This window comes from Balaenoptera acutorostrata, chromosome 1 (assembly GCF_949987535.1).
Source record: "Balaenoptera acutorostrata chromosome 1, mBalAcu1.1, whole genome shotgun sequence".
Classification (NCBI taxonomy): domain Eukaryota; kingdom Metazoa; phylum Chordata; class Mammalia; order Artiodactyla; family Balaenopteridae; genus Balaenoptera; species Balaenoptera acutorostrata.
The window spans coordinates 49,981,106-50,125,284 of record NC_080064.1 but is presented as its reverse complement, the minus strand read 5'-3'; the positions used below and the strand labels follow the sequence as shown (position 1 = coordinate 50,125,284).

General features: G+C 39.1%; 2 protein-coding genes across 6 annotated transcripts; both read left to right on the top strand.

Moving 5' to 3' along the window:
- Window positions 1-14,427: 14,427 nt before the first annotated feature.
- On the top strand, window positions 14,428-18,801 carry TACSTD2 (tumor associated calcium signal transducer 2). The gene has a single exon (XM_057557094.1). The coding sequence runs from the start codon at window positions 14,693-14,695 to the stop codon at window positions 15,662-15,664; it is 972 nt and encodes a 323-aa protein (XP_057413077.1). The 5' UTR covers window positions 14,428-14,692; the 3' UTR covers window positions 15,665-18,801.
- Window positions 18,802-42,190: 23,389 nt separating this feature from the next.
- OMA1 (OMA1 zinc metallopeptidase) lies at window positions 42,191-124,785 on the top strand. Of its 5 annotated transcripts, none has more exons than XM_007164371.3 (9): window positions 42,191-42,274; window positions 50,593-51,111; window positions 53,551-53,779; window positions 56,695-56,868; window positions 56,968-57,075; window positions 59,847-59,975; window positions 63,158-63,232; window positions 104,513-104,662; window positions 123,216-124,785. In XM_007164371.3, exons 2-9 carry the CDS (start codon window positions 50,612-50,614, stop codon window positions 123,423-123,425), a joined length of 1,575 nt encoding a protein of 524 aa, XP_007164433.2. In that variant the 5' UTR covers window positions 42,191-42,274; window positions 50,593-50,611; the 3' UTR covers window positions 123,426-124,785. The 5 variants fall into 5 exon arrangements, with proteins under 5 accessions (XP_007164433.2, XP_007164432.2, XP_007164435.1 ...); XM_007164370.3 differs by having other exon boundaries at window positions 42,191-42,312; XM_007164373.2 differs by lacking the exon at window positions 123,216-124,785 and adding an exon at window positions 105,246-105,456 and having other exon boundaries at window positions 42,191-42,312.
- Window positions 124,786-144,179: the final 19,394 nt, after the last annotated feature.

Here is a 144,179-nt window from a genome sequence, read left to right as displayed (position 1 = left end):
CAACAACAGTTCTAAAGGTCAGCGCACCTGGGTTTAGCTCTGGCTCTGCCACTTATCAGCCATGTGACTTTCGTTAAGTCGCCCTAATCTCTCTGAGCCTCAATTCCCCATCCAAATAGGGATAATATCACATGTTCTGGTTATCTATTGTTGCATGACAAACCACCCCAAAACACAACGGCTTAGAACGGCAATTATTACGTCTCAGGGTTTGGGGCTGACTTGGTCCAGCTGGGTGGCTCCTGCTGGGGGTCTCATGCAGTTGTAGTCAGATGGCAGCTAGGGTTGGAGTCATGTGAAGACTGGACAGGGCTGGATGTCGAAGGTGGCTTTTTCATTCACATGTCTGGCACCTGGGCTGGGAGGGCTGGAACACCTTGGGGCTGGGTGGGCACCTCTCTTGCCATTTGGCCTCTTCACATGGCTAGCTGGGACTTCTTCACAGCATGCTGGTCTTAGGGTAGTCAGACTTCTCCCATGGCAGCTGGCTTCCTCTAGAGCAAGCATGCCGAGAGATCAAGGAAGAAAGGGAAACGTTGCATCTCACCTAGCCTTGAACGTCCCTCTGTGTCCCTTCTGCTGCATTCCATTGGTTATTAGGGGGACACGTGGCCAGCCCAGATACAAAGGGAGGAGATGGGAGGGGTGTCAAAGATGGGCTGCCATCTTTAACTCACCACCCCACATATCCCATCCTCACAGGACTGTTGTGAAGACATGGAAAGATGGCATTCATGAAAGCCTTTAGTGTAAGTGATTAAAGAGACATGAGGTTACTGTTTCAAATCCATCCCTTCCTCTCTGCCTTAAATCAGGCCCTCATCTTTTCTATTCTGCACTATGAGCTTTCAGAGCCATTTCTCTGACTCCTGTGTCTCCCCATCGAATGCATCCTTCATAAATGCCAGCCTCAGTGATCTTTCCAAATCAAAAATACATCTATGGGCTTCCCTGGTGGCGCAGTGGTTAAGAATCTGCCTGCCAATGCAGGGAACATGGGTTCGAGCCCTGGTCTGGGAAGATCCCACATGCCGCGGAGCGACTAAGCCCGTGAGCCACAACTACTGAGCCTGCGCGTCTGGAGCCTGTGCTCCGCAACAAGAGAGGCCACAATAGTGAGAGGCCCGCACACCGCGATGAAGAGTGGCCCCCGCTCGCCGCAACTAGAGAAAGCCCTCGCACAGAAACGAAGACCCAACACAGCCAAAAATAAATATAAATAAATAAATAAATTTATAAAAAAAAAAAATACATCTATGTCTGTCCCCAGGGGAAAACTGTCATTAGCACCTAAGGCCCTCCGTGATGTGGCTCTCGCTCCCCTGTGCAGCCTTGGCTATAATCTGGACACCACAGCCATACTATTCTGTTCCCCTCTGCAGTATCTCAGTGCCTTGGCCTACACCATTCTTTCTCCCCACGACTCCCTTCTCTTTGCACCTCTGTCCAAACTCCCACCTTTCTGGTAACAATTACTCCTATTTTTAGGATTCCCTGCAAAATCGTCTTCTCCAAGAAGACTGCCCCAACTCTTTCCTTCTACTACTGTCCCATGTACCTGTTGGATTTAAGCATCCCTTCTGTGAGCTCCCATAAAACCAGCGCTCACTGCAAACTGGCCTTCTTGCCATTGCCCAAGCAGGCCAAGCACGGTCCTGACTCAGGGCCTTTGCACACGCTGTTCCCTCTGCCTGGGATTCTCATTTCCTAAATATTCACTAAATAACTGGCTTCCTCATTTCATTCTGGTCCCCACTCAAATCTCACCTCCTCAGAAAAGCCTGCCCCTAAGAGCCTGTCTAAAAGAGTAGGCCCTCCATCCCTCTCCATCTCCTCAATCTGCTTCTTTCCTTTCAAGGTACTTATCATCTGTTGCAGTGTCTATGCAGTGCTGTGCTGGAGCTGGCTCACACCAGTTTGCAAGAGGCAACTGTGTGCATCACTCCCAAATTGGTGTTCAGTGATGCCATGTTGGTAGCTTGAAATTAGCCACGGGGAGAGTATTTTCACGAAGAAGATCACCAAATGCTGCAAATTATGGTACTCTCTCTTTTTCTTTTTTTTCTGGAGAACTTGTTGTTAAACATCTACCAGCACACTACTGTGTATATATTTTTGTTTATTGTTTATCTCCTCCACTAGATTAGAATTTCCGTAAAGGTAGAGCCTTTATTAATTCTGTATTCCCAGCATCTACTGCAGTGCCTGATACAACATGCATATTCAATAATGTTTGTTGGATGAATGAACAAATGCACAAACCAACACATGAGTAACAATAATCACACTGAATTGTGAGCCGAGGTCCTCGAAAGCAGAAATTGGCTCTTTTTTCATCTTTTGCACCCAGCACAGAGCCTGGCCCATAGAAAGAGATCAGGAAATGTCGACAAACAAGTGAATGCACTCTGCAAAGGGCTGGATCCAGGTTGAATCCAGCTGCATCCTGATGAGCACAAAAAAAAACCGTACTGGAGAACTGCTCTGGTAGTTTCCATTATGTGCCAAAGACAGAAATCTGCACTAACGCAGGCAGGGAAAAAGCACTGACCTGGAAAGCAGGGGCCAAGGTTTCCAATCCCAGTCCAGCTATCTGATCTCGGGCAAGTCATTTCCCCAACCTGGGCCATAGTTTTCCTATCGGTAAAATGAAGCATCTGGGAATAGCTGATGGGGTCCCTTCTAACTCCCAAACTATGACTGAGTTTGTGTCTGGAGCTAGCCCAGGAAAGGTTGCGCTAAAGTAGGGTAGGTGTGGGAAGAAGGTGGCTGACCTGGCAGGACTGCTTAGAAACAAAGGCCTGTGGTCCCCATTCCAGCTCCTCCCGCCTGTCTCTGCCTCAGGATGGTGGCACCTGACTTGAGGCTTCCCTGAGAATAATTACAGAGCTTTGGTCACTTTGCCTACTTCAGTTGGACATGGATGGGAAGGTCTCTGCACCAGGGAGAAGCAGGGAGCCTCTACACACCCTGGTAACTTGGGCTTATTTGTGACAAACAGCTTGGCTGAGTTGGTCAGCCAGCATCTTGTTTCCTGTGGTTAGTTATGCTACATGGAGGTGACACTGGCAGCTGAAAGAGCCCTGGGAGAGCAAAAGCTAGCACTTATTGAGCACTTACTGTGTACTAGGTGCTGCTCTAAGCTAAGGGCTGGCAAACTATAAACCCATGGGCCAAACCCTGTTTTTGTGCAACTGCTTGTTTTTGTATGGTCCATGAGCTAAGAACTTTTTATTTTACATTTTAAAATAATTCTATAAATAGCTCCAAAAGAGCCTTGAATTTTGCTCCTTAGTCCACAAAGCCTGAAATATATACCATCTAGCCTTTTACAAAGACAGTTTGCTAACCCCTGCTCAAAGTTTTAACCTGGATGAGCTTCCAATCCTCACAATAACCTTGTGAAGTAGGTTACAGTAAGTCCCCTACATACGAATCTTCAAGTTGCAAACTTTCAAAGATGCGAACATGTGTTCCATCAGCGTCAGGTGTGAATAAAGTTGCAGCTTGCCCTCTGTCTCCTATTGCTGACGATCCTTCAGCTCTACCATCTCCCACCTCTTCTCTCTCCTCCAGTCAGTAACTCTTCTTGCCTGTTCACTCAATGCCAGCCCCTGTATGCCAGCTGTTGTACTGTACTACTGTACTTTTCAAGGTACTGTACTATAAGATTAAAACTGTTTGTTTTTTGTGGGGTTTTTTTTTGTTTTTTATGTATTATTTGTGTGAAAAGTATTATAAACCTATTACAGTACAGTACTATATAGCCAATTGTGTTAGTTGGGTACCTAGGCTAACTTTGTTGGACTCTACGAATAAATTGGACTTACAAACATGCTCTTGGAACAGAATTCGTTTGTATGTATGGGACTTACTGTTCTATTATCCCCATTTTACAGATGAGAAAACAGAGGCATAGAGAAGTGGTTTATTGAAAGTCAAATAGCTGATAAATGCTCAACCTAAAAGTTGAGAGTTATGTTTTATTTAGGGACCTTACTGAGGACTATAGCCTGGGAGACAGCCTCTCAGATAGCTCTGAGGAACTGCTTCAAAGAGGAAAGGGAGGAGCCAGGATATATAGCAGTTTTTGCTGAAAACAAAACAAAACAAAACACAGAACCATGTAGCTGAACATCAAAAGATTAATCACAAAAAGCAGGCACCTGGGAATTCCCTGGCGGTCCAGTGGTTAGGACTCTGAGCTTCCACTGCAGGAGGCATGGGTTTGATCCCCGGTTGGGGAACTAAGATCCTGCATACCACGCAGTGACCAAAATAATAATAATAATTTAAAAAAGCGGACATCTCGAGTTAATGATTTTAGTGCTTTTCTGGGTATTAAGAGTCTGGGCTCATTGAAAGTATTCCTTAAATATGCATCTTAACTATCTAGGGCCAGTATTCAGGGCACAGGATGCTTCCTGTTTTTTTCCCCCGCCCTGAATTCCCCTCAGGGTGCACTGTGGGTGTGTGTGGGGTGGCCGCAGTAGCTGGTGGCTTGATGCGAGAGAGGGGGCTGCAGGGGGCAAACATTCATTGTTTCGTGGAATGGCAGGCAACGTTCCCTTTCCAAGCGCTGAAATCAGGATTTGAACTCAGGCAGCTGGTTTTTAAGTTCCTTCTAAAAACCAAACTGCCTCATGTTTTCACTAACTGGCTGTGTGACCTTGAAGAAATAATTCCACCGTCTCTGTTAAATGAGGTGAAGGCACTGAACTCTATCAGAGATTCTAAATTGGGAGTGGGAGGGTCCTTGAGATGGATAAACTTCAGGGACTCTACGCCCTCCACTGGAAACTACAAAGTTTAGTGTTTGTGCACAGTTGCGTTTACTTGAGGAGGGAATCCATCACTTTCCTCAGAAATGGATTCCATAACTCAAAATAGATTGGAACTACTGGACTAGTTTTCTTGGAAAGTCATCTCCAACTTTAACATTCTTTGGTGTTACTAGGTTGGGTTGTCATTTTTGTGCCTCACCTGTTATCTCTTCAGTTGTCTTTTCTGCCCAAATATTTCAGTTGCCTTTTTAATGCAAATGTTATCTATTGGGTTATATTTTTCTCCTCATCCCTAAAGCATTACATATTCATCATCGACAAAAATGGGGAAAACGTACAAACTTAAGAGCAAGTTAGGTTTTTCTACTGATGTATTCTGCAACTCTAGGTACATAACCCATATTAGTGGGGAGGGCAGGAACAGTGCTTTATAACCCTTTATTGTAATGATTCATATGTTTCTATGGTGTTTATTCAACATATTTGTATTGAGACCCCACTGGGCAGCCATTGCTGTGTGGACCGTGAACTCCTGAGAGTCAGGGCTTAGGTGTTATTTGTCTTTCATCCTCTCAGCCTGGTACAGAGATGGTATGTGGTGGGCACTCGGAAAGGGTTTGGAATGACTTAATGATGCCTGGCTGACTGGCTGAATGGATGTACGGGAGACTAGTCACATGGGCAGGGAAAGGAGGTGCAGGGTACTGAGCAGGTTGGTTCTGTTGGCTGCTGGTTGCCTTCTAATCAGCGGCCTCCATGTTCTTGGAGAAGCCGTTGAGCACAGCTAATGGGGAAATGGGAGGCCAGTCCTCATCTTCCCATCAGCCCAGTCATGGTTTGAAAGGTTATGGCTGAAGGTTAGCTGATGGAGCCAGGACTTCCCACATAAATCCAAAGAAATGAGTCCAATTTCTTGCATCCTATTTAGGCCATAGGAACAATGAGGGCTTTCTGGCCCTTTGTTCCCACATGAGAGAACAATGAGTTCTCCTCTCTCCCGCCTGGCCTGCACATTCTCCCTAGACTTCTGAACTTTTCCTCTGTCCCACTCCTCCTCGCCACTACGTCTGTCCCCAGTGTGAGTCTAATGACTCACAACCGCTGAGAGCAGTAGTGGAGTACAAACCCCTCAGCACACTGGCACCTGGGAGAAGATATTTGCAAATGATGTGTCCCCTGATAAGGGGTTAATACCCAAAATATACAAAGCAACTCAACATCAAAAAGACAAAAAAACAAAAAAAAAAACGCAATTAAAAAATGGGTAGAGAACCTGAATAGACATTTTTCCAAAGAAGACGTACAGATGGCAAACAGACACATGAGAAGATATTCCACATCAGGGAAATTCAAATCAAAACCACAATGAGATATCACTTCACACCTGTCAGAATGGATGTCATCAAAAAGATGACAAGTGTTGACAAGGATATGAAGAAAAGAGAACCCTTGTGTACTGTTGGTAGGATTATAAATTGGTATAGCCACTATGGAAAATCGTATGGAGTTACCTCAAAAAATTAAAAATAGAACTGCCATATAATCCAGCAGTTTCACTTCTGGGCATTTACCCATAAAAACAAAAACACTAATTTAAAAAGATGTATGTATTCCAATGTTCATTGCATTATTTACAATAGCCAATGAAACAGTGTCCCTCAGATCAGGACTTGAACCCGAGTGCTGGGACTCGAACCCGGCCAAAACCCAGATTGGGACCTGAACCCACGGTCTTTTAATTAGAATCACTCACTTGGTGTCTGGACTTACTGAGGCTCAGGTTCTTTGTGTCTCAGCACAGAAGGAATTCAGTGAGAGGCAAAGTGATAGGCAAGAAGTAGATTTATTAATGTAGGACGCTTGTAAGAGATGTAAGCGGGCAGGCGAGGGAGCTCTGCCCTGAAGATTAAGTGGGCTACAATTTTATAGTCAAAGGAAAGGGGGAGGGGAAAAGACCGTCTTCTTCAAGTAGACATGAGGCTTACATCACTAGTTCCTCCTTCTTATCAGGCAGGAGAGTGTCTGACCCTATGAGGTCAAACTAGGATTATCATAGCTCTTATTCAAATCAGTAGAAGGGTGGTGACATTTTTCTTCCACTTAATGGCCTGGGGCATATCTCGTGCTTTTATCTATGGCTTTATAGTTAAGCAAGGCTGCTTCGTTCCATGACGTTCCAATAGCTTTCCTGAGTGATCATTTACTTACAGTGGTCTCCTAAAGTTTCCTAGGATTCCCTCTCTATCTATAGTCCCCTACCGGGACTTCTACAACCACCTATATAATTAGCCTATTCTATCCCTGTCACCAAGATATAGAAGCAACCTAAGTGTCCATCAATAGACAAATGGATAAAGAAGATATGTTTTATATATTTATGGGTATATATATAATAGAATATTACTCAGCCATAAAAAAGAATGAAATCTTGCCATGTGCAACAACATAGATGGACCTGAAGAGTATTATACTAAGTGAAATAAATCACACAAAGACAAATACTGCATAATCTCACTTATATGTGGAATCTAAAAAAATAAAACAAAGCACAAAACAAAGTGAAAACAGACTCATAGAATCAGAGAATAAACAAATGGTTGCCAGAAAGGGGGTGGGGGGCAGGTGGATGAAATAGGTAAATGGGATTAAGAGGTACAATCCACTAGTTATATAACAAGTCATGGGGATGTATAAGAAATAATACTATAATAACTTTGTATGGGGGCATATGATTACTAGACTTATGGTGATCATTTCACAATGTATACGAATGTAAAATCATTATGTAATACAGGTGAAACTAACATAATATTGTATGTCAACTATATGTCAATTAAAAAAATTTTAAAAGACAAACAGCCACAGAGGCAGGGAAGAGCAGAAGTGCAAACAACAGAGGAGAGATGACTTTGATGCCTTGATTTGGCAACTGTAGAAGAACAAAAGGTTGGGATGTAGTTTGAACTTGTACACTAAGTGTGGTGGAGTTGAAAACCTGTGGGTTTGGGAAATTCACATGGTCTGTAACAGCATGGTGTAACAGAAAGAGCATAATCTCAGAGCCAGACAAGATGAATGTGAATTCCAGCTCTGCCGTTTACTGTCTATGTATTCTTGGGCAAGTGCCCTTTTTCCTGAGTTTTCGTAAGTGAGAATAACAGAACCTAGATGTTGCAAGGATAAAGATAACACATGTTCAGAAGCTGACCCATAATAGGCTCTCAATAAATTGCAGATACTATAAACATTGCCCAGAAACCATGTGTTTCTAGCAAAGAGGAAATTGGTAGCCGGGTAAGGGACAGTTTGGATTACACCTACCTTCCTAGGCAAAGGAGTGGAGAGGTGAGACAACAGGAACAAGCCCTCCTCCACGGCTTCCTGGGGATCCTCTGCTGGCAGCCTCCCAGTTACACACATCATTTGCTGAACAGGGGCACTGGTGGAAACGCCACAACCCAGGGTGTGCGGTCGGCACAGGAGGAAGGATGAGGGAATAGCGATGTCTCACAGAGACAAAGGCAAGGGAAGAGGCAGAAGGAAACAGGAAGAGAACTGGGGGACGGGAGAGCTGGCTTCAAATATATACCTGAGGAACCATTGAGTGGAGGGTGAAAATCACTTACTATTTAGTGCTCCGAGAATGGAAATTCAAATCAGTTTGTAAAAATTACAGAGGCACAGAATTTTCCTAAATATTATGATGAACTTTCTCATAAAGCTGTTCAGGACTAGGGTGAGTTGTCTTGTGGGGAAGAATGGATGATTCATCAACCCAGGTAATGCTTAAACACCTGTTTAGGATTTGGAGAAAAGATTCCTCCCTTTGGGTTGGAGACTGGGATAAATGACCTCTGAGATTTTTTTCAATAATTCTAAGGAGCATCACTTGGACCAGGACTGCCCAGAGAAGCAGGTTAGTGCGGGGTGCTCTCACCACCTGCCCTCATCTTTGGAACAGCTAGAAGTGCTAAGAAACAGCACACACCTCCACTCCCCTCTATGGGGAATCACACATCACCTGGCCAGCTCAGGGAAAGGAAACACCATGACTCATAGACGTGGGGTTCAAGAAACGTGGCTGCCTGGGGAACGTTGTGATAAGATGTCCCAATCTCTCCTCATTTGTTGCCAAATCTCTCTGGAAACTGATGGGCCCAAGAGCCAGTGAGATGATGATGATGATGATGATTTTAACCTTTTTTTTTTTTTTTGGCTGCGTTGGGTCTTCGTTGCTGCACGCAGGCTTTCTCTAGTCGCCACGAACGGGGGCTCCTCCTCATTGAGGTGCGCGGGCTTCTCATTGCGGTGGCTTCTCTTGTTGCGGAGCACGGGCTCTAGGTGCGCGGACTTCAGCAGTTGCGGCACGCGGGCCCTAGAGCATGTGGGCTTCAGTAGTTGTGGTGCACAGGCTCAGTAGCTATGGCTCGTGGGCTTAGTTGCTCTGCGGCATGTGGGATCTTGCCAGACCAGGGATAGAACCCGTGTCCCCTGCATTGGCAGGCGGATTCTTAACCACTGTGCCACCAGGGAAGTCCGAGCCAGTGAGATTAACTACAAAGTTACTGGGTATTTTATTAGCTTTTCCCCAGTCATAAAGCCCTGGGGAAAGAAGCCAATTACCGCTATAGGAAGAGACCACAATGAGAGGGGAGCCACTTATGGTTTGCAATTCATGGCAAGGAGATCATGACAAGATCATGATGAGAAGATCATGGGCAGAAGATACTGAAACGACCATGACACAGACTTTCAGGTGAGACTGTAGTCTGATGAACTACAAAAACCAAGCACAACCATAGACGTCACAGCCAACCTCTCCTAAAAAAAGAAGTCCCACAAAAATGAGCAAGCGCAAACAGAGACACATGCTGTCTTGCCAGAAAAGTGAAAAGATCAGACTTTCCATTCCCTAGGCAGCCAGGTCCCAAAACACACCCAGTCTGCCATCCCGACGTCTTTAAACTACTCTCACTCATTCAACACTTTTCAGCAAGAGACCAAACTGTGCCATGGAAAAGTGCAGATGATTGCGTCACCAGACCTGGGTTCAAATCCCTCCTCGAGTGATTCCTCACTGAGTGATCTTAAACCTCAGCTTCCTGATCAGATGAATGAGGACAAGAATATTTATTTTGTAGAGTTGTTGGGGGGATTATATGGAATTTATAAAGTGCCTGGCACAATGTTGGTGATCAATAAATGCTAGTTCGTATTAAGAGAAACTATGGTAATGGAAAAAAAAAAGTAGAAGTAAAACCAGAAACTTCACCCCACATACTTCCTCTAAAACTTAATTTGAGGGATTAACTTGATTTAAAATTTTTTATTATAAACATTTTCACAACAGCAAACAAGGAAATACAGAGAGTGTTCCCATCGCCTGGCTCTTTTGAATTCTAATAGTTTGTAATACTTGAGTCACATTTTTAAAGAAATGAAACATTGAAGATAGAGTCCTGTACCTCTTGTCTATTTGATTCTCTGCACCCTTGTTCCCAGCCCCTGGGCTGACTTCCCATTCTTTCTGTGGTTTGTTTCTTGGGGCCTCTGTCCTCTATCCCGAGCCAATGATCACCACAGCCACCTTCTCTCTCTGCATTTTCTACATTCTGGCTGAAGGATCACCTGATTCCTCCAGGGCTCCAAACTCCCTCTGAGGAAGAAGGGAAACCCTGACCAGCCTTCAGGCACTGTCCACTGTTTCAATGGCTGCTCCTTACAGAGCCTGAAGCTGACCCTGGCCAGGCCAGAAAGAAGAGTGAGCGCTCTTGCCAACATGGCACAAGGCAGCTTCACAGACATTACACCGCTGAATCCCCCCAACATCCCTAAGAGGTAACCTTTACCCCTCTTCTACAGAAAAGGAAACCAAGGTGAAGAACCTGCCCATAGCCAGGCAGAATTCTAATGTAGGCTGTTTTTTCAGCAAAGCGGAGACATCAGGGACCACTCCCACTCCAATGTGAGAGGACCTAGTGGTTAGTGGCGTTAAGTCCTAGCGTTTTCAGATGTGAGCTCACTGTTGCACCTTACACAATTAGTTATTTTGTGCTCTTCACAGAACCAGAACTTTCTAAAAAGGTTTCATACAGTTAAGGGAAAGAAAAATAGTAAAAGACAGCCCAAGGAACATGAGATGAGAGTCTCACCTCTCCATTCCTTCAATCCTCTTCCATCTTAATTAATTTATATGTATATCTGCAGTCAGGAGACCTGGATTCTAGGCCTGGCCTCTCCACTTATAAACCTGTGACCATGAACGAGTCCTTCTCTTCCCCTCCACAGGTCTCTGTTTCCACATCAGTAAAATAGGGATAATAATATCTTCTCTGCCTACACCCAAGGGTGTTGTAGGTATTCCAACAGAAAATGGGAGTAGAAATGCTAAACCACTATCTGCCTCTAGATATTCTCCATATTCCTGTATCCAGTGGGGGCGGGGGAATGATAAGTGTTCTTGGGCAGCTCCCCTCCCTAACACCCAGCCCCTTGGACCATATGGTCAGCAATCCACACAATCACCAGCTTTGTGCTGTTATGATCTCAAAACAACCTCACATTCCTGAGATGGCTGATAATGACAGCTAAGATTAATTCCGTTTAGTATATGCTAAACATTCTGTTGGGTATTTTATATTCTTTATCTTGAATCATTAAAATAATTATGGATGGTAAGTATTTTATTTTTATTAATCAAATGCACTTTTATTTTTGCATTTTGTTTCTGTGAATCACCTCCTTAAATATAAAACTGATGTGTTGGTATTGGTCTGATACCAAGGAAAATCAGATAATCAACACCAGTTTAGAAAACAGAGCACAAGAATAGATGAAGTATGAAGTTCAATGGGAGAAAAGTATGTTCTTAAGAACAAGGTGAGAAATCATCCTTTTCACAGATGTTGGGGAAATGTAGGCCTTATTATCCCCATTTTATAATTAAGGAAATTGAGACTCAGGAAGATGAAGTAACACACAGGCACTGAAGTGATATAAAACCAGAATGTGAGGCAAAGTATCACTAGATTCAAAGCTCATTTTCTTTCACCTATACTACACTGCTTGCCTCCAGAATCCCTGTCTGCTCTAACCTTCATCAGACTACATCCTTCCTCCCTACAGCTAATAAAATCTAGGATCATGCGTAAGAGCAAAAATAACACTCATGTATCATTACCCAGTCTTCCTTGAAACTGGGTATTTGAAAGGTGGGTTATGGTGGGGATAGAGGTTCGTGGCTGGGGTAGGTGATGAGAATTGCACTAGAAGGGAACTATTGAAATGGTCAACTTGAACACTCCTAGGAGCGTATATTGATACTACAACACTTTGGGCACAACTCAATAAATATTACGGAATGCCTAATATATGCTGGTGCTGGGGCCACAGTGCTCAGATGTGGTTCGTGCCCTTGATATACAGTTGAGAAGCCTGAGTTCACGGCATGCTTTTGTTAGATATTTAAAAATTTTAGAAAAATCCCACAAAAACACATGATGTTTTGCAGACCTAGGCAGGAAACTGACAAAGGGAGAAGGGAGAATCAGAGCTGGGGCTGCTCTAAATAAACTCATCTTGGTATTTGTGTGCCTGTTGGAGAAAGTCTGCCAGAACCACAAAATTTAAGAAAGTGTGTGTGGGGGGTAGGGGAGGTCATCTTTGCTTCTCTCCATCTTCCACAGAAGATATTGAGGATGGGTTCCTTTTATCCCCTTCTTCCCAACGCGTAACATGGCTAGAAAATCCAGAGGTTTGGAGACCGCAGAGCACAAGCCCAAGTAAGGCCCAGGCACTGGGGCTGTCCTAGCTAAGTAGACGTTCCTCAGCCCGGAGACCCCTTCCCCATCAGTTTTCCTTTTGCCAGCCTGGGACCCATTGGAATATCAAGCAGGTGGCTCTCAGTTATAGAGGATTGTGGCTACCTAGTCAGTAGCTGGAAGAGTGAGAAGATAGGCTAGATATTTAAAAACTAAAAAGGCAACGTATTATTTTCACAGTGTCTTACAGTTTACAAAGATTTGGCATCTACTATCTCATCTATTTACATTTGATTCTCAGAATGACTTATGAAATAGAGAATTACTATTATCTCCATGTTAAACGGGAGGTCAGAAGCCCAGAAAAGTTGGTGTTGTCATTCTGGTGTTATAGGAATTAGGAAAGCACAGAGAAGTGGCATTGCCCTGAGTGCAACAGGAGGACCAATCAGGGAAGGCCTCCTGGAGGTGACCCAAGAGCTGAGTAAAAAGCACAAAATTATGCACTAAATAGGTGAAGGAGGGGAGAGTCCAGGTAGATGACTTTATAAAGGTTTGAAAACATGACAAAGACTGGAGAGGCAAGATGAAGCTAGATAAAGATGGTGATGATGGTGGTGACCACAACAACAGTTAACACCTATCTACGCTTACCAAGTGCAGAAACTGTTCTAAGCGGTTTATTTAGGTTCATTTACATTGATTCTAACACCTACCTTCTTAGGTAGGTACTTTTATTATCCCATTTTATTTACAGATGAGGGTAGGAAACTAAGGCACAGAGCAGTTAAGTAATGTAACTTAAGAAGTATTCCTGGGACTTCCCTGGTGGCACAGTGGTTAAGAATCCGCCTGCCAATGCAGGGGACACGGGTTCGAGCCCTGGTCCGGGAAGATCCCACACGCTGCGGAGCAACTAAGCCCGTGCGCCGCAACTACTGAGCCTGCGCTCTAGAGCCCGTGAGCTACAACTACTGAGCCCACATGCCGCAATTACTGAAGCCTGCATGCCTAGATCCCGTGCTCTGCAACAAGAGAAGTCACCGCAATGAGAAGCCCTCACACCGCAACGAAGAGTAGACCCCGCATGCCGCAACTAGAGAAAAGCCCATGCACAGCAACAAAGACCCAACGCAGCCATAAATAAATAAATAAATAAACGCTCTCAATCATTAAAAAAAAAAAAAAAGTATGCCCAAGATAACATACGATCTTGTGTGCTAACTTAACAAGTATGAATTTTATCCTAAGAGCCAAGGGTCCCTCCGACTCTGTGCCTGAAATGTTCTCAGCAGAGAGGAGATGGGCACAGATTTGTGATTTAGAAGGCCTTCTCTCATTCAGGGTGGACTGTGTGTTGGAGAGGGGAAAACTGACTACGCTCCTGGTTCAAGAACCTGAACAGAGACAGTGTGGGTAGACAGCAGAGGAGGGTTCCCACAAGGCCTGGTGCTTGTGGGTAAGAAATTGCCTGCCGCATGTCTCTGCTTTCTCTGCCTGTAAAGGCAGAATGATATATATCCACCTACCTGCCTCAGGAATTGCTAGAAAATTAATGGGGTGCTATTACGGGACGTGGGGAAAGAAGCGAGGAAGTGAAAGAACTTAAAGCAGGGACAAGGACTGGGAAAGGGAGAGAGAAAAGCGGGGGAGGGGGACAAAAGAGTGACAATCCCACGCCATACTTCTCAGTACAACTTCTGAGAATTCCAGCCCCGGAGAGCGGCCGAGACGCCCAAGGCCCTCGGCTGGAGGCCGCGCCTAGGGCGGGTCGCTCGGCAGGTGGGGCCGGGCGGGCCGGGGGCGGGTCCTCGCAGCCCTCAGTTGAGTATCGGTTTTCCTTTTCCGGCCTTTCGGTCCAGAGGAGACGGGACAGCCTCCGCTCCCCTGATCCTACCGCGGGCTGCGCAGGGCGGGCTGGGCCTTCCGTGAGATTGAGACGGCGGTGGGGGGCGGCGGGATGTGTCACCCAAATACCAACGGGTGAGTCGCCGGCCGAACCAGCCGGGCAGGTCCGGTGGAGTATAAGAGCGGGAGGGAGCGGCGGGCGGCAGACGCCTGGAGACCTTCTCGGAGGGCGGAGCCGGAGCCCAGCGCAGTCCCCAGCCCTCGCCAGCCCGCGCCCCGTCCGCGCTCCTCCGCCCCACCATGGCCCGGGGTCCGGGCCTCGCGCTGCCGTGGCCGTCGCTGCTGCCGCCGCTCCTGCTGCTGGCGGCGGTGATCGGCCACGCGGCCGCGCAGGACAACTGCACGTGCCCCACCAACAAGATGACCGTGTGCAAAAGGAGCGGCCCGGACGGCCGCTGCCAGTGCCGCGTGCTCGGCTCGGGCCTGGAGGTCAACTGCTCCACGCTCACGTCCAAGTGCCTGCTGCTCAAGGCGCGCATGAGCGCCCCGAAGAGCGGCCGCGCGCTGGTGCAGCCGAGCGAGCACGCGCTCGTGGACAACGACGGCCTGTACAACCCGGACTGCGACCAGCAGGGCCGCTTCAAGGCGCGCCAGTGCAACCAGACGTCCGTGTGCTGGTGCGTGAACTCGGTGGGCGTGCGCCGCACGGACAAGGGCGACCTGAGCCTGCGCTGCGACGAGCTGGTGCGCACGCACCACATCCTCATCGAACTGCGCCGCCGCACGGACGGCCGCGCCTTCAACCACTCGGACCTGGATGCCGAGCTGCGGCGGCTTTTCTGGGAGCGTTACCTGCTGCACCCCAAGTTCGTGGCGGCCGTGCACTACGAGCACCCCACCATCCAGATCGAGCTGCTGCAGAACACGTCGCAGAAGGTCGCCGGCGAGGTGGACATCGCCGACGCCGCCTACTACTTCGAGAGGGACGTCAAGGGCGACTCGCTGTTCCCCGGCCACCGCGGCCTCGACGTGCGCGTGCGCGGAGAGCCCCTGCTGCTGGAGCGGACGCTCATCTACTACCTGGATGAGAAGTCCCCCCAGTTCTCCATGAATCGCCTCACCAGCGGCCTCATCGCCGTCATCGTGGTGGTCGTGGTGGCTCTGGTCGCCGGCGTGGCCGTCCTGGTGATCACCAACCGGAGGAAGTCGGGGAAGTACAAGAAGGTGGAGATCAAGGAACTGGGGGAGATGAGAAAGGAACCGAGCTTGTAGGTACCGGTGGGGTGGGGTGGGATGGGGTATCGGATTTCAGCAAGGTCCCAGACGCAAGTGAGTCACGCTCCTTGATTCTTGGTCCCAAGGAGGCCTTTCTCCCCCCAAATTCCTGCCGCCCCCCGCCGCCACCAAATTTAATAGATCCTGTTCTCGGGGTCACTTCTTTCTGACTTTTGTCCCGAAGGAAGCATTTCTAAAATTCCTCCCCTTTCGGTCCAACCAGAACCCTGACTCGAAGAGTTAAGGGAAGTTTGGCATAAGGTTATGTATAAGGATCAAGTGTTTGTATGACAACTCAGCATCGTTTACATGTGACGCAAAATCAATGCTGAAGGCTAAATGCGTTTAGATGGGAAACAGCGCTTTTACTGTCTTGGGTTTAAGTTATTTGATTAGCTCCACTTGTATTGTGGCTTTCCTGATGAGGAGTTCGCTACTTGGGCCCGTGTAGTATCCTCATTTACCATCGTTTGTACTGATATTACCGACCACACATGCTTGTCATCGGGAAAGAAGCCTGTTTCAGCTGCCTGAACACGTTTTAGATGTCTTTGTTTGCCGGCAGACTTTGGCCCGGAAACTCAGCATCTGTTCTTCAACTTGCCCTTATGACAGCTGATACTAGTAATGTTTCTTTTGTAAAATGTTTGTATATAGGTTGTCTTTGATAATGCTGTTGTGATTTTTAAAAGAAAAAGAAAAAGAATGTAATAAAATATGAAAAAGGAACAAACCAAAAGATGGAGTTTGTGAAAACTTGCTCCAGATTTATATCACTTTGGTCTCCTCTAATTTCCCACTACTCAGATTTCTTATTTCAAATTCTAACACGTTTTAGCAGGATGGGTCATTTCCTATAGCCACTCTGGTGTTTCTGAGATCCCTGAACTGGCAAGTGTAAACACAGGTCTTTCTAAATAAGATTGTTTGGAAACCCCCTGCAGGAGGGTGGGTCTGAGGGAGGAAGCTAGAACCAGCTGCTGTTGTTGGGAAAGGGGACCAACCTTAGGTTATCCCTAAATGAGAATTCTCCCCTGGAGAAGGAAAACTCTACCTTTGTTTCAGGAGCTGTATCTCCTTTGAATCCCTGCCATACTTGGAAGTAGCTGTGCTATTCACATTTAGTCCTTGGCAATTGACTTAATCCCAAAGTATTGCGGCTCTGAGTTAAATGACTTTCTTGCATAGTCATAGCCAGTCTGTAGAGGACTTATGCCCTGGCTGTGTGTGCGCGTATGCACACAGTCTGTTTTCCTAAGATTCTAGTAGTAATGTGCTTTAAAAACTTTTACTTCGTTTTAGCTGCAAAAAATCTTGTCTCCTTCACATTTATCTCCTTGTTTGCACTCATTTATGTGAAGCGGGGTGTGTTAGAAGGTCGCTGTGGGGTAGCCTACAGGTAAACAAATTACTGCAATTCCTGGGAAATTGCTGCAACAATGGGCGTGCACAAAGGACAGAGTGGTTCGTATATCCAACCCCAAATAGCTAGATCCAGGATATCAGTTTCTTCCCTGGAATCCATCTCACGTTCCTCCTCCCACTTCCACTCTGTGTCTGTGGTCTATGCCGACCACTCAAGAATGAAGCACCAGTACGAATTGGGGCGAGGGAGCTCTCAGCTGCTGCCTTGGCAGCTTGGGGCCGCGGCTGGTGTGTGCTGGTGGAGTGATACCTTATGATCACCAGAGTCTCTAAGTCTGTAAGCATTCCTGCTAGGGAGAGATGCCCATCAGGCTCCAAACATCCTCTCAGGCTAAAATGGGGCTTAACAAGGGGAGAAGGCTGATGTGGGTTGGCTTCCCCAAAGTGGAAAGGGCAGCTTAAGTGCCTGAGGTTAGAATGGGAAACTTAACAGAGTGAAACCACTCTCAGGCAACCCCCTTCCCCCACCCCCCCAGGTCACTGGTCACTGAAATTCCTTAGCTAAAGGAACCTTGGCAATCACCTCTAACCTAGCCTCTCATCTTACAGATGAAAGGGTTAGTGACTTCTCAAGATTAATGTTTCTGTGGCACAGCTGAAACTAGACAGTCTCTTGATCCCTCGTCCAGTATTCTTTTCACTACATCACACTGCCATTGTTTCAAGAGTCACTTCAAAAAACTATCACTTGGCATTTCTCTGGCAGTCCAGTGGTTAAGACTCCATGCTTCCAGTGCAGGGGTCATGGGTTCGATCCCTGGTCAGGGAACTAAGACGTGGCCAAAACAAAAAAACAAAAAACAAACTATCACTTGACTCCCCAGAAAATAAACAGATTAAGGATTGAGTGGGCAGCTGAACAAAGGAAAAAAGTCCTGAGAAAGCCCATTCCTTCATCAGAATGTCACTTCTGGATAATTTCTAAATTTCTGCATTAATTCTGGAATATGAGTCCTTGCACTTTATTGCACTTCATGGTTCTAAAAGCACTTTCACATGTATCACCTCTGAGGCATTGGTTTACTGGTAATAACCCAAGTGTTGACAAACCTGAGTTCAAATCCTGCTCTACTGGGCAATAAGTCACTTAACTCTCCCCAGTTTCCTCATCTGTTGAAAACTATAAATCTCTGTCTATTACAAAAAATTAAATGAAGGTAATTGATGGGAGTGCCTAGAATGATCTGGGCACTTAGAGTTCAATATATCTTAAATTTTTTCCTCTCCTATAGATTATATCCATTTCACATGTCAGAAAACTGAGGTCCAAATAGGCTGAGTAACTCATGATCACACATCCTCCATGTGCCAAAGCCAGAGTTTAGAACCTTTGTTTCGGCTTTCTAGCCCAGGTTGCTACCCCAGATACAAGACAGGTTGAGACACGTTTCTTATTCACTTCTTCCAAGGAAGAGCCCCTCATGCTCTGTTCTGAAACTCAGGCCTCTGCCAATCACAGGATTATATTATCCAGAACCGGCTATCTGCAGGGGTTTAGTCTCCACCTCCAGATTTCCAGCCCCGCCCCCCAAATTAACATTACTGTTTTGGGCACAGGCCTGGGGCTGCCCTTGGAAGGAATGAAAAGAGCAGGTGTGACTCACCTAGCATGTCACAGCTTGTCTTCTGAGCCCTGTGGGAGGCTCATCAGATTTCCTTGTTTCGGTCACCAGTCACCCGGGGCTTTCTCCACTCTTGCTATTTCCTTAATTGGAGCAATTGTTTTTTGGCCATACCCTGCAGCTTATGGGATCTTAGTTCCCCGACCAGGGATTGAACCCAAGCCCTCGGCAGTGAGATCACCAAGTCCTAACCACTGGACTGCCAGGGAAATCCTGGAGCAATTCTTTAAATCATGTAATTTCTCCCTGCTTACATAGTTTTGGCTTCACTGTTTTTCAAATAGAATCACAGAATGTCAGAGCTGGAAAGAGGATCATTTAGTCCAAGACTCCATTCTACGGATGAAGAAACTGAGGCCCAGAGAGGAGAATAGATTTACCCAAGTCTGGCAGATAGTGGCAGAGCTACCCTACAACTCCAGTACCCTGGCTTTTGTCTTGTCTAATGTCTGTTCCACTTGTCTCTCTAGTTGGTCTCTTGTTTATTTTCACTCGATCATTTCTGTTCTTAAATTGTAGTGGTGATTCTTTAGCTTCTTAATATCACTTAAATGGGAGAGATACTTTGGTTAAGTGTAAAATGTGTGGGCTTTGAAGTTATCGGCTTTTCAGACCTCTGTTTTCTTATTTGTGAAATAGGTGAGTCTTATCTAATATGCTTGGTTTTAAAGATTAGACATAAGAAAAGATTGAGTACGTATTTAGTAAATGATCACCCTTGTTAGAATGACAGCAAGACCCTCAAGACCCAAGGGAAGTAAATAACTAGTCATGGTTGGACTCTCTTCAATGCAATGCAAACAGCAATTCTAGTCCAGTTCCTTAAGGGGACGTCTCTGTCCCTAGGTGTCTGCTATTAGGGGGACGAAAGCAACCTTTGAAGCTACCTGTTTACAAAGGTGAAGCCACGGTCCACCTGCTTTGTATAAAATAGCCGCCAAAGCCAAGCAAGATGCTCACCTTTGACTCTATTATGAGAAAGAAATAAATGTCTTTGTTTTCAAATTATATCATTGCTGGGTCTCAGTCTTTTATTTTATAATAAGAGTCTTTTTTTTATTTTAATATAATCTTTTACCAAAACAAGTATTGGTGTCTATATTATTATTCCTGTAACAGACAAAAAAACTAAGACACTGAAAGTTCAATTACTTGCCTATGGTCACACATCTAATAAGTGGCATATCTGGGTTTAGAACCCAGACAAATTGGCCCTTAAATCCAGCTTCTTAACCAATGTGCTATACTGCTTCCTAGACTTTGTAAATTTGTAAGCCAGAGTATATTAGTTTCTATTACATCAAATTACTACAAATCTAGTGGCTTAAACAATACACACTTATTATCTTACATTTCTCTAGGTCAGAACCCTGACACAGGTCTCACTGGGCTAAAATCAAGATATCTGCGCGCTGCATTCCTTTCTGGGGATGCTAGGGCAATTTTGTTTCCTGCTAGTTCAGGTTATTGGCAGAATTCAGTTCCTTTTCAGTTATGGGACCTTTCTCACTGGCTGTAAACTGAGGGCTTTCCCCAGTTTGTAGAGGCAGTCCACATTTCTTAGCTCATGGCCCCCTTTATTCATCTTCAAAACCAGCAATGGCAAGTAGAGTCTTCACATTGAACTCTCTCCATTGTCCCACCTCTTTCTGGCCCAGCTGGGAAAAGTTCTCACTTGTGAGGACTCACGTGATTAGGTTGGGTCACTCACATAATCCAGGATAAGATTATCCTCCCTCAAGGTCTCTAACATTAATCATATCTGCAAAGTCCCTTTTGCCATGTAATGTTACATATCCATAAATCCTGGGGATTAAGTTGTGGGCACCTTGACAGGGGAGGGCATTATTCTGTCTACCCCACAGAGAATAGCCCCCCAGATCTCTGCTCTTAACCACTATACTGTACTACTTCTGTAAAATTGCAGGGCAGAGTGCATTTTTGTATTTAATGACAAAAGAGTTCTTTCCCCCATGGCCCTCTGCTCTATCTGTTTTTGAACAAAGCCTTTGCAAGGAAGAAAATGAACTCTTGGGAGAGTTATTCCTGTATCCCACACAGGGTCATGCCTAGCACTGAGTAGGCACTCAGGAAATGTGTGTTAAATTTAAACAATACCAATGGCTATCATTTATTGAGCACAGATAATGTGCCAGACATTGTCCTACAAGCTTTACCTTGATTATCTCATCCATTTCACAATAACCCCATGAACGTAAGGTATGTTCTGTTTTTCCTGTTTTACTGCTGAGGAAACCAAGGCATTAATAAATGACTTGCCAGAAATCACATAGCTGGCAAGGAATACAGCTAGAATTTAGATCCAGGGCTACCCTCCTCGGAGTTTGTGCTTTATCACTATGCTCTACAACACTACAGGGTAAAGAACCATGTTCCGTGCCAAATAGTGATGATACAAGTTGGGAAGCTTATTCTTAGGGACCGAGAGGGAATCCTTCTAAGGACCACTTGGGAACTTAACAGATTTCTTCTGCAATCAATAGCGAATCCTGGTAGATGTCTTCCAGATGTAATTTCTTTCCTGGAACCATTCTCTGTCATTGCTAAATACCATCAGAGGTTTCATTTTATTTTTTTTTTTAATTAAAGCTTCTTTCTTTCTTTCTTTATTTTTGGCTGTGTTGGGTCTTCGTTTCTGTGCGAGGGCTTTCTCTAGTTGCGGCAACCGGGGGCCACTCTTCATCGCGGTGCGCGGGCCTCTCACTATCGCGGCCTCTCTCGTTGCGGAGCACAGGCTCCAGATGCGCAGGCTCAGTAGCTGTGGCTCACGGGCCCAGTTGCTCCGCGGCGCGTGGGATCTTCCCAGACCAGGGCTCGAACCCGTGTCCCCTGCATTGGCAGGCAGATTCTCAACCACTGCACCACCAGGGAAGCCCAGAGGTTTCATTATTGTTTTTTATGATGAATTCTAGGAAGGAATTGTTCAGAGGGTGGGGATAAGTATGGGGGCCTAGGTTCATTCAGTGTTAGGGGATTACACTGAACACAGGAGAGCTGTGTCCCTGCCTCCACAGAAAGCTAGATACCCTCCATTTCAGTGGAAATTCTCAGCTCCATGCTGTACCAGGAGGCCAAACCAAGAAGGGTAAGGAGGGAGAGAGAAAGGTCCCAGAGTGACAGTCTGAACACTCAGCTAACCAACATCATGTCTCCTTGGAAAGACAGGGACAAGAGTCCCTTGACTAGATCAGTTTAACCCTTTAGAGAACTTATGTCCTCATGGTTCCCACACTGGATGTGACTCAACCTCTTTGCTGGTCCCGCTACTATCAATTCCCTGGTTCGTTGGTACTGTTGGCGGAAATATTCTGACCACCCAAATATTGGGTTGGCCAAAAAGTTTGTTCTGGTTTTTCTTTAACATCTGAATATTTTCTGTAACATTATCACATGTTATGAAAACACAACTTGATATAGAAGGTGTCAGTTCAACTAGGTCAGCAGATGAAGCTTGATGTCTTGGTTCTCTCTTTTTAGCTGTGTGGCCTTGAATCTGGTAGTTTACCTCACTGGTCCTCACATTTACCTTGTATCATGGATCTAATAATATCCACTCACTCTGGTTCATAGCATTCTTGTCTTCTAATCTCACCTCAGTGGAACTAAGGTAAGTATGACCAAAAGGCCAGTTTGACCAGTACTGGGAATACTTGGAATGAAGAGGTCCTGAATGACTGTGGGTGGTTACCCTGAAGCCATCCCAAACTGGACAACCTGTGTCCTTCAGGATGCTGAGGTTTTATCATTCACTTATTCCTTCAAATATATTTTGTCTCATTTTTTACCAGATACTGTACTAGTTTTGGGAATATATGATGCATTGAATAGACATGGTCTCTCTGGTGTTTGTTTGTTTGTTTATTGCTTACCTGGCATCCCCACAACCTTCTTAATGAGGAAACACACCCATTATGTGAGTCTTGGTGACAGGCTAGATGCTCCTGGCTGATGGAATATGGGCATGTGACCTGGCTCAGCCAGTTGAGCTCTCCTGTCTGGGACATTGATCTAGAGGACATGAAGCCGTATGGCCACTTGATAAATTAGTCACAGCAGCGTTAGCTTTGCCAACCATACAACTGCTCCACGGGTGTCAACTGTCCAGTGACAGTAGCACCAGTGGGCCATCCCAATCAGACTGTCCCAATGCTTGCCCTGGGCCATGTTCCTACTGCCCAGCCAACATAATTTCCTGACCATTTCCTGAATCTTGTTCTCCAGTCTTCCCATTGATTCTGTGAATTTACCCCAAATTCTCCAAAAAATTCCTTTTATGCTTGAGTTTAGCCAGAGTCAGTTTTTGTTGCTTACAACCAACCGTCCAACTGGTAGAGTCCCTGCCTTTGTGGAACTGAAAGGCCAGAGGCAGAGACAGTCATTAAGCACATAATCATAAAGGTAAGGGCACAAGTGAAATATGAGATAAGTGCTCTGAAGACGAAGAGCGTATATGGAAGTTCTGACTTCCTCTACTCCATAGGGGGAGTCACATCCTTAAGGAATTGATGTTTGATCTGAGATTCAAGGTATGAATAGATGTTATTTATGAAGGAAGAGAAGCATTTTAGTAAAGGAGAACAGCATGTGCAAAGGTCCTGAAGCAGAGGGAGTGTGGCTTATCTGAGGACCTCAGATTAGGCCAGTATGCTGGAATGTGGATAGCGAGGAGAAGGGTAGTGCTACTTGAGGCTGGAGAAGTGCGCTGAGGACCGACTATGGAAGGCCTTTCTAGCTAATATTTATGCAAATTAGCATAGGGCACACCCTTTGTGCAGACAACCAGAAAAAGGCATACTGTCTAGCTGGACTTAACCCTGTAGTGCAAGCCTTGGCAAATGGGCTGGTGGGAACCTTTGTGTGAAGAAAAAGGGGCTCCCTCCCCCTTACCGACACCACGTTACCCCAACCCCATTCAAGAGTACAGTAAAATCATTGAACATACACACACATACACATATATTTATACAGGGAGTGACATAATCCAATTTTAAAAGATCACTTTGGGGCTTCCCTGGTGGCACAGTGGTTAAGAATCTGCCTGCCAATGCAGGGGACACGGGTTCGAGCCCTGGTCTGGGAAGATCCCACATGCTGCGGAGCAACTAGGCCCGTGAGCCACAACTACTGAGCCTGCGCATCTGGAGCTTGTGCTCCGCAACGAGAGAGGCCGCGACAGTGAGAGGCCCGCGCACCGCGATGAAGAGTGTCCCCTGCTTGCCGCAACTAGAGAAAGCCCTCGCACAGAAACGAAGACCCAACACAGCCAAAATTAAATAAATAAATAAATAAATAAATAAATAAATAAATAAAAATAAAGGAATTCCTTTTAAAAAAAGATCACTTTTCCTGGAGTATGAAGAATAGACTGAAAAAGTGCAAGGAAACAGTAGAAGACCAGAAGAGAATCTCAGATGAGAGATAAACGTAGTTTAGACTGAGAGCATGTGTAGAGGATAGTGGTGGTGATGGAGAGGACTGAGTGTATTGGAGGGACACCCAAGAATTAAAATCAATAGGACTTGGGGCTGATTCTACATGGGGATGATGAGGAAATGGGAGGTGTCAAGAACATTTCCCTGGTTTCTGGCTTTCATGATTGATTGGTGGTACCATTACACAAGACAGAGAACACAGGAGTGAGAATGTGTTCGGTGGGAGCGAAATGATGTGTATGGTTTTGGACATGTTGAGTTCAGCCAGGAGTTGGATGTAGATGTCTGGCATATTACGGGCTGCAGATGGGAATATGGGAGGCACTGGCATATAGGTTTTGGGAGGCACCTGTATGTAGGTAGTACAAAAAGCCATGAACAAGGATGTAAGTGCCTAGGGGAAAGTGACTGAAAAGGGGAGAGAGCTAGCTCCAGGCCTCCGACAACTTCAGCATTTCAGGACAGGAAAGAGGAGGATGAGCTGGTAAGGGAACCAAGAAGGGTGAAAACCAGGGATGGAGACAAAAGGACCAGCCCAGTCTGGTGCCAGGAGATAAGACCAAGTCAGAAGGCGGGGGCTACTGAACAGATGGGGGAGGGGAGCATCGGTGGGAGCGAAGGTCCAGATCAAGAGAGACCTGAGTGTCTGCCACTTACAGTTTTCGTCCAGCGGTTGCCTGCTCTTTGGGGACAACCACCTCGGGAAAAGGAGAGGGTTGGAGTAGACAGTTCAAGAGATTAATCTGTGAGCGTGTTGGGGGAAAACAGGGGGATGAGATTGCCTCGGAGCAGCTTCTGGCAAAGCTCCTTGTCAGCATATGATCTTGGATCAAGTTACTTAAACTCCTCATGTCTCAGCTTCCTCACTTGTAAAATGGGAACAATAATGTACCACCTCCTCCCAGGGTTGGTGAGAGAAGTAACTACATTAGTACGTGTGAAGCACTTAGACTAGTGCCTGGCACACAGGGAGCACTCAGAAATGTTAGCTCTTATTAATCAGTGTGTTAAACGTGAATACACAGTGTCCAATGCAAGCTCCACCAAGGGGAAGAACTGTTTCCTTTCAGTCACCTCTGCACAGTTCATGGGACATAGCAGGTGCCCAATAATTAATGCTGATTCAATGGTTGGACAGATGAGATGGGTGGAGATCTCCCGGAAGGGCTAGCTCTGGCCTGGGAGTTTAAACGGGGCCAAATATGTCCCTTTGACATCTGGGATTAACTGTCCAAGGCGGTAAATTTCATATGCTTCTACCCATATCTCACCACTCAAAATAATATTCAGGAGCAAAAGGAAGAAAAAGAAAGCTACTTAGAACTCCAAGAAGGTTTTTTAAGGAAAAGCAATGTGGAACACATTTAAATAATTTGTGAGTAGAACTAATACAAAACAATAAGCAAGGAAAACACAGTCAGCACAATAGAATACACAAAAAGTTAATAGCTTTGGTATATAGAGAACTGAGACAAATGATTAGAAAAACAATGATCTAATCAAGGCCTCAGGTAGGTAACTTTGTGCGAATTAGAAAGGGTACCCCCCTCTGGGCAGATAAATTAGAAAAAGGCACCCCATTTATTTGGACCCAGTTTTATGGTACAGGCTTGCCAAGTGCACAGGTAGGTAGGTAGGTACCTTTGTAAAGAGAAAATGATTGGAGTCAGACTTGATTTTGGCTACCGCACCCCTTGGCCTTGGTGCAGCACATACGCAGAACGATCTTAAAAGATGACCTGTCTTCAGACTAAGGTCATGAATAGACAATTCTGGAAGAGAAACTAGAAATGATAATAAACAACTTTTAAAAATAGATCTAACATCACCAGTTATCCAATGCTTCAAAGCAAAATGGGTTAAAATCCTTCTTCTATGAAATTAATAAAACCGGTATTACTCAGAGCTGGTGAGGGAGGTGTTAACTGGTATAATTTTCTGGAAAACAAGTTGACAATATCCACCAAGAACATTAGAAATGTTTATTTTCGTTGACTTCCCAATTCCATGTCAAGGAATTTATTTTAAGGAAATGAACAGTGATACAAACAAAGTTTCACATATGAGACATGTTCCCGGCAGCAATTTTATAATAACAAAAAGTTGAAAATAAATATCCAACAACAAGGGGATGGTTATACACATCCACAACTCCCTGAGACCGAATGTATTTCAGAATTTTCAAATTTTAGAAGAATAATTTGGTGCATATATATATATATATATATATATTTTAACATCATTATTGGAGTATAATTGCTTTACAATGGTGTGTTCGTTTCTACTTTATAAAAAAGTGAATCAGCTATACATATACATATATCTGCATATCTCCTCCCTCTTGCGTCTCCCTCCCATCCTCCCTACCCCACCCCTCTAGGTGGTCACAAAGCACCGAGCTGATCTCCCTGTGCTATGCGGCTGCTTCCCACTAGCTATCTATTTTACATTTGGTAGTGTATATATATGTCCATGCTACTCTCTCACTTCATTCCAGCTTACCCTTCCCCCTCCCAGTGTCCTCAAGTCCATTCTCTACCTCTGCGTCTTTATTCCTGCCCTGCCCGTAGGTTCTTCAGAACCATTTTTAAAAAATTTTCCTTTAGATTCCATATATTTGTGTTAGCATATGGTATTTGTTTTTCTCTTTCTGATTTACTTCACTCTGTATGACAGACTCTAGGTCCATCCACCTCACTACAAATAACTCAATTTCGTTTCTTTCTATGGCTGAGTAATATCCCATTGTATATATGTGCCACATCTTCTTTGCCCATTCATCTGTTGATGGACACTTAGGTTGCTTCCATGTCCTGGCTATTGTAAATAGAGCTGCAGTGAACATTGTGGTACATGACTCGTTTTGAATTATGGTTTTCTCAGGGTATATGCCCAGTAGTGGGATTGCTGGGTCATATGGTAGCTCTATTTTTAGTTTTTTAAGGAACCTCCATACTGTTCTCCATAGTGGCTGTATCAATTTACATTCCCACCAACAATGCAAGAGGGTTCCCTTTTCTCCACACCCTCTCCAGCATTTACTGTTTGTAGATTTTTTGATGATGGTCATTCTGACTTGTGTGAGGTGATACCTCATTGTAGTTTTGACTTGCATTTCTCTAATGATTAGTAATGTTGAGCATCCTTTCATGTGTTTGTTGGCAATCTGCATATCTTCTTTGGAGAAATGTCTATTTATGTCTTCTGCCCATTTTTGGATTGGGTTGTTTGTTTTTTTGATATTGAGTTGCATGAACTGCTTGTTAATTTTGGAGATTAATCCTTTGTCAGTTGCTTCATTTGCAAATACTTTCTCCCATTCTGAGGGCTGTCTTTTCATCTTGTTTATGTTTTCCTTTGCTGTGCAAAAGATTTTAAGTTTCATTAGGTCCCATTTGTTTATTTTTGGTTTTATTTCCATTTCTGTAGGAGGTAGGTCAAAAAGGATCTTGCTGTGATGTATGTCATAGAGTGTTCTGCCTATGTTTTCCTCTAAGAGTTTTATAGTGTCTGGCCTTACATTTAGGTCTTTAATCCATTTTGAGTTTATTTTTGTAAATGGTGTTAGGGAGTGTTCTAATTTCATTCTTTTACATGTAGCTGTCCAGTTTTCCCAGCACCACTTATTGAAGAGGCTGTCTTTTCTCCATTGTATATTCTTGCCTACTTTATCAAAAATAAGGTGACCATACGTGTGTGGGTTTACCTCTGGGGTTTCTATCCTGTTCCATTGATCTATATTTCTGTTCTTGTGCCAGTACCATACTGTCTTAATAACTGTAACTTTGTAGTATAGTCTGAAGTCCCAGAGCCTGACTCCTCCAGCTCCTTTTTTCTTTCTCAAGATTGCTTTGGCTATTTGGGGCCTTTTGTGTTTACATACAAATTGTGCAATTTTTTGTTCTAGTTCTGTGAAAAATGCCATTGGTAGTTTGATAGGGATTTCATCAAATCTGTAGATTGCTTTGGGTAGTATAGTTATTTTCACAATGTTGATTCTTCCAATCCAGGAACGTGGTATATCTCTCCATCTGTTTGTATCAACTTTAATTTCTTTCATCAGTGTCTCATAGTTTTCTGCATACAGGTCTTTTGTCTCCTTAGGTAGGTTTATTCCTAGGTATTTTATTCTTTTTGTTGCAACGGTAAATAGGAGTGTTTCCTTAATTTCTCTTTCAGATTTTTCATCATTGGTGTATAGGAATGCAAGAGATTTCTGTGCATTAATTTTGTATCCTGCTACTTTACCAAATTCATTGATTAGCTCTAGTAGTTTTCTGGTAGCATCTTTAGGTTTCTCTATGTATAGTATCATGTCATCTGCAAACAGTGACCGTTTTACTTCTTCTTTTCCAATTTGTATTCCTTTTATTTCTTTTTCTTCTCTGATTGCTGTGGCTAAAACTTCCAAAACTATGTTAAATAATAGTGGTCAGAGTGGACAACCTTGTCTTGTTCCTGATCTTAGAGGAAATGCTTTCAGTTTTTCACCATTGAGAACGATGTTGGCTGTGGGTTTGTCACATATGGCCTTTATTATGTTGAGGTAAGTTCCCTCTATGGCTACTTTCTGGAGGGTTTTTATCATAAATGGGTGTTGAATTTTGTCAAAAGCTTTCTCTGCATCTATTGAGATGACCATATGGTTTTTCTCCTTCAATTTGTTAATATGGTGTATCACATTGATTGATTTGTGTATATTGAATAATCCTTGCATTCCTAGGATAAACCCCACTAGATCATGGTGTATGATCCTTTTAATGTGCTGTTGGATTCTGTTTGCTAGTATTTTGTTGAGGATTTTTGCATCTATGTTCATCAGTGATATTGGCCTGTAGTTTTCTTTTTTTGTGGCATCTTTGTCTGATTTTGGTATCAGGGTGATGGTGGTTTCGTAGAATGAGTTTGGGAGTGTTCCTCCGTCTGGTATATTTTGGAAGAGTTTGAGAAGGATAGGTGTTAGCTCTTCTCAAAATGTTTGATAGAATTCACCTGTGAAACCATCTGATCCTGGGCTTTTGTTTGTTGGAAGATTTTTAATCATAGTCTCAATCTCAGTGCTTGTGATTGGTCTGTTTATATTTTCTATTTCTTCCTGGTTCAGTCTCAGAAGGTTGTGCTTTTCTAAGAATTTGTCCATTTCTTCCAAGTTGCCCATTTTATTGGCATATAGTTGCTTGTAGTAATCTCTCATGATCCTTTGTATTTCTGCAGTGTCAGTTGTTATTTCTCCTTTTTCATTTCTAATTCTGTTGATTTGAGTCTTCTCCCTTTTTTGCTTGATGAGTCTGGCTAATGGTTTATCAATTTTGTTTATCTTCTCAAAGAACAAGCTTTTAGTTTTATTGATCTTTGCTACTATTTCGTTCCTTTCTTTTTCATTTATTTCTGATCTGATCTTTATGATTTCTTTCCTTCTGCTAACTTTGGGTTTTTTTTGTTCTTTTTCTGTAATTGTTTTAGGTGTAAGTTTAGGTTGTTTATTTGAGATGCTTATTGTTTCTTGAGGTAGGATTGTATTGCTATAAACTTCCCTCTTAGAACTGCTTTTGCTGCATCCCCTACGTTTTGGGTCATCGTGTTTTCATTGCCGTTTGTTTCTAAGAGTATTTTGAGTTCCTCTTTGACTTCTTCAGTGATCTCTTGGTTATTAAGTAGTGTATTGTTTAGCTTCCATGTGTTTGTATTTTTTACAGATTTTTCCCTGTAATTGATATCTAGTCTCATAGCATTGTGGTCAGAAAAGATACTTGATACGATTTCAATTTTCTTAAATTTACCAAGGCTTGATTTGTGACCCAAGATATGATCTATCCTGGAGAATGTTCCATGAGCACTTGAGAAGAAAGTGTATTCTGTTGTTTTTGGATGGAATGTCCTATAAATATCAATTAAGTACATCTTGTTTAATGTATCATTTAAAGCTGGTGTTTCCTTATTAATTTTTTGTCTGGATGATCTGTCCATTGGTGTCAGTGAGGTGTTAAAGCCCCCCACTATTATTGTGTTACTATCGATTTCCTCTTTTATAGCGGTTAGCATTTGCCTTATGTATTGAGGTGCTCCTATGTTGGGTGCATAAATATTTACAATTGTTATATCTTCTTTTGGGATTGATCCCTTGATCATTATGCAGTGTCCTTCCTTGTCTCTTGTAATAGTCTTTATTTTAAAGTCTATTTTATCTGATATGATAATTGCTATTCCAGCTTCCTTTTTATTTCCATTTGCATGGAATATCTTTTTCCATCCCCTCACTTTCAGTCTGTATGTGTCCCTAGGTCTGAAGTGGGTCTCTTGTAGACAGCATATATAGAGGTCTTGTTTTTGTATCCATTCTGCTAGTCTATGTCCTTTGGTTGGAGCATTTAATCCATCTACATTTAAGGTAGTTATTGATATGTATGTTCCTATTACCATTTTCTTAATTGTTTTGGGTTTGTTATTGTAGGTCTTTTCCTTCTCTTGTGTTTCCTGCCTAAAGAAGTTCCTTTAGCATTTGTTGTAAAGCTGGTTTGGTGGTGCTGAATTCTCTTAGCTTTTGGTTGTCTGTAAAGGTTTTAATTTCTCTGTCAAATCTGAATGAGATCCTTGCTGGGTAGAGTAATCTTGGTTGTAGGTTTTTCCCTTTCATCATGTTAAAGATGTCCTGCCACTCCCTTAGGGGTTGCAGAGTTTCTGCTGAAAGATCAGCTGTTAACCTTATGGGGATTCCCTTGTATGTTATTTGTTGTTTTTCCCTTTCTGCTCTTAATATTTTTTCTTTGTATTTAGTTTTTGATAGTTTGATTAATATGTGTCTTGGTGTGTTTCTCCTTGGATTTATCCTGTATTGGATTCTCTGCACTTCCTGGACTTGATTGACTGTTTCCTTTCCCATATTAGGGAAGTTTTCAACTATATCTCTTCAAATAATTTCTCAGTCCCTTTCTTTTTCTCTTCTTTTTCTGGGACCCCTATAATTCGAATGTTGGTGCATTTAATGTTGTCCCAGATGTCTCTGAGACTGTCCTCAATTCTTTTCATTCTTTTTTTTTTTTTTTTATTCTGCTCTGCGGTAGTTATTTCCACTATTTTATCTTCCAGGTCACTTATCCATTCTTCTGCCTCAGTTATTCTGCTATTGATTCCTTCTAGAGATTTTTAAATTTCATTTATTGTGTTACTCATCATTGTTTGTTTGCTCTTTAGTTGTTCTAGGTCCTTGTTAAATGTTTCTTGTATTTTCTCCATTCTATTTCCAAGATTTTGGGTCATCTTTACTATCATTACCCTGAATTGTTTTTCAGGTAGACTGCCTATTTCCTCTTCATTTGTTTCGTCTGGTGGGTTTTTACCTTGCTCCTTCATCTGCTGTGTGTTTCTCTATCTTCTCATTTTCCTTAACTTACTGTGTTTGGGGTCTCCTTTTCACAGGCTGCAGGTTCGTAGTTCCCGTTGTTTTTGGTGTCTGCCCCCATTGGCTAAAGTTGGTTCAGTGGGTTTTGTAGGCTTCCTGATGGAGGGGACTGGGGCCTGTGTTCTGGTGGATGAGGCTGGATCTTGTCTTTCTGGTGGGCATGACTGCATCTGGTGGTGTGTTTTGAGGTGTCTGTGAAATTATTATGATTTTAGTCAGCCTCTCTGCTAATTGGTGGGGTTGTGCTCCTGTCTTGCTAGTTGTTTGGCATAGGGTGTCCAGTACTCTAGCTTGCTGGTCATTTAGTGGAACTGGGTCTTAGCATTGATATGGAGATCTCTGGGAGAACTTTTGGCATTTGATATTACATGGAACCAGGAGGTCTCTGGTGGTCCAATGTCCTGAACTCGGCTCTCCCATCTCAGAGGCACAGGCCTGACACTCGGCCAGAGCACAAAGACCCTGTCAGCCACACCGCTGAGTTAGAATTCAGGCTTCTTTTATACTAAAAGGGGAGAACGTATGGCTGGTTGTTGCAAACTTCTTGGTGCTGGGATCCTTTGCAGCTGTCCACCTAGGTCTGGTCATAATCGTGCGTGTATTATTTAGCACTCTCAATAGGGTCTGGAGCAACATCATCAACACATCCAGATTTCTGCCATGAAACTTATTAATAGCCACACTAATTGGTATAAATAGACCATAAATAGCTGTAGGCCACTTCAGGTCAGTTTTGCCATCAAATGGGTTGGCACCAAACTGTCAAAACAGCTTTCAGTTTTCAGAGCATTCTGAATTTGTGGATAAGGGATTGTGGATCTGTATAAATTATGGTTTAATTTTTGAGGACTTTTTAATAGGGGAAAGTGCTCACGATATATTGTTAAGTGAAGGGCAGGGGGAATAGTACCAAAGTGACACAATGACCCTGCTCCATTTTTAAAAAGAAAAATGGGAACACATTTGTAATTTAAATGCAAAATTGGCTGTTTTAAATCCAAGCTGACCATATCTGCTTTTGTTTTCCTCTTTTTTTCTTCTTTCTGTTTTTAATCTTCAAGTGCAATGGTATAATTTTTATCAGTGTAGAAATCAATTATTATTCCACTTGGTTTTCTTTGAACAGTCTACTGGGGCGGGAGAAAGGGAATCCCTCCTTGGCCACCGCCCAGTTGGTGAAGGAAAGGATAAGCCTTTGGATTTACAAAGGGAGGCCCCTTGCTTGGGGAACAGGAGAAAGAACCCAAACTGACTTGTATTAAGAAGTGGGAGGATATTTTTTTGGAGTTGGGTAGAAGCTGGGGGATGAGGGTGAGGTGGAGTGGATGGAGAGGCAAGGAGGGAAGATCATTCAGCATGGGGTTGACCCCTGTATTAGTTTCCTGGCGCCACCATAACTATGCACAACAAATGTAGTGGCTGAAAAATAATAGAAAGTAATTTCTCACAGTTCTAGAGGCTAGAAGTCTAAAATCAAGGTGTGAGCAGGGCCACATGCTCTCTGAAGGCTCTAAGGAAGCATCATGTTCCTTAGATCATTCTTCGCATCCTCTAGCTTCTTGGCGCTCCTTGGCCTGTGGCAGATAGTTCCAATCTCTCCTTCCTTTGGCTGTCTTTCCTCTGTGTGTGTCTATGTCCAAATTTCCCTCTTCTTATAAGACACCAGTCATTGGATTGGGATGCACTGTAGTTTAGTATGACCTTATCTTAACTTGATTGCATCTGAGAAGAACTTATTTCCAAATAAGGTCACATTTATAGGTTCCAGATGGGCATATATTTTGGGGGGATACTATTCAACTCCATCCAGACCACTAGTGTGTGATTTGACTAAGCAAAGGCAATTCTAATATTCCATTTCCTTTAAAGGTAGTGCCTGCGGAATGAACGAATGAATGATGAATACGGAACTGTGATGTAAATTTCCTCCTTGTCTTTACCCCCAGATTTTCAGGATGCGTTGGCTATGCAAGTGTGGAAATCAAGGAAAAGGCATCTCTTTGTTTCTGTGGGATAAAAAGGGGACACCCATGGGAAGTGAAATCAGGAATCCCGGAGGAGGACCCTGAGAAGGTAAGACCAGGAGTGTCCCTGGGGGCAAGAGCCAGGATCTGAACTGACACCAGGTTACAGATACACACAAAAATAAAACACAAAGATTCATCAGTGGGGATACTGGGGCTTTCCATTTTCTCCAAATATACTTTTACATATTTTCCAAATTTTCTATGATGCTTATAATTTGCTTCAATAATCAGGGGGGGAAACGTTATTTAAAAGAAGGACAATTCAAGGTAATGTATTATTTAGATTTAAATCCAGATCTTCAGAAAATGCCTAAGGAACTGGCAAACTGAGCTCTTCCTTTCTTTAGTCTCATCAGACCGCTCAATACTATTAAAGCAATAATCTTCATCCTCCATGAGTATAATTATCCTCTTCAAATTATTCCCTTTGATCAGCCTGGGTGTTTTCAAAAAATTATTATTATTATTTTATTAAGAAATCCCTAGGTAAAAGTAATTACCAGTCTCTCTACTAAAAATTAATCAGGACATATTACAATTGTCCAGTAGCCACACACACACACACACACACACACACACACAGCAGCCGTAAATTATATTTGGTCATAGCCTACTTTACCACACTTTGAAAAACAAATGAAGATTCAAAGTTGTGAATGAACAGACATTAGTCATCTACTACTTTTCATCACTATGCTAGAAACCAGAATAGAGCAATAAACAGAATTTTTTTCTGTTCTCAAAAATCTTACATTTCAGCACAGAGGTAGTGTTGGGACAGGGGAATAAACTAAACAGGCAAGTACAATCATGTGAGATAAGTGTTATGATAAGGGAATGTTGGGTTATGAGAACATCCATCAGGTAAAACTGATGTAATCTGGGTGGAGGTGGGGATCAGTTTAGGGAAGGTCTACTTGAGAAAGTTTAAACTGAGACCTCAGGATAAATAGGAATTTGTCAGGTATAAGAGGAAGAGAAGGGGAAATGGATCAATCAAGGAGGAAAGCAGATATGTAATACTTGATTGTATTATTAAGAACTATTTCAGGTGCAAGTGTTTCTTAGCAGCTAAACTCAAACTAGTTAAGCAAAAGGAATTTGTTGACTCATGTAACTGGAAAGTGAAGGAGAGGTATTAGCTTTAGGCATGGCTGGGTCCAAGGGCTCAAATAATGTCAGGTTTCTGTTTCTCTCTTTATATCTTTATTCTGCTCATGGCTTGGCTTTCATTTTCTAGGCCAACTTCCTCCTCATCTAGGGCAATAGGGCCACCAGCAGCTCCAGTCTTGTATTTTATTAATTTAAGAGCCACACAGAAGAAATTTTTCTCCTTCAAATTCCCATTGGAAATAGTTTTTGTAGATCTTAACTAAGCTAAGGATCTTGAGAGGAGATCATCCTGACTTAGGGTGGGCCCTAAATCCAAAAACTGGTGTCCTTATAAGAAGAGAGGACACAGAAACACAGAGAAGATGGTGATATGAAGACAGAGGCAGATAGTAAGAACCTGCTGTATAAAAAAATAAATAAAATTCTAAAACTAAAAAAAAAAAAAAAGACAGAGGCAGAGACTGGAGTTATGCATCTACAAGTCAAGGGGCTCACTTGTACGGGAGCGTGTTAGTGGTTTCATCCTGGGATTTGAAGTCAGGGGCCAACTTGGGTCTCAGAGCCACCACTTACAATCTCTTAGTAGGAAAAACATAAGCATGAAGTGCTGCTGGTACACAGAAAAGTGGGGCAACTCACCAGGCCTGCTGCAGATGCATGCAGGACTTGCCGGAGGGTATGATTTCTGCCCTGTGTTTTGAAGAATGAATTAGCCAGGTGACAGTAGAAAAGGCATTTGTAGTAGATGCCAGTGGTGCCCACTCATATCTCCCTGGATGTTGGCGTCTGGCCCATAACTCTGCACATGCTGGTTCTACTTGCAACAGCCAGCATCTGCATTCCTCTTCTTGAGGCTTTTGGATCCCTCAGAAGCATATGCAAGATGCTGGAAGTGCAGAGAATTAATCACCCCCCCAGACAGCACTCAACCAATGACTGGCTGGAGTTGGTAGATAAATAGCCAGGCAACTTTCTCCTCCAGTTAGGAAAACTCTGTGTGTTACATAGTCTCCCCACACTCTTCAGAGAGACTCCACTCCATCTGACCCCATCTGTAACTAGTTGGTTAATGCATCATTTATTGGCTTCCTTCCTTTTCCTGTCTCACTTCTCTGCTCCTCAGTTGGTGCTACCTGGGATCATCTCCCAAAAAAATCACTTACATTTGATTCCTTGTCTCAGGGTATCCTTCTGAGGGAAACCCAAATTAGACAACATTCCACATAGAAAGGACAGCATGTGCAAGACCATAGGAATATAAGCATGGACATCTCACAACACATTTAAGGGATTATCCAGATTATTTGAGAATCTGCTGCCTGGTCTCTTGGTCTAATGGGTAAATAATTATCCAGGGCTTAGAAATAAATGGGTACCATGTTGTAATGACCCCTCTTTTATTTTGGGAATTGTTGGAGTTCGGAAGAACGGCTGGGGATTGTTAATTTTCCCTGGAGCCCTCACACCTACACAGTGCCTGGCACATAGTGTGCCCTCAGCAAGTATTTTTTTGAAGTAATTAATTTTATTGTGTTGAAATTGGGGTATTACAAAACTCCAGGGCTTACTATACAACACCCATTCAATAAATGTTTATTGAACAGAACTGAGGGACACTGGAAAGCCAAAGAAAAGCCTTTCTTTGAGCAGGCATTGTGCCACCTGGTGGTGACTTTGAGGAGGGGGCCTTTGCAGGCACTGGTTGTGTGCTCTAGAATTTTGAGAACTTTTAGTTAGGGTGCAAGGTTGTAAGCTGAGTTCTTTGTAAGAACAGAACAACAGAAATAGTTTAAATGTCCACAACAGGGGAATAATAAATTAAATGATGTGATATCATTTCCATAGAACACTATGCAGTGATTAAAATGAATTAAGTTGATCTATATATATTGATATAGAAATTTCTCCAAGACTTGCTGTTCAAGTGATAAACTGAAGTCACAGAAAATACGTATAATATGATGTCATCATATCAAAAAAACTCACCAAAATACACCCCATATCTTTGCTTGTTTGAGAGGCAAACTCAGCTACAGATTAAGTGGGATGCTTAGATGATTTTTAAGTCCCTTCCAGTTCTGAGATTCTGTAATTTTAAGATGACAAGTCAAAGTTTATAGTTCCTTTAGAAAATATACTGCTTTGACTCATATAAGAAAACTGTAAAACTTTATGGAGGGACATAAAAGAAAACCTGGATAAATGGAGACATATGCCAGCTTCCTGGACTGATAGAGTCAACATTGCAAAGATATAAATTTCTTCAAAATTAATCTAAGTTTAAAAACAACAGCAATAACAAAATCAAAATCTCAATGCATTTTTGGTGGGGGAGGACTTGAAAAAATTTCTAAAGTTCATCTTAAAGGTCAAATGTATAAGAAGAGCCAGAAAATATTTGAAAATAAAATCTATATTGTGAAGTTAGAATAATTAGAATCTTATACTAGTGCCAGAACAGACAGACAAAGGAAAAGATGTGGGTATTTATGAGAATTTAGCATGTAACAAAAGCAACACTTCAACTGAGTCAGGAAAGGGTGGGCTGTTCAATTAATTGCTGGGACAGCAGTTACCTTGGTGTCCTCACCATGGGAAGGGCATATGCATGTGTCTTTCGTAAAAGCTCCACTGGTCTGATCATTCAGAAAATATTTTAGGTTATGTTTTTCTATCCTACTGTGCACCAAAATAAATTCCTAGTAGAATAAAGATTTAAGAACAAAGTTGTTAAATATTGATACTAGAGGGAAATATTGGTAAATACATAATTTTGGGATTGAGACAGACTATAAATATGACTTCAAAGGCAAAAACCAAAATGAAAAGATGGATAGATTTGTCTATACCACAATTTTAAAAATTATTTATATATGCAGACATGAATTAAAGTTGAAAGGCAACTGTCAAGCAGGGGAAATATTTGCTACGTGAACGACAGACAATTCTTAAATATATAAAATATTTTTACCAGTCAATAAGATAAAAATGAATGTTTTTATAGAAAAACGGGTTAAGGCATGAACAGGCAATTTGCTAAAGAAGAAATCGAAAGAGCAGATAAGCATAAAAAATTGCTTACATTGTTAGGAATCAAAGGAATGCACATTAAAACAACAGTAAGAAATGTTTTATCCTAACAAAGTTTTAAGTATTTAAAGCAATTTTATTTTATTTAATTCTTTTTTTTTAAAACATTGCTTCTTTTTTAAAAATTATTTTATTTATTTATCTATTTTTGGCTGCGCACGGGATTTCTCTAGTTGTGGTGAGCAGGGGCTACTCTTCGTTGTGGTGCACGGGCTTCTCATTGCGGTGGCTTCTCTTGTTGCGGAGCATGGGCTCTAGGCACGGGGTTCAGTAGTTGTGGCTCGCGGGCTCCAGAGTGCAGGCTCAGTACTTGTGGCTCACGGTCTTAGCTGCTCTGTGGCATGTGGGATCTTCCCAGACCAGGATTCGAACCCACGTCCCCTGCATTGGCAGGTGGATTCCTAACCACTGTGCCACCAGGGAAGTCCTAAAGTAATCTTAATTTTGCTTTTCAAGAAGCTTATGTATCAAAATGTTAACAGTGATTTTCTTTGGGTAGTGGGGTTAAGGGTACTTTTTTTTTTTTTTTGCTTTTCTGTGGTGTTACTTAACTTGTGTAGTAAAGAAATAGTAGTCTGCACTGACTCTTAGAAAAGTGCTCAGCTGGGATCTCTGGAGAACTAACCTCTGGAGAGTGAGTGAGGACGTGTCCAAGCTGTGGCTTCCTCTTGGGCCCAGCCTGGAGCTCGCTGAGCCATACTGAACCCTCTTGGCCCCCAACTTCAGGAAGTGGGTCTGGCTGGCTGTGTTTATACAGAGGTAGGGAGACCAGTCAGCAAGCTAGTGCAATGACAATCCAGGTGGCAATTTCTAACAATAACACCCTGGAATTTGGTGGGACAATTCTATTTGGGCAAAAAAAAAAGAAAGAAAGAAAAAGAAAAGGGACTTCCCTGGTGGTCCAGTGGTTAAGACTCCCTGCTTCCACTGCAGGGGGCACGGGTTCGATCCCTGCTTGGGGAACTAGGATCCTGTATGCCACGCGTCATGGCCAAAAAAAAAAAAAGAAAAAAATTATAAGTTATAAATTTAAGAAATGAAATGGCCTGCCTGTTCATGTTATATGGGAAGAAGAAGGTAAAAAAGGAGAAGAAAGTAAAAAAGTCAAATGTGGATGAAGAAAATACTGAGCTAATTTTTGTTGGAGTGGAATATGCAAATGAAGATGCAGCAACTCTCTATGCGGGGGGCATTTCAGATGCAGAGCCAGCCATCTCTAACATCCAGAACAGTCAGGCCTAGCACGTATTCAAGAAAAAGGAAAGCCCGCTTTAGTCAAGACCGCCCATGCCTTGCAGACTATCAAATATGTGACCCTCAGCAAATCCTGTGCTCATCTCACCTGGCTCTCAGCCCAAATCTAGATCAGCAGAGTCCTCTTGTCTGTTGAGCTTCTGTCTATGCCTGGTGCTAAAACAATTCATCCCTCATAATTCTTCAGAGTTAGTCTCTCCTTTAATTCAGTATTCAGTTTCCAGTACTTCCTCTAGGAGGTGAGAATGAAAGTCTTTCAAGCAGCTTCTACTTCTGGAGAAAACTGAGTTGCCTTAGGTTGGGTTCCCCAGAAAGAGATTCTGAAAGAATTCTTTGTGTGCAGAGTTGCTGGAGAGGAAGGGAAAGAGGACTGGGCAGAAGAAGTGGGGCTTCTCCGCCAGTCCCATGGAGACCTGGGATGGCCCTGCAGGGTTGTCCTCAATTGAAATCCAAGGGTCAGGCCTTTGTCCCCCCAGATTACCAGTCATTGGATGTGCACTGTCCCTGGAGAGAAGGCATATTCTTGGATGAGGCAGGTGTCTTCATCCAAGGGAAATCTCCAGCGAGGAAGCCATCTGAATTGCTCTGGCAGACTCTAGAAGAAGGAAAGAAAAGCCCAAGGGAAGTGGGCTTGCTGGAATGATTTATTTTGTGGAGCCAGAAGACCTGACAGAGGATTATGTTCCATTGGAGGCCCAAAAGACAGATAGTATACAAAGACAGCAAGGAAGGCACTGATGAGAGGAGTACCAGCTAGGGATGATGGTAAGAGAAGCAATCACAGGGCTGGGCTTGATAATATCCAGGAGGATGATAGCATCTTGAAGTAATAGAAGCCAGGTGGTGGCTTTAACCACCAGAAGTCTGGGGGCTGTAATTACTATAACAGCTGGCAAGGTCAAGGGGGCAGCCTTAGGGGGCTTGATCCACAGAGGTTGTGAAGGTATTTAATAATACAAGGTGTCCCTAGGGGAAAAAATAGATGGGCAGCCAACTGGGTTCTGCTTAACATATATGACCAGAAAAACACAAGAATGGAGGAACAGGGCTTCTCTGGTGGTGCAGTGGTTAAGAATCCACCTGCCAATGCAGGGGACATGGGTTCGAGCCCTGGCCCAGGAAGGTCCCACATGCCGCGGGGCAACTAAGCCTGTGCACCACAATTACTGAGCCTGCGCTCTAGAGCTCGCATGCCACAACTACTGAGCCCGTGTGCCACAACTACTGAAGCCCACGCGGCTAGAGCCCGTGCTCTGCAACAAGAGAAGCCACTGCAATGAGAAGCCCGTGCACCGCAACAAAGAGTAGCCCCCGCTCGCCGCAACCAGAGAAAGCCCGTGCACAGCAACAAAGACCCAACGCAGCCAATAAAATAAAATAAAATAAAAATAAAGAATGGAGGAACAAGTGTCTCAGAGTTGTTACCCCAATAAAAAGTCATGTTCTTTGCTTAATTCTCACATCTGAGTCAATTTTCAGACCCAGACCACAGAACCCATTGACCAAAGAGGTGGCTGGGTCCCTAGAAAGAAGAACCCTAAAACACTGAAACAAGTATTTACAGTAATGATTTCTCCATGGCCTATGACCATTTTCTCAGCTAACTATATATTGGGGAAAGAGGAATACCCAGACATTTCCCAGGGTCTGAAAGGATCTTGTTACTCAGAAATCCAAGTGTTATCAAGTCCTCTCTCTAAGACTGGGGACTTCTGGGGGTCAGGTAATAAGCAGAGTCCTGGGTAACATCCAGCTTACAATTGGTCCCTGGGTCCATAGACCCACCCAGTGGTCATTTCCCCAGACTCTCAGTGCATAACTGGGAGTATATATATTGGGAAGCTGAAGCAAGCCCCAATTAGGTCCTTGGCCTTGAGTTCTCATGTGGGGAAGACCAAGTGAAAGCCTCTGAAACTGTCCCCTCTCTATCAAGTTAAGATAGTAAATCAAAACCTGTATTTCATCCAAGGGGAAGCGGGGGATGATGGTGGAGTTAATGCCACATGAACAACCCAAAGGATGGTCGTCCCTGTCATATTTCCATTTAGTTTGCCTGTCTGGTCCCTTCAGAAACCAGGAGGATGACTTACAAACTACTGCAGACCTAATCATGTAATAGCCCTGATCACAGCTGTTGTGTCAGCTCTGTGATCCGTCATAGTACAGGATTTGGACCACTTGGTCAACCCACAGAATGTCACACCTGTTTCACTGATGACATCATGCTAATCAGGCAGGATGAGCAAGAGGTGGCTAGTATATTGGAAACCTTGGTAAGAAACATGCACTTCAGAGGGTGGGAGATAAGCCCATGAAGATTCAGGGAACTGCCCCTTCAGTTTTTAGGGAACCAGTGGTCAGAGATATGCCAACATAGTTCCTTTAAAGCAAAAGGCAAATTACAAAATATAGACAAGCAAGATAAAAGAAAACATTACTTTAAAACGCTCTAAAAGTGATACCTAAAAATAGTGTTTATATCCTTTAGGATGTTCTTCATTGTGCATAGAATATAAATATAACAAACTGACTTTGAAATTATGGGATCATGTCACTATCTGATATCTTATTTATTTACTTGTTTACTTGCTTGTTGTCTCGTTCTTCACTGTGATATAAGCTCCATGAAAGTAGGGTCTGTCTTGTTCTCTGTTTCCCTGGCACTTAGAAGGCACTTGGTGCCCAATAAATATTTTTTGGTGGAATGAATGAAGTGTACTATACACATCACTTTGTAGCCAGCTATTTTCAACTATCTTCCAGATGCTTCAGGTTATTCTTCATCTTCCTTAGAATGTGCCATGTGAAAACAGAGTTTTCACAGTCCAAAGACTACTTCTATCAGTGCGACTTCTGAACCAAGAAACCTTAGCCTTTTGGCAGCCCTCAAATCTCCTTCCTTTTGGTCAGCATTGCTTTAGAATCTACAGCGGGCACAGCCTTGCCTGGATCACTCATTAGAGGGACCCAAGTCAGGTTCCAAGACCTGAGCAAGGGAAGATGTTTCCAGGCGAGCAGCTCTGCCTGCAGCCACGTCCCTCCTCCGGCCACGCGGGGGCGCTAGAGCGCCACAGTTCACATGGGATCGGGGCCCTCTGGGAGGAAGACTCTGGGCGGGTGTATTGACTGCCCGGTGTGGGCGGAGCCAAAGGCGTCCATGTCCGAGCCGAGGGCAGGAAGTGAAGAGGTCTGGCTCCTTTGGCGGGGCGTACGCTTGCGCATAGGTCGGGTCAGAGGAATCTTCGTTTTCGACACTGCTAGGGTCTGTCCTGGTGGGGGTCGCCTTTGCACGGCTGTTAAGAGTGGGCCGGGCCCAGGGGAGGGGGCAGAGTACGGGAGTTGGGGTGGGGGGAGCTTGGAGGGGCGCTGGGGTGAGGAGCGGGGACCCTTGGGGACCCGGCTGGGTTGGGGTAGCCAGGCCTGGGGTGGAGGAGGGACGACGGGGAGCCGGGCTGGAGTGAAGCGCGGGGGCGGCGTGTGGAGTCGGGGGAGAGGACGAGTGGGAAAGGAGGACGTGGCAGTAAAGTCTCCTTTTCCCGCCTGATCCCGTCCTGGTGTGAACTGCGGGGACCCCAGGTGCTACCCTGGAAGCGCGGGAGTTGCAAATAGGCAGGTGGCTGCATTTTCCGGGAAGATAAGCTCCCTCTCCTCCCAGCCTTCTCATTAGCGGCCCTTTTTTAAAAGTTGTGGGTTTTTTTACCGCAGTATCGTGTGCGTCACAGTGACACCTTCACCCGTAGAAAACCGCTTCCAGCCGCTTTTGGCATCTTGAGACTCAAACCATCTCTTTTACCTGTTCCCTCTTAAAGCAGAGAAAATAAAAGTTTTCCTACCCAAACCCCGCAGTGAAAAATAGGAAATTCCCTGTCTCAAGAGTTGTAGGGTATTTAAATAATTTCTTCATGAACTTGTCTACAGATTCACTTTTTGTGCTCCTTAAATAATGTCACTTGCCTGCGTAAAGTGGAACAACAATCGTGTTGTGCCATGCAGTCCTCAGTGAGAAATTTTAGTCCAGGGAGATGAAAATACTTCATTGGGAATTCAGGGATTGAACAACTATAGTGACTCTGACCAATGCCATGTAACCCTCACTAAAAGGATTTGGGTCCATATCCATCATTCTCAGCTGTGGTGAAGGGGTGCAGTCTGGCATTTGGAAGCTTAAGAACCAACCCTGTTGCCTTCCAATTTATTATTATTATTTTTTAAGCCTTCCATCATGTGTGTACTTTGCTTGAATGATTATTTTAAAGTACATGTTCTATTTTTGCCAATCTGACAGCTGTTTCCATAGAAACTAGGGAAGAAATAGTCACTTTCAGAAGAGTTGTTAAAACTGTCTTCCCGGCTTCAGCTGTGAGTGCCAGTGAGCGCTGTACTTGCTCATTCTGAGATGGTACTTAAAGAATTAAGGATCTGAAATGTTCGTAGAGGCTAACAATCCAAATTGTTTAATTTTCTCACATCATTAATTTAGTAATCCTGGAAGTCTGCCAGCTATGTTTGTTGACCTGCTACAGTTCTTTGAAGAGGATGTGTCAGCCCTGATTCTTTCTTCTGCTCTGTGTAGTCTAGTGATTGGATCTTTGAAAATGTATAAATAGTTTTCTTCTCCCATTCTTTACCCTTTCTTAAGGATAAAGCAGGGATTACAAAATATCAGGCACTATTTCTGTTTCAAGTGACACTTGTCTGATATAATTGATAACGTTTTTGCTTATATATGTACTACATATAGTGTTTGGGGCTTTTGCTAACTTCTGTGTCAGTAGAATAAATTTCACGTTAGTTGTGAGCTATGAGCAGGAGTTTGCTTGACGTGTGAACAGAGCTAAGCAGTGTAAATAGATGTGCACAGAGATGAGAGCTTTTCTGAGAGGTGTAAGTAAATCAGTGGGTCTGGAGCTTCGGAATGGGTGAAGGAGGGGTAGGGAAGGTGCCTGGAGAAACAGTGGGAGGTGGTATTATGAGGGGCTTGGCCTACAATATGCAGGAGTTTATTGAATCCCATGGAAACCAATGGTAATTACAAATATAGTTGCCTTTATTGATTTGGGGCTTACAAAAGTAATAACACGTCCTGTAAAAGTTTAAACAGCACGGAAATATATAAGGTGGAAATACTGAATCCCTTACAATCATCCTGCCACCCCAGATAGCCACTGTGAATGGTTTGGTGTGTATTCCTTTAGATTTATTTATATTTGTATATACTAGTGTGTTTTAAGCATGCCTATGTAAAAAATTTGAGTAATTTTCAAATAATTTGATATATAGATAATACTATTTATGAAAATTAATGTTCTGAAGCATCTTTCCAGATAATATTGTATTAGCCTAGACAGAGTTAGATTTATGTATTTTTCCCTGCAACTTTTATTATGAAGATTTGAAACACTAAAAAAAACTGAAAAAAAATTTAATGAGCACATATATAACCACCACTTAGATACAAAGATTGTTAGCGTTTTTCTGTATTGCCTTTATGTTCTGTGTGTATGTCTGAATGTTTTTTTTAAATTAATTAATTAATTTATTTATTTTTGGCTGTGTTGGGTATTCGTTTCTGTGTGAGGGCTTTCTCTAGTTGCGGCGAGCGGGGGCCACTCTTCATCGCGGTTCGCAGGCCTCTCACTATCGCGGCCTCTCCTGTTGCGGAGCACAGGCTCCAGATGCGCAGGCTCAGCAGTTGTGGCTCACGGGCCCAGTTGCTCTGCGGCATGTAGGATCGTCCCAGACCAGGGCTCGAACCCGTGTCCCCTGCATTGGCAGGCGGATTCTCAACCACTGCACCACCAGGGAAGCCCATGAATGTATTTTTATTATAAAATTTGAAAGTTTTATTCATCATGAAAAGAGAGTTCAGCAAGCATTTCAGGTATACGATATTCACCTACATAACCACATCTTTATCACCTAAGGAAATAAGCAACTCTTATCTAAAATAACCTAAAAGCAAATTCATATTCAAATTACCCCAATAGTTCCAGTTGTCTTCTAAAACAAATTTTTTTTCTTTCAAATTAGGATCTAATCAGAGTTCACACATTGCATTTGGTTGTCTCTTTTTAGTACCTTTTAAAAAAAATAGCTTAATGTATAGTTGATATACAATAAATTGGACATATTTAAACTGTGCACGTTTTGACTTATGTGTATATCTATGAAACCAACAACACAATCACAATAGTGAACGTTTTAGTTGCCCCCCCCAAACTTTGTAATCCCTCCTCTTGCCCCTCTTTACCTTTCCATCCTCTGATTTCTCTGTAAGTATAAATTAGTCTGCATTTTCTACAGTTTATATTATACAGCTGAAATCATAGAACATGATTTTTGGAGAGAGAGTAGTGTTCTTTCCTGTGTATTTTTCTTCCTGTGTATGGGTCTGGCTTCTCTCACTTGCTAGTGTTTTTGTGTATTGCTCTTGTATTCTGCCACCTTAAACTCATTCTAATAGTTTTTTTTGTAGATTTCTTTGGATTTCCTGGATAGACAATCATGTTATCTAGGAATAAAGATCATTTTACTTCTTTATTATCTGGATGCCATTTATTTAGTTAGTTATGTATCTATTTATTTAATTCTGTTGCACTGGCTAGCATCTCCAGTGTAATGTTGAATAGAAGTGGTGGGAGCAGACATATTTGCCTTGCTCCTGATCTGAGGAGGAAAGTATAATCTTTCACCAGTAAACATACTGTTGCTTATAGGTTCCTGTAGATGTCCTAGTTACTGAGAGTTTTTATCAGGGTTGGTTGTTGGATTTTATCCATAGCTTTTTCTGTGTCTTTTGAGATGATCATGTAGTGTTTCTTTCTTCAGTTCGGGTGAATTACATTGATTGATTTTTTTTTTTTAAACATCTTTATTGAAGTATAATTGATTCACAATGGTGTGTTAGTTTCTGCTTTATAACAATGTGAATCAGCTACACATATACACACGTTCCCATATCTCTTCCCTCCCGCATCTCCCTCCCTCCCACCCTCCCCATCCCACCCCCCCAGGCAGTCACAAAGCACCGAGCTGATCTCCCTGTGCTATGTGGCTGTTTCCCACTAGCTATCTATTTTACATTTGGTAGTGTATATATGTTCATGACACTCTCTCACCCTGTCACATCTCACCCCTCACCCTCCCCATATCCTCAAGTCCATTCTTTAGTAGGTCTGTGTCTTTATTCCCATCTTGCCACTAGGTTCTTCATGACTTTTTTTTTTTCCCTTAGATTCCATATATATGTGTTAGCATACTGTATTTGTTTTTCTCTTTCTGACTTAACTTCACTCTGTATAACAGACTCTAACTCCATCCACCTCATTACAAATACCTCCATTTCATTTCTTTTTATGGCTGAGTAATATTCCATTGTATATATGTGCCACATCTTCTTTATCCATTCATCCGATGATGGACACTTAGGTTGCTTCCATGTCCTGGCTATTGTAAATAGAGCTGCAATGAACATTTTGGTACATGACTCTTTTTGAATTATGGTTTTCTCAGGGTATATGCCCAGTAGTGGGATTGCTGGGTCATATGGTAGTTCTATTTTTAGTTTTTTAAGGAACCTCCATACTGTTCTCCATAGTGGCTGTATCAATTTACATTCCCACCAACAGTGCAAGAGTGTTCCCTTTTCTCCACACCCTCTCCAGCATTTATTGTTTGTAGATTTTTTGATGATGGCCATTCTGACCGGTGTGAGATGATACCTCATTGTAGTTTTGATTTGCATTTCTCTAATGATTAATGATGTTGAGCATTCTTTCATGTGTCTGTTGGCCATCTGTATATCTTCTTTGGAGAAATGTCTATTTAGGTCTTCTGCTCATTTTTGGATTGGGTTGTTTTTTTTTTTTGTTATTGAGCTGCATGAGCTGCTTGTAAATCTTGGAGATTAATCCTTTGTCAGTTGCTTCATTTGCAAATATTTTCTCCCATTCTGAGGGTTTTTTGGTCTTGTTTATGGTTTCCTTTGCTGTGCAAAAGCTTTTAAGTTTCATTAGGTCTCATTTGTTTATTTTTGGTTTTATTTCCATTTCTCTAGGAGCTGGGTCAAAAAGGATCTTGCTGTGATGTATGTCATAGAGTGTTCTGCCTATGTTTTCCTCTAAGAGTTTGATAGTGTCTGGCTTTACACTTAGGTCTTTAATCCATTTTGAGTTTATTTTTGTGTATGGTGTCAGGGAGTGTTCTAATTTCATACTTTTACATGTACCTGTCCAATTTTCCCAGCACCACTTATTGAAGAGGCTGTCTTTTCTCCACTGTATATGCTTGCCTCCTTTATCAAAGATAAGGTGACCATATGTGCGTGGGTTTATCTCTGGGCTTTCTATCCTGTTCCATTGATCTATATTTCTGTTTTTGTGCCAGTACCAAACTGTCTTGATTACTGTAGCTTTGTAATATAGTCTGAAGTCAGGGAGCCTGATTCCTCCAGCTCCATTTTTCGTTCTCAAGATTGCTTTGGCTATTCAGGGTCTTTTGTGTCTCCATATAAATTGTGAAATTTTTTGTTCTAGTTCTGTGAAAAATGCCATTGATTGATTTTTGAATTTTTATTCAACCTTGCATTCCTGAGACAAACCTCACTTGGTCATGAGGTATTGTCTTTTTAATATATATTTGAATTAGATTTCCTGAAATATTATTAAGAATTTTTGTATCTATGTTCATGAGGGATATTATTCTGTAGTCTTCTTGTAATTTTTTTTCCTGTCTTTGGTATCAGGGTAGTGCTGGTCTTATGGAAGGAGTTGCAAATTATTCCTTTTTAATTTCCTGGAAGAGTTTATATAGAATTATTATTATTTCTTCTTTAAATGTTTGGTAGAAGCCTTTTGGTTCTGGAGCTTTCTTCATGGGAAGGTTTTTAACTATAAATTCAATTTAAAAATTGGGTATAGGGCTCTTCAGGTTGTTTATTTCTTCTTGAGTGAGCTCTGGTAGTTTGTGTTTTTCAAGGAATGTATCCATTTAATCCAAGGTGTCAAATTTAAGGTTTTCTCTTTCATTGGTTTTAAGAAACTTGATATACCTTAGAGTAGTTTCTTTTGTGTTTCCTGTGTGTGTGGTTTGTTAAACTTCTTGGATTTGTGGGTTTACAGTTTTCATCAAATTTGGAAAATTTTGGCCATTATTTTTTCAAGTTTTTTTTTTTTTTTCTGTCTACTATCCCTCCCCACTTTTTAGGGACTCCATTTACACATATATCAGGTCACTTGAGTTATCCCACACCTCAGTGATGCTGTATGCATTTCTTAAAGTCTATTTTCTCTCTGCATTTCATTTTGGATAGTTTTTTATTGATACGTCAATTTGTAAGTCTTTATTTATACAATGTCTAATTTGGTGTTAGTCTCATCCAGTATAATTTTTATCTAAGACATTATAGTTTTCGAATCTAGAAATTCAATGTCGATCTTTTGAATAAATATATTCCATGTCTCTACATAACATGCCCAAACTTTCCTTTAACTTCTTAAACATAAGCAATATGTATAACTAGTTTAATATCCTTGAATTCCCAGCTTCATCTCTTTAATTTAGGAGGACCATTGGGCTGCGCTAGGTTTCCCCTCTTTGCATAGTGGCCTAGAAACTCTCTCCAGGCAGAAGGCTGGGGCAGTTGTAGGGCTTGCCTTATTTGTTTCCCATTTCTCAGGGATGACTGTTCTTTGTTGCCTGATGTTCAGTATGTTGAAACCATTGTTTTACTTATTGTGTCTGTTTTTTTTTTTTAATTGAAGTATAGTTGATTTACAATATTGTGTTAGTTTTAGGTGTACAGCAAAGTGATTCAGTTGTGTGTGTGTGTATATATATATTTCAGATTATTTTCCATTATAGGTTATTACGAGATGTTGAATATAATTCCTTGCGCTATACAGAAAGTCCTTGTTGCTTATCTGTTTTGTGTATGGCAGTTTGTAACTGTTAATCCCATACTCCTAATTTATCCCTCCCCCCTCCCTTTCCCCAACAACCATAAGTTTGTTTCCTATGTCTGTGAATTTGTTTCTGTTTTGTATATAGACTCATTTGTATTATTTTTTTGGATTCTAAATATACATGATATATAATATTTGACTTATTTCACTAAGTATAATATTCTCTAGGTCCATCCATCTTGCTGCAAATGGCAGTATTTCATTCTGTTTTATGGCTGAGTAATATTCCATTGTGTTGATGGGCACTTGGGTTGTTTCCATGGCTTGGCTGTTGCAAATAGTGCTGCTATGAACATTGGGGTGCATGTAGCTTTTTGAATTAGGGTTTTCATCTTTTATGAATATGTACCAAGGAGTGGGATTGCTATCATATGGTAGCTCTATTAGTTTAAGGAAGCTCCATACTGTTTCCCATAGTGGCTGTATCAATTTACATTCCCACCAACAGTATAGGAGGGTTCCCTTTTCTCCACACCTTCTCCAGCATTTATTATTTGTAGACTTTTTGGCGATGGCCATTCTGACCAGTGTGAGGTGATACTTCATTGTGGTTTTGATTTGCATTTCTGTAATAATTAGCGATGTTGAGCATCTTCTCATGTGCCTGTTGGCCATCTATGTGTCTTCTTTGGAAAAATGTCTGTTTAGGTCTTCATATTCTGTCTGTTTTTTTGGTTATTTTCAGTGACAGGATAAGTCCCTTTTACTCTGTATTGACCTGAATCAGAAGTGCCAGTATTATATTTGAACGGAACAAATTTGTATTTTATTTTTATTTATTTATTTTTGCTTTTTTTTTTTTTTTAGGTTTTTAAAAAAATATTTATTTATTTTATTTATTTTTTTGGCCGCGTCAGGTCTTAGTTGCGGCACACAGGGTCTTTGTTGAGGTGTGCAGGATCTTTTGTTGTGGTGTGCGGGCTTCTCTCTAGTTGTGACATGTGGGTTTTCTCTCTCAGGTTGTAGTGCTCGGGCACCAGGGCACGTGGGCTCTGTAATTGTGGCACAGTGGGCTCTAGTTGAGACACACGGGCTCAGTAGTTGTGTCTTGCGGGCTTAGTTACCCCGCGGCATGTGGGATCTTAGTTCCTGGAGCAGGGATCGAACCTGCTTCCCCTGCATTGTAAGGTGGATTCTTTACCACTGGACCACCAGGGAAGTCCCACAAATCTGTATTTTTAAAAATGCATTTTATGTTAGACTTTACTATTCCATTAAATACTCTTTCCCCCCATTACTGCCAATTGCTGAAACTTAGTGCTGTTTTTATTTAATCCATTCCTTATTCCCCAAATAATATAGCTGTTAAAATAAAAATAGACTCACCCAACTAAAATTAAAAAATGAAAAGAAGAAAAAAATCCAGATTTTGAAAGTACATGTTGTTGAGTTAAAAGTTAGTAAAACCTCTTTGGTTTTTATTGTTAAGAGGAGTTGGTGCAGGGGGCAGTGAGTAGAAACCCAAGGTAATTTAGTTGGAGATGTGTTAAAGGAAGAACACCTTTTTCATAAGTGCTATATTCCCAGTTTGGTAATAAGTATTTTGCTTAGATATTTATAGTTTATATTTTGTGTTCCAGATAATCAAGCAAAACAAAGATGAGCTTCATCTGTGGACTGCAGTTTGCTGCTAGAAACTGTGTTTTCTTCCGATTGAATTTACTGACCAGCTGGAGAAAATGTAACACACAAGCTGTAACCTCACTGGACTGTCATCAAGTGAAAATTAACAATATAGTAAATAAGTCTCTGGGCCTGGGAGTAAATCAGGGTGATAGATGGACATTTCTGCCTGAAAACTTTCATTTCTATAGGACTTTTAATAACAAAAGAACAGGCTGCCTCTTGAGCACCAGAAGTAAGGAAATTTGGATGATTACCCAAAAATGTACTGCATGGAATAACTCTTTTTCAAGACAGCTACTGATGAAAGACGTTCCAGTAGTTCCTGCTCTTTCAGTGGTGCATCCTGTAAACTGTTTACCCACAAGAGACATCAGGAGTTTCCATACTTCTCCACGGTTTCAAGCTGCTCCGGTTCCTCTCTTGTTGATGATTCTTAAACCAGTGCAGAAGCTACTGGCTATCATTGTGGGCAGGTAAAATGCTCTTTAAAATATAAACTCTTAAGAAGTATCTGTAAAACTCACTTTTAAAGAAAACTTGATAGATTTCCCTCCCATAATTAGCTCAGAATTCAGTTTCTAAACAGTTGGTTCTACTCAGTTTTTTTATGTATGCCTTAATAATCTTAAAATCATTTATTGCATATTATAGTACAGAAATGTGATCTTTAAAAGTTATTCTTGTATATTTTATATAGACACTATTTAAAAGGTCTTATATTTATGATTACAAGAATCAGAAATGTTTGTTATAACTCACATATAAGAACTGTACTTACAAGCATTCCTTTTTAGTTCATGGAATTTGAGACAATGGATCATGAAACTGAAGAACTTTGCTTACTTAAGAAAGGGCTCATTCCTAGCCACGTTAACTCTTAATTAGTATTTATTATTTATTTATTTATTTTTCTATTCTGTTTCTGACAAATCTTTATTTTCTCTTTGTGATCCTTTATAATACTTAATGTTTTTACAGCTAAGTGATACTTCATATTTAATTTAAAACTCCCCCTCATAATTCTGTTTTCTCTTATTTGCTCCATGAAGATTGAAGAAAGGTAAAGTTAAGCATTGTCTCCTTATAAACTTTTCTTATGTTTGATAACTATGAAGTGCCTTCTAGCCTTCTTACTTCCATGCTAACCAACCCAGTTTTCTTTTTATCAAAAATCGAGGACCTGTACTCTGTAATTTATTGTGTTCTTTATGACTAGGCTTTGGCACTCAGAAAATATACAGCTAATTTAGCTCTCAATTTAAGTAACGACTATCAAAGAAAGCCAGAGCTAGACAGTAGTTAAAGAAGTAAAAACAAATTTTATTCAGAACTTCTGCAGTAGGAGAAAAGAAACCTCAGTATAGAACCAGAGTCAGCTCTGAATACACCATGGGCTATGTGGGCAGGGCGGGGGTTGGTAGATGGAAAACTACAGAGTGGAAACATCAGGAGCAAGGGGGGATTCCACCCAAACTGACCTACTAGAGTTATTGCTGAAGGCAAGTGAGGGTGATCAGATATCACCTGGGGGATGATGAATGATAAGGACAGATTGGGTATTGTGATCAGATACGGAGGATGAGGGATTCTGACTTAATTGACCTAGCAGGATTCTTGCTAAAATTGGACAGTGCAGAGATGAACACAGCAGTCCAAAAGACAAGGCCTATTTGAAAAAGAGTTCAGGGGAGTCTGAGTAGAGTTTGGGGGAGGAGAGAATCTTTGTCACAACTCAGCCCAGGTTCTTGGGCCAATAACACTTTTTCATCCTTTTAAATTATTTATTTATTTTTAACCTTTTGTTGATATTACTATAGTAAATCACCTAAAATTTTATTTTAGGATATGTTTTCATACATTTTAAATAATAATGTCATAAACTTTTAAGTTGGAAATAAGTATACTTCATAGTTTGATCTGAATCTTTTTAGGTTGAAACACTTTAAAGGCATTTTAGGTGTGTCACTTAACAAGATTAAGATAACTCAAAGAAGTTATTTTATAAAATAAATTTTGTCAAGAGAATGATGTATATATTTTAAATTCTTGTTGTAATTTCACAGATGAACTCATAGGGAAAAAGTTCTGTTCCAGTGCTGAAAACATTACTGGTTGTCAAAATGTCCATGAACCCTAACAAGCAGCAGAGTATATTGTTGCCTGGTAGAATTGGACCTCCCCAGATGTTATCTATAAAATCTCTCATTTCCGTATTTACAGTGCTTATGCTCTTTTTATTACCTCTCCTTTGTCATGTTCTTGAGGGGTTAGTGGAGTTTCTGCTACTGAGCAATACTTGTTTCTATAATCAGTGCTGAGATAGTTTCCCTTGTACCTTACTGAAGTACTGGCAGATTGTGTCAGATGTCTGACGAGCAGTGGGGGCAGTGGTGGTTAAAAGTATAGATTTGTTGTACCATAACGCCTTCAGATGTTTATTTGGGCAGTTCATCCCTATTATATTGCCTTCCTTGCCTCATTTTCCTCTTACTAACTCTACAACCTTGTATAAATTGTTTAACTTCTCTAAGTCTCCATTTTCTCTTCTGTAACAGGATTATTATGAAGATTAAATGAGATGATATACGTATAGCATTAGAAGAGTACCTTGACCGTGCTAAACAGTCAATAAATGTTAATGGTAGTTATAGTAAAACAGCTTCTTATTTAGCGTTTACCTTTAAAATAACTGAAGAAAATTCAAATGAGCATTAGAATTTTTAACTATAGCTCCATATAATTGATTACTTTTTCATCATTTAGCTAAGAATTTTTAAAAACTGAAAAAAACATCTATACAGAAACATATAAAAATTTGAGTATTTGATGACAGAATTTTAGCATAAGCATTAAGTTTTGGTGATATGTACTGATTCTATTATCAGAACTTTGAATTTTTCTTTTTGCTCTAGGGGCATAAGGAAATGGTGGCAGGCACTTCCTCCTAACAAAAAGGAACTATTTAAAGAAAGTGTAAGGAAGAATAAATGGAAGTTATTCCTTGGTTTGAGTAGTTTTGGATTGCTTTTTGTAGTATTTTATTTTACACACCTGGAAGTGAGTCCAGTCACAGGAAGGAGCAAGCTTCTATTACTGGGGAAAGAACATTTCAGACTTTTATCAGAACTGGAATATGAAGCAGTAAGTAGAAAGAATTGTTTTTAACTACATTGCTTGATGTAATACTCAAAGGAGGAAAGTTTCTTAAATATGAAAGATGCACTAGTTTTTAATTTTAATCTCTGATAACAAATTAGCATTTTTTCCAAAAGGTCTCAGACCTTTCATGCTTAGTATTCCTACTGCCTACATTGCCTTTCCTCTGGATCACCCAGCTAACTCCTGCACATCACATGTCACCTTAAATGTCACTTTCTCAGGAAAGCCTTCCTTGATTATCCTGACTGGGTTAGGCAGGGTGGCTACGTTAGGCTCTAGGGGGTATCCTTCATACAGACTGCATTATGAATTAGTCATTTGTAGCTATGTTCTGTGCTTGGCTATTTTGGGGCTGGGTCTCCTACTTTTCTCTTTGCATACTGTCCTTTTCTTTTAAAACACTTATCATGAGGGTAACACCATAATTATTTGCATAATTATTTATTTGTTGATCTGTCTCCCTTTCTAGACTAGCTCCAAGGGGTCAGAGACCCTGTCTATTCTGTTTATCATTTCATCTTAAGTACTGGCACAGTGTACAAAGTAGTGCTTAGTATATATTTTTTGAATAAATAGATCTGTAATTTGAATTTTTGTACCTTGAAAATAAAGTAGAATAAGATATTCCCCCCCCCCACCGCACATCAATTTTGGCTATTTGTTATATTTTTTGAATGCAAAATAAAGTTGGAATTCAGAAGTCATACCTCCTTGGAAAGTATAGTCACTCAAGTAGTTAAACATTTTATACCACTAGTGAGTTCCTTGAGGACGGATCATCTTTCTATCTCTCATGCTTGGCACATAAACAGTATAGACAAACCTCATCTTATTGTTCTTCGCTTTATTACACTTTGCAGATGTTGCATTTTTAAAAATTGGAGGTTTGTGGCAACCCTGTGTCAAGCAAGTCTATCGGTGCCATTTTTCCAACAGCATTTGCTTACTTCATATCTCTATGTCACTTTTCGGTAATTCTTGCAGTATTTCAAGCCTTTTCATTACTATTATATTTGTTAGGCAACAAAGATTATGACTTGCTCAAGGCTTAGATGATGGTTAGCATTTTTTAGCTATAAAGTGTTCTTTAAGGTATGTACATTGTTGTTTTTAGACATAATGCTGTTGCACACAGTATGCACTGGGAAACCAAAAATTCATGTGACTTGCTTTATTAAGATATTCACTTTGTGGTGAATATCTCAATAAAGATATCGAGAACTGGAATTGAACCCGCAATGTCTCTGAGGTGTGCCTGTATATGCTCAATTAATATTTGTTGAATTTATAACCTCACTTGACAGCTTTGTCATGGTTAGATTTTTATATATTTTTATTTCAATTGAGCTTCTGAGTTTGTTAATGGAAAGTTACCATAAAAAAGGAAATAATGGTTTTTCACTAAAAACATTGTTCTTAATAAAGATAAGACCAATCTCTTCTATACAGTTTATACAGAGATTTGAGATGTTTCTTAGAATAGTCTAGTTAGAAGCAAGTTTGAGGAAAGTGTTCTGTTAAGATTGAGAAAGGCCTAGTGTTAAATTAGTGTTATCTTCTACCATTTATATTACTAAGAAGCTTTAAAAAATTATATACATGTACATATATTTTTTTTCTTATTTTTTAGCCTACAAATGTAATACCTGCTTGTTATGAAAATTCAAACACATGCTCTTATAGGATTATTATAAAGTACTATAATTACATACAGTTTTTTTTGTTGTATCTACTTCAGTGGTTTTCTTTGTTTCAGACGGTTTACATTGGTGACTTGTGCTTTTAAAAAATGCTATATAAAGACTTTTTTTTTTAATATAAATTTATTTATTTATTTATTTTTGGCTGTGTTGTGTCTTCGTTGCTGCACGCGGGCTTTCTCTAGTTGCGGTGAGCGGGGGCTGCTCTTCATTGCGGTGTGTGGGCTTCTCATTGCAGTGATTTCTCTTGTTGCGGAACATGGGCTCTAGGCGTGTGGGCTTCAGTAGTTGTGGCACGCGGGCTCAGTAGTTGTGGCACACGGGCTTAGTGGCTCCGTGGCATGTGGGATCTTCCCGGACCAGGGCTCGAACTCGTGTCCCTTGCATTGGCAGGCGGATTCTTAACCACTGTGCCACCAGGGAAGTCCCGCTATATAAAGACTTTTAAATTCATATTCTATAAAGTCATCTGTTTTTAATGCATCTCAAGGAGGAAGGTTACGGACTTCTTGATTCATATATGAAAGAAATTATACGTTTTATGGAAATTTAATATTTTCAGAACATCCTCACTTTTCGAAGTACACTTGAAAGAGTCTCATGAATATAGCTTCAGAAAGTGTCTTCATATGGTGGTTAGTCTTAATTAGCATAATATAGAGAAAATGATATGCCCATTAGTTCTAAAATTTTAGTAATTTCAATCTGTCTGGCTAAAACACTTTAAAGTTAATGAAGTGTCCTTTTTTTGGTGGAAGTTTAACTTTCTTATTAAGTATAGGGTGTTTTTTTATTCAGTATGTTACGAAAGTAATTTTCTTTTGTATTTTACTTTCTTATATGAAATCTTACTGTTCTCTAGGCAATGTTTTGTTTTCTAAAATATTTAGGAAATTAGAAATAATATTTAAGCATTTTATTTGTTTATAGGCTAATAGAAGAGTGAAATTTTTATTTCAACCAATTTCTATGAAAAATCTTAGTTATTAGAATCTATTCTCTTTGTGAGAAACCAGATTGCCTTTGCATAAATAATTCAAATTTGAATTTTTTTGAGTATTTAATATGTGCATATTTTTACATAATTAAAAATTAAAGTGTTCAACAATAAGTGCCATATAACACTACTTAAAGCAATATAAACATTTTGTAGAACTAACACTCTCTTAGAGACTACTTTTCTTTTTAATCTTTCAGTGGATGGAAGAATTTAAAAATGATATGCTAACTGAGAAAGACACCCGATACGTGGCTGTTAAAGAAGTGGTTCATCATTTAATTGAATGCAATAAAGATATTCCAGGGATCTCTGAGATCAATTGGATAATTCACGTGGTTGATTCCCCAGATATAAATGCCTTTGTGCTTCCAGTAAGTAAATGTTACCCAGCCTAATTTTTAATTGTTAAATTTAGCGTCCTTGTTTTTTATGTTGTTCTAATTCCTTACATTATTTTCATTATGGTGCAGAATGGACAAGTGTTTATCTTCACTGGGCTTTTAAATAGTGTGACTGATATTCATCAGCTATCCTTCCTTCTGGGCCATGAAATAGCACATGCAGTACTTGAGCATGCTGTAAGTACCTAAAATGAATGTTCAGTTGTTGAAACACTCCTTTGAAATTAGCAAGTTAAATCTTCTAGAGAACTGAATCTTTTCAGTTATTTTTTATGATGGAATTTTAGTTTTTAGTAATTGACTTATTCTGTTACCTGAGAAAGTATGATTGGGTAATTTTGAGAATTTTTATCGTCTTTACTGTTTGATACTGAATAATTAGTGTTTCTATTAAATACTATTTTTATCACCTGTCTTTTTTGCTAAGAATTATTCTCAACCTGTAATTATTTCAAATTAGATTTTAAACTTCCTATAATTATTAGCATACTTATAATCTAGTCAGAAAATCAACTGTAGGAAAGTGATATTACTATTCAAGTGGTAAATGTTTTCTTACTTTTTTATTCATTCTCAGAGGATAGCTTAGAGTATCTTTGAAAATGTCTAGAATGATATGCCATGTATAATTAATGCAGAGTAATAATAATGATACCTTGCCATTTTACACTTTACTGAGTTTTTTAATACCTTCTCATTCATAATTTTAATACTATCCTCATGAGGTAGGTATTTAATATCCCTATATTACAGGGGTCCTCAACCCCCGGGTCATCGACTGGTACTGGGCCGCACAGCAGGAGGTGGGCGGCAGGCGGGTGAGCAAAGCTTCATCTGCCGTTCCCCATCGCTCGCAGTACCACCTGAACCATCCCCCCACCCTGTCCGTGGAAAAATTGTTTTTCATGAAACTGGTCCCTGGTGCCAAAAAGGTTGGGGACTGCTGCTATATTATATACGAGGTCTCTAATGTTTAAAAAGACTCTAAATAACATGACTAACGTGACAAACTGGCAGAATTGGAACTTTAATCAAGGTTTTCTGTTTGCAAGTCTGGCACTGCTTCCTTTTCCTACAGTTACCCGGCTGTTGGCAGCACTTTTCTCATAGATCATGGAATTCAGGTCGATTTATACCCTTGTGAATATTCATCTGTTTGACTTCGTATGAATCTAGAAAAATAATCTATTTGTTTACTCATATTTTTATTTTTATTCATTAAAAATTGTGCATGGCTCATTTGTTCACATGATTAGAGAGAAGTATATTTTTTAATTGAAAACACAAAGGTAAATAGTGGAAGGATTGTGAATATATCAGAAATGAAAGTAATATTAACTTCAAGTGGAAATGATAATGTTATTAATCCCTCTAAAAGTCATCTCAAATTCTGTCTTTTCCTTAGAGTATCAAAAATATGAGGTGGGCCAAAGTTGTGCTATTCTAGACTGCAAATAGTAATTATCTCCTTTATTTCTTCTGAGTTACAGGAAAATAGAAAAAAATCTTTTCCTTAAACAGATACAAGAATAAATCTAAGCAGTTGAAATACATTATGTCTTTCTAGAAATGGCTTCATAACTCCAAAATCAATCAATTTTGGCCATTTTTAGTTTTTAAAATGTGTTCATTTCAGTACATTAATTTTTCTGGCCTCTAGGTCAGTGCCTTATTCAGCATAATGTTGTCATCTCTATCAGTGCAAGAGCAATAATTAGACAAGACATTAAAAGCAAATGGTCTTAAAAATAGGAAATAGTTAATTAATATTTCTTTTTTAGAGGTCTTAGATACTGTCAATACTATATTTTCTCTTTTAGGAGTCTCCATTTTATGTTTTCATTATTTCACAAATACAAATTTAAAAAATTTTTTAGTTTTCTAAGATTATGTAATACCAATTATATTCTTTAATAATTAATTACAAGGATTTTCTCTTCTATAATGACTTCATCATTTAGTGCTAAAATAATTCCATAATTGTTTTTCATGAGTCTTACAATGAAGCAAAGAATGCTTTGTGAGGGCAGATTATATTAAGAAGTATTCTAGGTGATTATTTTTAGTTGTTAGCCATGTTTCATACATTCAAGTAATGATTCCTATATTATCAGTATCAGCATTACAATAACATTTATTCAGCAACTTTAGTGAGGAACAATGAACAGTCCAGTGCATTAAACTTATATTTAGATATTACTACTCCAAACAACTATTTTAAGTAAAACATTTTTTGGTTACTGCTATAAGTAAATACAAAAAATCATATAACTAAATTTCCTGATGGGAAATACCAGGCTGATAAAGTTGCAAACTTGCATGACTCTTCACATATTAGGTCATGAAGTCAAAGACTTTTATTTAAAAAATAAATTTCTAATATTTTCCTGAATTGTTCCTTGTTTTAACTGCTTCATATGTTAGGTAGTGTTTGGTCTCTGTCTAAAAGTATAAGCATAATAAACACATTTATTTGATTTTTTAAAAAGATTTAGTGACTGTATTAGAAACTGTAACTTCCTGGGTTTGATTCCTTGTTCTTTTACTAATTGCTTTGTGAATTTGGGCAACTCTTTTAATCTCTCTTCATCTTAGTTTATCTATAAAATAGGGAACAATTGTACCTATTTTACAAGATTATTATGCTTGTTAATATAAGACACTGTAGGTTAATGAACCTGTCATTGTATCTGAATGGTGGTAGTGGCTCAAGTAGATATTAGTTAAATGAATAAAAATGAATGCATAACTATGTAAGCAAGAGATGGGAAAAACAGACTGGGAAAGGATAAAGCACACGGAAGAAAAAGAATTTGCAATCTTACTTGGCGAAGTTCAGTTAAACACATGTAATTATTTAATGTGATTACACACGATGAACTAGAAAATGTAAGCATGTACTATCTGAATTTATTAAGTGTAATTTTCATTATTTTGATTTTTCTCAGGCAGAAAAGGCTAGCTTGGTTCATTTCCTGGATTTCCTAGGTCTGATTTTTCTCACAATGATTTGGGCCATTTGTCCTCGAGATAGTTTGGCACTTTTGGGCCAATGGATTCAGTCTAAATTGCAGGAGGTAAGTGTGAGACAATAAGTTGAATTTGCAATGGCCTGTGGTGAGAACATTTTAATATTACTGTAAAGGAAAAAGTACCAGAAATGTTTTCATACCTTATCATGAATCTTATCATGAAAAACGGGTGCTAATTTTTAGTGTCTTACGTCTTCTTATTTTTAGGGGATATTCTTAATAATGAGCATTCAAATTAGAAAATACTACATCTCTTATATGATGGAGATAGATGGGTTAGAAGGGCTTGGCAACTTTTGGCTAGCATTTTTTTTTTTTTTCATAGTTATTGTTCTTACAGAGAGAAACCCGGTCACAACCCTTTCTTTCCTTCTGTTGCTTTACCTTCAGACGTTCCCCTTTTGTCTCCTAGTAACAGTGGTGTACTCACTGGATGAATCTCCCTTCCCCCAAATTATTTGCATTTTAATGGAGAACTCTTAAAACCTGTAAACTTTTATGGGCGCAGGGTTGGCAGAAGCTGCTTGACGACCCTCATCTCCTCACTCCCAGTTAAATTAATGTTGCCTGGAAAATACTGAAAGGACAGTCTTAATAGGTGTTTGTTAATTTTGTTTTTAGTACTTATGCATAATGATAGTCATCTGATAAAATTTGTTGAGTCCTCCATCTTGTTCAAAACAGTACACTACTGAAAGGAGGTCTTGCAATCTTAATATTTGCTTTGTTTAACTATGATTAGTTATTTTATTTTATGTCTTTCGTCAGATATTTCTTCTTGTCCTGGGAGGTTTGGTTATTTAGGAACAATCTGTTATTTGTTTATTCAGTGATTTGTGGAGCACCCATCAGAGTGCCATCTGGGTGCTGTTTAAATCCAATGTATAAAATTCTTTGAGACAAATTGCTTTAGAAATTGAATAACTAAGTAAGTCTTTTATTCAGTGTTAGCATATCATTTGGTTTCATTTATATTGAAATAAAGATTCTTAAACGGAAAAAGAAAGAATGGTTATTGCTTAGATTATAGAATCTCATATTTTGAATTTTATTTTTATCATTAATGTGCTGGGAAGTCAAAGAAGGTAATGTAGTTTCCCCCCCCATTTATCAATATATAGCTTTTTCTGTAATGGAATCAGGAGATTAAGTCTTAAGAAAGATAACTGGAAGCTGTTTCTCCCTTGAAATACTTGATGATCCTGCTATTTGAGTATAATTCTTTAATAATTAAACTGAAAATGAAGTAAGGATTACTTCTGTTTGAACTCTTTTTCCCTAAATCAAGGCCCCCTCCCAGTAATTTTGGTGACAAGGAAATATTTCTTTCTCTAGAAGCTTGCTCATTGTGATTGGAGAGTAGAGGGGAATGCTGATAGTGAAGTTCTTGAGGGGGAATTGCTGACATTTTTTTGTCAGAGAAAGGAAGAGAGGAAGGAAGAAGTAGGGGGCCCTCACTTAACTGTCTGGGTACAATGTAGCAGCCCTCATAGAGCGCTACCAGGTAGGGTTTTGAGAGCTATTAATAATGATTATAGTAGCTAACATTTATTGAGTACTTACTGTATTGTAGGCACTAGGATAAACATTATAGATTAATTTTGTACAGGGGTTAAGAATACAGGCTCTGATCAGATGAATCTGTGTTTGAATTTAATCTCTATTAGACCTAAATTTTATAGAACTTCAGCAGGTTACTTCACTTATTATAGGTTTCAGTTTCTTTATCTGTAAGTTTGGATAATAGTAGTGGCTAACTCAAAGCATTATTGCGGGTTTAATTATACATTTAAAGCAGCATTTCTCAGTATAGGCACTACTGACATTTTGAATTGACAAAGAATTGACAAGATAATTCTTTGTTGTGGGGAATTGTCCTTTGCATTGCAGAATGTTCAGTGGCTTCTACACGTCTAGATGCCTCTACACATCTGGCCTCTACCCACTAGATGCCCGTAGCACTCCCCCCTCTCTCCCCAACCCCAGTTGTGACAATCAAAAATATCTCCAGACATTTCCAAATGTCCCTGAGGGACAATATCACGTCCAGTTGAGAACCACTGATTGAAAGCATTTAGCACAGTACCTGGTACCAAGTAAGGACTCAACAAATGGGAGTTATTATTATTATTATTATTATTTGCTCATTTTATCCTCTCTGCAACTGTAGGAGTTTGGTACTGTTACTGCTCCATTTTACAGATGATGCTGTTGGGCTTAGAGGGGTTAAAAAATTAGCCCAGAACTAATAGTTAATACACATCAGCATTTGGGCTTGAACACGTTTCTTTCCTTTTAAAGCCAATGTTTTTAATTGGTTATACTACTGGCAGATTCGTTGGGACACCTGCAGACTGCTTATGGAAAGTGCAGACACTATATAATATAGTTCAGCAACCTAAAACAGACATGATCGAGAAGGAAGCAAATCATATCTAATGGTCATATACAGTGGATTAGATTGATTTTACTATTTCTAGCCATTACTGACATGCAGCTACCTCTGAAAAATTGCTTCCCCAATTAATAGCTCTTCTCTCAAAAATCCTGCCTATTGATCCATCTTCTACAAAGTTTTAGTACTTACTGAAAATTAGTATTTAACTGGAAAGCATTCACATAAATACAAGTAATTAGGAAAATTACAGTTATAATATCTATTTGTATTCTTTTATTGAAGTTGGAAGAAAAGTTCATTTTCCTAACTAATCAATACTTAGAAAACAAAGAGGAAATTAAGATAATATGTCAAAGAAAGAACATTCTGTTATATGGTTAATTTTCTAACTGAAATAAATCCTCTAGTAGTGTCACTGGCTATTATATAGCTATAGTTTTTCAATTTTCTTTTAAAACTGCAAGATCACAATGTTCCTTGGTCATATTAAAAATCCTGCATCAATAAGCTTTCTTAGGGAATCCTCTACATAGTAAGTAGAGATTATAATTGGAAAAATAGAAGTCCACTATATGATACTGTGGACTCTCCAGAAGTTTGCAGGCATGGTCTTTTCCTATTCTTTCCATGTTTTAAAAATATTAATCTCTGATGGAGGAAATAAAGGCTGTACTTTGTTTTATACCATGGTGTTCTTTAAATGTTAATCATGGAGAGCATAAAAACTATATCCTAGGTACTTCATGAAATTAATTTTTAAAATCTCATTTTTTGCTCCTTTTGTTATGAAATAGCCTTAATGGAAGTTTTCTTTCTTATTTCTTCTTAGTTTATGTTTGATAGACCATATAGTAGAACACTGGAGGCTGAAGCTGACAAAATTGGACTACAACTTGCTGCAAAGGTAAAATATTTAGTAGTTGAGAATACACAGTGTCCTTCACATAGTAAAAGATAAATGTGTATCATCTTAATGAGGTTTGGCATGGGCATAGAATGAAAGTTGGACTATATATAATTTTTCATTAATACCTTTTTAAGTCTGTGCCCTCTGGAAGCTATTGCTATCTTTATTTTACTCCTTTCCCTTAGTTTGCTGATCTAAGGAGGCTTTTTGAGTAAATAAGATGATGTGTAGCTGTTTTTCCCCACTTGGAGAAAGGTTTATCTTACTGTAGCTATATTCCTGGCTAAGCAACCTGAATTTTCACCATTTAAACGATAGAAGAGCAGGCTTATTACTCTGTACCTTTCAGATTATTTTTGTTGCAGCAGATGGCTTATTTTTGCTAGCCACAGAGAGCAGCTCTGGACCTTTACTCTGGTTTACGTTGGCTATGTTCATATCTACCTAACAGGGCACTTCATGCCTGTCTGCTGTTTTTAATCACCTGTGATAACTGCGTATTATTAGTAGGATTTAACATTAAAAGTAAAACTGCATTTTTAAAAATGAGTGAAAACAATGCCACTTCACATATTAAATTCAAATTGTATTTGATTCTTTGTTGAGTTTTCAGTAGTTATTAATAGTCCTAACTATTGAAAATTACTATTATCTGAATTTCTCATTATGAGTTTTATGGATTTAATTTCATAAATCAAGATACTACTCATTCACAAAAGCAGTGTTCTTTGAATGTTACATAAGTAGAATTAATTGAATTATCAGACTGCATAGATTAAGAGGTTCCCAAATGATGGGCCACAGATTGGCTCTATCAAGAATTTCCTAATTTTAATGTACTACAGTCTGTGAAATTTTCCCTCTAGGTAAGTGCATTCTGTGTTCTGATAAAGAAATCTTTGCTTATTTCAGTAAATTGTTCCTGTTTTATTTCCAAGAAGTTTTATTGTTTTGTTAAATATAAGGAGGAGGTCAAGATAATTTTTTTCCCATGTGGATATCTAATAGACTCAGCACTATTTATTGAAGAGTTTATCTTTTCTCCACTATACTTCAGTGTCTCTTTGTCATCAATGTGGGAGGCTATATGTAAGTCTGTTTCTGGACTCCCTGTTGTATTCCATTGGCCTGTTATTTATCTTTGAGCCAATACCACATTGTCATTGTAGCTGTGTAATAAGTCTCGATATCTGATATCTTGATATCTTGATTTCTGTCCTCCAATGTTGTTATGCAATATTGACTTGGCTATTCTTGGTCCTTTGCTTTTTCATATAAATTTCAGAATCAGCTTGTCAAATCACATACCTGTACAAAAACATGCCTGGGATTTTGATTGGAATTGTGTGCATCGAATATAGATCAGTATGGGGACAGCTGACTAGTGTCAACAGTATTGAGTCTTCCAATCCATGGATGGTATCTTTGTCCATTTATTTAGATGTTCTTTAATTTCTTTCAGTGATGTTTTGAAATTTTTTTGTGTGTATAGGACTTATACATCTTTTGTTAGATTTATTGCTAAGTGTTTGACATTTTTGATGTTGTTATAAACAATGTCATTGAAAAAATAAATTTGCCTATATATAGAAATACAGTTTGTTTTTATCATTGACTTTGTATCCAGCAACCTTGCTAAATAAATTCACTTAATTCTAATAGTGTGTAGATTCTTTTAGATTTTTACTTATACATAGTTATGTTGTCTGAGAATAATGACAGCTTTATTGCTTCCTTTCCATTCTGTATACTTCCTTTTTTTTTTTTTACCTAATTGCAATGGCCAGAAACTTCAGCACAGTGTTGATGGTGGGCACCTTTGTTTCTTCCTGATCTTAGTGGAAAAGGATTCAGTATTTCACCATTAATTCTGATGTTTGTTGTAAGCTTTTTTTAAACCTGACTTTTGTCAGATAAGAGTTTCCTGTCTATTTCTAATATGCTAAGAGATTTTTAAAAATTATGAATGTTATGTTTTTCAAATGGCTTTTCTGCACTTATTGATGATTGTATAGTTTTTCTCCTTTAATCTGTTAATGTGGCAAATTACAATAATTTTTTTTGTTTAAAAAATGACAATTTTTTATTTTTGAAATAAACCAGTTTTGTCAGTTATATTAACCTTTTAATGTATTGCTAGAGTTGGTCTGCTAATGTTTAGTTTAGAATGTTTCTGTGTTCATAGGAGGTAGTGGCTTGGAATTTTCTTGTAATGTCTTGTCAGGTTTTGGTATCAACATTATGCTGATCTCATAAAAAGCGTTGGGTAGTGTTCCTTCTTTGTAAGAGTTTGTGTAAGAATAGTGATATTTATTTTTTCAATGTTTGGAGAATTCATGGGTAAAGCCATATGGGCCTACACATTTCTTTGTGGAAGGGTCTTTAATTATGGATTCAATAGATGTGGAACTACTCTTTAATAGATGTAGAACTACTATTCAGATTTTTATATTTTTGTATCAGTTTTCATAAGTTTTGTTTTTCTAGAAACTTAGGTTTTGTTTAAACTTTCAATATTATTGGTATAAAGTTGTTTTGATATACTCTTCTTATATCTTTAATGTCTCAAGGATTCCTGCATTCTACAGATATATTTTAAAAATGTCCCCTTTGTTCCTAGTATTGGTGATATATGCTTTGTCTTTTTGCTAGATTTTATTACGTTCATTAATCTTTTCAAAAAGATGTTTTGGCTTTGCTTATTTTCTCTATTCTATGTTTGTTTTCTATTGTTTCAGTTACTGTTGTTATCTTTATTTCCTTGTGCTTTGAGCTTTATCTGCTGTTCTTCCTAACTTCTTAAGATAGATACTTACGTCATTGATTTTATGTCATTGATTTGTCATTTTCTTTTCTAATGTATAGATTTATGCCTAGCCGTTTTCTTTTCAGAATATCTTGTCATATTGCAAGTGTTGATATGTTTTTGATTTCTTCAGTTTAAAATATTCTTGTTTTCATTGTAATTTCTTCTTTGACCCATGGGTTGTTTAGAAGTATATTCCTTACTTTCTAAATGTTTGTTGGGTTCCTTAGTTTCTAAACATTCCTTGATTTCTAAACATTTACCTTTTGTTTTTGATGTCTAGCTTAATTACAGTCTGATGGGAGAATATACTGAATGGTGAATTCTTTCAGATTTGTTCAGTTTTGCTTTATGGCTCAGTATGTTACCAAGTTTGTTAAAATGGTATGCACTTGAAAGTGGATTCCGCCATTGTGGGTGCAGTGTTCTACGTATGTCAATTTTGTCAAGTTTGTTAAATCTGTTGTTTCAGATCATCTATATCCTTGCTGAAGTTTTTTCTCTGCTTTTATTTTTCTAGTTACCAAGAGAGGTTAGTCTCTCGTGATTCTGTATTTTTCTGTTTTTCCTTTTAGTTCTATTAATTTTTGCTTTTTATATTTTAATACTATCTTTAGCATACTCATATAGGATTGTTAGAGTTTACTGGTAGCTTGATCCTTTTATCAATATGTAATCCCTCTTTGTCTCTAGTAATGCTTCTTGCCTGAAGTTCTCTTTTTCCTTTATTAGTATTGTCGTGACAGCTTTCTTTTGGTTAGTGCTTGCCTGTCATATCTTACTCCATTCTTTTATTTTCAAGTTTTCTGTGTTCTTATGTGTGTGTTTCTTATAAGTAGCACATAGTTGTTTTCTCATCCTTGCCCTATTTCGGATGTTTTTACTCTGGTTATATTTTTAATTTGTATTTCTTAATGACTAATGCTGTGGAGTGTATGTTCATGTGTGTACTGGCCATTCATGTATCTTCTTTTGTTAACTGTCTTTTTAGATATTTTACTCAGTTTTAAATTGAGTTGTCTTCTTCTTCTTACATTGTAACAGTTCTTTATACATATGCTGGATATAAGTCCTTTGTCAAATATTTGTGCAAACATTTTCTCTTATTCTGTGACTTGCTTTATTTTTTTATAGTGTGTTTTGAACAATAAAAGTTTAAAATTTTTATGAAATCTAATTTTTCTACTTTGTGTTTAATTTACTCTTTCTCTAGTTTTCTAAGGTAGGTGCTTAGGTCATTGGTTTTAGACTTTCTTCCTGTTTAGAATAGCATTTAAAGTTCTAAATTTCCCACTCTGCATTGTTTTACCTAGGCACAGATTTTGATATGTTGCATTTTTATTTTCAGTTAAGTCAGAATATTTTCTAAAATTTCCATTGTGATTTCTTCTTTCATCCATGTGTTGTTCAGAAGTGAGTCATTTAATATCCAGGTATTTGGAGTTTGTCTAAATGTTTACTTCTAATTAATTATTTCGTGGTCAGAGAATATACTCTGTGAGAATTTAATTTTTTCAACTCTGTTGGGACTTATTTTATGGTGTATCATTTGGTCTATTTTGGTGACTCTTCCATCACTTGAAAAAATGTGTATTCAGTATTTGCTGAGTGTATATTCTATAAATATCAATTAAGTTAAGGTAGTTTATAGAGTCATTCAAATCTTCTATATCTTCTGATTTTTTGTCTACTTGCTATTGAGTAAAGAGTTTTGAAATCTTTAACTATGACTGTGGATTTGTCTATTTTTTTTTCAGTTCTGTTAGTTTCTGCTTCCTGAATTTTGAAGCTCTCTATTAGGTGCATACACATGTGGGATTATTTTATCCTCTTATTGAACTGGTTGATTATTGTGAAGTATTTTTTTATTTGTCTCTAGCAATACTCTGAAGTATTTTTTGTTTGGCATTAATTTTTTTAAATTTATTTTTCATTGAAGTATAGTTGAATTACAATGTTGTGTTAATTACTGCTGTACAGCAGTGACTCAGTTATACATATATATGCATTCTTTTCCATATTCTTTTTTTTTAATTAATTTTTTTATTTGGTTGTGCTGGCTCTTAGTTGTGGCTCGCAGGCTCCTTAGTTGTGGCACATGGGCTACTTAGTTGTGGCATGTGAACTCTTAGTTGTGGCATGCATGTGGGATCTAGTTCCCTGACCAGGGATCAAACCCCGGCCCCCTGCATTGGCAACGTGCAGTCTTAACCACTGCACCATCAGGGAAGTCCCTTATTTTTCATATTCTTTTCCATTATGGTTTATCACAGGATATTGCATATAGTTCCCTGTGCTACACAGTAGGACCCTGTTGCTTATCCATTCTGTATCTACCAGTTTGCATCTGCTAATCCCAAACTCACAATCCCTCTCCCACCTCCCTCCCCCTTGGCAACCACTAATCTAATCTCTATGTCCCTTTTTCTGTTTCTGTTTCATACATAGATTTGTGTCACATTTTAGATTCCACATATAAGTGATATCATATGGTATTTGTCTTTCTCTTTCTGACTTACTTCACCTAGTATGATAATCTCTAGTTGCATTCATGTTGCTGCAAATGGCATTATTTCATTCTTTTTTATGGCTGAGTACTATCCCGTTGTATATATGTACCACATCTTCTTTATCCGGTCATCTGTCAATGGACATTTGGGTTGTTTCCATGTCTTGGCTATTGTGAATAGTGCTGCTATGAACATAGGCGTGCATGGCCAATAGGCACATGAAAAGATGCTCAACATTGCTAATTATTAGAGAAATACAAATCAAAACTAGAGTGAGGTACCACCTCACGCTGGTCAGAATGGCCATCGTTCAAAAGTCTACAAATAACAAATGCTGGAGAGGGTGTGGAGAAAAAGGAACCCTCCTACACTGTTGGTGAGAATGTAAGTTGGTGCAGCCAGTGTGGAAAATAGTATGGAGGTTCCTCAGAAAACTAAAAATAGAATTACCATATGATTCAGCAATCCTACTCCTGGGCATATAACCTGGAATTAATTTTGTTTGACATTATTTTGCTTGACATTAATATAGACCCTCCAGCTTTTTTAGGTGTTATTGTTCACTTGGAATATCTTTTTCTGCCCATTTGTTTTCAAACTATTTGAGTTTTTGTATTTAAAATGCATCTCTTACAGATAGCATAAACTAGGTTCTTGCTTTTTATTGTTTGACAATCTATGCCTTTAGTTTGAAGTGTATAGCCCATTTATATTTAATGTAATTATTGATATGCTTGTATTTAGGTCTGCCATTTTGCTATTTGTTTTATCTATTTTTTGGTTGCTCTGTTCCTCCTTTTCTTCCTTCTTTGAGTTAATCATACTTTTTAGCATTCCATTCATTGGCTTTTTAGATAAAACTCTTTGCATTATGTTTAATGGTTCCTTTTGGGATTACAATATGTATCTTTAGCCTTTGGAAATCTACTTCAGGTTTTTTTTCTTTTTATACAGCAGGTTCTTATTAGTCATCAATTTTATACACATCAGTGTATACATGTCAATCCCAATTGCCCAATTCATCACACCACCACCCCCACTGCCCCGCAGCTTTCCCCCCTTGGTGTCCATACATTTGTTTTCTACATCTGTGTCTCAATTTCTGCCCTGCAAACCAGTTCATCTGTACCATTTTCTAGGTTCCACATATATGTGTTAATATACGATATTTGTTTTTCTCTTTCTGACTTACTTCACTCTGTATGACAGTCTCTAGATCCATCCGCGTCTCAACAAATGACCCAATTTCGTTCCTTTTTATGGCTGAGTAATATTCCATTGTATATATGTACTACATCTTCTTTATGCATTTGTCTGTCGATGGGCATTTAGGTTGCTTCCATGACCTGGCTATTGTAAATAGTGCTGTAGTGAACATTGGGGTGCATGTGTCTTTTTGAATGTGGTTTTCTCTGGGTATATGCCCAGTAGTGGGATTGCTGGATCATATGGTAATTCTATTTTTAGTTTTTTAAGGAACCTCCATACTGTTCTCCATAGTGGCTGTATCAGTTTACATTCCCACCAAGAGTGCAAGAGGGTTCCCTTTTCTCCACACCCTCTCCAGCATTTGTTGTTTGTAGATTTTCTGATGAAGCCCATTCTAACTGGTGTGAGGTGATACCTCATTGTAGTTTTGATTTGCATTTCTCTGATAATTAGTGATGTTGAGCAGCTTTTCATGTGCTTCTTGGCCATCTGTATGTCTTCTTTGGAGAAATGTCTATTTAGGTCTTCTGCCCATTTTTGGATTGGGTTGTTTGTTCTTTTAATATTGAGCTGCATGAGCTGTTTATATATTTTGGAGATGAATCCTTTGTCTGTTGATTCGTTTGCAAATATTTTCTCCCATTCTGAGGGTTGCCTTTTCGTCTTGTTTATGGTTTCCATTGCTGTGCTGAAGCTTTGAAGTTTCATTAGGTCCCATTCGTTTGTTTTTATTTTGATTTCCATTACTCTAGGAGGTGGATCAAAAAAGATCTTGCTGTGATTTATGTCAAAGAGTGTTCTTCCTGTGTTTTCCTCTAAGAGTTTTATACTGTCTGGTCTTACATTTAGGTCTCGAATCCATTTTGCGTTTATTTTTAAACTGGTCTTACATTTAGGTCTCGAATCCATTTTGAGTTTATTTTTGTGTATGGTGTTAGGGAGTGTTCTAATTTCATTCTTTTACATGTAGCTGTCCAGTTTTCCCAGCACCACTTATTGAAGAGACTGTCTTTTCTCCATTGTGTATCCTTGCCTCCTTTGTCATAGATTAGTTGACCATAGGTGCGTGGGTTTATCTCTGGGCTTTCTATCTTGTTCCATTGATCTGTGTTTCTGTTTTTGTGCCAGTACCATATTGTCTTGATTACTGTAGCTTTGTAGTATAGTCTGAAGTCAGGGAGTCTGATTCCTCCAGCTCCATTTTTTTCCCTCAAGACTGCTTTGGCTATTTGGGGTCTTTAGTGGCTCCATACAAATTTTAAGATTTTTTTTGTTCTAGTTCCGTAAAAAATGCCATTCCTAATTTGATAGGGATTGCATTGAATCTGTAGATTGCTTTGGGTAGTATAGTCATTTTCACAATATTGATTCTTCCAATCCAAGAACATGGTATATCTCTCCAGATGTTGGTATCATCTTTAATTTCTTTCATCAGTGTCTTATAGTTTTCTGCATACAGGTCTTTTGTCTCCCTAGGTAGGTTTATTCCTAGGTATTTTATTCTTTTTGTTGCAGTGGTAGATGGGAGTGTTTCCTTAATTTCTCTTTCAGATTTTTCATCATTAGTGTATAGGAATGCAAGAGATTTCTCTGCATTCATTTTGTATCCTGCAACGTTACCAAATTCATTGATTAGCTCTAGTAGTTTTCTGGTGGCATTTTTAGGATTCTTTATGTATAGTATCATGTCATCTGCAAACAGTGACCGTTTTACTTCTTCTTTTCCAATTTGTATTCCTTTTATTTCTTTTTCTTCTCTGATTGCCGAGGCTAAGACTTCCAAAACTATGTTGAATAATAGTGGTGAGGGTGGACATCCTTGTCTTGTTCCTGATCTTAGAGGAAATGGTTTCAGTTTTTCACCATTGAGAATGATGTTTGCTGTGGGTTTGTCATATATGGCCTTTATTATGTTGAGGTAGGTTCCCTCTATGCCCACTTTCTGGAGAGTTTTTGTCATAAATGGGTGTTGAATTTTGTCAAAAGCTTTTTCTCCATCTATTGAGATGATCATATGGTTTTTATTCTTTAATTTGTTAATATGGGGTATCAGATTGATTGATTTGAGTATACTGAAGAATCCTTGAATCCCTGGGAGAAATCCCACTAGATCATGGTGTATGATCCTTTTAATGTGTTGTTGGATTCTGTTTGCTAGTATTTTGTTGAGGATGTTTGCATCTATATTCATCAGTGATATTGGTCTGTAATTTTCTTTTTTTGTAGTATCTTTGTCTGGTTTTGGTATCAGGGTGATGGTGACCTTGTAGAATGAGTTTGTGAGTGTTCCTTCCTTTGCAATTTTTTTAAGAGTTTGTGAAGGATGGGTGTTAGCTCTTCTCTAAATGTTTGATGGAATTCACCTGTGAAGCCATTTGGTTCTGGATTTTTGTTTGTTGGAAGATTTTTAATCACAGTTTCAATTTCATTACTTGTGATTGGCCTGTTCATATTTTCTATTTCTTCCTGGTTCAGTCTTGGAAGGTTGTACCTTTCTAAGAATTTGTCCTTTTCTTCCAGTTTGTCCATTTTATTGGCATAGAGTTGCTTGTAGTAGTCTCTTAGGATGCTTTGTATTTCTGTGGTGTCTGTTGTAACTTCTCCTTTTTCATTTCTAATTTTATTGATTTGAGTCCTCTCCCTCTTTTTCTTGATGCGTCTGGCTAATGGTTTATCAATTTTATTTATCTTCTCAAAGAACCAGCTTTTAGTTTTATTTATCTTTGCTATTGTTTTCTTTGTTTCCATTTCATTTATTTCTGCTCTGATCTTTATGATTTCTTTCCTTCTGCTAACTTTGGGTTTTGTTTGTTCTTCTTTCTCTAGTCCCTTTAGGTGTAATGTTAGATAGTTTATTTGAGATTTTTCTTGTTTCTTGAGGTAGGCTTGTATAGGTATAAACTTCCCTCTTAGAACTGCTTTTCCTGCATCCCATAGGTTTTGGATCATCATGTTTTCATTGTCATTTGTCTCTAGGTATTTTTTGATTTCCTCTTTGATTTTTTCAGTGATCTCTTGGCTATTTAGTAACGTATTGCTTAGACTCCATGTGTTTGTGTTTTTTACGTTTTTTTCCCTGTAATTCATTTCAGTCTCATAGCATTGTGGTCGGAAAAGATGCTTGATACGATTTCAATTTTCTTAAATTTACTGAGGCTTGATTTGTGACCCAAGATGTGATCTATCCTGGAGAATGTTCTCTGCACACTTGAGAAGAAAAAATGTAATCTGCTGTTTTTGGATGTTATGTCCTATAAATATCAATTAAATCTATCTGGTCTATTGTGTCATTTAAAGCTTCTGTTTCCTTATTTATTTTCATTTTGGATGATCTGTCAATTGGTATAAGTGAGGTGTTAAAGTCCCCTACTATTATTGTGTTACTGTCGATTTCCTCTTTTACAGCTGTTAGCAGTTGCCTTATGTATTGAGGTGCTCCTATGTTGGGTGCATATATAGTAATAATTGCTATATTTTCTTCTTGGGTTGTTCCCTTGATCATTATGTAGTGTCCTTCCTTGTCTCTTGTAACATTCTTTATTTTAAAGTCTATTTTATCTGATATGAGCATTGCTACTCCAGCTTTCTTTTGATTTCCAATTGCATGGAATATCTTTTTCCCTCCCCTGAGTTTCAGTCTGTATGTGTTCCTAGGTCTGAAGTGGGTCTCTTGTAGACAGCATGTGTAGGGGTCTTGTTTTTGTATCCATTCAGCAAGCCTGTGTCTTTTGCTTGGAGCATTTAATCTATTCACGTTTAAGGTAATTATCGATATGTATGTTCCTATGACCATTTTCTTAATTGTTTTGGGTTTGTTTTTGTAGGTGCTTTTCTTCTCTTGTGTTTCCCACTTAGAGAAGTTCCTTTAGCATTTGTTGTAGAGCTGGTTTGGTGGTGCTGAATTCTCTTAGCTTTTGCTTGTCTGTAAAGCTTTTGATTTCTCCATCGAATCTGAATGAGATCCTTGCCGGGTAGGGTAATCTTGGTTGTAGGTTCTTCCCTTTCATCACTTTAAGTATATCATGCCACTCCCTTCTGGCTTGTAGAGTTTCTGCTGAGAAATCAGCTCTTAACCTTATGGGAATTCCCTCGTATGTTATTTGTCATTTTTCCCTTGCTGCTTTCAATAATTTTTCTTTGTCTTTAATTTTTACCAATTTGAATACTATGTGTCTCGGCATGTTTCTCTTGGGTTTATCCTGTATGAGACTCTCTGCACTTCCTGGACTTGGGTGGCTATTTGCTTTCCCATGTTAGGGAAGTTTTCGACTATAATCTCTTCAAATATTTTCTGGGTCCTTTCTCTCTCTCTTCTCCTTCTGGGACCCCTATAATGCGAATGTTGTTGCGTTTAATGTTGTCCCAGAGGTCTCTTAGGCTGTCTTCATTTCTTTTCATTCTTTTTTCTTTATTATGTTCCTCAGCAGTGAATTCCACCATTCTGTTTTCCAGGTCACTTATCTGTTCTTCTGCCTCAGTTATTCTGCTATTGATTCCTTCTAGTGTAGTTTTCATTTCAGTTATTGTATTGTTTATCTCTGTTTGTTTTTCCTTTAATTTTTCTGGGTCTTTTTAAACATTTCTTGCATCTTCTCGATCTTTGCCTCCATTCTTTTTCCAAGGTCCTGGATCATGTTCACTATCAGTATTCTGAATTCTTTTTCTGGAAGGTTGCCTATGTCCACTTCATTTAGTTGTGTTTCTGGGGTTTTATCTTGTTCCTTCATCTGGTACATAGCCGTCTACCTTTTCATCTTGTCTGTCTTTCTGTGAATGTGGTTTTTGTTCCATAGGCTGCAGGATTGTAGTTCTTCTTGCTTCTGCTGTCTGCCCTCTCTCTACTTCAGGTTGATAGTGAGTAATTTCTGGCAAAATGTACAAACTTTGCAGTAGGGTATTTGTCAGTCATCATGTATTTAAGCCAAGATGGAGTTCACCCTTCATGTTGTTTTCTTGCTTCTGAGGGTTTCCTCTTAATTTCCATTTGTGCTACTGGCTTCCAGTTCTGTTAACTGACTTGAAGCCCATAAGGCTTCAGCTTTTTGTCATCCAAATTGCTCATGGTTGAGGAGTACACTGAATTTAAAAAAAAAAAAAAAAACAAGGAAAAAGGCAACAGACTTACAGATTTGGCCCCCACAGTTTTATTTTTCAAGAGTTGCTTTCTCTCTGATCTTTGCTTGCTTTTCTACAAAGCCCACCCACCCTCCTTGTATCTCCCTGCCTTAAATGTAGTTTAGACGCCAGTCAGGGATTTGGGTGGAGTTTACACAGAGTTTCTTATTCCTTTTGTAGTTCCCTCATTGTCAGAATTCCTCCTTTAGGTTTCTCACTGCTTTAACATCCCTGAACTATGATCTCTGGCACTTTGGCTGATGAGCCTGTTGCCATTTTCTGCAGCTTTGTCTGTGGAAGCTGGGCAACACCTTCAGGCCAGAAAGCAAGAATTCTTGTCTTATCTCTTCTGTTGAAGTTTTTCAAGATTAAATTCTCTTCTGGCTTCTGTTTTTGTACACTTTCCATTATCTTTAAATAATTATTTTAAATCAGGTTTTTATAATTGTTATCTGCTGGAAGGTTCACATGTTTGCTTCCCTTTTCTTTCGTTACTCAAAATTTCTCCTTTCCTAAAATAATATTTTTGCAAGGCATAAAATTTTTAATTTGCAGTTATTTTCTTTCAGTATGTTAAGGATGACATTTCGATTTTCTCTAACTTATTGTTCCTGTTCAGGTTTCAGCTGTCAGTCTTTTTTTTGTTCCTTTGAAGGCAGTGGGTCTTTTTTTTCCATGACTGCTAAAATTCTCTATTTGTCTTTGCTTTTTTATAGTTTGTGTGTCTAGGTGTGCTTTTCTTTGTATTTATTGTGCCTGCTGTGGCTTATAATGTTTCACTAGTTTGGCAAATTCTCAGGCATTATTTTTTAACATATTGTTTTTGCAATATTTTTCTCTTTTCCCCTGTAGCTTTGGGATTTTTATACTTTCATTTGTCTCTTGCATTTTTTTTTCTTAAATTTTCTATCCTTATCTCTCTACATTTCAGAAAGTATGTTTTCCACTCCTGTCTTGTGGTTCACTGATCTTATTTTCAGCTGTGTTCATTCTGCCATTAAACTCATTTTTGAGTTTTAAATTTCTGTTTTATTTTTCCATCTAGAGTTTTAATTTGATTCTCTTGTATAAATTTCAATTATCTGGTAAAATTCTCCATTTTGTCATAATTTTCTTTATATTTTCTTGAATGTGTTAATCACAATTTTCTTGAAACATTCATGTTTGTTAACTTATTTTTATTATCTGAGTCTGTTTCTGTTGTGTGTTTTTGCCTTTGGTCTTGTTCTTGGTATGCTTCCTTATTTTTTAATTATGACTTTATATTAAGTCTTTTTTTAATGAAGTATATTTATGGAATATGTGTATTCTTTTTCAGATTCTTTTCCATTATAAGTTATTACAAGATACTGAGTATAGTTCCTTGTGCTATACAGTAGATCCTTGTTGCTTACGTATTATATGTATAGTAATGTGTGTCTGTTAATCCCAAATCCCTAATTTATCCCTCCCCCTTCCCTTTGGTAACCATAAGTTTGTGTCTGTGAGTCTGTTTCTGTTTTGTAAATAAGTTCATTTGTATCATTTTTTTAGATTCCATATATAAGTGATATCATATGATATTTGTCTTTCTTTGTCTGACTTCACTGAGTATGATAATTTATAGGTCCATCCATGTTGCTGCAAATGGCATTATTTCATTCTTTTTTATGGCTGAGTAATATTCGTGTGTGTGTGTGTGTGTGTGTATGTGTGTATACACCACATCTTCTTTATCCATTCATCTGCTGATGGACATTTAGGTTGCTTCCATGTCTTGGCTATTGTAAATAGTGCTGCTGTGAACATTGGGGTGCATATATCTTTCGAATTATAGTTATCTCTGTATATATGCCCAGGAGTGGGATTGTTGAATCATATGGTAACTCTGTTTTTAGTTTTTAAGGAACCTCCATACTGTTCTCCATAGTCACTGCACCACTTTACATTCCCACCAACAGTGTAGGAGGGTTTCCTTTTCTCCTTACCCTCTCCAACATTTATTATTTGTGGAATTTTTGATGATGGACATTCTGACCAGTGTGAGGTGGTACCTTATTGTGGTTTTGATTTGCATTTCTCTAATAATTAGCAATGTTGAGCATCTTTTCATGTGCATTTTGACCATCTATATGTCTTCTTTGGAGAAATGTCTGTTTAGGTCTTCTGCCCATTTTTTTGGTTGGGTTGTTTGTTTTTTTGATATTGAGCTGTATAAGCTGTTTGTGTATTTTGGAAATTAATGCTTGCTTATTTTTGATTAAATACTGGGCATTTTATATAAACAGTACTGTTGACTCTGATTGGTAATTTCTTCTATCATCGGGGATTCTCCTTGTAGTCTGGTGGACAGCTAGAATAGAGCAGATCACTTCAGTCAGTCAGAGCCTGAGCTGAGTCTTTATAAGTTTCAATTTACCTCTAGTTCACCTTCATTCATAAGGGTATTACTGTCTAGCAAAGCCTACTGAAGGCTTGGAGTATATACTGACTTCCTTCTCTGTAGTGGTTCCTGAACTTCAGTTTTTGTTCTCACGGCACCATAAGACTGTTGAAATCTTTACTCAGTGTTTCATCTACTTTTTGTTTTAAAAAGTGCCCTGTGCAGCTACTTTGGTGAACTGGCATCAAGTGTTGTCTCTGTCTCCATACTTTCAAATCTTGACTTCTCAAATTTGGTTGCCTTGTCAATCTTGACTTCTAAGTTTTGGCTCTCTAACCCTGATAGACAGTCAAAAGCTCTTAGTCACCTCCTTCTGCTTCTGCTTGGATTTCTTTTGATTTCTGCTTGTATTCTCAGTTTCTTGCTCTTCACTGCTTAAAATTTAATAGATTTGCTGGATGGCATTTTGAAACAGAAGATCAGACTCACCTCAGTGAGTTTTCCTTCTTTCTGGGATTTTGGCTTTTCTAGTCTTAGTTGACTTGGTAACTTTTCAATATCTTTGGACAAATATTATTTATATTTTATCCAGATTTTCTAACCTTTTTTGACAGGAACGTCAGTCTGCTATAATAAGCTACTTGACTCCATCACTGTTAGGAAAGGAAGTCCCTAGCTTAGTGTTTTGAATAGCTACCTAATATTCTGTAATTTGGATAACTCATTTAATTAGGTATCTACTAATGAACTTTTGGGTTATTTATTGGTCTTTTTTTTTTTTTTTGGTTGTTTTTATTGCAAATAATTCTGAAATCGGCAACCTTATACACATATCCTTCTGCTCCTTGGGCTTTAATAGCTATAGGGTGGGATTACTAGCATTTCAATTTTTATTTTAAAAGATACTCCCAATTATTTCAAAATGTTAGTAGCAAATCTTACCAGTGACAACTCAGGATGCCTTTCTTTAATACCCACTTCAGTACTGTTTTCAATCTCTTTTTGTTAATTTGGACAAAAAATGAAATCTCATTGCTTTTAAGACTTGAATTTTCTTGCTTAGCAGTCAAGTTGAACATAATGCTTCATTTTCATTGGCTCCTTTATTTCTTCTTTTGCAGATGGCCTTTTATTATGTTTGATTAGTAGATTTTAAAAATACATACTCTAGGCTCCCCCTTGGCAATTCTGATTCAGTAGCTAGATGATGAAGGTCTGAATCTGAAAATGTTTAGGAGCTGCCAAGTGATTCTGATATCCAGGCAGATTTGGAAATTACAACTTTGAGTAATCAAATGCCAGTTTTGTGTTTTGAGGTGACTTGGTAAGTTAAATTTCCTGTTTTATTAAAAAAAAGAGGAATGAAATTAGAGGAGTTATTAAAGAAATATTGATATTCCTTTGATTATTTATAAATGCAAGCCATATATTTTTTAAAAAGTATATCTTGATAGATGAAACTATGATCTTATTTTCTAAAGCACACTAAATATTTTGTTATGGACTAGTGACCTTTTGGTATTATGGTTTATTTAGTTCAAAGGAGAATATGATATTGCTACAGATGTAAAGTCATGAATATATAGCGATAAGATAACATCTTTGTTATGGAGCACTTAGGATATAAAAATGCAATCTCTGAATACAAGTATTTCTTTCCTGCCAAAGGGAGAAATAGTATGAAAACCTGAAATATTATATTTATACTACCACTTACTCTGTGTCACCTTTTTAGATAATAACGTTATCTGCCAGTTAATACTTATTATGTTCCAGTACTTTGCTTAGTATTTTATATGCATTGCCTAATTTAATCCTTATAGTAACTCCATGAAATAGTTGTTATCATTATCTCTATTCTATAGATAAAGGAACTGAAGCCCAGATATGTTACTTTCTTGTTCTCAGGTACAAAATGGTAAAGCCATGATTCAAACTTGAGTATGTTTGATTTCAAAATCCATGCTCCAGTTTGCTATCCCTCTACCACAGTTACACTTCTCAAGGTCTTCTTGTCTACCTGTATGTTGTCGTATCCCATGCTTACTTTGCCACGTTTATCATGTTCTTCTCCTTAGTAGCATTTGATATTATTAACCGTACTCCCCTTTAAAAAATATATGTATCTATTTGTGTGTGTAGCCCACATTTCATTATAGCATAGAAAGTAATTTAGTGTTATAAACTCATAATGGGAAATAACAACCTTCACTGCCCCCTGCCTTATACCCCAGAGGTGAAAATCACCTTAACTTCTCTTTGCTATTTACCTCTATATTTCTACATAATAAGTTTATTTTGCAATTTCTTGACTCATTAAGTTTAGGCATTATTAGTTTCTTGTTATAAAAGATTTAGTCTTATTGTTTTCTTACTATTGACTTTAGAGTGTTCTTTACATATTCTGGATACGGTCATTTGTTGGATATGTGATTTGAAAATTGTTTTTCTTCATCTGCGGGTCATCTTTTCTTAACAGGGATATATTTTTATATTTTTTTTTTTGCAGAGCAAGCATTTTTAATTTTGATGAAATCCAGTTTAAGGAATCTCCAAGTAAACTCCACACCAGTTTCTGGGGCAAGCTCTTTCTGACAGCTTGCCCCACAAATTCCTGCAACTTCTGCAGCTTTAAACTCCTGTCTTCTAATACCTTAGCTCAGTCAAGCTCACCATTCTCTGCTTGGGTTCTACCTCCCTGTGGTGTGGTCAGGAAACTGCCCCCAGGCAGAGAACAGGGGTAAATGTCGGAATCACTCATGTTTTTCTCTTCTCTCAGCAATCATAGTCTTGTCCTGCTTGTTGTCTAGTACTTGAAAACGTGTGCCTTTTAGATTCATTCCATTTTATAGTTATTCATGTTGGGAGGACAGATCCAGTACTAGTTACTTTGGTGGATGGAAGTGTAAATCCCCAAATTTGTGATTCATGATTTTCTGTCCATATTTTATAAGAAGGCATTAAGAAACTTTTCAGAAGCTCTGTATGCAAAAGTTGGGATAGTGGACTTCACTGTAAGGTTATAGCTCTTTCTTTGGGAATTTCCATATGGAATTTATATATATATATATATATATATATATATATATATATATATATATATATATGTCTATATATATATGTCTATATATATATATGTCTTTTCTCTGTGGCTATTTAGGTGTCTTTGCAGAAGAATCTTATAAATTGTTTAGGGGTTGAGCCAGGAGGGGAGGTGGGCGTTTTCTCGTTCACTGTGGAGACTTTTACTTAATTCTCTACTTGAGTCTTTTTACATCAACCCTTCTCTCCTGGATGCCAAGTGGTGAACCGTTCTGGAGTTCCCCCAGCGTGGGGCTGTCGGTCAGCTGCCACGGAAGCAATACAGTCTAGTGATAATGAGTGAGCTCTGGGGCCAGACTTCCTAAGCTTGAGAGTCTGCTTTGCCAGAGACAGTACTAGCTCTGTGATCTTGGGCAAGTTATCTTTCCCTTCTGTACTTCAGTTTTCCTTATCAGTATGAAAGGAATAATAATAGGACCTATATCACAGAGTTAATACAGTTAAAGTCCTAAGAGCGTGAATCTTCTAATTCTTTATATTCAACTGTATGCTGATATTTCCTCTTTCTATTTCACAAGTATCTCAAACCTGATATATTCAATGTTAAATCCTTGATTTCTCCTCACACCTATTTCTCTTTTAGTCTTCCTTTCCCCCAGATTATACCACCTTCTATTCAGTTGCTTTTGGAAAAAATCTGGAGTCCTCCTTAGTACTTCCCTCTTCTTTATCATTTGCATGTAATCTTTCACCAAGTCCTGGTTGTTCTCTGTATAAAATGTATCTTATTATGTTTCCATTTCCACTATCAGCGTCTGCACAGCCTTGTTAATAGCTTTCATTGACTCCAATCATACTCACCTGCATTCTGTTCTCCCCCATGCCGCAAATAAGAGGCAGGTCCAGTGAGCTAGGATGCTCACTTTCTCAAAGTGAGACTTAGATGGTCACTGGCCAGCATTTCCACCAGATTCTTCAGTTTCTGGGCTGAATAACCCCTACTTCTGACTGGCACATTCTCTCTCCTATTTGTTAATTCAAGCAATTAGAAGACAGATCTTTGAGGCCCAGATGTCACTTTCTTTAAGTGATGTACATAGCTTTTCTCTGACCTATTGGGTTAATTGTCATTTATTAGATAAACATATATTTGGTGTGTGCCTACCATTTACTACAATGTAGGGATACACAGTAGTTACACAAGTGGTAATTAGCCTGGTGAAGATGTTGATGGGTGTGTTTTTGGCATGGCAGGCAGCACGTTCAAAGGCAACAGAAATGATGGTCTAGTCCAGGGGTTGAAAATTCTGTATGGCTAAAATGTAGGTAGTATTCAAGAGCACCAGTGTCAAGAGATAAAACTGAGAAGTAGGTAGATACTTCTCATTAGCAATTTTAGGATTTTATACCTTATCCAGCATAGCGGTTGGGACCTTGGACTCCAGAGTCAGACCTGTGGTTTGAACTCTTGTCTCCTCGACATGAGTAGGTAAATCCTTTAACCTCTTCAAGTCTATTTTCTACTCTGAAAAATAGCAATAATGATCGCATTTACCTCAAAGGTTAATTTGAACATCCTGAATTTGATTCTTATTTGTGGCTTATGTCCTCTTTTTGGACACTGATGCATCAGACTCCTTTGACTTCTTGCCATTTAGTATTCAGATCACATAATTCTCTTATTCCTAATTCTATCCTTATTAGGCAACCTTCTGATTATAGTCTGGCTTCCTTTGTACCATGCCTACGAGGGAGAGAACATGCTGACTTGACACAAATGCCCTGTGCCCTTGTAGTTTGGGCAGTTATAGTTACTGCTGTAAACTAGTAAGTTGGCATTCTTATTTTATGTCAATCTTGTGAGCTTGATTAATGGGAACTGTTCCTGAGAGATGGATCTGTTGGTCATGTGCTGTCCCATTGGTTTATGAGATTTTAAGGCCAAGAGCTAAACAATATGGAAAATTCATTAAACTCAAGTTACTCATGAGGCCTCTTTCAAAATTTGCAGCTTGCCTCCTCTAGAGATATTCTATATCTGCTCTGCTGTTGGCTGTGAGTTTATTTTGTATCTTTACATTTTTATAGTTGTAGTTTTAATTTTTCATTTATGAGATATTTATTTTATCATTACATAAATAATCAGAATGAAAAATATAGTTATAAAAACTGGTAGGACTGAGGTGTCCCAAGTGCAGAATAACAACGAGCTGTCCAGTTATCAGCTGAAAAAAAGGTGTCCCGTGAAGTATTTGATTTTGTTGTGTGTGTATTCATTTGTCACTGTAAAGAGAATTTGACACTTTACAGTCATTTACAGAAATGACTTTTATTTGATTTCACAAAAAACTAAATCATATATATATATTTTGAATATCTGTTTCTTAAAGATGAGAAAGAAAACTAATTTTCTTTTAGTGGTTCTACGCTAGGGGACAGCCTCTTAGGGCACTGTGTGTGATTGTTATTGATTGTCACCGTGACTGGGAGGTAGGATTACTGGTGTTTAATGGGCATGGAGGGGGCAGGGATATTAAATATACTCTAGTGGCCTGGAAAGCTCTCCAGAGAGAGGAGTCCAGCCCCAAACGCTTGTAAGTGCCCCTCTTGAGAGACATAGCTGGGTTATTTCTTCAAGTAACCTGAATAACTATGCAGATAGCACCATCTAGTGAGGGAAATAGGTAATAAGCAAAAATCTACTTTCATCGCAGGAATAAGAGAAAACTCAAAATTCTAAATTTTCTGTAAAATAATAGGTTATAGAATCACAGACTTTTGGAGCAGGAAGGAAAATTGGAGATCATCTGATCCACCTTCTCCTTTTACAGATTAGGAAATTAGGGTCCAAAGAGTTGCAGTGATTTGTCTAATAGCATACAGCTAGTTAGTAGCAAAAGCCAGGGCTAGAATTCAGGTGTCAGAGTTTTCCAGGTTAGTAATCCGAGCCTTCTTCATAGCAAACTATCTTTGTGTTCTATTTGGGTTAATATCTTAGGTTCTTTTTCAGTGATTCATTTAAGAAAGAAAAAATAATAAATGAGAACATTTCACTTACTTGGTGTGTTATGAAGTAAACTTTCATAATGCAAATATTATGCATTACATCTCATTTTGAACCTAATTGTTCCACCTAGAGAAATGAGACAAGCTTTTGTGTTTAATGTTTTTAGTTCCTATGATTTCAGCACTAGTATTGAATCTTATGATAAAACTTTAGGATAGAGAAAATAAATAAATACATGAAAATTTATTAAAATTATGTTGATGATGAACTGACATGTTGGAAGTCAAAAGACGCAGAAAATTTTAAAATGAAATGAATTATAAAATAATGGCAGTCTCATTTTTCCTCTTTGTTAGGGTACTTAAGATAGTTTTGATAAGTCAAGGTTTTTTCTTTCTTTTTAAATAAGAGAGATTGGCATATATTGAGGATGGTTTAGCTGTAACCATCCCAAGACTATATCACATTTAGTTGGAAAAGAGCTCTTTTTAATTATTGACTAGAAAAATGTTGTTTAGACAAGAAGTAAAGTGAGCTTTAACAGGCAATGTCATCCATCAGCAGTATTGGGAAAATGAACCTGTTAAAGTGAGAGACTGAAACAAACTAGTTCCCTGGTAGATGATGATGACAGTGATGACTGTAGTGCTGATAATACTGATGATGATTTTGACAACAATGATAATAATATTAGTTAACATTTCTTTATGTGCTGCACATGTTCTGAGTGTTTTAAATATGCTAACTCTTTTAATCTTCATAGCAACCCTGTGAAGTATAGGTTCGTTTTTACGTATGAAACTGAGGGATAGAGAAAGCAAGTAACTTGTCAAAGAGCTCACATGTAGTAAAGTTTTTCCCTTCTATTTCTGAAATGGAACTTTTTATCATACTTTAACCTGCTAGGAACAATTTTGGCCATCTGCAGTATTGCCCCTAAGATGACCATTTTTATATCTGTTTTAGTTCCTTTAAATCTAATTTTAAAATAGCCTCAGTGTATTCTTCTACATCTAGGAGTCCAGTTACCCTTCTCCCACAGTCCTTTGTAGTATTATTTCAGATGACTGTTTTATTTACCACATGTCTACATGGAATAGAGGAGAGAATGCCAGAATGACTGGGACAAGTGTAGGGTGTTAATGCCATTCCAAAAAAAATTCAGAACTGCTAGTGTCAAAACTTACCTCTTGGAGAGGGTGATGGCTGGCAGGAGTTTGGTTGGAGAGTCTAGGTGAATAGAAAGAGCACAATTCAGAGACACTTTTCTTCTTTGTACTTCTAATGAAAATTTTGGCTACAGGTAGGGTGTACTAGGTCTAGGTCTAATCATATATTTTTCTCTAATATTGTTTTGATCTTGGGAAGTGTTCAGATTATAAGAATAGCTCTTATACTATTGTACTCTTATGAATATGAGTTTTTAGTTGAATAGTAGCAAATTGTCAATTAATATATCCCCTAATGCACATTCTTGCATATTGATATTATAGGCTGAATAAACTAGATCCTTCTTTAGTTGTAAATTCACGACATCATCACTTATGATCGTACTGAGGATCCTGCAATAACCATAGGCCTGTGGTTGCTCACCAGGGGAAAAGAAGAGTAAAAATAGTGTCTACTATGTTCTAGATTCTGGGCTGGGTACTTTACAAGAGTTACCACATTTAATCCCAATGATCCACTGCTTTAATTTCATTTTTACAGATAAGTTCGAGACTCCTGCAGACTAAATTATTGGCCCAAGGTCACACACTCTGGAATTGGTCTCCTTGGGTTCAAATTGTAGCTCTGTCACTTATTGGCTGTGTTACCTTAGCAAATTATTTGACCTCTGTGGGCCTTGGTTTCTTTGATCTGTAAAATGAGCGTAATTATAGGATTTACTTCATGAGGTTGTTATGATTAAATGAGTTAATATAATGAATTAATATCTGTAACATAGTATCATGTAAGTGATTATTATTTAAATAAAATAAATAACTGGTATTTTGAACCCAGTCTTTCTGGTTCTAAAACCCAGTCTCTTCCCATTACCCCAGCATAATGTCTCAAAAAGTATTCCAGGACCAATGTATTTTACTAAAACATATTTTCTTATGTTTCCTTTGAACAGCTGTGGCCATTACTAGTTCTCTTTTAAAAAGGAAATGTTGTCTAGAAAGTCTCATTCTTTCTATCTTTATGTACTTATAGACACTTGATAAACACAAATTCCTTACTTTGCCATAATTTTTACTGAGGCAAGCGAGTTATGCTTGTGATGGGCTAAATATTTATTTTAAAAATATTTGTATTTTGATCTGTAATTATCACTTCTTTTTCTTTTTTTATTGTGGTAAGAACATTTAACATGAGCTCTACCCTCCTAACAAAATTTTAAGTATATAATACATTACTGTTAACTATAGCCATGATATTGTACAGCAGATCTGTAGAATTTATTTATCTTGCATAACTGAAAATTTATGCCTGTTGAATAGCAACTTCCCATTTCTCCTTACCCCTAGCTCCTGGTAACCACCATATACCCTCTGCTTCTGTGAATTTGACTGTTTTAAATACCTCATTCATATAAGTGGAATTGTGTAGTATTTGTCCTTCTGTGACTGGCTTATTTCACTTATTGTTTTTGTTTTTTAATTTTATTTTCAATACAGCAGGTTCTTATTAGTTATCTATTTCATACATATTAATGTATGTATGTCAATCCCAATCTCGCAATTCATCCCCCCACCCCCCTCTATCCCCCGCGCTTTCCCACCTTGGTGTCCATATGTTTGTTCTCTACATCTATGTCTCTATTTCTGCCCTGCAAACCGGTTCATCTGTACCATTTTTCTAGGTTCCACATATATTATGCGTTAATACAAGATATTTGTTTTTCTCTTTCTGACTAACTTCACTGTGTATGACAGTCTCTAGATCCATCCATGTCTCTACAGATAACCCGATTTCGTTCCTTTTTATGGCTGAGTAATATTCCATTGTATATATGTACCACATCTTTTTATCAATTTGTCTTTCGGTGGGCCTTTAGGTTGCTTCCATGACCTGGCTATTGTAAATAGTGCTGCAGTGAACATTGGGGTGCATGTGTCTTTTTGAATTATGGTTTTCTCTGGGTATATGCCCAGTAGTGGGATTGCTGGGTCATATGGTACTTCTGTTTTTAGTTTTTTAAGGAACCTCCATACTGTTCTCCATCCATAGTGGCTGTATCAATTTACATTCCCACCAAGAGTGCAAGAGGGTTCCCTTTTCTCCACACCCTCTCCAGCATTTGTTGTTTGTAGATTTTCTGATAATGCCCATTCTAACCAGTGTGAGGTGATACCTCACTGTAGTTTTTTTTTTTTTTTATATATATTTTTTTTTTTTTAAGATTTATTTTTTTTATTATTGATTAATTGATTGATTGATTGCTATGTTGGGTCTTCGTTTCTGTGCTAGGGCTTTCTCTAGTTGTGGCAAGCGGGGGCCACTCTTCATCACGGTGCGCGGGCCTCTCACTGTCACGGCCTCTCTTGTTGCGGAGCACAGGCTCCAGACGTGCAGGCTCAGTAATTGTGGCTCACGGGCCCAGCCGCTCCGCGGCATGTGGGATCTTCCCAGACCAGGGCTCAAACCCGTGTCCCCTGCATTAGCAGGCAGATTCTCAACCACTGCGCCACCAGGGAAGCCCCTCACTGTAGTTTTGATTTGCATTTCTCTAATAATTAGTGATGTTGAGCAGCTTTTCATGTGTTTTTTGGCCATCTGTATGTTTTCTTTGGAGAAATGTCTATTTAGGTCTTCTGCCCATTTTTGGATTGGGTTTTGTTTTTTTTTTAATATTGAGCTGCATGAGCTGTTTATATATTTTGGAGATTAATCCTTTGTCCATTGCTTCATTTGCAAATATTGTCTCCCATTCTGAGGGTGGTATTTTCATCTTGTTTATGGTTTCCTTTGCTGTGCAAAAGCTATTAAATTTCATTAGGTCCCATTTGTTTATTTTTGTTTTTATTTCCATTACTCTAGGAGGTGGGTCAAAAAAGATCTTGCTGTGATTTATGTCAAAGAGTGTTCTTCCTATGTTTTCCTCTAAGAGTTTTATAGTGTCTGGTGTTACATTTAGGTCTCTAATCCATTTTGAGTTTATTTTTGTGTATGATGTTAGGGAGTGTTCTAATTTCATTCTTTCACATGTAGCTGTCCAGTTTTCCCAGCACCACTTATTGAAGAGACTGTCTTTTCTCCATTGTATATCCTTGCCTCCTTTGTCATAGATCAGTTAACCATAGGTGTGTGGGTTTACCTCTGGGCTTTCTATCCTGTTGCATTGATCTATATTTCTGTTTTTGTGTCAGTACCATATTGTTTTGATTACTGTAGCTTTGTAGTATAGTCTGAAGTCAGGGAGTCTGATTCCTCCAGCTACATTTTTATCACTCAAGACTGCTTTGGCTACTCGAGGTCTTTTGTGTCTCCATACAAATTTTAAGATTTTTTGTTCTAGTTCTGTAAAAAATGCCATTCATAATTTAATAGGGATTGCATTGAATCTGTAGATTGCTTTGGGTAGTATAGTCATTTTCACAATGTTGATTTTTCCAGTCCAAGAACATGGTATATTTCTCCATCTGTTTGTGTCATCTTTGATTTCTTTTATCAGTGTCTTATAGTTTTCTGAGTACAGGTCTTTTACCTCCTTAGGTAGGTTTATTCCTAGGTATTTTATTCTTTTTCTTGCAGTAGTGAATGGGATTGTTTCCTTAATTTCTCTTTCTGATCTTTTGTTGTTAGTGTATAGGAATGCAAGAGATTTCTGTGCATTAACTTTGCATCCTGCAACTTTACCAAATTCATTGATTAGCCCTAGTAGTTTTCTGGTGGCATCCTTAGGATTTTCTGTGCATAGTGTCATGTCATCTGCAAACAGTGCCAGTTTTACTTCTTCTTTTCCAACTTGAATTCCTGTTATTTCTTTTTCTTCTCTGATTGCCATGGCTAGGACTTCCAAAACTATGTTGAATAATAGTGGTGAGGGTGGACATCCTTGTCGTGTTCCTGATCTTAGAGGAAATGCTTTCAGTTTTTCACCACTGAGAATGATGTTTGCTGTGGGTTTGTCTTATATAGCCTTTATGATGTTGAGGTAGGTTCCCTCTATGCCCACTTTCTGGAGAGTTTTTATCATAACTTTTTTACCAAAAAGGGTTGAATTTTGTCAAAAGCTTTTCTGCATCTATTGAGATGATCATATGCTTTTTATTCTTCAATTTGTTAATATGGTGTATTACATTGATTGATTTGCGTATATTGAAGAATCCTTGCATCCCTGGGATAAATCCCACTTGATCATGGTGTATGATCCTTTTAATATGTTGTTGATTCCATTTCTTGTATTTTGTTGACGATTTTTGCATCTATATTCATCAGTGATATTGGTCTGTAATTTTCTTTTTCTGTAGTATCGTTGTCTGGTTTTTGTATCAGGGTGGTGGTGGCCTCGTAGAATGAGTTTGGGAGTGTTCCTTCCTTTGCAATTTTTTGGAAGAGTTTGAGAAGGATGGGTGTTAGCTCCTTCTACTACTTTGGGTTTTCTTTGTTTTTCTTTCTCTAGTTCTTTTAGGTGTAAGGTTAGATTGTTTATTTGAGAATTTTCTTGTTCCATGAGGTAGGATTGTATTGCTATAAACTTCCCTCTTAGAACTGCTTTTGCTGCATCCCATAGGTTTTTTTATTTTTTAAATAAATTTATTTATTTATTTATTTTTGGTTGTGTTGGGTCTTCGTTTCTGTGCGAGGGCTTTCTCTAGTTGTGGGGAGCGGGGGCCACTCTTCATCGCGGTGCGCGGGCCTCTCACTATCGCGGCCTCTCCCGTTGCGGAGCACAGGCTCCAGACGCGCAGGCTCAGTAGTTGTGGCTCACGGGCCCAGTTGCTCCGTGGCATGTGGGATCTTCCCAGACCAGGGCCCGAACCCGTGTCCCCTGCATTGGCAGGCAGATTCTCAACCACTGCACCACCAGGGAAGCCCCCCATAGGTTTTGGATTGTCATGTTTTCATTGTCATTTGTCTCTAGGTATTTTTTGATTTCCTCTTTGATTTCTCCAGTGATCTCTTGGTTATTTAATAATGTATTGTTTAGCCTCCATGTGTTTGTGTTTTTTACGGTTTTTTCCCTTTAATTGATTTCTGATCTCATAGCACTGTAGTCGGAAAAGATGCTTGATATGATTTCAGTTTTCTTAAATGTACCGAGGCTTGATTTGTGAATCAAGATGTGATCTATCCTGGAGAATGTTCTGTGTGCACTTGAGAAGAAAGTGTAATCTGCTGTTTTCGGATGGAATGTCCTATAAATATCAATTAAATCTATCTGGTCTATTGTGTCATTTAAAGCTTCTGTTTCCTTATTAATTATCTGTCTGGATGATCTGTCCCTTGGTGTCGGTGAGGTGTTAAAGTCCCCCACTATTATTGTGTTACTGTCGATTTCCTCTTTTACAGCTGTTAGCAGTTGCCTTATGTATTGAGGTGCTCTTATTTTGGGTGCATATATATTTATAATTGTTATATCTTCTTCTAGGATTGATCCCTTGATCATTATGTAGTGTCCTTCCTTGTCTCTTGTAACATTCTTTATTTTAAAGTCTATTTTATCTGATATGAGTATTGCTACTCCTGCGTTTTTTTTATTTCCACTTGCATGGAATATCTTTTTCCCTCCCCTGAGTTTCAGTTTGTATGTGTCCCTAGGTCTGAAGTGGGTCTCTTGTAGACAGCATATATAGAGGTCTTGTTTTTGTATCCATTCAGCAAGCCTGTGTCTTTTGGTTGGGGCATTTAATCCATTCATGTTTAAGGTAATTGTCGATATGTATGTTCGTATGACCATTTTCTTAATTGTTTTGGGTTTGCTTTTGTAGGTCCTTTTCTTCTCTTGTGTTTCCCACTTAGAGAAGTTCCTTTAGCATTTGTTGTAGAGCTGGTTTGGTGGTGTGAATTCCCTTAGCTTTTGCTTGTCTGTAAAGCTTTTGATTTCTCCATTGAATCTGAATGAGATCCTTGCTGGGTAGAGAAATCTTGGTTGTAGGTTCTTCCCTTTCATCACTTTAAATATATTGTGCCTCTCCCTTCTGACTTGTAATTTCTGCTGAGAAAGCAGCTGTTAACCTTATGAGAGTTCCCTTGTATGTTATTTGTCATTTTTCCCTTGTTACTTTTAATAATTTTTCTTTGTCTTTAATTTTTGCCAGTTTGTTTACTATGTGTCTCGGCATGTTTCTCCTTGGGTTTATCCTGCCTGGGAGTCTCTGTTCTTCCTGGTCTTGGGTGGCTATTTCCTTTCCTATGTTAGGGAAGTTTTCAACTCTAATCTCTCCAAATATTTTCTGGGTCCTTTCTCTCTCTCTTCTTCTTCTGGGACCCCTATAATGCGAATGTTGTTGCGTTTAATGTTGTCCCAAAGGTCTCTTAGGCTGTCTTCATTTCTTTTCATTCTTTTTTCTTTATTCTGTTCTGCAGCAGTGATTTCCACCACTCTGTCTTCCAGGTCACTTATGCGTTCTTCTGCCTCAGTTATTATGCTGTTGATTCCTTCTAGTGTATTTTTCATTTCAGCTATTGCATTGTTCATTCTTGTTTGTTTGTTCTTTACTTCTTCTAGGTCTTTGTTCTTTAATTCTTCTAGGTCTTTGTTAAACATTCCTTGCATCTTCTCGATCTTTGCCTCCATTCTTTCTCCGAAGTCCTGAATCATCTTCGCTATCATTATTCTGAATTCTTTTTCTGGAACGTTGCCTATTTCCACTTCATTTAGTTGTTTTTCTGGGGTTTTATCTTGTTCGTTCATCTGGTACATAGTCTTCTGCATTTTCATTTTGTCTATCTTTCTGTGAATGTGGTTTTCATGCCACAGGCTGCAGTATTGTAGTACTTCTTGCTTCTGCTGTCTGCCCTCTGGTGGATGAGGCTATCTAAGAGGCTTCTGCAAGCTTCCTGTTAGGAGGAACTGGTGGTGGGTAGAGCTGGGTGTTGCTGTGGTGGGCAGAGCTCAGTAAAACTTTAATCCGCTTGTCTGCTGTTGGGTGGGGCTGAGTTCCCTCCCTGTTGGTTGTTTGGCCTGAGGTGACCCCGCACTGGAGCCTACAGGCTCTTTGGTGAGGCTAATGTTGGACTCTGGGAGGGCTCACGCCAAGGAGTACTTCCCAGAAGTTCTGCTGCCAGTGTCCTTGTCCCCACGGTGAGTCACAGTTGCCCCCCACCCGCCTCTACAGGAGACCATCCAACACTAGCAGGTCGGTCTGGTTCATTCTCCTATGGGGTCACTGCTCCTTCCGCCTGGGTCCTGATGCACACAGTACTTTGTGTGTGCCCTCCAAGAGTGGTGTCTCTGTTTCCCTCAGTCCTGCAATCAAATCCTGCTAGCCTTCAAAGTCTGATTCTCTTGGATTTCCTCCTCCTGTTGCTGGACCCCCAGGTTGGGAAGCCTGACGGGCTCAGAACCTTCACTCCTGGGTGGACTTCTGTGGTATAAGTGTTCTCCAGTTTGTGAGTCACCCACCCAGTGGTTATGGGATTTGATTTTATTGTGATTGCGCCCCTCCTACTGTCTCAGTGTGGCTTTTCCTTTGTCTTTGGATGTGGGGTATCTTTTTTGGTGAATTCCAGTGTCTTCCTGTTGATGATTGTTCAACAGTTAGTTGTGATTCCAGTGCTCTCACAAGAGGGAGTGAGTGCACATCGTTCTACTCCACCATCTTGAACCCATCTTTGTCTTGTTCTTGGTCTTAGGGAAAAGTTTTCAGTTTTTCACTGTTGAATATGATGTTCTCTGGGGGTTTTTCATATATAGCTTTTATTATGGTAAGGTAATTGCCTTCTGTTTCTAGTTTGTTGATTTTTTTCCTTAAGGGTGTTGAATTTTTTGAAATGCTTTTTCTGTACCTATTGAGATGATCATGTTATTTTTATCCTTCATTCTATTAGTGAAGTACATAACATTAATTGATTTTTGTATGTTGAACCACCCTTGCATCCCAGGCATAAATCCCACTTGGTCATGATATGCTATTCTTTTAATGTGCTGTTGAATTTGGTTTGCTAGTGTTTTGTTGAGAGGTTTTGCATCTATATGTTCATCTGGAATTTTTGTCTATAATTTTCTTAGTGTCTTTGGCTGGCTTTGGTATCAGGGCAATGCTGACCTTGTAAAATGAGTTTAGGAGTGTTCCCTTCTCATCAATTTTTTGGATGAATTTGGGAGGGATTCACATTAATTCTTCTTTAAATGTTTGGTAGAAATCACCAGTGAAGCCATCTGGTCCTGTGCTTTTCTTTGTTGTGAGATTTATTTATTACTGATTCAGTCAGCTCTTAGTTTGTTGGGTTTTTTTTTTTTCTATTGCTTTTCTATTCTTTATTTTGTTTATTTCTGCCATTATAATCTCTATTATATTCTAATTTCTGCTAACTTTGGGCTTAGTTTGTTCTTCTTTTTATAATTCCTTAAGATGTAAACTTAGGTTACTTATTTGAGATCTTTTTTAATGTAGATGTTTATTACTATAAATTTCCCATTTAGTATTCCTTATGCTGCATTGTATAGATTTTTAGTATGTAGTATTTTTGTTTTTGTTGGTTTCAAGATATTCTCTGATTTCCCTTTCAATTTCTTCTTTTCTCACTGGTTGTTCAGGAATATGTTATTTAATTTGCACACATTTATGAATATTTAGTTTTCCTTCAGCTATTGATTTCTTGTTTCGTTTCATTGTGACTGGAAAAGATACTTGTTTTGTGACCTAACGTGTTCTATCCTGAAGAATGTTCCATGTGCTCTTGAGAAAAATGTGTATTCCGGTGTTGGGTGGAATATTTTGTATGTGTCTTTTGGATCATTTGGTCTGTCATGTTGTTCAAAGTCACTGTTTCCATATTGATTTTCTGTCTGGATGTTCTATCCATTATTGAGAGTACGAACTTACAGTCTTCTGCTACTATTGTATTGCTGCTTCTCTCTTCAGTTCTGTCAGTGTTTGCTTTATGTATTTAGATGCTCTGATGTTGGGTGCATGTATATTTATAATTGTTAAATCTTCCTGGTTTATTGATCCTTTTATCATTATATAATGCCCTTGTCTCATGTGACAATTTTTGTCTTAAAGCCTATTTCTAAGTATAACCACCCTCCCTCTCTTTTGGTTACCATTTCCATGGAATATCTTTTTCTAGCTCTTCACTTTCAGCCTATCTGTGTCCTTATAACTAAAGTGAGTCTCTTGTAGATAGCATATATTTGGATCTTGTTTTTTCATTCTTTCAGACACTTTATTTTTGGAGTGAGGACTTTAATGCATTTACATTTAAAGTAATTATTGATAAGAAAAGTCTTTCTGTTGCTATTTTGTTGCTTTCGGTCTATCTTGTAGAACTTTTGTCCTTTCCCTTTCTGGCTGTCTTCATGTTTCTTTGATATTTTGTATTGATATACTTTGAATCCTTTCTCTTTTTCTTTTATATATTTTCTACAGGTATTTTCTTTGTTTTCACCATAGGGCTTACATAAAACATCTTCTAGTTGTAACAGTCTATTTTAAGCTGATAACAACTTAACTTCATTTGCATACAAAACCTCTACATTCTACTTTTTCTCCTCTACACACTTATGTTATTGATATTACAATTTACATATTTTTATATTTACATCCATTAACATACTCTTTTAGTTATTTTTGATACTACTGACTTTTATTCAAGAATTAAAGTGATTTACCTACTACTAGTAGAATATTACAGTATTCTTTATTTGTCTATATATTTACATTTACCAGTGAGTTATACAGTTTCATTGCTTTCATATTACTGTTTATAGTCCTTTTGCTTGAACTTGAAGAACTCCCTTTAGTGTTCCTTGTAAGGCAGGTCTAGTGGTGATGAACTCCCTCAGCTTTTTTTGTCTGAGAAAGTCTTTATCCTTCATTTTTGAAGGACAGTTTTGCTATAGTATTCTTCATTGGCATTTCTTTTCTTTCAACACTTTGAATATATAACCCCACTCCCTTTAGCCTGCAGTATGTGTGCTGAATAAAGCCACTGACAGTCTTATGGGGTGCCCTTTTACATATTGATTCACCTTTCTCTTTCTGCTTTCAAACTTATCTCTTTGTCTTTGACTTTTGACAAAGTGGTATATAATGTGTCTAGGTGTTGATTTCTTGGAGTTCATCTTTTCTAGAGTGTGCTTGGCTTCCTGAATATGGATATCTATTTTTTTCTCCAGAAGTGGGAAGTTTTCAGCTATTATTTTTTCAAATAAGCTTTCTGCCCCATTTATCTCTCTCTCCTTCTGGGACTCCTATAATGTATATATTGGTCTGCTGCTGGATAATATCCCATAAATTCCTTAAGCTTTCTTCACTCTTTTATTATTTGTTCTCTTCTCTGACTAGATGATTTCTAATGACTTGTCTTCGAGTTCACTGATCCTTTCTGGATCTAGCCTGATGTTGAACCCCTCTAGTGAATTCTTCAGTTATTTATAGTGTTCTTCGGCTCCAAGATTTCTGTTTGGTACTCTTTAATATTTTCTATCTCTTGGTTGCAGTTCATGCATTTCTCCTGATCTGGATGAGCAATTTTATGATGGTCAGTTTGAATTTTCTGTCAGGTAAATCATGTATCTGTTTCATTAGGGTTGGTTTCTAGAGATTTAACTTGTTCTTTTGGGGCTTATTTCCCTGTTTCTTCATTTTTCTTGATGTTTTGTACTGGTATCTTCACAGTGGAAAAAACAACCACTTCCTCCAGTCTTCACAGACTGGCCTTGTACAGGAGAAGATCCTTACCAATCGGCCCAGCCAAAGACTTTGGGTAACTTCTCAAACATTCAGGCTAGTCCAAACCTCTGTCTTTGGTCTTAGTGCTCCCCAGGCATCTAAAGTATTCCAGAGCCTGTCAGTGCTCTGAGATGGGTGTGACAGTAGCTAGTCCCTCTGGCAGCTCCCAGAAATGCAGGAACATTAGATATGGGTTTCACCTCCTATCCCCAGGGAGGAGAGCCAGGAAGGAGAAGCTGGGAGCTGGGAGGTTTTTTTTTTTTTGGCCTGCTCACTCTGTGTTGAGCTGGGGGGAGGGGCTGTGGTGACTGCTTGTGTGCTAGTTCACTCTGTCATTTTGGTTCTCACTGGTTACCAGGCATCTAGTGTATGCTGGGTCTTGTTAGTGCTCTGAGTCAGGTGAGACAGAAGCCAGTCTTTGGGCAGCCATGGAAAAGTTGGAACATTGGAAGTGTGGTCTAACTCTTTCCCTCCCTAGGGAGAAGCTGACCAAAAAGGACCCTGTCCTCCAAATATCAGGGATCTGTGCTCTGATCACTGAATGCTGCTTTTGATCACACAGATGCAAAGAGGTGGATAGCCATTATTGTTGCACCTCCCTCCATTATTGCAAGCCCCTCCCCTCCTGGCTGAAGTGACTTTCAGAGGATTTAAGTGTCCAGTGCCCTTCCCCCCTTTCCTTTTTTCCCTTTTTATTTTTTCTTTTGGGAGCCAGACACTAAAGACTGGGGCATTTAAAAACGAATACATACATGGGGAGATTTAGAAAGTGACCACACATGCTAGGAAAAACCTGAGAAGACATTAAATTTACACCTCAGGCTGATCCTCAGCACAGAGACAGCCTACAGCAAAACAAACAAACAAACAGTAACAAAACAACAAAAAAACCAGCAAACCCTGAGGAAGGGGTAGAATCTGATTTCCAGAGTTACCACATTATTAGATTCAAATGTCCAGTGTTCACCAAAAAGCACAAGATATACAAAGAAACAGGAAAGTATGGCCCATTCAAAGTAAAATAGTAAATCCACAGAAACTGTCCCTTAAGAAAACCTAATGACAGGTATACTAGACAAATACTTTAAAATAATTGTCCTAAAGATGCTCAAAGAACTAAAGGAAGGTGTGGAGGAAGTCAAGAAAGTGATTATCAGCAAAATGGAAATATCCATATAGAGATAGAAAACCTAAAAAGAAGCCAACAAGGAATTCTGGAGCTGAAAAATACAGTAATGGAAATATAAAATTCACAAGACAGATTCAAAGGCAGATTTGAACAGGCAGAAGAATCAGTGAACTTTGAAGATAAGACAATAGAAATTATTAAGGCTGAGGAACAGAAAGAAAAAAGATTGAAGGAAAGCAAACAGAGCCTAAGGGACTTGTGGGAACCATCAAGTGGACAACATACACATTGTGAGAATCCCAGAAGGAGAAGAGAGAGAGAAAGGGGCAGAGAGAATATCTGAAGAAATAATGGCTGAAAACTTACCTAAAATGAAGAAAGACATAAACATAAACATCGAAGAAGCTCATTGAACTCCAAGGAAGATGAACAGGGAGACCCACATTGAGGTACATTATAATCAAACTTTAAAAAGGCAAAGACAAAGAGCAGATCTTGAAAACAGCAAGACAGAAGCAAATCATCACATTCAGGGGATCCTTTATAAGATTTTCAGCAGATTTCTCACCAGAAATTATGGAGACCAGAAGACAGGGCTCAGTATGTTCAAAGTGCTAAAAGAAAAAAAGCCTGTCAACCAAGAACCCTATATCCTGCAAAACTGTTCTTCAAAAATGAGGGAGAAATGAAGACATTCCCAGTTAAACAAAAGTTGAGGGAGTTTGTGACCACTAGACTTGCACTGCAGGAAATGTACAAGGGAGTCCTGCAAGGTGAAATGAATGGATACTAGATAGTTACTCATAGATGTATGAAGGGACTTCCTTGGTGGTCCAGTGGTTAAGACTCCACGCTTCCAGGGCAGGGGGCGCTTGTTTGATCCCTGGTTGGAGAACTAAGATCCCACATGCTGCATGGCCAAAAAAGCAAACAAAAAACCAGAACAAAACAGAACAAAAGCTGTATGGAGAAATAAAGATCTTAATAAAGGTAAAAACATGGGCAGTTGTAAAAGTATTATTGTAACAGTGGTTTGTAACTGTACTTTTTGTTTGTTTTCTACATGATTCAAGAGACATATATTTAAAGGAAAAAAACAACTATTAGTATAAAAGTTAGTATTACTGTAACCTTGGTTTGTAACTTCAAATCTTGTTTTTTTAAATGTAATTAGGAGACTAATGCATTTATTTATTTATTTATTTTAAAATTAAAGTGTAGTTAATTTACAGTGTTGTGTTAATTACTGCTGTACAGCAAAGTGATTCAGTTATACATATATATACATTCTTTTTTTGTATTCTTTTCCATTATGGTTTATCATAGGATATTGAGAATAGTTCTCTGTGCTATACAGTAGGACCTTGTTGTTATCCATTTTAAATATAAAAGCTTGCATCAGCTAACCCCAACCTCCCACTCCATTCCTCCCACAACCCCCTCCCCCTTGTCAACCACCAGTCTGTTCTCTATATCTGTGATTCTGTTTCTGTTTCATAGATAGGTTCATTTGTGTCCTATTTTATATTCCACATATGAGTGATATCATATGATATTTGTCTTTCTCTTTCTGACTTACTTCACTTAGTATGATAATGTCTAATTGCCTCTATGTTGCTGCAAATGGCATTATTTCATTTGTTTTTATGTCTGAGTAGTATTCCATTATATATATGTACCACATCTTCTTTATCCATTCATCTGTTGATGGACACTTAGGTTGTTTCCATATCTTGGCAATTGTAAATAATGCTGCTATGAACATTGGGGTGCATGTATCTTTTTGAATTAGTGGGGTTTTTTTTTTTGGATATATACCCAGGAGTGGAATTGCTGAGTCATATGGTAGTTCTATATTTAGTTTTTTGAGAAACCGCCACACAGAGGTTTTCCACAGTGGCCGCACCAATTTACATTCCCACCAACAGTGTAGGAGTGTTCCCTTTTCTCCACCAACATTTGTTATTTGTGTTCTTTTTGATTATAGCTGTTCTGACAGGTATGATGTCATAACTCATTGTGGGTTTGATTTGCATATCCCTGATGATTAGTGATGTTGAGTATCTTTTTATGTGCTTGCTGGCCATCTACATTTCCTCTTTGGAAAAATGTACTCAGTTCTTCTGCCCATTTTTTAATCAGGTTGTTTGATTTTTTGATATTGAGTTGTATGAGCTGTTTATATATGTTGGATATTAATCCCTTATCAGTCATATCATTTGCAAATATTTTCTCCCATTCTGTAGGTTGTCTTTTTGTTTTGCCAATTGTTTCCTTTGCTGTGCAAAAGCTTTTAAGTTTAATTATGCCCCATTTGTTTATTTTTGCTTTTATTTACTTTAGGACACAGATCCAAAAAGATATAGCTGTGATTTCTGTCAAAGAGTGTCCTGCCTATGTTTTTCTCTAGGAGTTTTATAGTATCTGGTCTTACATTTAAGTCTTAAATCCATTTTGAGTTTTTGTATATGGTGTTAGAGAATGGGGATTTTTTTTGGCTTGTTTGCTTGTTTGTTTTTCTTTTACCATGCCACTCGGCTTGCGGGATCTTAGTTCCCCCACCAGGGATTGCACTTGGGTCATGGCAGTGAAAGCGCCGAGCCCTAACCACTGGACCACCAGGAATCCCCTAGAGAATGTTTTAATTTCATTCTTTTACATGTAGCTGTCCAGTTTTCCCAGCACCACTTATTGAAGAGATTGTTTTTCCTCCATTTTATATTCTTGCCTCCTTTGTCATAGATTAATTGACCATAAATGCATGCATTTATTTCTGGGCTGTCTATCCTGTTCTATTCATCTATATGTCTGTTTTTGATTACTGTAGCTTTGTAGTATAGTTTGAAGTCAGGAAGTGTGATTCCTCCAGCTCTGTTCTTCCTTCTCAGGATTGTTTTGGCTATTTGGGCTCTTTTGTTTCCATACAAATTTTAAAATTATTTGTCTAGTTCTGTGAAAAATGCCATTGGTAATTTGATAGGGATTGCATGGAATCTGTTGATTGCCTTGGATAGTATTGTCATTTTAACAATATTGATTCTTCCAATCCAAGAAAATAGGTATATCTTTCCATCTGTTTGTGTCATCTTCAGTTACTTATATCAGCGTCTTAAAGGTTTCCAAGTACAGGTTTTTTGCCTCCTTAGGTAGGTTTATTCCTAGGTATTTTATTCTTTTTGGTGCGATGGTAAATGGGATTGTTTCCTTAATTTCTCTTTCTGATAGCTCATTGTTAGTGTATAGAAATGCAACCAATTTCTGTATATTAATCTTGTGTCCCACAACTTTACTGAATTCATTGATGAGCTCTAGTAGTTTTCTGGTGGCATGATTAGGATTTTCTAAGTATAGTATCATGTCATCTGCAAACAGTGACAGTTTTACTTCTTCTTTTCCAATTTGGATTCCTTTTATTTCTTTTTCTTCTCTGATTGCCATGGCTAGGACTTCCAAAACTCTGTTGAATAAAAGTGGCAAGAATGGACATCTGTGTCCTGTTCCTGATCTTAGAGGAAATGCTTTCAACTTTTTACCATTGAGTATAATGTTAGCTGTGGGTTTGTCATATATGGCCTTTATTACGTTGAGCTATGTTCCCTCTATGCCCACTTTCTGGAGAGTTTTTATCATAAATGGGTGAGTTTTATCAAAAGATTTTCTGCATCTATTGAGATGATCATATGGGTTTTTTTTTAACATCTTTATTGGAGTATAATTGCTTTACAATGGTGTGTTAGTTTCTGCTTTATAACAAAGTGAATCAGTTATACGTATACATATGTCCCCATATCTCTTCCCTGTTGCATCTCCCTCCCTCCCACCCTCCCTATCCCACCCCTCTAGGTGGTCACAAAGCACTGAGCTGATCTCCCTGTGCTATGCGGTTGCTTCCCACTAGCTATCTGTTTTACCTTTGGTAGTGTATATATGTCCATGCCACTCTCTCACTTTGTCCCAGCTTACCCTTCCCCCTCCCCGTATCCTCAAGTCCATTCTTTAGTAGGTCTGCATCTTTATTCCCATCTTGCTCCTGGGTCCTTCATGACCTTTTTTTTTAGATTCCATATATATGTGTTAGCATACGGTATTTGTTTTTCTCTTTCTGACTTACTTCACTCTGTATGACAGTCTCTAGGTCCACCCACCTCACTACAAATAACTCAGTTTCATTCCTTTTTATGGCTGAGTAATATTCCATTATATATATGTGCCACATCTTCTTTATCCATTCATCTGTTGATGGACACTTAGGTTGCTTCCATGTCCTGGCTATTGTAAATAGAGCTGTAATGAACATTTTGGTACCTGACTCTTTTTGAATTATGGTTTTCTCAGGGTATATGCCCAGTAGTGGGATTGCTGGGTCGTATGGTAGTTCTATCTGTAGTTTTTTAAGGAACCTCCATACTGTTCTCCATAGTGGCTGTATCAATTTACATTCCCACCAACAGTGCAAGAGTGTTCCCTTTCCTCCACACCCTCTCCAGCATTTATTGTTTCTAGATTTTTTGATGATGGCCATTCTGACCGGTGTGAGATGGTATCTCATTGTAGTTTTGATTTGCATTTCTTTAATGATTAATGATGTTGAGCATTCTTTCATGTGTCTGTTGGGATCATATAGTTTTTATTCTCCAATTTGTTGATGTGGTGTATCACATTGATTGATTTGTGGATATTGAAAAATCCTTGCATCCCTGGGATAAATCCCACTTGATCATGGTGTATGATACTTCTAATGTATTGTTGGGTTCAGTTTGCTAGTATTCTGTTGTGGATTTTTGTGTCTATGTTCATCAGTGATATTGGTCTGTAATTTTCTTTCTTTGTGATATCTTTGGTTTTGGTATCAGGGTATGGTGGCCTCGTAGAATGAGCTTGGGAGTGCTCCTCCCTCTGCAATTTTTTGGAAGAGTTTGAGAAAGATAAGTGTTAGCTCTTCTCTAATTGTTTGATAGAATTCACCTGTGAAGCCATCTGGTCCTGTACTTTTGTTTGTTGGAAGATCTTTAATTACAGTTTCAATTTCATTACTTGTGACTGGTCTGTTTATATTTTCTAATTCTTCCTGGTTCAGTCTTGGAAAGATGTACCTTTGCAAGAATTTGTCCATTTCTTCCAGGTTGTCCATTTTATTGGCATATAGTTGCTTGTAGTAGTCTCTTATGATCCCTTGTATTTCCGCGGTGTCAGTTGTAATTTCTCCTTTTTCATTTGTAATTTTATTGATTTGAGTCCTCTCCCTTTTTTTCTTGATGAGTCTGGCTAAAGGTTTATCAATTTTATTTATCTTTTCAAAGAACCAGTTCTTAGTTTCATTGATCTTTTCTAATTTTTTTTTTAGTCTCTGTTTTATTTATTTCTGCTCTGATCTTTTTTATGATTTCTTCCCTTCTACTAACTTTGGGTTTTTTGTTTTTGTTTTTTTTTTTTAGAATTCAAATTTATTTATTTATTTATTTATTTAATGTTTGACAGTCTCTTTTTTTTTTCCCAAACAGAAAGTCACAAAAATTATAATCATCCTCATCAGTTAACTCATTCCCATGTAATTAATGTTTTTTTCATCTTGATCTTTTGTTAGCACTTTTATGAATTCATCAGTTTTCCATTAACTTTAGGTTTTGTTTATTCTTCTTTCTCTAGTTTCTTTAGGTGTAAGGTTAGTTTGTTTGAGACTTTTCTTGTTTCCTGAGGTAAGAGTGTATCACTATAAACTTCCCTTTTAGATCTGCTTTTGCTGTGTCCCACAGGTTTTGGATCATCGTGTTTTCATTTTCATTTGTCTCCAGGTATTTTTTGATTTCCTCTTTGATTTCTTCAGTGATCCATTGGTTGTTTAGTAACATATTATTTAGCCTCCACTAAACAATATACTTTTAAACAACCAATGAATTTAAAGAAGAAATCACAAGGGAAGTTAATAAATACTAGAGATGAATGAAAATGAAAGCGTAATATACCAAAAGTTATAGGACACAGTAAAAGCAGTAGTAAGGGTGACTAGTTATTAGACTGAGAATCAGTAATCAAAATCTTCCAGCAGAGCAAAGTCCTGGATCTGACAGCATCACTGATGAATTCTACCAAGCATTTAAAGAAGAATTAATACCAGTCCTTCTCAAACTTTCCCATAAGACTGAAGAGGAGGGAACACTTCCTAACTCATTCTGTAAAACCAGTGTAATCCTAATACCAAATCCAGACAAAGACACTGTAAGAAAAAAAGCTACTAACCAATATCCCTTAAGAACATTGATGTAAAAATTCTCAACAGAATACTAGCAAATATAATTCAGCAGCCTATTAAAAGGATTATACACCATGGCCAAATGAGATTTATCCCTGGAATGCAAGAATGGTTCAACATATAAAAATTAAAGTGATATGCTGTATCAACAAAATGAGGGGAAAAAGCCACATGATTATCTTAATTGATACAGAAAAAGCATTTGGCAAAATTCAACACCCTTTCATGATAAGGAACATGCAACAAAATAGAGGTAAGAAGAAAACTCCATTACTGCAATAAAAACCATATATGAAAAACCCACAGCAGCAAAGGCTGAAAGCTTTTCCTTTAAGATAGTGAACAAGGCAAGGATGCGCACTTTCACTTCTATTCAACAAAGTATTGGAAGTTTCTAGTCAGCAAGAAAAAGAAATAAGCCTCCAAATTTTAAAGGAAGAAGTAAAATTATCTCTGTTTGCAGATGATATGATCATGTATGTAGAAAATCCTAAAGACTCTACAAAAAAAGTTGTTTAAACTAATAAACGAATTTAGTAAAGTAGTGGAATATAAAGTCAGCACACAAAAATCAGTTGTATTTCTATACATGAACAGTGAACAATCTGAAAAGGAAACTACAAAAATAATTCCATTTACAGTAGCGTCCACAAGAATAAAAGACTTGGGAATTAACTAAGGAGGTGACAGGCTCATATGGTGAAAACTACAAAACATTTCTGAAACAACTTGAAGAAGACATAAATGAATGGAAAAACATCCTGTGTTTATGGATTGTAAACTTAATATTGTTAAAATGTCAGTACCCAAACCAATCTACAAATTCAATGTAATCCCTATCAAAATTCCAATGACTTCTTTTTTGCAGAAATAGAAAAACCCATCCTAAAGTTCATATGCAATCTTAAGGGACCTGAATAGCCAAAACAATCTTTTTCAAAGAACAAAACTTAGAAGGCTCACACATCCCGATTTCAAAACTAACTACAAATTTGCAGTAATCAAAACAATGTGGTATTAGCATGAAAGGCATATAGACTAATAGAATAGAATAGGTAGCCCAGAAATAAACCCTCACACATATGGTCAAATCATTTTTTTGTCGAGGGTGGAAAATGGGTAAAGAACAATCTTTTCAGGAAATAGTGCTTGGGAAAGCAGGATATCCACATACAAAAGAGTGAATCTGGACCCTTACATAACACCATAACACCATATACAGAAACTAACTCAAAAATTTTTAAGGACCTGAGTGTAAGACCCAAAACAATAAGACTGTTAGAAAAAAGCATAGGGCAGAAGCTTCACAACATTGGTTTTGGTAATGATTTCTTAGCTGTGACTCCAAAGGTGCAGTTGACCAAAGAAAAAATGGACAAATTGGACTTCATGAAAAAAAAAAAAAAAATTGCATCAAAAGACACCAGCCACAGAGTAAAAAGAGACAACTCAGAGAATGGGAGGAAATATTTGCAAATCATATATCTGATAAGGGATTAATATCTGAATATATAGAGAACTTCTAAAACTCAGCAACAACAAAATCCTGATTCAAAAATGGGCAAAACTGTCTTTTCTTTATATTTATTTGAGGTCTTTTCCTAATTATTCCAGTGGTATAGATGAAGAGTAAAATTTCTTTAGTACAGTTTAATAACAGATTAGATTTTAAAATCTTTATGTGAAACCTAAATTTTTTTAATTCGTGTGGAAGATTTTTGCCCTTGATACATGTTCTTAATATCCATCATACTGAATGAAAATAGTGGGTTATCTTTGGGAGTGGGATTATTGTGAATGCTGTGTAGGGGGAAGGGCAAGGGAGGAAGATTCTTTTTGAGTTCTATAATACCATATTGGTTGAGTTTTTTTTTTTTTTAAAGCAATGAACATATTCTACTTTTATTAAAATGATAATGGAAAATATTTTTAAAACATGTAATGACATAAAGGTAAATTTAAAATAATGTCCTCATAAGTAAGCTTACTTTGTGCTTTTATTAATTTTGATTTTAGGCTTGTGTGGACGTCAGAGCCAGTTCAGTGTTTTGGCAACAGATGGAATTTGCAGAAAGCCTCCATGGTCTTCCCAAGTTGCCAGAATGGTTATCTACACACCCTTCTCATGGAAATCGAGCAGAGCACTTGGATAGACTCATACCTCAGGTAAGCTAACACTGCGTAAGGCAAGACATTATTTTTACTGTATCATATATTTTTAATACTTTACTTCTTGTGCTTAGAAAAAGAGCACTAGAAAAAAAAATCCTTTGTATTAGTTTGCTTTCTGGTTATTTCTTTTAAAAGATAGAATAAATAATCAGCTATTTTGATTACCATCAGTTTTCAAAGGATTTGACTGAAAAGTAAAATCCTGCTAGTCCACAAGTCTTAGTGAATAAATTGGTGTGTATAGTTGACTTTTCTTGATGGTGAAGCTTTACCCTTTTTAGTATCATACTTTTTAATTTTAAAAAAAATTGGTGAAAGTCTAAAACTCAAGGCATATTTTTCATCATACTGATCATAATCTTTTCTTAGTGATTTAAGCTTATCATTAAACATACCAGTTAATGAGTTGTGCAAAAATTTTGGGTCGACTGGGTGTTAATTCCAGTAGTGACACTGGAATTTGTTTTCTTAGGGAAAAAAAAAATCCTTCGTTATTAGTTTGCTTTCTGGTTATTTCTTTTAAAAGATAGAATAAAGCATGTGCCATGTGCTCTTCTTTTTCTCGTTTTTTTTGTAGAATTCATTAATGGATCAAGCTGAAGCAGCTTTCTCCCAAGTAGTATTTCACTATCTTCTAAAAACCTTTTGATTTAACATCATTCAGAATGTTTTCTGTGCTTTCCACATAGGTACAAAATGAATGTCAGACATCTTTAAGCCAGGCTACATGCTCTCTTCTGTCTCTCTTGCATTAAATTTGCTGGTTGGTTATAAAAGCAGAATATTCTTTACCAATTTCAGAATTGGTTTGGGGCTTATTTGCTAAAGGATAACACAACAAATACAGATGTATTATAAAACTATCTTTAAACATGTCTTCAAATTCAGATGAACAAACATTGACTACCTATTATAAGAAAGATACAAAAGAAATAATACATGGTCTTGATATTTGCAGATGCTAAGATAAGTACAAAATGATTCTTAATATAGTAAAGAATATGAATTATCATAAGAAAAGTAGAAATACAGTGGTATACATTTTGAAGGAAGAATAGCCTGCATCTCATTTGGGATAAGAAACTACCATAAGATTCATTAATTCATTTGTGAATATTTATTCATGTTCATTGCTAATCTACCATTCTGTGTTCTATTGCTGAGGAATGAGCAAGGAACAAAACAGTCTCTGTTTTCTTGGAGCTAACATTCTAGTTAGGTAATGCAAACAATAAACAAGCAAACAAACATACATACAGTATGTCAAGCAGCGATAAGCACGTTGCAGAAAAACAAAGCAGGTTAAAGGTAGGAGAGAAGGCTGGGAAGCAGAGAACATGTACTAGTCATTGTTCGTTTGTCAAGGAAGACCTCACTAAGCAGAATCTGGAAAGAAGCAGGGGAGCAAGTCCTGTAGGTATGTGGAAGGAGAATCTTTTAGTCTGAGGAAGCAGCAAATCACAGGACCTGAAGTGAAAGTATGCTTGGTGTGCTCAGGGAATAGCAAGGAAGACATTGGGGCTGAATGTAGTAAGGGAGGGGAGAATGATTGAGGTGTACGGGGGCCAGGCGGTGAAGGGTCGTCTAAACCGTTGTAAGAACTTGACTCTTATTTCAAGTGATATGGGAAGCTAAGAGAGGGTTTTGAGCAGAGGAGGAACTTGATCTGACTCAAGTGTTTTATAGTGATCGCTGGAGCTCCTGTGTGGGCTGTAGTGGGGCAAGGATAGAATCAGGAAGACTATTTAATAGGCTCTCGCAATAATCCTGGTAAGAGATTATGGAGGCAGAAGAGAGGGAGAGAAGTGGTCAGATTTTGGATTTATTTTGAAAGGAATGATGACAAGATTTGTTGATATTTTGAGCACATTTTGTGCCTTTTATGAACACTGGGGACAGCCAGACATAGCTTCTTGAGACCTATCCTAAATATATTTCATTTATACTCTTAATTTGAAGAAAAAATATGTGAGAAAGAAACAGCACTGAAGTTTACTTGATATAATGTGTAGTAATTATTCATCTTAAAAGACAACATAGGACTGGGACAATAAATGTTTCATTAGTAACTGGTTTGTATTGAAGAGCACTGACTCTAAGAGTCTTCTTAGTGCCATCCAACACCCAGGGACCTCATACTACCCTGGGAGGCTTAACCTATCTCTAAAGCCATAATAACCACATGGTTTTCTCTTAGAATTTCCTTTCTTTTTTATTTTTGCTTAGGGAAATTCTAAAAAGATATGGTTCGCTTCAAATGGATAATAAGTTCTACCCAACTTTTATCTGATGCCTGTCGTAAATTCCAAGTTTTCATTTCATCATCAGATAACTAAGGATCTTTAAAGAAGTAATAAATGTGCTTTGAAAAGTCTTTAAAATAATAATGAATCGATTAGTGAGTATGAAGAAAAATGGTTGGAGAAACTGATATGTTATTTGGAAGCCAATGGCAAAGAAAAAAATTGAGAGATATTTTTCTTCTAAAAATAAACTATGCTAGTTCAGAAACTTAATTTGAAAAACTCATATAATTTCTCGTATTTTCCCCCCAAGTGATTAAATTCAATTTGAAAGTAATAAAACTCTACTACAATATTGGGAATAATTCAGTGGTTGAAGTGAAACTTATAGTTAAGGCGTGAGTATATTGTTAATTAGAACACAAAGTCATAATTCAGAGATTGGAATTCCCTACTATCATAGGTCTAATTTCTGTAATGGAAGAAAGTGATTCCTCAGGCAATATATAGAATTATGTGAGTCTGTATACTACTAAAGACTACCTATTTTGGGTTCGATTTTATTTAAGGTTTTTTCCTACTTAGGTGAGGACAATGTTATATTCTACCAAAAGCTCATGTCCTTTGACATTCCTGACAGTATGCCTGAAGTAATGTATACCTCTAAGGCAGTTGGGAATCTAGCACCATAGTACAGAGGTGTCTAGGCCAGAGATGAGGATTTCAAAGTCACCAAAAAAAGGTGATAGTTGAAGCAGTGAGAGCGAGTTCACTTAGGAAATAAGCAAAGAAAATGATCCTAGACAGTTAGCAGTATTAGGTGGATTCCACATTTAACAGGTAAGAGGAAGACAGAGCCTGTAGCAGATGAGGTTCATAGGAGGAGAAAAGATCAAGAAAATCAGGAAAGATTCTTTGGTCCTCTGAGAATACAAATCTTGGTAACTTTGATTTTTTTTTAATTTAACTTATTAAAGATTGCATATTTTTATTTTTTAATGTTTTCCTGGAATATCATCACAGAAGTGTATTATTTCTTACCATACCATATCAACATTTAAGATGTTTTAAATCTGTATTTTATGCATTCAACAAATATTTATTGATTACTTGTTATGTGCCAGATTTTAGGAATTGTAGGTTCAGTGACAAAATAGACAAAAAACCCTGCCTTCAGGAAGCTTATTCTGTAGTAAAGGGTGACAGACAATGAATAGAATAAATTAGTAATGTACAGAATAAATCACCAATATATATGTTAGTCAGTAATAAGTGTTAGGGAGGAAAATAAAGAGGGCGGAATAGTGTATTATCTTGGGCTGCCATAACAAAATACCATAGACTGGGTAGCTTAAGCAACAGAAATTCATTTCTTCACAGGCTTGAAGGCTAGAAGTACAAGGTCAGGGTTCTGGCTTAAGCAACAGAAATTCACTTTTTCTCAATTCTGAGGGCTGGAAGTCCAATAATAAGGTTATGGCTGATTTGGTTTCTGGTGAGGTCTCTCTTCGTGGCTTTCAGACAGCTAGCTGCCTTCTCCCCGTGTCCCACTTGGTGGAGACAGTGATTGCACTAGTGTCTTTTCTTTTTATAAGGGCACTCTTCCATCATGAGGGCCACACCCTCATGACCTCATCTAAACATTACTTCCCAAAGGCCCCATCTCTAAATACTATCACATTGGGAATTAGGGCTTCAACATATGAATTTGGGGAGGACACAGTACATTCCATAGAAGATAGGTAACGTGTGAGCAGAGGTGGTCATGATGCTGGAATAGCTGTTTGAAATGGGGTTGGGAAAAACAGAGCTGGAGGAATCAGGCTCTGTGACTTCAGACTATACTACAGAGCTACAGTAATCAAGACAGTATGATACTGGCACAAAAACAGAAATATAGATCAATGGAACAGGATAAAAAGCCCAGAGATAAACCCTTGCACATATGGTCACCTTATCTTTGATAAAGGAGGCAAGCATATACAGTGGAGAAAAGACAGCCTCTTCAATAAGTGGTGCTGGGAAAACTGGACAGCTACATGTAAAAGAATCAAATTAGGACACTCCCTAACACCTTACACAAGAATAAACTCAAAATGGATTAAAGACCTAAATGTAAGGCTAGACACTATAAAACTCTTAGAGGAAAACATAGGCAGAACACTCTGTGACATAAATCACAGCAAGATCCTTTTTGACCCACCTCCTAGAGAAATGGAAATAAAAACAAAAATAAACAAATGGGACCTAATGAAACTTAAAAACTTTTGCACAACAAAGGAAACCATAAACAAGACCAAAAGACAACCCTCAGAATGGGAGAAAATATTTGCAAATGAAGCAACTGACAAAGGATTAATCTCCAAAATATACAAGCAGCTCATGCAGCTCAATATCCAAAAAACAGACAACCCAATCCAAAAATGGGCAGAGAACCTAACTAGACATTTCTCCAAGGAAGATACACAGATTGCCAACAAACACATGAAAGGATGCTCAACATCACTAATCATTAGAGAAATGCAAATCAAAACTACAATGAGGTATCACCTCACACCGGTCAGAATGGCCATCATCAAAAAATCTACAAACAATAAATGCTGGAGAGGGTGTGGAGAAAAGGGAACCCTCTTGCACTGTTGGTAGGAATGTAAATTAATACAGCCACTATGGAGAACAGCATGGAGGTTCCTTAAAAAACTAAAAATAGAACTACCATACAACCCAGCAATCCCACTATTGGGCATATACCCTGAGAAAACCATAATTCAAAAAGAGTCATGTACCACAATGTTCATTGCAGCACTATTTACAATAGCCAGGACATGGAAGCAACCTAAGTGTCCATTGACAGATGAATGGATAAAGAAGATGTGGCACATATATACAATGGAATATTACTCAGCCATAAAAAGAAATGAAATTGAGTTATTTGTAGTGAGGTGGATGGACCTAGAGTCCGTCATACAGAGTGAAGTAAGCCAGAAAGAGAAAAACAAATACCATATGCTAACACATATATATGGAATCTAAAAAAAAAAAAGGTTCTGAAGAACATAGGGGCAGGACAGGAATAAAAATGCAGACGTAGAGAATGGACTTGAGGACATGGGGAGGGGGAAGGATAAGCTGGGACAAAGTGAGAGAGTGGCATGGACATATATACACTACCAAATATAAAGTAGATAGCTAGTGGGAAGCAGCCACATAGCACAGGGAGATCAGCTCGGTGCTTTGTGACCACCTAGAGGGGTGGGTTAGGGAGGGTGGGAGGGAGACGCAAGAGAGAGGAGATATGGGGATACATGTATACATATAGCTGATTCACTTTGTTATACAGCAGAAACTAACACACCATTGTAAAGCAATTATACTCCAATAAAGATGTTAAAAAAAGGAAAAAAGAAATGGGGTTGGGTCAGAGGAGGTTTCACTGGGTAGATGCTATTTGAATGAAGACTTGAAATAAGTGAAAGAGTGAGCCATGTAGCTTCCTAGGAGGAAGAACCTTGCAGGCAGAGGGAATAGTAAGTACAAGTCCCTGAGGCAGTAGTGAGCCTGGTATTTGAGGACCAGCAAGGAAATCAGTGTAATTGGATGGAGTAAGCAAGGGAAGGTGGAGGGTGCAGGCTCTACAGCCCCGCAAAAAAAAAAAAAAAAAAAAGACTGGCTTTTGCTCAGAGATGGAACACCACTGGAGGGTTTTGAGCTGAGGATGAGAGGAGTAACAGGATCTGAATTATGTTTGAAAAGAATATGATCTACGGCTCCTACAAAGCAGTACAATCATATAATTTTGGAATATTTTAGTATAGTATATTGTTCAGAAAATAGACTAGTTCCTTTCTTGTTTTGTTTCTAAATCAAGAAAATGCCCCGAAATTAGAAAAAAAAATGCCCTTGTTTTTTTTTAAAATGTGAATTCTGAGATAAAGCATGTGTAAATGCCTAGTTAAATATAATCCTGTGATCCACTAGCATTTGAAAAGGATAAATATAGGGTTATAGTAATAATATTATTTGTAGTTAATAATATGATATGTTATAATTTTATTTACTTGAAATAATCAGTTAAATTTAGGAAACACATGTTCCACATATTCGGTTGCCATAACAACTTGGGAGAAAAACTGAAGAACAGATGTTATATCAACCTGTTGATGTTTAATAGTGTGACAGTTTTGAAATTATATTTACAATGTTCAGATTTTAAATTTATATATATATACCATACATTGTCCTCGAAAGACCTTATTTAATTTTCCTTCTGTAAGTATCGTTATACAGTATGAATAGGTGTGAATAAGAGAAACTGTATGATAACCCAGGGTAGAAATTTACTTGAAAGATTTATCTTACAACTGAAAGCATTTATACTGAATTTTGTATTATTTCTTCTCTCACCAACTCTATGCCATCCTTTCCTTGGTGAGGGGGAAGGGGATGGAGAATAATAGAATATGTAGGAAAAACGATTAATTTGGACTTACTGGTTGTCTGGGGTTATGTTATTGTAATCATAATTTTGAATAGGATTTATTTTTTAACGTTCTTAGAACTTTCAATGTCAGCTTTATTTGTAAACTGTGTTTTAAATCTTGAGTTTCAAAGTTACTACATTTAATTTTTAGACATGAGAATCAGTGGCAGACTACAAATGCATTCATTTTAATCTCATTTTATTTCAAATTCTTTAAACTTTCAGGAAGCTGGGGATTTTAACTCATGTGTAAATCATTCTTACACATTTATAATTGGACAAAGTAAATGCCTAAATCATTAATATTATACATCTCATAAGTAGAAAATATGAGTGTGTTTAACATTGAAGTGAAATGTCGTTGTTGGCCAATGTACACAAACATACGCTGTTCACCTTGCAGAATTTCATTTTGTCTGACAAGAAGAGTGTTGAGGAAAAGGCAAATATCATAGCAGCTACTGTAATTGAATTGGCCTCTGAATCATATAAAGCCGGGAAGCCTGACAGTAACATTGTCTAAAACCTTAAAAAAATATTATGGTGCATGTGATGTGTATCTACTTGAGGCTGAAATGAATGGGCTATTAGAAAAAAAATTGCTTTTATAGGGAAAGGGGAGAAAAGTAATGATATTTTTAGAAAAATATGTTTAAAAATTGAGGTGATTTTTTTTTTCCTTGAAATGTCTTGGTTTCTATTTTCAAAGGAAGCTTTTAATCTAATTATGAGGCTTCTTTGGCTTTAATTTTTTTTCCTGTTTTTTTTTCCTTTTCTGAACTTAATTATTATAGTTTATATTTTTATGCATAAATAATTGCTGTTTTACTTGATATATAGTACCTAGAAGAATCCTGACATGTACCAGCAGTTGTTTTATAAATATTTCTATTATTACTGGGAATAAATACAGCCATTTCTTAATACCTGATTCTCATATGTTAGGAGTGGTTGATCATAAAATTTTATTTGAAAACTTTTCCATATTATTTTATCATTCCAAAGAATAATTGACCTGTGTCAAGGTGGCCTTAATTTTTAATTTTTTTTTTCTTTTTTTTTTTTTAACATCTTTATTGAAGCATAATTGCTTTACAATGGTGTGTTAGTTTCTGCTTTAAAACAAAGTGAATCAGTTATACATATACATATGTTCCCATCTCTCTTCCCTCTTGCATCTCCCTCCTAATTTTTTATATCTATTTACTTCAAAGTTTTAGTTATTTATACTTAATTAGACCACTTACAAAATTAGTCAGACTCCAATTTCCATTGCAGTTCATGAAAGGAAATGAGTCAGAGGAAAAAAAATTTTAAAGGTAAAATTATGACTTACACAAATATAAAATGAACCACATCTGAGATTTTATTTAACTTATTATTAATGAGGGAGCCAGTAATATCTTACAACTAGTTCAGATGACTGTACAAGTAGGTGCAAAACTGACGCATTCATAAGGCGATAATCAGTTGCATTTCACCAGACATAGTTCATTTCCTTTTCTGTGGACAAGTATCATTTACATTGTTTTAAGTTTTCTACAACTTACAGAGTGGTAAAATCGCTCTAAAGCCATGAAAGGCTGGGATAATACCAAAGGATGCATTTGACAGGATACCAAATGATCTTTTAATGCCCATTTCAAATTCTTTCACAGTTTTCTCTGTTTTTATTTCCTGTTGTCTTCCATTAGCCTTTCAAGTTGATACCAAATCAAATCATCCTGTCAGACTAATATATAAACAGAAGTTTTGTTTTGTTATTTTTAAGTAGCCACATAGACATTATCCTTGTAGTTTCTGTCTCTTAAAGTGGTAACCTACTATTCTCATTATTTTCTGTTAAATTTGTTTCTAGTGCGCTTTTGCATTGCGATTACTGATGCTAAAATTTCAGATCTTTTGAAAAGTATATGCTTAACCTTCAGAAATCAAGGGAAAGAGTTGGAGGTTGAGAGGGTGTAAAGAGACTGCTTTCATTTTTCAGAAGAAACATTTAAACCTCTCATGAGCAATTTAGAACTAAAGATACAGATGTAAAATCAAGAATGAAGTTATAGAAATGCAAAAATGACAGAGGAAAAGGGAAGCTAGAGAGGAAAAAGTTTTGTTCTAAAGAAAAATTTTTTAGTTTACCTTTTGATGATAAAAATTTAAAAACATATGTAAAGATAGAGAATAATTTGAATAATTTAATAAACCCCTGTTTTTCACTTACATTCAGTAGTATCAACCTTTTTATACACTTGCTTCATCTGCCTCTTCTCTTATTTCTTTCCCCAGAAGTATTTTAATGCAAATCCTAGACATGAGGGCTTTCCCTCCTAATTACTTCAGTATGTATTTTAGAAAGTAGTATCATTTTCTTTCATAATCATACCATTATCATAGCTAAGAAAATTAAGTAATTCTCCTCAACAAAATTAAGTATCCTGTGCATATTCAAATTTCTCTGTCTCAGAATATAGTTTTCTGATTGTGTTGTTCAAATCATAATCCGTCAAGATCCATACACTGCATCTGGTTGCTATGTCCCTTCAGTCTGACTTTAGAACAGTGCCCCTCCCCTCTGTTTTGTTCGTTTTTAAACATGTTGACATGTTGAATAAATCTAGTCCCACATTCTAGATTTATCTGATTGCTTCTTTGTGATTTTGACCAACTTGTTTCTCTGTATACCTATAAATGGAAGTTACGTTTTTGGCAAGAATATTTTATAGGTTGTGCAACTGTGCTTCATATTGCTTCACATCAGGATTCTCTTAATCTGGCTGCTGCATGCTTAGTGATGTCACATTTGATCAGGGGGGTTGGATGGTGATGGCCTTAACCCCTCCTGTGGAAATGTGGTTTTCCCCCTTATGGCCAGCAAGTGATTGTGGAGTGGTGATTTGGCACTCTGCAAAGGATCCAGTTCTTTAGCAACCTGAGAAGTGTTTTTGATTGAGGAAATATCATCCACCTCTGTCTCAAAAGGCTTAGCTAAATGTGTGTCTTCAGGAGGAATCTATATAGAACAGTGAAGAAGGAACTCAGACCAGCCAAGTCAACTCTAACGGAATAAAAGATGTTGCGGCCACATTTTTCTCCTACTCAAGAGTAGATTTAAGATGTAGGTAAGACAGATTTTTTAAAAAAAATCAGAATGTTGATGAGTGCATAAGAGTTGGCAAGAAAGGAAAGTTGATCATAGGTAATTGTATTTAAAAGACTAGGTAGTGTCTGAGTGTCCTTAACTAATACCACCATAAAGACCCTCATCTAAACTAAATCCAACAATAACGACAAAAAAACAAAGCCCCTGAAATGCCCATTTTCCCCCAGTAAGATAAGCTTCAAAGAGTAGAAAAATCTAAAAAACAAAACCAAATCTCAAATCTCAGTCTAATTTAAAAATGTTACTTCATTGGAGAGGACAGCCTAGGTGATGAAAACTACAGAAGCAGCACCACGTGAAGCTGGCATGATAAGGCTGATTTAACTACATTGAAAGTGACAGAAGAAGAATGACTTTACAAATGTAAGATACATCCATTTCAAAAAATTGCTAAACTTGCGAATACAGCAGAGAAGCTTGTAAAACTTTCACTGGAGGTTGTAAAGAGAATTGATGCTCCAGAGCGAAGACTCATTGATGCTTGGAGATAGAGGAACATAGCACAACCAAATTAAAACATCCAAAGCTGAAAAGTGTCTAAACAATGGAAGCATATTGAAGACACAAGGAAACCCAAACTGCATGTAACAGTGGTAAGGATTCATTCATGTCTTTATTTCTTTGATTTTGGTTTCTATATCCATTTTTTGATTTAGATAACATTTCTCAAGATAGGTTTTTAGAAGAATCCCAGAGCATCATGCATGAGAAGCCTGACATGAACATCCCTAGGTAGTTAACTTTATCAAGTGTTTAATCGTCATTGCAAAGATAGGCTCTTAAAGATGCCAAGGTATAAAGAGAAAATTTAAAAACACATAATAGTAAGAATGACTTTGGATCTTACTTTTCAGACTTTGGAGAACTGTAAGAGTTTAAGGGGGAAAGAAACAAAACCAACCAACCAAACAGAAACCAATGGAACTAATACACTTTGCTATGGTATCTAGCCAAACCAACTTTTCTTTCTTTTAAGGTGGAAGATCCCTTAATAAATGAAACACATAAAACAATATGTCAGTGAAGTGCTCAGTAGCAGTAGGGCTCTTTACAGAATCCACTGACGCTCGAGAATTAGATAAAATATATAGTTTAGTTTGTTTATATATGATTGTGATTATAGCTTGCACCCTGCTGTTCTTAGAAAACCACAGATCATGTAAAGGAATTAACAAAAAAATGAGTTGAATAGTACAAAAATAAGATTTAACTGACATTAGAAACTAAATGCTTGGAAATAGATGTATATTTTCTTCTTAAATGTGCATAAATCTATAGCAATATTGGTCATACAACTTTTTTGGAGAAAAAAATATGTGTATGTAATATAAAAAATGTTATGGTTCAAATTGTCAGAACACAGTACATTAAAATTAGCATAACAAAAATTAAAAGATGGGTGAAAGTTAAAATAAAATTGTGTATAAGGCAAGAGAGAAATCCATAAACAATAAGAGCAGTGATATAGTTATGTTTTCATGGGTTGCTGTCAAACTGATGTGTAAAGGAAATTTTATCAATTTAAATGTCTATATTAATAAGACAGAAGAAGAGAAAAGAAATAGAGTAATGTGTTCCAGATAGGGAAAATACCATTAATAAAATTAAGCAGAAATAAGCAAAATTACAATAGTTGTTTCTTTGGATAATTTAGTCAAAGTGAGAATCATTGGTTAGTTAGACAAAGAATGAAATGCAAATATGATCAGGAGAGGAGCTACAATAATTAACATACAGGAGAACCAAAAATATTTCGAAGAATGTTATTTTTAGTTGGATATTAATTAATGGGCCAGGTCAAAATCAGAAATAAAGTGTGTGCATGCATGAGTGTGAGTGTGTGTGTGTGTGTGAGTATTGCCAAAGTGGATGCAGCTAGAAGTAGAAATTATAACTAGAATGAACCTCCTCAAATTAAATTTTGAGGAAAGTGGTAAGGTGTAATTAAATCAAATAAATAAAAACAACTGTATGGGCTTCCCTGGTGGCACAGTGGTTGGGAATCTGCCTGCCAATGCAGGGGACACGCGTTCGAGCCCTGGTCTGGGAGGATCCCACATGCCGCGGAGCAACTGGGCCCGTGAGCCACAATTACTGAGCCTGCGCATCTGGAGCCTGTGCTCCGCAACAAGAGAGGCCGCGATAGTGAGAGGCCCGTGCACCGCGATGAAGAGTGGCCCCTGCTTGCCACAACTAGAGAAAGCCCTCGCACAGAAACGAAGACCCAACACAGCCATAAATAAATAAAAATTAAAAAAAAAAAAAACTGTATTAGAAACTCAAAGAGTCATAACAAATAAGTAAAGAAAAGGACACCTAGCCCTGATGGGGATTAACTTTGGAGATTTTTTTTTAAAGTTCAAAGAACAAATATTCAGTGAATAATTAATTCTAGCTTCAAAATATAGAAAGGGGCATTGTTAATTATTTGATGAGCAAAATGTTAATCATTTTGTGAGCAAAAAGATTTTCTTTTGACAATTTGATAAGAACAACACCTTTAAAAGAATTTATGGACTGGTGTCATTAACCAGCCAACGATACAATACTGCTTAACAATAATGATTTACAGTGAGCAAGTAAATTATCCTCAGATGCATGGGTAGCATAATAAAAGAGAAGCTATTAACACAGAGGAGGAAATTTAGGACTCATCTTTAATTTCTCTCTTCCCTTACTCTCTGTATCTTGCCAACTAGAAAATTTTGTCGACTGCCTCCACAAGGCATTAGGGATGTATTCCCTTCTCCATCAGCATCGCTACTGCCCTAGTAAAAGTCACCATCATCTCTTCCCTAGGTTAACTGCAGCCATCTTCTATTTTAATCTTCTTGTTCCACTTTTCACCTCAATCCCTAACAACGTATTTTCAATACAGTAGCCAGAATTCTCTTTTTAATGTCATTTCCATGCTTTCAGTGGCTTCTCATTTAACTTTGAATAAAAATCCAAACTCCTTACTTGGTCTTTAAATCATGTAATTTGGCCACTGCCTGCCTCTCCAGCTTTTTCACGTGCCACTCTCCCCAGGTTTTCCTTGATTCCAGCTATTTCACGTGGAGCCTCTTTCCTCCTTACAACCCTTCTACTTGCCGATTTCTCAGCCTGGAACATTCTTCCCTCAGCTCTTTATGCAAACGTTATGTGCCTAGGGAGGCTTTTCCTGATCCCCCAATCTCCAATAGCCTCTCTTCCATGCAGTCATTCTGTAACACAGTTTACTGTTTAATTTCTTTGTGTACTTAACTAAAGTTCCCTTGTTTACTTATTATCTATCTCCTCCCCCAGAAGGTAAGGCCCCTTTTCACTGCTATATCCGTAGTGCCTGAGACCATTTCTGAGATGCTTAGCGAATATTTATTAAATTATTTATTGCATGATGGTAATAATAGGAAGGGTAAGTAATAAAATGTTGTGTTAAAAATAGAAAAATTGGGCAATGCAGTTGAATAACAGTTACATTCTCTCAGAAATTTGGCATGCAGCAGATTAATAGTCCATGATGGGAAAAGGATTCTTATAGGAAGTAGTGAAAAAATAGCAGTGGTCTAAGGAGTTTGGGGTTTTAGTCTGACCCACTCACCTAACTTTGAGGTAGCTACCTAATCTAACATTCAGCTTTCTTCATCTGTAATATTAGGAGAGCAATAAGTCCTGGATGTTTTATGTATGTACTTGTATGTTTGTGGGGTAAGGTCCTGCCTCCTTCCCTCCCTCCCTCCCTTATAAGACACTTTAATGATAAGTATTCAACACTGAGCCCAAGATTTCAAAAGTGGTTCATATCATAATACCAATTTAGATAACAGGTAAAATACCTGGCACAGTGCAAGGTACCTAGAAAATGAACAGTAAATGTTAGTTCCTTTTACTCCTAGTTGGAATCTTTAGGCTGGCTAATCCCATATTTATCTCTAGATCTTCCATGGGATTCTTAGAACTGTGTATTCTTGTTATGAGAGTGTGTTCCTCTTTTCTCTTAGACTGTAAACTCTTAAGAGTGTTTTTCTTATGACATCTATCATAACCATTTATTCATAGCTTGTGTTCTCTAAATGTTTGTTTAACATTCAGCATGCATTTGTTAAGTACCTATTATGTGCAGTGCATGAAGTTAAACACAGAAAACAAAGGAAATAGAAAGGCATATTCTAGCTGTAGAGTGGGAAAACATTGCTTACTTTAAAAGAGATGAAGGCATATTTAATAAGATTTGAATTTATAAAAAATAAAAGATGTTGACATGGCAAAATGTAATAAAATTAATGTGGAAACGAAAGTGAAAAAAGAATATTTTACCAACATATGCAATAAAATCTTACTATGCAAAACAGATGAAGATTTGATGGAAATATGTATGGTCTGTAACAGGATTCTGCTTGATAGGTAGAGGAGAAAAACAGTTCACAGATGAAGAAATAGTAACAGAAAACCTTTATAAAGTATGTATAGTTTTTCTAGCAATTAAGGAAATGTAGTTCAGACATCTCCAAAGTGCATTTTATTCAGTAAAAGATTTACTCAAGAAACATATAATGTGATGCCAAAAAAAAAAAAACCACATTAGTACATGTAATGCAAAAGTATTAAAAACAACAAAAGTGGGTTCTAATCCCTTTTTTCTAAGCCTTTTTATCAGTACTTCCATGCCAGCTTTTTAAAAAACAGACTTTATTTTTAAGAGCAATTTTAGGTTCATAGCAAAATTGAGTGGAAGGTAGAGATTTCCCATCTACCTCTTGCTTCCATATGGAAACAGGCTCCCCCCACTATCAAAATCCTGCACCAGAGTGCTACATTTGTTACAGTAGGCGAGCCTACATTGCCCCATTATTATGGCCCAAAGTCCATAGTTTACATTAGGGTTCACTCTTAGTGTTGTACATTCGATGGGTTTTGACAAATGTATAATGACATGTGTTTATCATTATAGTACCACATAGAGTAGTTTCATTGCCCTAAAAATGCTCTCTGCTCTGCCTGTTCCTCCCTATCTTCCCCCCAACCCCTGACAACCATGGATCTTTTTAGTGTCTCCATAGTTTTGCCTTTTCCAGAATGTCGTGTATGTAACTAGGATCATACACTATGTAGCCTTTGCAGATTAGCTTTTTTTTTTCACTTAAAAACATGCATTTAAGGTTCTTCCATGTCTTTTTATGGCTTGATAAAAGCCATAAAAATAGCCAGCACTATATCTTATTAGTGCTGAATAATATTTCATTGTCTGCTTGCATCACAGGTTATGCAGTAACCTACTAAAGGACATCCTGGTTGCTTCCAATTTTGGCAATTACAAGTGAATAAACAAACGCTAAGCAGATTTTTGTTTCCTGCCAGTTGCTTAACCTCTCTAGGGCTCAATTTTCTTCTCTGTAAAATTTAACTGATGACTTCTAAGGATTCTGAGGTTTGAAATTATGTGGTTATCTAGATAGAAATCATAAAATCTGAGGTTCTGTTGATGATGAATAATTCAGGTATGTATGTATGCGGATGACATAAGGTGGTAAAGCCTTTCTGGTGAAAGCAGTCTGGTCCTATATAACAAAAATTATACTCTATTCTTACTCTTTGATTAGATCATTCTATTTTAGGGGGTCTCCCTCAAGTAAACCCAAATGGAGGTTAAAAAATAACATCTTTTTTTTAAACGAAGGTTTTCATAGCAGGGTAATTTATAAAAGCCACATAAAACAAAACTATGGAAACAATGCAAATGCCCAGTCGTGGGGAAACGCAAAGTAAATTGCATGAGGGCAGGGACCATGACTATTCGCTCTGATCAATGTGTACCTAGCACCTTACTCAGTGTGATGTTCTAAATATTTGTTGAATGTAAAAGTACTGAATAAAATAATTTAAGGGAAAGAGAAGAGCTTTTACTGAATATAAAAGATGGTAGGAGATGGCACTCTCTTCTCTTTGTTTGCTGCTTTGCATCTCTCATTGCTAAATTCAGCTGTGCCGGCTACTACCTGCTGAACTCCACACTTGGCCCTTTACTGATACCAGTGAAGGCCTTAGGCATGTGATGTAGCAGCCGTGACGGGTTGGCTTCTCACTCGGAAAAGAACATCAACATGGTTGTAAAGGAGTTAAAGCAAGAATAGACTGTACGTCCCAGTTTTGACAGGACAGTCTCAGTTTATGCCTGATGTCTCAGTGTAAATCTTATTTTAATAACATTTCCTTTCACTCCCAAAGGTATCCTTGTTTGGACAGTAGGTCACCATGTAGCTGAGGGTCTGAATTTCTTTTTACTTTAGTGCTATAGTTGGGAAAAATTTTCTTCCTTTTTTCAGTTCAGTTTACTTTAACAAACATTTATTTAACACTCGATACATATTAAATCTACTGTATTGTGAGATACAAAGAAACTTCAGACAAGGCCCCTATCACCAAAGAATTTCACTTTAATGCTTTTTCCTCTTCAGTTTATTTTGGTAACTTATAGCCTCATTCAGGGTCAAAGGTCTCCTAGACCCAAGCTCTTGCCCTGGCCTCGACCATTAAAAAAGACCCTTTTCTGGCTTGCCTCTGGTTGCATGCCCCCCTCTCCCATGGGAGCTAAGGGAGTAGTCCCTTTTAAGAACCTGTGCCCTCACCACATGGCACTCTGGTATTTGGGATAGTGGAATTCCTCGCCCAAACACTTTGGAACCCGCTTTCAGGGCCTGCATGGACCTCTTCCTTTGGACGCACGCACACAAGGTCCCTCACTGTGCCAGGTAGGCCAGGGGTGGGAGGAGAAGGGAGTGGACAGCAGGCCAGTGGCAGCAGCTGGGGTAGGCTCCCTTACGTGTGAAATTAAAGATTTCTAATTTTGTACTTGGCTGTCAGAGTCATTTTTTAAAAAAAGGTACAGCTACTTTTTTTTTTAATATTAATTAATTAATTTATTTATTTATTTATTCCTGGCTGCATTGGGTCTTAGTTGCAGCACACGGAATCTTTTGTTGTGGCGCGCGGGCTTCTCTCTAGGTGGGGCGTGGGCTCTGTAGTTGCGGTGTGCGGGCTTAGTTGACCCCGCGGCATGTGGGATCTTAGTTCCCCAACCAGGGATCGAACCCGCGTCTCTTGCATTGGAACGCGGATTCTCAACCACTGGACCACCAGGAACGTCCCCGTCAGAGTCATTTTGATTGTCTGTTCCTCAAAGTAGAATAAAACATTTTTTTATGTAGTCATTTTAGATGTTTAAATATATGGTATCTGAGCCTCCATTTGCATTCTTGCCATGGACCCCACAAATATCAGGAGCAGGACCACTCAGAGGAAAACCTAAAATCCGTAGCCTGACCTGTGAGATCCCGCAGTCTGCTCCTGCCTCCTTCCCACCTCTGCTGCAGCTGCCCTGGCTTCCTCGCTGCTCCACAGCGCTCCAGCCATGCTCCCTTCTCAGGTTCTGGCACTCACTACTGCTTCTTGGAATTCTCTTCTTCTAGGTACCCATGCGACCTCTTCCCTCAGGTCCTTGTCCTTTAGGTCTTCTCCCCACTGCTCCAGGTCATTATTTTATCAGTGAGAACTTATATTTTTAAAACTTTCCTACTCCCCAAGCACTGACTCTCCCCTCCCCTGCTTTTCTTCCCTTAACGTGCATCACTATCAAACATTTAGAAGTAGTAAAAACCTAAACTAGCTTTTCCCCTTAAACATCTTTCTTTTAAAACCCCTTAGGTATTAAGACTTTTTTCCCTTAAAAAAATTGCTATTTTAGTTTTCATGTCTTAAAGTCATTCATGTACCCGCTTTGAAGAAGCACATAGTTCTCTAAGGCTAGTACTTAAAGCAGCAGTCTCCCTATCCTGCCTTCAGTTTCAAGGGTAACCATTTGCAACTCTATTAAATGATTCTTTCGGTATTTCCCACCTTATCTGTATAACGTGCTTATATCGCTACTTCCTAGCTTTTCGGTTTTAGGTATTATCTATTTCTTTTCCCCCATAGAGGATGAGAGTTAAGTTCTCCCTTACCGCTGTCACACCCTGTGCATACACACACATGCATCCAGCTCTCCCCCTTCCCAATATGGTTAAGTTGTGATTTTGGTTAGATAAAGATGCAGTTTTTAAAAACTGTAAACACTAATCACAGCTGAGCCATGTGTCGTATACTGTGCTTACCTTTCTTTTCCCGGCATCATTTTATTTTTCCTGGAGTTAAAAGTTGTCATGATTTTGATTTGCTTACTTTTCTAGGTTATTAGCATCGTTTCCACCCCAGACTGTCCCAGTCATGTGTATCTTCTTTCAGTAGGTTCACATCTATTTTCTGTTGTTTTCTTTCTCTTGAAAAAAAGCTCTCTGCGTCTTCAGATATTCTCTAATCTGAATAATGTTCTCAGGATTGGCTCGAGTTTGACAAATCATAGAGATACTTCCAAGAAGGCTTATTTATCCCCAACAGGACAGTGGGCAGTCATTGCAAATACAGTTGTTTTTTGAAGATATTATATGAACAAATCATGTAAATATAACTATTTACTATGAATTTGTATATGGTTCTCTTTCATATGTTGTAATTAAGATACCTTTTATTGCAGAAATACAGAATGTATTCTTATATTTCATTGTTTTACATAGAGGATATTAGGAATTACTGGAATAACTTTAATTAATTTATATATGTGTATATATTTTGTGTTGTATTCTTTCTTTATAGGCACTCAAAATTAGAGAGACCTGTAATTGCCCACCACTTTCTGGACCAGACCCTCGATTACTGTTCAAACTCAGCATGAAGAATTTTCTTGAAGAAGCAGAGAAAGAAGACCTAAATACCACTGTTAAACAGAAAATGGATACTCTTCCCATTCAAAATGAGAAGCAAATACCATTAACGTGTATAGTTGAGAAAAGAACTGGCAGTTGAATTAAAATTTATGAGACACCAGATATATGAAGAATGCAATAATCCTTACATTTTCATGTTACTTTTTTAAAAATATTGTTTGAAATGAAAAAAAAGGGTACTCAGGGTCAAATCATGTATATTACAGGTATTATCTAAATTCTCATACTAGGTATTTTCATAAAATATTGATGTATTTTAATCTATTTTAAAATATCTTCAATGAGGAAAATGTCACAGAATAAATTTATATTACACATTTTACTCTGTTGTATACTTTTGATTTGGAAGGCAGAACTCTAGTGGATGAAAAATCAGAATATCAGAATATGCAGTAATTGTTACTGTCGAGAGGGTTCCAGCTGAGCCTAAACTGAATTTCAGAGTCCGGGTGGTTATGATGAACTGGGAAACTGACAGTCTGAAATATGCAGAAATTGGTTTGCATTAGCATGGGATTATATGGAATAGGGGACCTTGAGATAGAGAGATTCCTGGTCCTTGCTTATGGCCGATGAGGGATTAAGAAGAAGCTGAAGAAGCTTTTTTCATAGGGAGGCACAAGTAGTGCTGTTTGTGGTCCAAGTGGCCAAGGGAGAAAATGGGGAGAGAGGATCATCTTCTGCATAGTGTGCTTGTGTTGCATTGAAGTCTTAACAGGAAGTCATGTCATCTTGGCCTCTTGACGGTATTAGTTTGGGTATCTCAGGGTTCTCAGAGAAGACAACCACCGTATTCTCACTGAGGATCACCAGGAGATGCAGGGCCGAGGCGCGGCCCCCAAGTTGATCTTCCTGGGCAGCAGACATCGATAAAGGGTTGAATGAAGATGAGAGAAGCACAAGACACATCCCTAGTGATACCCAGAAATTACTGTATTAGTTAAATGTGGAAATAAGTTTTAAAAATGTATTAGTATTTATGTATTATTAGTACTCCCAAGCTGGTGAAGTCCAGTGATGTTGAGGTTATATTTCTAAGACAGACATTTTTCTTAAAAGACATTAAATCAAATAAATCATTTCTTAGAATTAAAGGGAAATAAACTACCTTTTATTGAGTTTCTACTATGAGCTGTGCCCATGTATTACACAACCCTGTGAAGTAGGTTTTATTGTAGGCATACCTCAGAGATACTGTGGGTTCGGTTCCAGACCACTGAAAGAAAGCGAATATCGCAATCAAGTGAGTCGCAAATATTTTGGCTTCCCAGTACATATAAAAGTTATGTTTATACTATACTGTAGTCTATTAAGTGTGCAGTAGCATTATATCTAAAAAACATTGTACATACCTTACTTAAAAAATAATGCTGTTGGGAAACTGTGACTTTGTAAAAAATTTGTAAAAAACACAATATCTGTGAAGTGCAATAAAGTGAAGCACAATAAAACAAGGTATGCCTGTATTTTCATTTTACGATGAGAATTAGGCTTGGAGAGGTTAAATGATATACTCAATGTCTCTCATCTAGAAAGAGCAAAGCTAGATCTGTCTGACTACAAATCTGTCCACTTCCACACTCTCGGCATCTAAAAACTGAGCTATCAAAAGAAAAAGAACAAACTCTATTCTCAGTTGTTTGTTAGCTTCTTCATGTATGACTTCGATACAGGTAAAAATCTCCTCAGTACAAAATCAAGGATCGCTTATATTATCTCTAGGACGATTTTCCAGGTCCTCCTCTCAGACCCTTCTATCTAACTTCACATCAAAAGCCTGGAGTGAGGCAGGATAGGAGTGGAACCTCTCGCCCTGCCTGTGAAAGCCTGTGACTTCTCATTTGGGGTGTGTCCTGACACAATTACATTTTCTTAGACAAAATATTGACCTAGTTGTTAAGAAGACAAGTCCAGAGCCTGTTTATGTTTCTCGGGGCTTACTGTAGATTGCTTGTAAGCAATTTCCTGATCTGCCCGCAAGACGACACTTGTAAGGCAGAGGTTCAGATTGACTGTTCTCCATATAGTTGTTCTTTCCTCTCCCTAGTGATTGATGTTCTGTCACAGGCACTCCATGACATGTAAAGACATCTGGAGAATGTCACTTACAGGTAAACAGTAAAACACACCATTAGATTTCCCTGTAGGTTTCCTAAGAAAATAGTATAGTGGAGACCCTACGTCTATTTTTTTCTTCCATTATCACGTCTAATTGTTCAGACTTCCTAGAAACACATACAAGTTGACATCATGTCAGAAAGAGCAGAGAAAATACAGAGATAATACCTTTATAGTACATATGAAAAAGGTTTATTTTTAACCCATGGAATCAATAAGAGAAATGTTACATTTCAGCTCAGGGTTTTAGGAGAAATTAAATAACAATTGGAATGTAATATGTGTATGTATGCTTTAAGTTGTACATGGAAACGACCTCTGTATGTCCTGCATTTAGTTGCATAACTTACTTTTAGTGCTTTTTACGTGCCTGTAAGATTTAGATGTTGTTGGCTGGTTAGCTTAGTTGTAAGAAACATGGTGCTAGTAAATCCAAGGCACAAATTCAATCTAATCTCTTATAATCCAGATAGTTGTAAGACTGTATCCTCTAAAACTAAACTCAAAGAAAATATGTGTATTTACTGCTATGTCCCTAACCATTTTTGGCATATTAGCATTTTACTGATAATGTACACTCAACATCATCTGGTCAAAAGATTTTTAAAAAAAGAAATAATCATACCTGGTGAAATCTCTGCCTCTTGGTAGCATGGGCAAGTCACTTAAACCCTCTAACCCTCATTTCTTCATTTGTAAAATGGGGATAATAAATCCTACCTTATAGGTTGACGTGATGATTAAGGGAAATGAGGTACTGAAAGCATTTAGCACAGTGTCTAGAGCGCCAAACATAATAAAAATAGCTCCAATTTATTGAATTCTTACTTTGTACTAAGCACTGTGCTATGCATTTTTCAAGCACTATTGCACCTCACTGCAGTTGCAATAATAGATGATAGATGATAGGTATTATATGAACCCCCATTATAGATCAGGAAACTGATGTTTAGGGGGTTAATGAAACTTGCTCAAGGTTACATAGTATATTTCTTAAGATTATTTTACTTTCAAGAACAGAAAAACCAACTCAAACTCAATCAAGAAAAGTTATTGCCTCACCTAACAGAAAAGCCCAGAAGTGCACTAGCTTTGGACACGATTTGGTCCAGCGGATCATGATATCATCAGAGCAATGGCTCTCTCCCTGTGATTTTTCTTAGCTCTGGCTTCTCTCCCCTGATGATATCAACATGGCTGTAGGCAGCTGCCAGGTTTACTTCACATCTAGATGGAAAGAGTGACCCATCTTGCAACTTTTGAAACAAAGCCTTCAACACTAACTGCAGCCTCTAAAGAGCATCCCAGAAGCAGTCACCATGGCAGGGGATGCGATTGTCCTAACTGTCTGGAGCCGAGGATGGGTACAGTCAACAGTACCTAAACAGAGCTCTACAGCATGGTGAGGGACATGCAACCACGAGGTCTGTAAGTAATGAATAAAAACCTGTTACCTTTGTTCTCTTTGAACAAGAAAAGTAACAAGATGATCCGTTGAAGATTGGTCTGAAAGTATATTTAATCTGAACAGAAACAATGTAGCAAAATTTTACATTGATATGATAGTGGATTTGCATTGACACATTTGCTTTACTATTTACAAGGTATTTTTTTCTGACCTGAATTATATCCTCAAAACCAACCTATGAGATTGGAAGGACAAGTGGCATTTACTCACAGGGGAGAAAACTAAAGCTTGGAGGAATTAGGCAAATTACCCAAGTATGCACTCCCAAGTAAATGGCTGAACTGGGATTGGAAGGAAAGGATTCATTGATTTGTAATCTTGTGCTCATTCAGCAATACCACATTCTTTGGAGAGAGAGGCATTACCTCCATTTTTTATCTGGAAACCAAAGCTCAAAGATATTAAGCAACTGTGTGCCCAGCACTACTCAGCAAGTAACAGCAGAACTGAGATTCAAACCCTCATCTTCTGACTCCAGAGTCTGTGCTCCTCATCCATTTACTACTTCAGCTGGCAAATCTCATAAAGGAAGTGGGAATGCAAAGGGTTTCTTTCCCTTCACCCCTCGCCTGTGAACAGTGGGGCAATACCCTCTCTTCCCTAACTTAAAAGCACTCATTGTAATACTCTATGGCAGGTGGTAAAAATTATCTATTTTAAGTATATTCCAATACATGGAGATAAAATTCCTGGTAATTGTCCTATAACTTTTTTTTAATTGAAGTATAGTTGATTTACAATGTTGTGTTAATTTCTGCTGTACAGCAAAGAGACTCAGTTATACATACATACATTCTTTTTTTATATTCTTTGCCATTATGGTTTATCTCAGGATATTGAATATAGTTCCTTGTGCTGTACAGTAGGACCTTGTTATTATCCCTTCTACATGTAATAGTTTGCATCTGTTAACCCCAAACTCCTAGTCCATCCCTCTTGGCAACCACAAGTCTGTTCTCTTTGTCTGTGAGTCTGTTTCTGTTTCGTAGATAGGTCCATTTGTGTCATATTTTAGTTTCCACGTATAATTGGCATCCTATGGTATTTGTCTTTCTCTTTCAGACTTACTTCACTTAGTATGATAATCTCTAGTTGCATCCATGTTGCTGCAAATGGCATTATTTCGTTCTTTTTTATGCCTGAGTAATATTCCAGTGTGTGTGTGTGTGTGTGTGTGTGTGTGTGTGTGTGTGTGTGTATATATATATATACACACATACATACATACACCACATCTTCTCTAACCATTCATCTGCTGATGGACATTTAGGTTGTTTCCATGTCTTGGCTATTGTGAATAGTGCTGCTGTGCACATTGGGGTGCAGGTATCTTTTCAAATAAGAGTTTTGTCTGGATGTATGCCCAGGAGTCGGATTGCTGGATCATACGGTAATTCTATTTTTAGTTTTCTGAGGAACCTCCATACTGCTTTCCATAGTGGCTGCACCAACTTACATTCCCACCAACAGTGTAGGAGAGTTCCCTTTTCTCTGCACCCTCTCCAGCATTTGTATAACGTGTTTTTATTTGAGACCTAGAGAGTTCCTTAATCTGGCAAGAAAAATCTCTCATTTCATTGTGGAAAGAAAACGCTATCAGTGCGCTTCCCCTTTGCACCTTACTCCCTAACTTCCATCATAAAACCAATAGCCTTCAAAGGTAGGCCAGTGACTCTAGCTTTTTAATGACAAAGAACTCCTTTTATATGACCTGGCTGTACGTGCATGGACTTGTGCAAACAAGTTCTCTCTGTCTTGAAGGGTTAGAGTGTCTAGACACATGACCAGGGTCTCTTGCTGCGCCGGCTGTTTAGGAGCTGAGATCGTTGGGCATGGGGCATGAGTTGCAGTGTGGTCCTGCTTCCAGGTCTCAGAGTTGCTATGATGTCATCAAAGACCAATCAGGGCCGCTGATCATCATGTGATCTCTGGTGCTACCAAATTCCAGCCAAAAGAAAGATTTGTGATTTTAATTAGTCTGAGTGGCCTAATTATATGAGAGAAAATATAACATTTTTAGTTAGGTTCTTTGAAATATTAAGCATAACTGGCAGATTCCAATAACACCTTCACAGGCCACAAGGGACCTGGGACTTCTTCCTGGGCAGCATGGGTTTACAATCAGATTTGCTTTTTTCTCTCCAGAATATAAAAGAAAGTAAAATTAACATGTATTAATTTTGACCAATATATCAAATTATAACCATATTTTTGTAGGTTAGTGATGATGGATGGTCTACTCAAGGATTCTTTTGTTCCATATTTAAGGATTTTTTCAAGTATTATTTTTGCAGAGAAACAAGTTGAATTTAATTTTTTCCACAACAATTCCCCTCTGATGTTAGAATACCTTGAGAAAAATCAAGGGCAACATGACTAGTCTTATTTTTAATTTGGGAAAGTGGGATGATAACATATTCCCTGCCTGCTTCCTAGGGTTATTAGGGGTTTTAAGTAAAATAATGTGTATCTCCTTTGTACAACATCCAAAATGCTTTACCCGGGTTGATTCTAGCGTTGTCTTAGCCTGGGTGATAAGATTATTATTTAGGATAGGCCATTTCCAAAAGGATGGCCATTTGCCTGATGTGATACAACCCAGAATTGATGATGATCTGTTCTTATCCAAGGGTGAGAAAAAGGGAAACTTATTTGTAGCATGTTTTGGTTTAGTCTAATTTAGGAGTGTGCATGTGTGTGTGTGTTTAACCTAGTTATTCTATTAATCCTATTAGGATTAATAATTAATCAGTGTCCCTGATTTCCATCAATTTCAACATTCTGATGCTTAAATCTAGAGGACTAAGATCAATGTTTTCTGGAAGGGCCAGCCCGTTCTCCAGGTGACGGACTAGGAGGAAGGGAATTAATATTTGCTGAGGACAAGATGCCACAACTTTTCCTCCTTTTAATCCTGGCAGCAGCTCTCAAGGCACAGGGTATTCTCCCCACCTATGTATAAGGGAACAGAGGCTCCCAGGGCTGGGTAACTGGACCAAGGTCACACAGATAGTCCAGGAGTTTAACTGGGTTTGTGAGACTCACAAGACTTTACTGCCTTTCACATGCTTTCTCTCACACAGAAAATGAAAGCAGTTGTCAGGGCAACACGGGAAACATGTATACGGGGCCCTTCGTTCTTGCATCCAGGGCTTTTCTCCTGCTCCATAAGCTCTGAAACTTCCCATGATCTCACCTCTCAACACTCATCTCTTGCCAGGAGCCAACCAGCTAACTGAAGGGTGTTCACAACAAAGGCCCAGCAGCCCTCGGGAACACAAACTGGCCCATAGTAAGTGCTCAGTGAATTCAAGTCCAAGGATTGAAAGAATGAGTGACTGGAGAGATGTATAAATGAATCCAAACAAGCAAGCTATAGGAGTCATTTTAATGCTGAGACAGTTTGGAGGTGAGCTTTATTTATAATATAGTGAAGATTTGGAAAGTCTCACCCATGCACACAGGGGTGTTTCTACTTCACCTCCTCCCAGTCCCAGGGTTGTGTAAGCCTCGGCTCTACCACAAACACTCCATGGCAGGGGACAAATCCCGCCAATTCTGCACGCTCTAATATCTCACTGGCCCTCTGCTCTGCTTTATGCGTCTTCATAGGACTTCTCTCCATCAGAAGTGATAGACCTCTTTGACTCTATGGCTACCCAAGGTCCTTGGGGTCACCAGGTTTGATCTGAGCTGGTCACAAGGAGCTAACTCCTCCTCTCAAGGGAACTAGTTCAGGAAACACTGAGGATTCAAGGGCTAAAGATGCGGGTTCAGATCCTGCCTTCCTCACCACTGTGTGACGGCTCAGGTCCCTCTGCATCTGTGGGTCTCAGCTCATCCTCACTGTACGCTGTGAGGCTGGAGAGAGCTTTGCCACTGCCCCTGCCTCATCCCACTGCAAACCCGCCCCGTGCCCGGGTCCTCCTCGAGGGCAGGGGCTCTGTCACAGCCTTCTTTTTTATCCTCAAGCCAAAGGTCTGCTCAATACCTGTTTCCTAAATCAGTATAAAGAATAGTAACTAGCATTACCTTTTTTATTTATTGAAGTATAGTTCATTTACAATGTTGTGTTAGTTTCAAGTGTATAGCAAAGCGATTCAGTTATACACACACACACACTTTTTCAGATTCTTTTCCATTATAGTTTATTACAAGATATTGAGTATAGTTCCCTGTGCTATACAGTAGGTCCTTGTTTATTACCTATTTTATATGTCCTAGTATTAACTTTTTAATGTCGTCTGGCAAATTCCTCACAATGGGAGTCTCCATCTTTCTGTGAAACAGGCTAATTTTCCTTTTAGGTTTGCCCTAACGTTTGCCCTTAATAGTCCAGCCTCTGCAGCCAGACAGACCCGGATCCGAGGCCGGCTCATTCTGGGTGACTTACTTTACTCTGTAAGGCTCAGTTTGCTTCTTCTGGAAAATGGAGTCGATGCCTCCTGGGGGTCGGTGTGAGGACCAAATATGTGTCCAGTGCTGGGCCGTTTCCTGGCATGAAGAAGTCAGAGGCAGCAGTGAATGTCAGCATCACCGGTGGGCCACACCCGCGTGCCCTCAGCCCCCTGGGCTGGCCTGCAGCAGCAGTGGAGAGTTTCTTTTCCACTGCTCTCCTCACCCTCCTGCTTCCTTCTCTCCTGAGGCATTCCTCTGGTACTACAGGATTTCGCCCAGCCTCAAGCAGGGGCAACCCACAAGCACAGGGTGAGGGGAGCTCCCCGGGATATCCCACAACCAGTGGGGCATCAGAGTCAGTGGATAAATGTCTCTTCCTCTTGGGATGATTCTAGGTTGTGTTCCCCAGTCTGTCATAGGGTCCCCTGTGGGACTGAGTCCCAGTCGCCCGCAGCTTTAACCCACTCATTAATGCATCCTGCATTGCCTTTCTCCCTCCCCGCTCTGTTTGTCCGCTTCGTTATGTGAGCTTCCTGAGAGCAAGGCCGGATAAACGACCTGGTGCGTACCTACTTTCCCCTGGTGCCTGTCTCAGGGCCTGCTTTTGGGGGGACCTAAACTGGGAAGTTAGCTATCAAACATTATTATTATTGAGTCCCCATAAAAAGCCCACTTAACAGATGACAAAACTGAGGTTCAGAGAGGTGGGAACTGGCCCGTGGTTACGCAGCACATGGTTCTAATAATCCCTACCTCTCAGGGTTTTTATGAGGAAGTAATGCGTCAACTCTCAAATATAAATGGGTTTCATAAACTGTAGTATGGGGCACGAGTTGTTTATTGTCCCTTCATAATGCCACCTCTTCTAATGATGGTGACACGGAAAGTGATCCTCTGATGCCCAGAGTAGACATAAACATGCCCAAGTACAATAGCTAATCATTCCTCATTCAGGCCCCATAATCAGTCCCCAGAGCAGCCTCAGAGTTTGAACCTGTTATCTGTGATTCATAGACTCTGGATCTGGAGCGACCCTAATAGCCGCCCCTGCAGCGGGAGTTTTGACTTGGAAATCACAGTCTAGGCATAAAGTGGTTTTTACACACACGCGACAGCCCGTCCGGGAGCAGGAGAAGTTTATTTAACAGCCGAAACAGATTGCGGAGTAACACTAAAGGCCTCGTCCGGAACACAGAAATCTGTCGGGAATCGAAATGTGAAGGAAACGCAGGCTGGGAAGACAAACCAGTTTTGGAGAAGCCTGCTCAGAAGCGCTCCAACTTACTCTGCAGGGGACATTCAGGTTGGATTGTTCTGGAAATGTGGTCACTAGGGCTCAGCAAGGTCCTGAGTCACTGACAAGACCAGTAACCAGAGCAATAACGAGAGCCACCATTCGTTAGTGGATGAATAATGAATCACCTCTCACAAGCCAGGCCCCGAAAGCACTTGACGTGCAGGAGCTGGATTGATTCCTGTAACCATTCTGTGAAGTGGATATGATCGTCTCACTTTATAGATGAATGCAGAAATCAGAGCCTAGAGAGCTTGGGTGACTTGACCCAGAGTCACAGTGTGGACTATACCCATCCTCCAAGCTCATGGGCCTCAGATTTAATGCCATCTGATGCCATGAGTTGAGGGTGGGTTGGCTGTTTGGCTTGTTGGTTTGTTTCTAATGCACAAAAATACAGTGTGATGTGGAGAAGTGTCTTTTGAATCAGACAGACCTTAGACAAATTCCCTCACTTTCCCAGGACTAATTTCACTCCTACCAAATATTCAGTGATATCTTCTTCACAGAGCAGCCATGAGAAGGTAGTGAGTTTACGCATGTATGTGCCTGGCACATGGTAACCGATCACCACTTGCTGTTTCTCTTTTTCTTTCAAACTTATGGCTTATAGTCCAGTTACTTCCAAAGATGATTTGCAAAGGAAAGTTTGGGGCCAAAATCTAAGAGGAGATTCACTTCTTGCCAGGCCTCAAATGATTTAAGAGATTCTTTTGTAAGGCAGAGAATGTCAAGAGACAAATACAAGAAGGGTTTTTTGGGTTTTTTTTTAACATCTTTATTGGGGTATAATTGCTTTACAATGGTGTGTTAGTTTCTGCTTTATAACAAAGTGAATCAGTTATACATATACATATATCCCCGTATCTCTTCCCTCTTGCGTCTTGCTCCCTCCCACCCTCCCTATCCCACCCCTCTAGGTGGTCACAAAGCACCAAGCTGATCTCCCTGTGCTATGCGGTTGCTTCCCACTAGCTATCTATTTTACATTTGGTAGTGTATATATGTCCATGCCACTCTCTCACCCTGTCACATCTTACACTTCCCCCTCCCCATATCCTCAAGTCCATTCTCTAGTAGGTCTGTGTCTTTATTCCCGTCTTGCCACTAGGTTCTTCATGACCTTTTTTTTTTTCCTTAGATTCCATATATATGTGTTAGCATACGGTATTTGTCTTTCTCTTTCTGACTTACTTCACTCTGTATGACAGACTCTAACTCCACCCACCTCACTACAAATAACTCCATTTCGTTTCCTTTTATGGCTGAGTAATATTCCATTGTATATATGTGCCACATCTTCCTTATCCATTCATCCGATGATGGACACTTAGGTTGCTTCCATGTCCTGGCTATTGTAAATAGAGCTGCAATGAACATTTTGGTACATGACACAAGAAGGGTTTTTCAATGAGGTCTTTTGTTTTCTACTCAAGGTAACATTACGTAATATTCAGGCAATACCTTCCCTGGTTTCTCTGCCCTCTACCAGTGAGCTCTCTCTCTTTGAACTATTTCAAAGGTGGCAGCAGAGCTGGAGAGCCCTCCTTACCCCCAGCCTCACTGACATATGAATGGCAGACAGAGGTCCCATGGTCAAGTTCAATGACCACAACTGGTCACTGACTCTCTTCCTTAAAGGGAACTGCCTCTCCCTGTTTTTACTCAAAATGTTGATAAGATGTTGAACTAGGCTAAGTTTCTACATGACACTTATGAAAAGTAATAATGATCAAAATAAAACAAAAATGAAAACTAAAGTTTTCTTAGGGCCAAATATACCACGAACAGGAGAGGACCACTTCTTGGAGAAGATGGTATGGTGAAGGTGGACGACACAGAAAGAGCTATTTTACTACTCATAGGACTGAGGCTAATGGTCACACAAGTTATATACTGCACACCTCCAAGGGGCGCCATCCACCCAAACTACAATGTGAACAACACCTGGTAGAGTTATACAACAAGGCAGCCCTACCTATGATGCTTTTATCCTTTCTGTCAAGGAGAATGATCATTAAGGGTGAGCTGAAGTTCTAGGTGGAAGAAGAGATGGTCAGAGAGAACCTGAATGCCTTTATTAATGTTTATAATCACAGTAGGCAATAGTAATAGTTAACACTTAAGGAGTAAAACTTTTCAGAAATTCTACTAAGCACTTTGCATATATTATCCCATTTTACCCTCAAGTATAATATTGTTGCCAACAGCCGTTCTTCCTCTTCCCTTCCAGCAAAGCTTTATTTTGTTTAAATGGCAGTGTGCCCTGCCCAAGGAGATAAATCATGATCATCTAAGTCAGTCATAGCAATGCTGTCTCCCTAAGCCAGTGATTGGTCTAGGAGTAGGTATGTGACCAGATCTGGCCAATGAGAAATAGAGAAAAGTCTAATATTTTCCAGGATGGCCAATATTTTCCCCACCTGAGAAAGACGAGAGAGGCCACAGAAAAGGCTGGTTGTTTGTTGTTGTTTGTTTATTTTATTTTACATTTTTAATTGAAGTATAGTTGATTTACAATGTTCTGTTAATTTCTGCTGTACAGCAAAGTGATTCAGTTATACATATATACATATATATATTCTTTTCCATTATGGTTTATCTCAGGATATTGAATATAGTTCTCTGTGCTATACAGTAGGACCTTGCTGTTCATCTATTTTGTTTTTTTTTTGTAAACCTGTGTCTTCTGTCCCTGCTTTGCAAGTTTTGTGTTAAAATATGATGTCTGTTGCTGCTGTGGCCTTTCAATGAACTTGAGGACAGGCCAAGAGAATCATGAAGATACCAACCTAGAACGCCAACCTCACTGTATTGCTGAGCCAATGCTGGCACTGCCTCCCTTGAAACCTTTTATGAAATGAGATAATTAAATGTCTGTATTGTTTATGCCACTGTTAATTAAGTATTCTCTTACTTGCACCTGAAAGAAATCCTACTGATAAAACATTTTTGGTTCCATTTTGCAAATTAGTTAACTCTCCCAGTGTCACCCAGCAAGTAAATGGAAAGGCCAGGCTTCAAGCCAGGTCTGTCTTGGCCTGAGCTTTTCACTGCCACTATTCTGCCTGGGGCCAAGTCTAAGGTCCAGGGGAATTACATTCCAAGGGCACTATGCTGGCCCAAGCAAATAAGAAGAACTCTCAACAGTAGACAGCTTCGCCGGGGAGGGAGCTCTAGGTTACTGGAAATAGTCAAGCAAAGACAAGACTACCATCCATAAGGTTTGTTGGAAAGGAGAGTCCGGCTCTGAGTAGGCACAAGTGAGGAAGTGGGACGGTGAGTGAGAGGCAAATGTTCTGTGAATGTGTTGTGGAATAGAACCAAGTGGCTCCAAAGACTAGGTAAAAAGAAGTTGCAGCCCTGGCTAACCAGAGTTGCAGTCTGAGACAGCATCTCAGGCATCTGTGCTCAAGGAACAGGTATGATGGCTCTGCTTCTGGGCCACCAAGGGCAACGATGTGGTGACCCATAAAGGTCAGATCTGAGTCTACATCAGGGTCCTAGCTCTTCCATTTCTTACCTGTGAACCTCAGCTTCCCCCTTTGTCAAATGGAAAGAATGGACTTGGTATAGTTCACAGGGCCACTGTGAGGATTAAATGAGACGATTGTACATGTCCACAAAGATTTATTGAGGACCTACTACGTGCCTAGCCTTCTGCTGAATCCTGATGTCTGTGTCAGCTATAAAGTGTTCCCCAAATTTAAAATGTTAAGTATTATTCTTTATTTTAAAAAACTGTCCAACTCTTCTCTCCTTCCCACCCCACCAAGGGAATAAAACAAGGACCCCATTTATCTATTTTGAAAGAAATTGAGCTCTTATCCAGGAAAACAGAAGAAATGGCTCCAACAGACAGAGTTTCCAGCAAGACAAATCCCCCAGTGGCCTCTCTCTGCCACCGCTCAATAATGGTGTTTGCTATAAATCAGAGAGCTTCTTTATCAAGTGCCTTGGAAGCGCTTGGGACCGATTTAGCCCTAGAGTGAGATTAATCACAAATGCTGCTTTAGAAAGAGTGATGGGTGTGAATAAGAAGGGTCAGTAGAGATCATTTCGATTTACCCCGATTGCTATAGATAGCTGGAGTTTGCAGAACTAGGGCTCTAAGTTTTTAACGTTTCTGTTTGAGAAAAATTATTGCAACCAAGAATGCTTCTATACCCCTAACAATGGCCTAGAACGACAGGGGAAGGAACTAATGTTTTTTTAAAGTACCTACTATGTGTGCCAGACGCTATGTTTACATCATCTGTTTTAATCCCCATAACCACTCCATGAGATAGGTCTGGTTACCCTCATTTTTGAGACCTGGAGCAGGGAAATGCCTTGCACAAATGACCAAGTGGCAGAGATGAGAATAAAATGCAGGTCTGTGTGACTCCAAAATCTTACCACAGAGCCTCTCAGGACCTTGACTGTAGATCCTTGGCAGCAGAGTTCCATGTAGTCACCAAGACAAAAATGCAAGTAGTTTCCTGAGACTGCTGGCCCTAGCGATGATGTCTGAAATAGTCCTCTAGGAGCCAGCTTTCATGGCACTGTTCTGTGATGACCTTCTCAAACATCTCACATTTTTTCATAAGCTAGAGAATGAATGAATGAATGAATGAGTAGGAATCTGCCTCCTCTCTGCTCATGCACAGTATGGCAGCCACGGAGGGTGTGGACCCACTCAGCACCCCCTTCAAGAGAACCTGCTGTGGGGAGCTTAGCTTACTGATGCTCTAGCTGCCACAGCCTCAGGTCCACCGTAAGTTTCACCTGGATGGCTCCCAGCTGGGCACGGCAGGGGTGCTAGAGCTGGGCTGGGCCATTCCTGCCTCATAGGAGGCACCTGTAATAGACAGCCTTTGTGTGGGGACTCCCTGTTGGCCTAGCTGAGACTTTCTTACAATGGCACTAGTCAGAAGTCCTCCCAACTCAGTCCTCCTTCCTTCCCACTCTCCCTTCCTATGTGTCAGACCTCATCACGGTCTGAAGGCTCTCCCTGCCTACTCCTCTCCCCTCCACACATCATTCACCTACATTTCTCCAATACATCTCTTGCACATCTAATCCCGTCTTGGTGTCTGCTTCTTGGGAGACTCTAGTAGACAAACATAGTGATTCTATTTCCCCAACCCAAATGTCTATCACCCGGAAAACAGATCAATATTATGATATTGACATGCAATGGAATGCTACAGAGCAGTGAAAATGAATGAATTAGAGATAAAGGCCTCAACATGGATACATCTCAAAAATACAATATTGAGCAAAAACAAAAAAAAGTTGCAAGTGATAGATGCAGGATGTGATATTTATATAAAGTTTTAAAACATGCAGAACAAAGCAATATATCATTTGTAGATAGGTACATATGTAATCAAAGTATAAAAACACACTAGGTAGTGATAAGCACCGACTTCAGGAGTGAGGCTGCCACTGGGGAGAGAAAGAAAGGAGAAAGAAAGGAGAATGCAGTCAGGTTTTCTATTTTAAGCTGGGTGGTTGGTACATGGTTGCTCACTGTACCTGTGCTTTTTATCTGCCTAAAGTATTTCATGATAAAAAAATTAATATATATTAAATCATACCCAACAAATCGCCTCTTTTGAAAATATATTAAGATGATTTGAAATTGGCTCTGCTTCGGAAAATCTTGGATCTATGTTGTCACGTGCCAGCAACTGAGTCTTAGTGTCCTGTGGCTTTTCCTGCACTGAGTAGCAATTCCTTATCTTTATGCTTGTTCTACTCTCTTTCTCTCCCTGACCCTCACTGGACCATGAGTTCTAAGAAGACTCTCATTTCCTTATTTCTGAATCCCCAGTGGTTACGACAGTAGCAGGGCAGCAATATGTGTTTATTATGTTTTTAATAATCAGGAGGTGATAAAACGAGGGACTGGGAAGAGAGAGGGCAGGTAGAGCCGATGGCAGAGCATAGGTAGCTTTTCCAGAAGCCGAGAAGGCACTTTCGTCCGAGCAACGCTGCGTGTGGGTGATAGGTCTGCTGTGGGGCACCGGGGTAGCCAGGTCAGAGGGTCTGATGCCTGAGTTCCTAGCACTGTGCCAGCCACTTTGTTAAATGCTTCGCGTGTTTTATTTTTCAATCTTCACAACTTGGAGGGTTAGGCATTACAACCCCTTTTTACAGATGAGAACACTGAGGCTCAGCAAATTTGAGAACAGTTGGAGCCACCCAGCTGCTCATTAGCAGAGCCAGGTCACACGAAGGGCTTTCTGGTCCCAGTGGTCCACTGTGGGGCTCTGCCTCCGGGTCCTGTGTCTGTTTTACACAAGTCAAGTGATGTGTTTGCTATGAGGCCAATCATCCAGGTATTAATGTGTTCGGTTATTCGTTTACCACTCCTACCTCCCAGGCCCCAGAACACAGAGCACAGACTCAGACCCACTGACCATCTAGCAGGGGACACAGAGACACAGACAGGTGCCTGTGCAGTGGGATGAGTTCCCTGATAGGTGAAGGTCAAGGGGCAGTGGCAGCACAAAAAGTGGCACATAAGCCAGTGTCAAGTTGTCCCGGCTACCTGGAGGAAGTGACCTCCAGAGGAGACCCTGGTGGAGCCGGTGAAAGGAAGAGGGGCGGGCGTGTGGCAGGGGAGGGGGGTTGTTTCTTCAAGAAAGAACTGCTTCTCCGATGCCTGAAGGAGGGAGAGTAAAGTGACAGGGCTTCATGCGATACCACTTGGACATCCTCCCCTTCCTCTGCCTTCCAGGTTCAGAATTCAGCGCTCCAGGGACTCCGGCTGGGCACCCACATTGCTCCTACTCACACTCACCTAATTCGTATTAGTCCAGGTCCTTAGAGAAAGTAGAAACCAGAAACCAAGACAGGATTAAACATGCAGGAAATCTGAAACAGGAGAGAAAATGAAGGAGGGGGGGAAGCCAGGAGACGTTGCAGGAGCTACAGCGTGTGGAGTTCATGTGACCCTGAGTAAAGGACAGAGGCAAGGCAGGAGGGTTGGGTAGAAAGGTCTTAGAGAACCCTAAGTTTGGCAAGGCTGTCTGGGAGTCCTTGAGCCCAAGTTGCCTGGGAGAGGAGACCTGAGTCTTCCAGGAATGGCTCTGCCTGAGTGTCCCTGCTGAGCTCTGCCACTGGCTGGGAGCAGCCAGGGACCAGCGTGGTGCAAAGGCAGTGCTGGACTTCAGAGCACAGTGGGTGGGACCACTGGTCAGTTACACTCCCTGAGGTTGGATACCTGAGAGGCATGTTCTTATAGCCACCACACTGCCCTAGGTTTGTTCATCCCCAAAGTCCAGCTTCTCCCTTGGCCTCAAGTCCTGAGTTCTAATGGGGGAAACACGTCTGACCAGAGGTAGTGTAAGGGTGCAGCTTGGAGCCATCGCCCCAGCTCGGACACTTACCAGCTGCGTACTTTAGTCAAGCTACTTTATCCTCCAGTTTTCTCATCTGAAAATGTGGATACTTACATTATGTCATAGGACTGTTGCAGGATTAAATGAATTAAAACACATGACAAGTGCTCAGTAAATGTTATCCATTATGACTTTAATGGAGCCATTTTGGTTCGGAGGCTATTTCAGTGTGTTACTTTGATAGGACTGCATCCAATGTAAAACACCATGCCCTAGCACTGATGTGTCAGATACACCCAGCCCCACTCTCCCCATCTTTTGCAAAGCTTCTCCTGACACTGAGGCTCGGTTTGGGGTCCTCCTCTGATCCTGCAGTCTCCCTCGCCCATGGAACTTTCCACAATGATTGGTTGCAATTTTATCATTGTTGTCCACCAAACTGAGAGTTCCTGAGGGGTGGGGACAGTATCTGCCTCACTGCTGCACCTTCAGAGCCTGGCATGCTGGCTGGTTGCCACCCTAGCAAGGCTCAGACACAGGGCCACTCTGTACCATGTTGCAGGGCATCTGCCTGAGAGGGGCAGGGGCTGCAGTCTCGCCCGTGCTCTGGACCCCAGGCTGTGTGCTGAGAGGCGATGTGTCTGCCTGGACGAGGTACGGTGTTCTAATCTGCATTCACTCCCGTAGGTGACAGCTCACCAAGCTGGGCCCCGCGGGGCTGCACCTGCCCAGAGGAGGGTCCTTTTCTTATTTGAAAAAGGTGCTGCCAGCTAACAGCAGCTCTGCCAATCAGTGGGGCTTAGAATGTGTGCAAAAGCATGACATGGTGCCTCATACTGTGTTAACGCCTCCTTCCAGAAACTTCTGGAAGGTCTTGCATGAGCCCTTTTGAGTCTCTGTCTGCCTCTGTAATATGAGAGCTTGGGTTCGTGTTCCTCTAAGGTCCTCCACTGCCCTGACGTTCAAGGGTTCGAGGGAGCCGGCTGTTTGGATCTTGCTAAGGTCTGAGGACAAGCGCTGACTCACGTGGAGGTCTGGATCCCGCACGTCCTCTCTCAGCCCATCACCTGGTCAGTCTCTCCTCCTCCTTCCAGGAGTCTGCTGGACCAGGCCCCCATCCACCACATATGCTACATAATTTATACTTTATTAGGTGACTTCCTTTAATGCTCACAATGACCTAGTCATATCGGTATTATTATCTCATCTTATAGATGAGGGAAATGAAACTCAAAGAGGTTAAAAATTTGCCCAAGACCACAGAGCTAGTAGTAAAAGGTGGAGTTCAGACTTGAACACACATCTAGAAAGTAGAATGCCTACTTGTAATTTTAGGTTGCTTGTAGTTTTTATCTGCATTGTGTGTCATTCTTCCATTTAGAGCCTCAGGCTCAGGGGATGTGATTCCACTTCATTCAAGTCCCTCCCAAACACCTCATGTATACAATAGGTGCTGTCTAAATGCTGCCTGAGTAAAAGCCAACATGCTTGAGATGCTGTCGCATCATACGTCAACCCCCAGAGAAGCCCCGTGTAGATACAGCCCCCGTGTATGCACGACAGCCCTCAAACTGGTACTTCCTATGTGTGCACTCGGGGCAGCTGGTGCGGCACCTTTAAGGAGACATCTCTGGTTAAAAAATAAGATGCTCTCTGCCTGTGCCTGTGGCAGTGGATTTGTCAGCCAGATGCTCTGCTTCCCCCTCTCTGCACCGTGTCCTTCCCTGTCCTCTCCCCCCCACAGCCCAGGCTCCACATCTCCTCTCATTTAGAGCCGCTCTTCCTTGACCCCTCTTGCTGTGAGCTCAGCTTCTCCCAGCCACACCTTCCTGCCTTTTCCTAGCTTTGGGGCATTTACCCAGAGTCTCCCAGACCCGGCTCCACAGACATCCTGTGGGCAGCAGCCCACAGCCTGCCCTGTCTCAGATCCCAGGCACTACCGAGATGCATGGCAAGAGCTGTACAAATTCGTATGTGCCCGTGATGCCAGGAACTTACACATATGGGCCCATCTCTCCACATGGATCCATGTCCACTGGGCCAAGAGCAGAGACACAGACATGCATTTATGTCCATGGGGGCAGACCCAGGGCCCGCATGCAAACCCACACGTGTTTCACAAGCAAAGTGTGCCCAGATGCACAGGTACATGCACACGCAGACTCTCCAGCGTGCATGTGACCTTATGCGTTTGAGACCGAGTCTGTGGTGCCCATACCCCTCAGTACGCAGATACCAGTGTAGGCAAACTCACTGCTGCGTGCCCTTCCGTGGAGACACGCACAGGCATGCAGAGGCAAGGGACGCAAGCTTAGCCACCTCCTAAGGCTGCAGGATTCCATCGCAGCTCGTGGCCTTTTCAAAGACACAGGTTCACACCTTCTCTTTGGGGTCAGCTCTGCCTGTGTCAAGCTGTCTGGCCCTGGGAACAGAGCCAGGGCTTCTGGTCTGGAATTCCCCAGGTGTGCACACCGGCCTGTCACCTCCACACGCAGACTTCCCTCCCACCAGGAGCTTGCTGCTCTCAGCGGGGAAGGAACTGAGGCTGGAGGTAATTAAATCTCTCTTTTCACTTCAGCAACATTGATCTGTACAGGGACACGCTCTGACTCCAAAGGATCAAAGCTTTTAATTTCCCGGCTGGAATGTGCTGTTCTTAGACTTGTTTCATGTGTGAGTCAGAAGAGTGAAAAGTACAGCATAGTTTCTCATCTTCAGAGCATGCTGTAGCTTGTAAGGCACTTTTGTACCATTTCATTTGAGTCTCACAATAAGCCTGTGGGTAGTAGGTAGTATATGAATTCGCCCATTTTACTGATGGGGAAACTGAGGCTAAAACAACAATAGCTGTCACTGATTTCCTGCTACATGTCAGGCATTGGTCTAAGTACTTTGCATGTTTTGATTTTTAAAAATTCCTACCACAACACTTAGAGGTAGGTCTGTCTTCACCCCTATTTTATAGTTGAGGAAACTGAACACAATAAAGTCTTATTAACAGCCTGAGGTTACTTAATGAACAACCTGTCTGGCTTCACCAGATGCTATATGAAGTTGAAGGGACTTGACGCAAGGTATTTGTCTTTTGTTTGTTTGTTTTAAAATATTTACGTTATTTAGTTATTTTTTTTTTTTTTGATGCATCGGGTCTTAGTTGTGGCACGTGGGATCTTTCGTTGGGGGTGCACGGGCTTCTCTCTAGTTGTGGTGCACAGGCTCAGTAGTAGCAACCCATGAGCTTAGTTGCCCCATTGCATGTGGGATCTTAGTTCCCTGACCAGGGATCGAACCGGCGTCCCCTGTGTTGCAAGATGGATTCTTAACCACTGGACCACCAGGGAAGTCCCAGTATTTGTCCTTCGGGTAAAAATCTAAAGCAATGACTTCTCCTTCTTCTGACCACCAATAACCACATATATGATTTTCATACATCTACTCCACCCTTGAAAGAGTTTATCCAGTACAAGCACTGTATTTATTAAGAAATAGCCTGTCTTATGCCATTTCAAGAGACTTTTTGAAGTTTTGAGAATAGCTTGGGGTACCCTGAACCTCTGAAACATTTCTACTGACAGAGATGCCTTGGGATTGAGAAAATTCAGGCTGGAGACACTTGAGATGTGGAAGAGAATTTAGTTAAGGTACTTCCTTTATTGATCTGGGTCCAAATCCTGGATCTGCCATTTACCCCTTATATGTCCTTGGTCCAGTAACACACCTCTCTGAGCCTCAGTTCGCTTCCCTGCGGTGTCAGATGGAAAAAATAGCACCCACACCTGGAGCATCAAGGCACAGCAAGGTGATCATGGATAACCCACAACACCACCGAATGAGGAAAGAAGTATGTGTAATGGTCAGAAACACGATACAGCTGGCAGAAGTACATGAAATAAGTTACGTAAATTGTGAACTATGTGTCAAAGTTCTATTTGTCCTGAGACAGGGTGGAAATCATCACATTTCTCATCAAGATAGAAAATAAAAACAGAGAAAAATCATGAGCCCTTTGGAATAACTCAGGCACAGAGAAAGCTCATTCTCTTCATGGGTGCTCTGTTGGGACTACCATTGTTCATCTCGATCCTTGCCTGCCTCTGTATCCATTAATGCACACCTTTTGACTTTTTTTTTTTTTTTAAAGCTCTTTACTAGTTTAGCTGGGGTCAGTTGTGGTTTTGTCCTTGGTTACTGTGCTTATATGAAACCAACTTCAGAAAGAACAAA

What these genes read in the sequence shown, in the direction of transcription:
- TACSTD2 (XM_057557094.1), top strand. Translation starts at nt 14,693, where the DNA reads ATGGCCCGGGGTCCGGGCCTCGCGCTGCCGTGGCCGTCGCTGCTGCCG.
- OMA1 (XM_007164371.3), top strand. Translation starts at nt 50,612, where the DNA reads ATGAGCTTCATCTGTGGACTGCAGTTTGCTGCTAGAAACTGTGTTTTC. An exon ending in TAAATGCCTTTGTGCTTCCA is followed by an intron (nt 56,869 to 56,967) that starts GTAAGTAAATGT and finishes ATTATGGTGCAG; the next exon opens with AATGGACAAGTGTTTATCTT. An exon ending in GACTACAACTTGCTGCAAAG is followed by an intron (nt 63,233 to 104,512) that starts GTAAAATATTTA and finishes TTTTGATTTTAG; the next exon opens with GCTTGTGTGGACGTCAGAGC.